At 43.5% G+C, this 132,743-nt stretch overlaps 4 protein-coding genes across 9 annotated transcripts; 3 read left to right on the forward strand and 1 right to left on the reverse strand.

Moving 5' to 3' along the window:
• The first annotated feature begins 17,683 nt into the window (after positions 1-17,683).
• LOC115175476 (coiled-coil domain-containing protein 126) lies at positions 17,684-33,978 on the forward strand. Of its 3 annotated transcripts, XM_029734721.1 has the most exons (5): positions 17,692-18,007; positions 23,695-23,782; positions 31,946-32,035; positions 32,180-32,548; positions 32,722-33,978. In XM_029734721.1, exons 4-5 carry the CDS (start codon positions 32,323-32,325, stop codon positions 32,967-32,969), a joined length of 474 nt encoding a protein of 157 aa, XP_029590581.1. In that variant the 5' UTR covers positions 17,692-18,007; positions 23,695-23,782; positions 31,946-32,035; positions 32,180-32,322; the 3' UTR covers positions 32,970-33,978. The 3 variants fall into 3 exon arrangements, with proteins under 3 accessions (XP_029590579.1, XP_029590581.1, XP_029590580.1); XM_029734719.1 differs by lacking the exon at positions 23,695-23,782 and having other exon boundaries at positions 17,684-18,007; positions 31,946-32,548; XM_029734720.1 differs by lacking the exons at positions 17,692-18,007; positions 23,695-23,782 and adding an exon at positions 18,037-18,530 and having other exon boundaries at positions 31,946-32,548.
• Positions 33,979-37,031: 3,053 nt separating this feature from the next.
• LOC115175477 (transformer-2 protein homolog alpha) lies at positions 37,032-43,834 on the forward strand. Of its 2 annotated transcripts, none has more exons than XM_029734723.1 (9): positions 37,032-37,193; positions 38,690-38,817; positions 38,938-39,082; positions 39,596-39,655; positions 39,832-40,020; positions 41,090-41,205; positions 42,144-42,323; positions 42,801-42,905; positions 42,984-43,232. In XM_029734723.1, the coding sequence occupies exons 1-9, from the start codon at positions 37,158-37,160 to the stop codon at positions 43,042-43,044; spliced, it is 1,020 nt and encodes a 339-aa protein (XP_029590583.1). In that variant the 5' UTR covers positions 37,032-37,157; the 3' UTR covers positions 43,045-43,232. The 2 variants fall into 2 exon arrangements, with proteins under 2 accessions (XP_029590583.1, XP_029590584.1); XM_029734724.1 differs by lacking the exon at positions 42,984-43,232 and adding an exon at positions 43,243-43,834 and having other exon boundaries at positions 37,033-37,193; positions 42,801-42,871.
• A 12,775-nt stretch (positions 43,835-56,609) lies between these two features.
• LOC115175478 (insulin-like growth factor 2 mRNA-binding protein 3) lies at positions 56,610-101,181 on the forward strand. Of its 2 annotated transcripts, XM_029734725.1 has the most exons (17): positions 56,610-57,410; positions 58,318-58,378; positions 67,231-67,279; positions 71,722-71,773; positions 71,953-72,016; positions 76,092-76,373; positions 76,889-77,023; positions 77,206-77,328; positions 86,907-87,042; positions 87,308-87,442; positions 87,674-87,742; positions 93,405-93,530; positions 93,637-93,675; positions 93,898-93,972; positions 94,248-94,379; positions 94,508-94,621; positions 98,499-101,181. In XM_029734725.1, exons 1-17 carry the CDS (start codon positions 57,236-57,238, stop codon positions 98,619-98,621), a joined length of 1,890 nt encoding a protein of 629 aa, XP_029590585.1. In that variant the 5' UTR covers positions 56,610-57,235; the 3' UTR covers positions 98,622-101,181. The 2 variants fall into 2 exon arrangements, with proteins under 2 accessions (XP_029590585.1, XP_029590586.1); XM_029734726.1 differs by lacking the exon at positions 87,674-87,742 and having other exon boundaries at positions 57,236-57,410.
• A 3,568-nt stretch (positions 101,182-104,749) lies between these two features.
• On the reverse strand, positions 104,750-121,028 carry LOC115175479 (protein QNR-71). Of its 2 annotated transcripts, none has more exons than XM_029734727.1 (12): positions 120,807-121,028; positions 119,921-120,058; positions 119,652-119,816; positions 116,659-116,832; positions 115,691-115,852; positions 112,526-112,816; positions 112,244-112,309; positions 111,811-112,113; positions 111,397-111,502; positions 111,004-111,233; positions 105,594-105,684; positions 104,750-105,258 (listed from the first exon to the last, which is right to left on the reverse strand). In XM_029734727.1, the coding sequence occupies exons 1-12, from the start codon at positions 120,874-120,876 to the stop codon at positions 105,105-105,107; spliced, it is 1,950 nt and encodes a 649-aa protein (XP_029590587.1). In that variant the 5' UTR covers positions 120,877-121,028; the 3' UTR covers positions 104,750-105,104. The 2 variants fall into 2 exon arrangements, with proteins under 2 accessions (XP_029590587.1, XP_029590588.1); XM_029734728.1 differs by having other exon boundaries at positions 105,105-105,258; positions 119,673-119,816; positions 120,807-120,876.
• Positions 121,029-132,743: the final 11,715 nt, after the last annotated feature.

The raw sequence follows: 132,743 nt of genomic DNA on the forward strand, positions 1-132,743 counted from the left end.
GATTTGCACATTTCGCACCAAAGTACGTTCATCTCTAAGAGACAGAACGAGTCTCCTTCCTAAGCGGTATGACGGCTGCGTGGTCCTATGGTGTTAATACTTGCGTACTATTGTTAGTGCAGATGAACGTGGTACCTTCAGGCATTTGGAAATTGCTCCCAAGAATGAATCATACTTGTGGAGGTCTACAATTTCTTTTCTGAGGTCTTGGCTGATTTCTTTTGATTTTCCCATGATGTCAAGCAAAGATGCACTGAGTTTGAAGGTAGGCCTTGAAATACATCCACAGGTACACTTCCAATTGACTCAAATGACGTCAATTAGCCTATCAGAAGCTTCTAAAGCCATCACATCATTTTCTGGAATTTTCCAAGCTGTTTGAAGGCACAGTCATCTTAGTGTATGTAAACTTCTGACCCACTGAAATTGTGATACGGTGAGTTATAAGTGAAATAATCTTTCTGTAAACGATTTTTGGAAAAATTACTTGTGTCATGCACAAAATAGATGTCCTAACCGACTTGCCAAAACTATAGTTTGTTAACAAGAATTTTGTGGAGTGGTTAAAAAACAAGTTTTAATGACTCCAACCTAAGTGTATGTAATCTTCAGACTTCAACTGTATATATATATATATATATATATATATATATATAAATTGATTCCGGTCATGCTTCTTGCTCCACTTATCCTTGATAGCCTGAGCATCATCCCCATCCTACGCCCTCCAACGCTTCCCTCGTCATGACAGCACAAAACACATCCTCCTGATTCTAACTTTAGGATGGGCAGCACTTCAGAGCACCGAATCCCAAATCATTTTTATAGAAAAGCTACCATTGACTCTGATACAGATTTTAAAGGAATTTTGTGTGGATATTGAATGACGCTCTCAAATCATAGATAAACTTCTATTGAATGCTATTTAAAGTGTTATTACAGTAAGAGGTTTGTGCGTCAGCTGGGTGGATGCTTGGATGACGTGCCAAGCTATCACATCACTCTTGAGTTAAGGTCTTTTGTTGTAACCGTGTAAGAGCGCTCTCTTTTCTTTCTGTCTGACGTGTAGGAATATGAAGGGTAAAGAAGCTGCTACTCAGTCAAGTTCACATGGTGTGTGTGTGTGTGTGCATTTGTATGTGTGTGTGTGTGCGTGTGTGTGTGTGTGTGCGTGCGTATATGTGTGTGTGTGCGTGCGCGTGTGTGTGTGTGTGTATGTGTGTGTGTGTGTATGTGTGTGTGTGTGTGCGTGCGTGTGTGTGTGACTTGTATAACTGGCGTGGCAGAACATTGAACTCATATCTGTATGTACTGGTCCAGGGTTAGTGGATAGTGAAACATTATTAAATGTTAGACATATTATTCCAAACATTATTAGCTACATGTCTCTCATATCAGATTTACAGAGCCTATAGTCTCTCAGACACAGCAGGGCTCATAGTCTATGCTACTCAATGATGAGGGGAATTCTCTGAGAATCTCACGACCACTAAGATGTACTGTCTGTGTAGATTTCTGTTGAAGAAGCTCCTCTTGGTGCTAGAAAAAGACATCTGTCCGCAGTGAATAAATATTTCGCATGATTCGTCCACTATGATTTGTTTTACTTTCCTCCTCCTTATTCAAAGTAGGAAGCAAAATGAGAACAATGCATTTCACTACATTTCCCCCATGTTTTTCCTTATACCCCGATGGGTCATTGGCCGAAGTTATAAACAACAGGCTGAACCAGGCCAGTAGGCATTAGACTACATAGTTATAGGCTGAGCCAGGCCAGTAGACATTAGACTACATAGTTGTAGGCTGAGCCAGGCCAGTAGGCATTAGACTACATAGTTATAGGCTGAACCAGGCCAGTAGGCATTAGACTACATAGTTATAGGCTGAACCAGGCCAGTGGGCATTAGACTACATAGTTATAGGCTGAGCCAGGCCAGTGGGCATTAGACTACATAGTTATAGGCTGAACCAGGCCAGTGGGCACTAGACTACATAGTTATAGGCTGAACCAGGCCAGTGGGCATTAGACTACATAGTTATAGGCTGAACCAGGCCAGTGGGCATTAGACTACATAGTTATAGGCTGAGCCAGGCCAGTGGGCATTAGACTACATAGTTATAGGCTGAACCAGGCCAGTGGGCACTAGACTACATAGTTATAGGCTGAACCAGGCCAGTGGGCATTAGACTACATAGTTATAGGATGAGCCAGGCCAGTAGGCATTAGACTACATAGTTGTAGGCTGAACCAGGCCAGTGGGCATTAGACTACATAGTTATAGGCTGAGCCAGGCCAGTAGGCATTAGACTACATAGTTATAGGCTGAGCCAGGCCAGTGGGCATTAGACTACATAGTTATAGGCTGAACCAGGCCAGTGGGCACTAGACTACATAGTTATAGGCTGAGCCAGGCCAGTAGGCATTAGACTACATAGTTATAGGCTGAACCAGGCCAGTGGGCATTAGACTACATAGTTATAGGCTGAGCCAGGCCAGTAGGCATTAGACTACATAGTTATAGGCTGAACCAGGCCAGTGGGCATTAGACTACATAGTTATAGGCTGAACCAGGCCAGTAGGCATTAGACTACATAGTTATAGGCTGAACCAGGCCAGTAGGCATTAGACTACATAGTTATAGGCTGAGCCAGGCCAGTAGGCATTAGACTACATAGTTATAGGCTGAACCAGGCCAGTGGGCATTAGACTACATAGTTATAGGCTGAACCAGGCCAGTAGGCATTAGACTACATAGTTATAGGCTGAACCAGGCCAGTGGGCATTAGACTACATAGTTATAGGCTGAACCAGGCCAGTGGGCACTAGACTACATAGTTATAGGCTGAACCAGGCCAGTGGGCATTAGACTACATAGTTATAGGCTGAGCCAGGCCAGTAGGCATTAGACTACATAGTTATAGGCTGAACCAGGCCAGTGGGCATTAGACTACATAGTTATAGGCTGAACCAGGCCAGTAGGCATTAGACTACATAGTTATAGGCTGAACCAGGCCAGTAGGCATTAGACTACATAGTTATAGGCTGAACCAGGCCAGTAGGCATTAGACTACATAGTTATAGGCTGAACCAGGCCAGTGGGCACTAGACTACATAGTTATAGGCTGAGCCAGGCCAGTAGGCATTAGACTACATAGTTATATGCTGAGCCAGGCCAGTAGGCATTAGACTACATAGTTATAGGCTGAGCCAGGCCAGTAGGCATTAGACTACATAGTTATAGGCTGAGCCAGGCCAGTGGGCACTAGACTATATATGAGAGTCTGAGAGAAGAAAGTGGGAGAGAGGAGGAGTGAGAGTTGGTGGGAGGAGAGAGACAGACAGACCCACAGACATAAAGACAGTCACACAGACATACAGACATAAAGACAGATCGACAATTCAACCTATCAACCGTCAGGGAAAGAAAGAGCGTATCCTTGGGGAAAAGGACAAGTTATAAGTGACTTTTTTCAAAATGTGTCCCCGAATGCAAGAGATAACTTTACGTTTTTTTTGTGCACATATTTGTATAGCTTCTTATGTTTACTTTCTTCTCCTTCTTCTTCTTCTTTTTTCCAGAATGTATTCTCTATCACATCAAGATGTATTGTAGATGTCAGAATAATACTTTACAGATAAAGCAATGTTTCTTTGTTGATAATTTGCTGTTTGGTGAATTGCGGCATTCGCCTGAGTGGAGTCGTATTGAGGCCAGCAGAAAATTGAGGTTCGGTCTCTCACTATCTCGTCTCTCTTTGTGTCTGATGCTCTGGCTGCTTATACTGCCTGCCTATACTGCCTGCTTACACTGCCTGCTTATACTTCCTGCTTATACTGCCTGCGTAATCTGTCTGCTTATACTGTCTGCTTATACTGTCTGCTTACACTGCCTGCTTACATTTCCTGCTTATACTGCCTGCTTATACTTCCTGCTTACACTGCCTGCTTATACTGCCTGCTTATACCTCCTGCTTACACTGCCTGCTTATACTGCCTGCTTATACCTCCTGCTTACACTGCCTGCTTATACCTCCTGCTTATACTGCCTGCTTGTTCTGCCTGCTTATACTTCCTGCTTATACTTATTCTTCCTGCTTATACTGCCTGTTTATACTTCCTGCTTACACTGCCTGCTTATACTGCCTGCTTATACTGCCTGCTTATTATTCCTGCTTATACTGCCTGCTTATACTGCCTGCTTATACTGCCTGCTTATTATTCCTGCTTATGCTGCCTGCTTATACTGCCTGCTTATACATCCTGCTTACATTGCCTGCTTATTAAATGCATGCTTTTCAACCGTTCGCTGCCTGCACCCGCCCGCCCGACTAGCATCACTACTCTGGACGGTTCTGACCTAGAATACATGGACAACTACAAATACCTAGGTGTCTGGCTAGACTGTCAACTCTCCTTCCAGACTCATATCAAACATCTCCAATCCAAAATCAAATCTAGAATCAGCTTTCTATTTCGCAACAAAGCCTCCTTCACTCACGCCGCCAAACTTACCTTAGTAAAACTGACTATCCTACCGATCCTCGACTTCGGCGATGTCATCTACAAAATAGCTTCCAATACTCTACTCAGCAAATTGGATGAAGTCTATCACAGTGCCATCCGTTTTGTCACCAAAGCCCCTTATACCACCCACCACTGCGACATGTATGCTGTAGTCAGCTGGCCCTCGCTACATATTCGTCGCCAGACCCACTGGCTCCAGGTCATCTATAAGCTCCGCCTTATCTCAGCTCACTGGTCACGATAACACCCACCCGTAGCACGCGCTCCAGCAGGTATATCTCACTGGTCATCCCCAAAGCCAACACCTCTTTGGCTGCCTTTCCTTCCAGTTCTCTGCTGCCAGTGACTGGAACGAATTGCAAAAATCGCTGAAGCTGGAGACTTACATTTCCCTCACTAACTTTAAACATCAGCTATCTGAGCAGCTAACCAAGCACTACAGCTGTACATAGCTCATCTGTAAATAGCCCACCCAATCTACCTACCTCATCCCCATATTGTTTTTATTTACTTTGCTGCTCTTTTGCACACCAGTATCACTACTTACACACCATCATCTGCTCATCATCATCTGCTCATCTATCACTCCAGTGTTAATCTGCTAAATTGTAATTAAATTTGCTACTATGGCCTATTTATTGCCATACCTCCTCATGCCATTTGCACACACTGTATATAGACGTTCTTTTTTTTCTATTGTGTTATTGACTGTACGCTTGTTTATTCCATGTAACTCTGTGTTGTTGTTTCTGTCGCACTGCTTTGCTTTATCGTGGCCAGGTCGCAGTTGTAAATGAGAACTTGTTATCAACTAGCTTACCCGGTTAAATAAAGGTGAAATAAAAAATGTTATAAAATAAAACATCCTGCTTACACTACCTGCTTATACTGCCTGCTTACACTGTCTGCTTAAACTTCCTGATTATACTTCCTGCTTATACTGCCTGCTTATACTGTTTGTTTACACTGCCTGCCTTTACTTCCTGCTTATACTTCCTGCTTATACCTCCTGCTTATACCGCCTGCTTACACTGCCTGCTTACACTTCCTGCTTGTACTGCCTGCATATACTGTTTGCTTACACTTCCTGCTTACACTTCCTGCTTACACTTCCTGCTTATACTGCCTGCTTACACTTCCTGCTTATACTGCCTGCTTACACTGTCTGCTTATACCCCATGTGTGTGATAGGGAGGGAGAACAGAGAACACGGTATCCCCTAACTCCTGCTATTACCACCCCTGCTATTACCACCCCCTACTATTACCGCCCCCTACTATTACCGCCCCCTACTATTACCGCCCCCTACTATTACCGCCCCCTACTATTACCCCTACTATTACCGCCCCCTACTATTACCACCCCCCTACTATTACCACCCCTACTATTACCGCCCCCTACTATTACCACCCCCCTACTATTACCACCCCCTACTATTACCGCCCCCTACTATTACCACCCCCCTACTATTACCGCCCCCTACTATTTACCGCCCCCTAATATTACCCGCCCCCTACTATTACCACCCCCTACTATCCTACCGCCCCCTACTATTAGCCGCCCCCTACTATTACCACCCCCCTACTATTACCAGCCCCCCCTACTATTACCACCCCCCTACTATTACCACCCCCTACTATTACCGCCCCCTACTATTATCACCCCCTACTATTACCGCCCCCTACTATTACCACCCCCTACTATTACCGCCCCCTAATATTACCCGCCCCCTACTATTACCACCCCCTACTATTACCGCCCCCTACTATTACCCCGCCCCCTACTATTACCGCCCCCTACTATTACCGCCCCCTACTATTACCGCCCCCTAATATTACCGCCCCCTACTATTACCACCCCCTACTATTACCACCCCCTACTATTACCGCCCCCTACTATTACCACCCCCTACTATTACCACCCCCTACTATTACCACCCCCTAATATTACCGCCCCCTACTATTACCACCCCCTACTATTACCGCCCCCTACTATTACCCCCCCCTACTATTACCACCCCCTACTATTACCACCCCCTACTATTACCACCCCCTACTATTACCCCTACTATTACCACCCCCTACTATTACCACCCCCTACTATTACCACCCCCTACTATTACCACCCCCTACTATTACCGCCCCCTACTATTACCGCCCCCTACTATTACCACCCCCTACTATTACCGCCCCCTACTATTACCACCCCCTACTATTACCACCCCCTACTATTACCGCCCCCTACTATTACCGCCCCCTACTATTACCGCCCCCCTACTATTACCGCCCCCTAATATTACCGCCCCCTAATATTACCGCCCCCTACTATTACCGCCCCCTATACGTCAATGATTACTACCAGGAAAAACCCAATGACAACGGAACATACTTACTGCAGCCAACTTGAGATAGACATTTCATTTAGATTTTAGCCACTTAGCAGACGGTCTTATTCAGAACTACTTACAGAAGCAATTAGGGTTAAATGCCTTGCTCGAGGGTACATCGACTGATTTTTCACCTAGTCGGTTGGACATTCAAACCAGGCGACCGTTCGGTTACTGTCCCAACACTTTAACGGTTAGGCTACCTGTAGCCCCCATTAAAGATACTATCCTTATTTTCCCTCAAAAGGTAAATAGCTTTGAGGCCAATTATCTCTTGAAATAATGTTTTTGAGATTACAGTGCTTTAGCTATTCGAAGTTAAGGCAATAATCTTTAATGAAATTAATGTATTTTGTAATTCTCTTCCAATTGTGCTGTTTTTACAGTGATAATTATTAGAAAGGTTTGCGTGTGTACAATTCTCTTTAGCGCGCGTGTGTGTGCGTGTGTGAGTGCATGCGCTCTTGTGTGTGGTGGGTGTGTGTGCGTGCATGCTTGTGTGTGTTTGTGGTGTGTTTGTGTGTGTGTGTGCTTGCACTCTGCTTCTATATCTGACCTTATTATTTTTGAGAACAGAACAAGTTCATTAGATGTGGATGAGGACCTTACAAATGAAATGCACCATTATGACAACCTTTAAAAGAGACAAGAACATTTTGACCGACAGAGCAAAGACAGAGGATGCTGACAATGATGCGACACCTGTGACCTCATAGGTCAGAGGTCATACATTAGTTGTCAGTACCACAAATACTGAGAGATCTAATGAAAGTTGTCACTTCAACCATTGAACATCATTCAACCATTGAGGGCCAATAAAACGTTAACCTTTTACTGCAGTTGGCTAAATCAGAGTGACACAGTGTTTGTTGGTAGTTTCAAACAAATATACCACCTCACACATGGTTATGGGCTTCAAAAAAGAAGAGACTTGTACCATGTCAGATATAGAGTTGAAATGTATTACATTTTTATTTTGCATGCCGATATTGAACTTTAAAACAAACGTTTGACAGAGAAACACAAGATTTTCTGTTTTTGTTTTAAAATAATGTTTATTAATTATGAAATTATGAATAATCTTAACATTCCACCAATGAGGCCACTAGGTCATTTGACTGCAGGAAAAGGCTGCAATGTAACTGACTCCCTAAAAATATTATTATTATTTTTTTATTTTTTAAACGGACCCCTATATGAGACACACAGGGGATACTGAGGGGTTCAGAGGGTGATGTATAGGGGGATGGTGTGTGTGCATGCAGACCTACGTGTGTCTATGTTCTATGTGTGTGAATATTCCAACCTGTGTGTCTCTTTGGTAATGAATGTGTAGACTCTAGACAGTAAATGAATGTGTAGACACATAGGTCTAGACTCTAGACAGTTAATGAATGTGTAGACACATAGGTCTAGACTCTAGACAGTTAATGAATGTGTAGACACATAGGTCTAGACTCTAGACAGTTAATGAATGTGTAGACACATAGGTCTAGACTCTAGACAGTTAATGAATGTGTAGACACATAGGTCTAGACTCCAGACAGTAAAGTACATGCCAACCACTAATGACAGACACATTACACCTGAACAGAATTTATTTGAAGGTTAATGCATCTTTTTACAGAGTTATTCAGGGTGAATGAAAGCATTATAAAGCACTTTGTTATAAGCGTCAGTCCCAAGGTGCTTGAAGGAAGTGATTGGTTAGTGTTGGAGGTTTAACTACTACACGGAAGTTCCAGTGGGTGTCTAAACACTCCATTGTGTGAGAATGGAAGGCTCGTGTTCGAGTCCAAACATTTTACATTTCAGTGCCTTGCTCAAGCGCATATCAACAGATTCTTCACCCAGTCAGCTTGGGGATTCAAACCAGCGACCATTCAGTCACTGGCCTAATGCTCTTAACCTCTAGACTACCTGCTACCTACACATATACTTTTAAAGGTACTCCACTCCATCAACTTGACTTGTTTCTGTCTGTCTTCCACCCACTCATTGTCTATCCATTCTACACCCTCTTCTCCCGTATCCCTCAGTCCCAGCCTGCTGTCCCAGCTACTCCTCTGCAGAAGCGGGCAACAAAGATCGGGTCTCTCTCTTCCTGAATGTGCAGGAAACTGTTCCTCTTCTCCTCAAACCATTGGGTCCAGAGGCGCAGTTGGCACTCAAAGAGTTTTGGTGGGCAGTCCTTAACCTGTAGCGTTTTGAGAGTGGCAGGGGCTCTCTGCCTGCCGCTGAGTTCAGAGAGGTACAAGATAGGTTCTCCAAGCTGGGAGGAACTAAACCCTGTGGTACTGACGGAAAGCTGGGTGAAGACGAGCTGGACTGTGTGCTGAGCCAACCCTGTCCAGCAGTGTTAGCTGTTTCCAGTGTGTTGTTCGTGATATTGGGATAGCGTGTGTTGCTGGACAGGGTACCAGCAGCTGGGGGCATCATGCCAGGGGGCTGCTGGTTTGAGCCTTGATTGACATGGAAGAACCAAGACATCTTGCACCGTTTTTTTACAACATTCTTCTTATTTGCAGCCTGTTGCAACATAAGACGTGAGGTTGAGTTGAGTTTCTGCACCACTGCCCTTAATCTTGACAAAATGCGCACAGACAGACACACACACACACAAACACACACACACACACACACACACACACACACACACACACACACACACACACACACACACACACACACACACACACACACACACACACACAAAAACACACACACACACACAAAAACACACACACACACACACACACACACACACACACACACACACTGATGCTGACATTGAGGTCTAATCATTAGTTCTTCCCAACACTAACATTATTATACTTGACTGCACAAACACACAGAACCTTATTCTGTGACTCACACCTTTATCACTCTCTCAAGTCTTCTTCCTCTCTTCTACATATTCCTGTCCTCATTCTCGCCTCTCTCCTTTGTGTGTTACTGTGTATTTTTAATTATTCATGTCCATATCTCTTCCTGTTCCTGTTACTCTCCTTTCTTGTTATTAAAAAAAATATAGAGTTTTTTAAGGAGAGAGGGGGCTTAGTATGCGTCTCAAATGGCACCCTATTTTCTACATAGTGCTCTACTTTTGATCAGAGCCCTATGGGCCGTATATGGCCCTGGTCAAAAATGTTGCACTTTATAGGGAATAGGGTGTCATTTGGGATGCAGACCTTCTGTGTGATCATGAGGAGGTAGAGAATCGACAGAGATAGCAGTGGATCAACTGGCTTCTAATCTACAGGCTCAGTCTGGCACTAAGGAAACGCCACAGTGCCTGTCCTCTCTCTCACTCTCTCTCTCTCTGTCTCTCAACTTTCTCTCTCTCTCTAGCTCTGTCTCACCTTTTCTCTCTCTCTTTCTGTCTAGCGCTGACTCTCTGTCTCTTTTTCTCTCTCTCTATGTCTCTCTCTCTATCCCCACTACTCTGCCTCTCCCTTTACCTTACGTTCTCTCTCTCTCTCCCTCTACTCTGTCTCACTCTCTATCATCTTTTTCTCTCTCAAGTCAGAGAGCATCTCATTCCTTGATTTTGTGTCTACACATTTGAGTATCACGTCCAATCAGAGGTCGCATAATCATACTTCCTTACCGCTACTTTAATGTTTCTACCTTGTTTTCCAACTGTTGAGACGCTACCTTGATTGTCTGAGTAGAACTGAAGGGTGTATGTTGGTTTTGGCCTTCAGTCATACACAGTTTCTGCATATTCAACAAGCTCTCACAGTCTCACTGCAGAATTAGACGTTTATCCACATTCTCCAAACGTCAAATTCCAAAGTGTTTTTGTTGCTCCTGCTGCTCTGTATCTTTCCATTTCTCCAAATGTCAAATTTTTAAGTTAAGGGTTAAGTTTAGGCACTCATTCTGAATGGTTAAGGTAAGGGTTAAAGTTCGGCAAGGGTTAAAATATTCATTTTAGGCAGTCATTCTGAATGGTTACGGTAAGGGTTAAGGTGTGGGATAGGGTTAAAACCAGTGTCCACGACTGGGATCGAAAACGCAACCTTCTGATCCAGAGTCATGAGATCCAGATTCATGGGATTACGCCTATCCACCACCCCGTCAAAACCCAAGCCACTGTTGCCCCTAGTGGCCAGTTTTGAAGGCTTTTCCCGACATCCTCAGGACATGGATAGATGTCCAATTCTTAAGTCAATCTTGAACGATCTGGCTGTGCATACTAGGAGTGTTGTGGGTGGGTGGGTGTTTTGGGGTGTGTGTGTGTGTGTGTGTGTGTGTGTGTGTGTGTGTGTGTGTGTGTGTGTGTGTGTGTGTGTGTGTGTGTGTGCAGTTTGGACGAAATTATCTTTGGTAGTCAGCCACTGTTTTTACACAGCTGGACGATGTAGCGTTCTCTTTAACTCCAGAACTCTCTTTAACTCCAGAATGCAGTGAATAAAAGAAACACTCCTTTAGTCCTCATCATTCCTTCACGCTTTTCCTCCATCCCTCCATCCCATTTTTTTACATTTACATTTGAGTCATTTAGCATTTATTCAGAGTGATTTACAGGAGCAATTAGGGTTACAGTGCCTTCAGAAAGTACTCATACCCCTTGACTGATTCCCCACTTTGTTGTGTTACAGCCTGAATTCAAAATGGATTAAATCATTTTTTTCTCTCACCCATCTACACTCAATACCCCGTAATGACAAAGTGAGAACATGTTTTTAGACATTTTTGCTAATTTATTGGAAATGAAATACAGAAATATCTCATTTACATAAGTATTCACACTCCTGCGTCAATAATTCCAGCTGTGAGTCTTTTTGGGTAAGTCTCTAAGAGCTTTCCACACCTGGATTGTGCAACATTGGCCCATTACTCTCTTAGAAAATCTTCAAGCGCTGTCAAATTGGTTGTTGATCAACGTTCTTAACCGCTAGGCTACCTGCAACCCTATCCTCCACCCCCTATCTCTACCCTCTCTCCTCCATCTATTCTCATATCCTTCAAACATCCTGAAAACAGAGGTGGTGATCAACAAACTAAAGACAAGCAGCCCCCCCATGAAATTATAGCATTTTCGATTTTCAAGTTTCTCCATTAGAAAATCTAAGCTTTGTGCAGTGGTTTTGATGTGTTGTCCTTTTGTTGTGACAAATCTATCTGTCTGAGAAAGAAATACAAACCAATGTTTCTTAGACAGAGAAAGCATTGTAAAACATAAAATCATCCTGCCCCTACAATGTTGAGATAGCCATGTTGGTCTCTTTCCTCAGAATAGGGAATAGATTAGGAGGACAGAAAATGGACCAGTCCCTCCTAAGATTTGGGATATGGGCTGAATTGTTCAAAGCAATGCCTTGATTAGTTGTGTGTTGCCTCACCTCATGATGTTCTTTAATTCTGTAAGAGTGGAAGGAGTTGATGATCATTGGTTAGTGAGATGGTGGATGTTTCACATATTATGACCTTTTTTATGCTGACTCTGTCTAGTCTTAACTATTCTTATAATTGATGTTACACTTTTCGAACCATCCAAACAGCACGTCACAATTATTTCCCTCAGCTTTCCCTCTCCTTTCTCTCCTCCATGTTAAAATGTCTACAATTAAACCTGCATGTTACGGCGTGTCGTGTTCTATGGAGTGTTTACCTTCTGAGTAATTGCCCTCTTAATCTCTTATTGTTGCTGTCTGTTTCCAGGTGAAGGGTCATGTCAATCAAAATGGTTGTGGTTCCCATGGCAATAGGGGAGTAGAAGTAGTCATCCTCTTCTTCAGTTGATGACCAAAGTCAATACTCACCAATTAGCTTTCAGCCACGAGTAGGGTTGCTATGGCGAGACAATTACACTTAACAGGGTAGGCCTAGCCATGCTAGACTCATTTTGTAGCTCCTCCCCTGTTCCAAAATAACTTGGATATCTCTCTTTTTCTCTCTCTCGCTCTTTCCCTTAAGTTTGTGATGTGGACAGGCACATTATGTTGATGTTAGGTCAAGTAGTCTTATTCTGTGATTCTTATTCGTAAGAGAAACATCTCTCTCTCTGTGTGTGTGTGTGTGTGTGTTGCGGATATTCCTGTCATCACACACATTAAATCAAAGTGGCAGCTTTCAGACAGGATCTCTTCCACCGGCTTCCTCTTCAGTCCCACACCAGGAGGACACAGGTGCAACCATACCATCCCACTAACACCCCCACCCCAATACCCTCCACTAACACCTGTTCAACACACACACACACACACACACGAGAGACACAACTAAACAGGTGACTGCCAGGATGACGACACATGGACACGTGTGATGTGACCATGTTCAGTGTTGCAGCCGCACCAATCAGAGATTGATCCAGTGTGACTTGGCCCCACGCCTGACAAGTAGAGAACATTTGAGTGGGCGTCTGTGTTGTTGAGATCCTCGTTAATCTGAATCTTTACTAAAACCTTAAATGTTGCCTGTAAAGGAACATTGATTGTTTCTCCATTTAAACTTTGGATTAAACCTATTTTCATTAACACTGATCTGCCGAGAATAATTAGATTCATTAATCCTAACATCTATCTGCATATTGAAATTAACTGTATTGTCACGGTGGCTCTTCTGAAATACAGTATAATTTTCATTTTATTCTGTTTATCACATTTGTGTGTCATTGAATCTTTGAAATATTTCCAGAGCTGTGTGTGGATTCGCCATCAACTGGTCTGTGTGCAGTTTGATCTATTTAGAGAAACAGAATGAGATATTTTGTATGTAGAGTATGCATATGGTCTACCTACTGTGTATACAGCAGCAAACTGTAGGAATTTGTCAGACATTTTATGTAGAAACGTTTCTATACACTGTAGATTCCAAAGGACTGAACAAATCAATATCCCAAGATTTGTTTCCTAAATGGCACCCTATTCCCTATATAGTGACCTACTTTTAACCAGAGCCCATAGGGCCCTATGGAAGGCTATGGGCTTTGTTCATAAGTAGTGCACTATATAGGGAATAGGTTGCCATTTGGGACACAGCATACGGTATCGATCAGAGTAGACAATACCGCTCCTATGGACTGGAGTACGGCATCCAGATAACCATGATCAATAAAATGAATGCATTCTCCATATCCTGGTTTTGAACAGTACAGCGCAGGTCAGTGGAGGCTGCTGAGGGGGATGACGGCTCTTAATAATGGCTGGAATGGAACAAATGGAATGGAATCAAACCATTTGATACCATTCCACTCATTAACACGAGCCCATCCTCCCCAAATAAGGTGCCACTAACCCCCTGTGGTGCATGTAGAGACAGTGTTATTTTGTAAGGTGAAACTATCAAATGAAGGCAACAACAAAAAACGGAGAACGAGGTTGAAGTGGGAGGCGGGTAAGTTTAAGACTCAACATGGCTTTCAAACTTTATTCTGAATCGAACCAATTGTACGTCGCCCTATGGGACTCCCAATCACGGTCGGTTGTGATACAGCCTGGATTTGAACCAGGGTGTCTGTAGTGACGCCTCAAGCACCGAGATGCAGTGTCTTAAAAATTTTTTTATAAAAACATGTTTTTGCTTTGTCATTATGGGGTATTGTGTGTTGATTGATGAGGGGAAAAAACGATTTAATATGGTTTATAATCAGGCTGTAACATAACAAAATGCGGAAAAAGTAAAGGGGTCTGAGTATTTTCCCACGGCACTACATGTTGTGTGGTATGCTGTTAGTAGCCCATGTGCCTCACCATAATAATTTGGTCCCTTTTTTACCTCTTAATTTAACCTACTGTTCTCACTTGGTGGTGCACATGTAGTCTATAGCCTGTTGTAGAGAAATGTAATCATCAAATTTTGTAAGAGATTTCATTGTCTGCTTATATGCCCCCTTTATTTATCGTACGGTTCTGACTTGGTGTACAATGAGAATACTGTAAGAACAGCCCATGTTCTGAATTCTGTCGCTGTACATTTCAAATGTGCTGAACAAATAGTTATATTGATTACGTCCATCCTAGCTCACTCATTAAAGGCTTAATCGAAATTACGGATTGCCTCTTATCCGCTTGTCGTCCCCTTATGCCATAGTTTGTACATCTCAATTGTCAGTAGAAACCACATTTGTGGTTTAAAGAATTTAGACATATCAGCTGTGGTTTTTTTTAAAGGCAGAAAATGAGGCTGAATGAACTGTTTTGCTGCCAGACTAGGCTCCGCTGAAAGCCAGGTGTAGCAGTGGTAATGTGTTGGGATGTAACGCCCTGGCCATAGAGAGGGGTTTTTTGTTCTTTATTTTGGTTAGGCCAGGGTGTTACATTGGGTGGGCGTTCTATGTTCCTTTTTCTATGTTTTGTATTTCTTTGTTTTGGGCCGTGTGTGGCTCCCAATCAGACACAGCTGAAGCTCGTTGTTGCTGATTGGGAGTCACACATAAGGAACATGTTTTTCCTTTGGGTTTTGTGGGTAATTGTTTCTGTTAGTGTGTTTCACCTGACAGGACTGTTTTGGCTGTCAGTGTTCTTGTTTTGTGTATAGTGTTCACGTTGTTTGTATTAAATATGATGAACACTAACTCCGCTGCACCTTGGTCTTCTCTCCAGTACGACAGCCGTTACATGGGACTGCTGTTGGGATTCTGCTGTTGGGACAGCTTTATGTAGGCCTTAACAGTTTGTGGGCACCGTTTATCACCGTTATAGTGAAATTAATGTACTGTTTAGTGTTGTGTAGTGGCTTTGCTGGCATGCATCTAAAAAAAATGTTTTAGTTTGCCCCACCAAGATTTCCTTGCTAAAATCGCCACTGGATACAGTGACTGGATGAGTATCACATTACATTTTTCAGTCATTCATTTACATATGTGCTTATTTGAGTGCCACGTTTACAAAGAAGTAGTATATACTATTTGTCTGGGTAACAAGACCTGAGTAATTCAACATCACAAGATATTCGTTGTACAACAAAGTGGCATCTGTAGTTAATAGATTGTCAATTAATTGTTCTGTTATTTGCTGTTTTGCACTGCTCACTCAATTCAACTACATACAGTACCAGTCAAAAATGTGGACACCTACTCATTCAAGGGTTTTTCTTTATTTTTACTATTTTCTACATTGTAGAATAATAGTGAAGACATCAAAACTATGAGAACACATGTGGAAGCATGTAGTAACCAAAAAAGTGTTTAAACAATCAAAATATATGAGATTCTTCAAAGTAGCCACCCTTTGCCTTGATGAGAGCTTTGCACACTCTTGGCATTCTCTCTGCTTCCTTGATCTCTACTCTGGTCTGAACTTCACTTTTCCATCTTTACAGCGGTGTGCTACAGTTCTCTGCTGCACTCCAGTGTTTCATTAGAGAATTGTACTCCTCTCCCCCTCCTGGTAGCGTCTCTCGAAGTAGGCCATGTGTTCCTCCTCTCTGGTCCTCAGGTCAGACAGAGCCCTGGTCACAGAGCTCTCCTCTACACATCAGAGGGAAACATGCACCGTTAAATGAACGGAATACATCTATAAAGAGACTAATTTAATCTCTGTTTAGGATCTCTATAGGATATATATATGATCTATAACAGGAAACCCTGTTATATATCCAATATATCCAATAGGAGCGGCAGGTAGCCTAGTGGTTAGAGCGTTGGACTAGTAACCGAAAGGTTGCAAGATTGAATCCCTGAGGTGACAAGTTAAAAATCAGTCGTTCTGCCCCTGAACAAGGCAGTTAACCCACTGTTCCTAGGCTGTCATTGAAAATAAGAATTTGTTCTTAACTGACTTGCCTAGTTAAATAAAGGTAACATTAAAAAATATGGTAGACTATAAGACATTCACACCACAGGAGGCTGCTGAGGGGAGAGCAGCTCATGTGAATGGCTGTTTATGAGCTGTTCTTCCCTCAGCAGCCTCCTCTGGTGTGAATGTCTAATAGTCCACCATATAGGATAGTACTTTGGCATCAGTATTCTATTCCACTGATTCCGCTCCAGCCATTACCACGAGCTCGTTCTCCCCAATTAAGGTGCCACCAACCTCCTGTGATTCACTCTCCAAAGCTCATGATCTCAACTTCATAATTATTCACCTATGTAGTCAAATTAGATTGATCTGCTGATAAAGGGCAGGAAACAAGGAATGGAGAGAGGAAGGCTGTAAAATACACTGACTCCAAACAAAATGGACTTAGTGAAATTTTACATACAAGGGATGTGTGCACTTTCTACGTTGTCTGAACTGAAGGCAAACATAACAAAGCAAATAGGCTTATAAAGTCAGTGAGGTGACACAGAGGGAAATTCCAGCAGTAATCCAGGATGAATATAATCCTAGAATAAATGTTATTTGGCAAAACAAACATTCTGTACTCCAGATAGTCCTCCACTGCATTCGATGAAGTCTTGTCAAGACATCCTCTCCATCACTCAAGTTTTTAGATACTGTTTTAGCTAGATTTTGTTGTAAAATCCATCTGCTCCTCGAATGAAGTCCTGTGCTCACATACCTTCAGCACATGACGTTCACGTTGTTAAGCAATGGGAACGGTCTCTACCAATGGTCTCTGCACCTTTCCCCCTTTCCTTTCTCCCACCATTGATTTAGGATTGTGGGCGCAGGTACCTTGGTTTACCTTTACCTCATCTACCAGTCGGTCATATAAGCCATCTAACAATTTCTTTCCAAAACGCTTACACTGTTTTGAATTTGAATTTGAACTTGTTTAATGTTTTTTTTTCTCAATTCAGCACCGTGATGATAAGGATGGATGAGCACACTGGACACATTGACCACTCACTTGCATGCATGTTTATGAGCAATACATTTCCCACAAATCCCTACAGCAAACAGTGACTCGTGATGACGCAGAACACAACACGAGGAGAAACCGGCTGAACTCGCGAACAAATAAAAAAGAATCCTAGACATGCAAACAATTATACAATGTCATTTTTACTTCAGAACTGGCTATTTGTTTCAGTTACATTGCTTATGAAGATTATTGAATTGTTAGAACCCGTGCTAGCAGAAGCATAATCTTGATAGTGGCATTTCGGTATCTGCCCGGTTCCACTCATCTGTTCTCCGTTTTGGAATGGGATTGCAGACCGACGTTTTGAACAGCACAGTGACTCAAATGAACATATCCAGGTAATATAACGTTCATTTGTTTTTATAAGGATTTGATAAAAGGCAATGAAATACTGTTTGAGGTGTGAGCCAACTTTGTGGATGTCTGATTTGACACTGGGGCAGCTATCCTGTTCGATGAACTATGTCAAGGCTAGCGCCAGCCATGTTGACGTCATGCACGCTAGCAACAAGCTAGGCTAGCAGCTAACTCTGAGCACTGGAAGCTAGTTATCTGTAGTTTTCTAGAAATCTAGCTGTCTGACTAACGGTTAAGCTATCTCTACTAATATCAAGCTGAAATGTATGTCTTTGTCAAACGGTTGTGAAGTATGAGTTATTAGTTAACATGCGAGTTGGGTAGTTATGTCTTCGGACTCAATGTTGAGTCTTGAGGCTCCACGTCTAGTTATTTTATATCAAGTTGAGTCATCAAATTTGTGACTCGAGTCCACACCTCTGGGAAATACTAATATTAAAGGTTGATGGCAGTGGGTAACCAACAAATAGACTGCAGTCTCCTTGTCCATAGACTGCTTTCAAGGTAAGGACACAAATATTTTGTGAACTCTCTCTTTAAAATAGGTCTGGAAGAAAATCCTGCTTGCTCTCCAGGAGGTTTGGCCAACCCTGATCAATGTTTCTAGTGCTGGGTGTTTGAAAATGTTCTTGTTATAACAATTCATTTGTCAAAATGACCCATCCTTAAAGAACAGTCTAATGAATATCAATATTCAGGTGGTTTCTGCCCACTAGTTGAAGATCCTTGCTGTCATCTGACTCTACATAGACCAAGTATTATGTGTATATGAGTTGAGTCCACCTACCATCTCTACCTAGCATGTGCACACTATTCAAATGTCAAATTATATTTGAGGCCTGGGGCATTTAATATCCAATGCTTATTTGTAGGACTTATTCAAAACGGTCTGTGAATGGCTGCTAAAAACAGCCTCATATAATTCATTTTCAAAGACAAGTTGGCATATCAGATTTCAAATATGTGATTACACTGGCTAAATTGGGAAGAAGTGGAATAATAAAATACTGTAAGTGTAGGGAATAACAGTGTTATTGCTGACAAGCACACTAATTGCCCTTTTTATTGTAGCCCACTGTTAAGAATGAGAATTGTTCCACTGATCAAACTAAATAAAGTAAATTGTTAATAAAACCTCCTGAAGATGACAAATCTGCCCCTATGCCCTAATCAAATAATTTTTCTAGTTATTGTCCTCCCTCTAGAATCAAACTTACACTTTTGGGTTCTCAATCTGTTTGATTTTCATAGTTCCAAATCAGGTCACCCTACCAAACTTCCCTGCTAAAACAGACTGTAGGTCTCTCTGCTGCTTTTTCATTGTCACAGTCTAAATGGCAATCACCAAAAGAGGGGACTAATGCAAGTGTGGACTTTAGTACATGCTATCAAAAGGCAGTATTCTGCAATAGGGATGGGAGTAACAGCAACCTCATTTTGTTGACAACATTGTACATAAAACAGCTCTACCGTGCTGTTCTTTTTACAGTTTTATCAACTCAGCGGAGAATGTTCTCTCTCCGTTCAGCTCCACTCTAATCTTGAGGAGTGTTTCTTTAAAATGCACATCCAATCCCATTGATCCCTTACATAACTAGACCAATCATATGCTTCATGTTCCACGGTTCATAGTGCTATGGCAAGACAGGACAATGATAGAGGTTCCACTCGTGGTGTTAAATTGCATTCGCAGATGCTCCGATTTCAAAAATTATTTGGAGCACAGATGAAATGTTAACACAGTATACAAATGGACACATTAGAAAAATAAAAGCAGTACTTTTCAATGCATGAGAAGAGGGTCAAATGCGTGTCTCACAGCCAATGAGTGAGAGTTGGCAGCTCTGATAACAATGCTTGACAGACAGATCAAATTGTATTTGTCACATGCTTTGTAGACTAACAGTGAAATGCTTACTTACTGGTCCTTTTACAACAATGCAGGGTTAAAGACCACAGTAAATTAGTTTTCAGTTTGGATATTGGTTTGATATTTAGAGTTTGCTCATCAATACCTCTTCGACGGACGGTCCAAGGATGATTAGGGTGATAAATCTAGAATCGGAGGACGATAGAGAGCAAGGTACAGCCAAAATGTTGTTGTTTTCAAAGTGACTATGCTAGTTTGTGGTTGACTATTACACACTGGTGGCTAAGGGACTGTCTTAAAAGTGCAATCAGCCAAACCTGCTGTTTACAGAAACTACATTTTTGTCTCAATTAAATTATCTAGAGATCTTAAACTAATTATGTTTTTACCTTTTAAGAGAGGTCAAGGAACCCACCGCACTTGTCTGTAGATCTGTAGCTCATATTGACAGTGAACTATTGCAAATTAGACTTTATTACAGGAAATAATGTAACATCTGTGAAATGAAAAAGGGCAATTCTAATGGGTGTACTATGGAGGAGGGGCGTCAGTGACCAACTAAGTTATTTTAGATGTATATGTCATTTGGATTGGCAGCTATTGAAAATTAGATCTGTACATGAATTAATAATCACGGCTGTAATAAGGGAAATCTTTTTTTTAATTTAAATCACAGGTGAGGAATTTTGAAAAAAATAAAAGCTGTACCTTTGATAAGAGGTCAGGGAACCCAATACACTTGTTTGTTCATCTGTAACTCATAGACAGTGAGCTGTTGAATATATCAGGAAATATTCATGTCAAATTGAGCGAATTGACGAGCGAACTCCGAATATTGAAAGTAAAAACACATTTACTGTGGTGAGTTAAAGATGAGCTAAAAATATAAATAGTGACACGGTAAATAACGAATAAAAATAACATGGCTATATATAGGGAGTACAAGCATTGAGTCGATTTGCAGGAGTACAAACGAGGTAATTGTGACTAGCAACAGCATATGTGGTTAGGTGAAGTGGACAGCATATCTTATCGCATCCTTCCCCCTCACATGCCCACTTTTTGTATGAACACTAACATAAGTGGAACAGACTTGCTGTCCGAAGTTGATATTGTGCTTTTGTAAAGAACAATGTAGGATAGCCTATGGGTTTGTTTTAGTTGTGGACAATATTAACCAAAAATGTATATCACGATATTTCCGGACGATAACGATATAATATCATGATATACCGTACAATTTAAAAAAAATGATGAGCCCTTCAAATTTTAATGAATGACAAAATATTGCTTTTAACCTTATAGAAACAGAAAGGGGGCATTGCACATTTTTTTTTACTTCTGTGGTAAAACTGTGCAAACATGAAACATAAACAAAGGTACATGGAGTAAAATGAAATGCAAAAATATTTAAAGTACTCAGGATGTAAAGAAAATGTAAACTTTTTTTCACTTTTTCAGGCCAAATATAAGAAGTGCAGTCTTTTTTTCAGCATAACACTGGTCATTATGAATTCAAGTTGTAAACCTTTTCAAACTAACTTCTTCAAGCATTAACCAAACAGTCTGTATGTTTCTCAGTTCACCATGTAACAATTCACTGCAGTTCAGTGCCGTGTCAGGGACACCAGCCTTTTGACACTTTCTGGCTTCAAAGTTGCCCTGTGGCATGTGAGCACATTGCCCCCAGTACTAAATGCTCTCTGAGGGCCAACTTGTGGCAGGGAGGCATAGGTATTTCTTTGTGGGAAGTTGGATGCGTGGACTCGCCACCACTCCAAAGGCACAGCCTCACTGTCTGCTGCCATCATCAGAGTGTAGCTGTCCAGCTCTTGCTCAATGACCTGTCTCTGGGTTCTTAAGACCGGTGCACTACTGGTTTTCTTAAAAAAGGCTCTTCTTGGACTTATTTACTGATTGTGGAGCAGTGGCAGCTTCTTTCTCACTCTGGTCCTCTTCAAGAGAGAAGTCGTCCACAGCTGTTCATGACCACCTACATGACCACTGAGAAGCTGGTGGAGGTGAACGTGAGAGCTGCCTCCGAGACAGAAGCCCTCCTGGTTGGTCGGTGTATTTGTCATTCAGGTAATTGAGGACCATCATCTTAATCTCTCGGGTCAGTTTGGCTTCGCCCTCATTTGATTTCAGAACCTCCGTCTTGACGAAATGGAGGCCCAGCTTCAGATAGGACACACCCACGTATGTCTCTCCTGACAGGGCATCTGAAATCCTGGAGGGGTGTAAGTGCTGCCGTGACAGATTCTAAGACCACAATGTCTTGCCAGGAGTGTGCAAGGTACCGTGTTTTTTTTGTCTGCTGCCAGGACTTGTGTGATTGTCTTTTCCTGCTGCAGGACTCTTCCCATCATCTGCAGTCGAGATCCCCACCTTGTCGGGGATTCCGTGATGAGCTTGTGGAAGGGCAAGCTCAGTTTATCCTGTGCACTTTGTCAGGGCCTTCTGCTTCTTCCAACTATAGGAAAATGTGCTGACCACTTTCTTGCACAGTCCTGTGGAAACACGAGGTTTGTTTTGGACACTCCTCTCTAAAAAATAAAAAGGTGAACAATTATTACATATGAATCACAATTATTCAATAGAAATAACTTTGCATCTGCTGTAATTACAATTTACAGCATGGACACTTGGCGTGATTACAAATGTAATCCATCTATAGATTTACATACAACTGTTGTGATTAAGAGAGCTATGTTCCTTTAGAAAACGGGATCATTTATTGAGTAGGCTATTTATTATTGAAAGAGGATAGATTCATATATTTAAACCATAGGCCAATGTATCAATTCTAAATAAAAGGGAACGGGGGATACCTAGTCAGTTGTACAACTGAATGCATTCGACTGAAATGTGAAAAGCAATGTAATCCATGTAATGTTTGGATATTGCACACATTTACAAAATATTATAGATTTGCATAGCTGTATATATTCGGCTTAACGTATAAGAAGTATCAGGCAGTGTAGTCAGCTATTTATATTTTTATTTTACCTTTATTTAACTAGGCAAGTCAGTTATTTACAATGACGGCCTAGGAACAGTGGGTTAACTGCCTTGTTCAGGGGCAGAACAACAGATTTTTACCTTGTCAGCTCGGGGATTCAATCTTGCAACCAGTTACTAGTCCAACGCTCTAACCACTAGGCTTCCTGCCGCCCCAGCTAAAACTTTAAACAGAGATAAGGAATACAATAGTTTATTCCGCATTTTAAGTTGTTGTTTTTAAGTTATGTTATTTTTCTACCTAGCTCTGTGTTTTGGACGTTGAAACTTACCAATAACATTGTAGCCTGTGTCCGAAACACCCTAGTCTTGTCCATTTGTTCAGCTCCAATGCTTTGACCATGTTCGATCCGCTGTTGGTAGTCATACATACTTGACGCAACTCTTTTAAGCCCCAGGATGAAAGTGCCTCCCTCAGCCCAGCTGCAATTATTTCTCAGGTGTGGTCATCTGGGAAATAAGATGAATGTAATGTAATGAATCGTGAGGCTAATGTATGGCTCTGTGGTCCGGCTTGACCAGAAGTCGGCAGTGATAGAGAAGAATGCAGCGTTACGGATTCCATTGGTAACTCTGTCACAACATTCTTTGAGTTCTGTCACAACATTCTTTGAGTTCTGGTAGACATGTTTTGCTGAAGTATTTACGGCTCGGGATCTCGTATCTTTGTTCCAGAGTTCGAATCAACTTTCTGAAACTGTCTTAATCCACAGTTTGAATTGGTTCCATGTAATTGCACTCGTTATCTCATTCCACTTGTTGCTCTTCTTGTCATAGGGAGTACCACTAACAAATGATGCCTTGAGTGATGTCTGAGTGCAGGTCTGGCTTGAAGATGTCTTGGGACTTGCTCCGCTGCTCCGGGGTATGTTGCACGTATTCTGATCGATTCTTCATATTCGCGCACATGCAGGGTTTTTAGGTGGTGAAAAAGTTTGCAGTTTCCACCTTTGGCTAGCACAATGCATCGACACAATTTACACAGTACTGTTTGTTGGTCGAGGTCGGATAACTTAAAGCCAAACCAGTTCCAAAACGACAGAGGCCCCCTTTTCTCAAACCAATTCTTCGCTGTCCTGCAAATCATCCTCAATAGCGTTATTTTCCTTGTCTTCAGTCATCCTCAATGCTTGCTTACACTTTTGCGCTTGTTTTTCGGACACTTTTGCTAACGAAAGGAGTTTACTTCACTAAATGTTTGCTTACTCTGCAGTTGCGCATGCTTGTTTGTATACTTTGATTGGCAGGCAGATAGCGGGTAAAGTCCATGTTTCTAGTTTTTTTTTCTTTGCTAAAAAAGGCTATGTTTTTAGTAGGAGAGAGACTTTGAGCTAGCCTACTAGGCTGTATCACTCGACTGAAATGTTGAACTAAACAAAAACGGCTTATTTCATAAATTAATACATGTTTCATGATATGTCCGATGTGGCAAAATCCATATCATGGCACAACGTCATACCGATATTCATGTTGATACCAGTATACCGCCCACCCCTAGTTTGTTTCTGAATTAATTTACTACTACAGTGCATGATTACAATTTATTATGCCTTGATATCAACATGAAGTTACCCCCTTCATCCAGGAAACCACATATTCCCATGAAAGCAGTAAGAGATGGATAAGGACCTTTGCACTCATCTATTGTCGTCAGGAACGTCATGCAATAAAATAGCCATGTCAAAAAGTCACAAAATGCTTGTTAGTCTCCTAGTATTTTGTGGTTCTAGGGCTTATAGCATGGCTATTCCAATGCCTTGCCTTTCCTAGCCCAATATTGGACTAAAGGAGCCAAACGTCAGTCCCAAGGACCTTACATGTTCTGTTTAAACGGCGAATCAGCTCTGGAAGCCAAAACAGCCAAATACTCCATCTAAACGTGGATGATTCTCAATTGCTGTACGGTTCTAGAAACATGAATCCCTGTACTTTCATATCACATTAAAATAATTTCACAAATGCAAAATGCACACTGTTTTAAAACCGTTGCTGCCGACGGTAGTTTTCAGTGACAACATGTTTGTGACGTCTGTCTTGCGTTTACACACAGATGTTCGGAGGCGCAAATAGCTAATTAGCACAGGTATATCAATTAGAGGTCGACCGATTAATCGTAATGGGCGATTAATTATGACCGATTTCAAGTTGTCATAACAATCATAACAAAAGTATTTTTGGACAGCGATTTGGCCGAATTAATTTTTTTTGCACCTTTATTTAACTAGGCAAGTCAGTTAAGAACACATTCTTATTTTCAATGACAGCCTAGGAACGGTGGGTTAACTGCCTTGTTCAGGGGCAGAACGACAGATTTATACCTTGTCAGCTCGGGGATTCAATCTTGCAACCTTACGGTTAACTAGTCCAACGCTCTAACCACCTGCCTTACATTGCACTCCACGAGGAGCCTGCCTGTTACGCGAATGCAGTAAGAAGCCAAGGTAAGTTGCTAGCTAGCATTAAACTTATCTTATAAAAAACCATCAATCAATCATAATCACTAGTTAACTACACATAGTTGATGATATTACTAGTTTATCTTGCTCTGAGACTTGGAGTAGTTGTTCCCCTTGCTCTGCATGGGTAACGCTGCTTTGAGGGTGGCTGTTGTCGATGTGTTCCTGGTTCAAGCCCAGGTAGGAGCGAGGAGAGGGACGGAAGCTATACTGTTACACTGTGCCTATAAGAACATCCCAATAGTCAAAGGTATATGAAATACAAATCGTATAGAGAGAAATAGTCCTATAATAACTACAACCTAAAACTTCTTACCTGGGAATATTGAAGACTCATGTTAAAAGGAACCACCAGCTTTCATATGTTCTGAGCAAGGAACTTAAACGTTAGTGTCAGGGTTCTCTATAAATGCAGGAGGGGTGAAGTCAGGCGCAGGAGACCGACATCACCAAATGAAAAGGAGATCGGTGGCAGCTAGTAGGCCGGCGACGACGACCGCCGAGCGCCGCCCGACCGGGGAGAAGCGCCACCTTCCATAGACGTTGTGACAGTTTTCTTACATGGCACATATTGCACTTTTACTTTATTCTCCAACACTTTGTTTTTGCATTACTTAAACCAAATTGAACATGTTTCATTATTTATTTGAGGCTAAATAGATTTTATTGATGTATTATATTAAGTTAAAATAAGTGTTCATTCAGTATTGTTGTAATTGTCATTATTACAAATAAATATAAAACATTTGGCCGATTAATCGGTATCGGCGTTTTTTTTGGTCCTCCAATAATCGGTATCGGCGTTGAAAAAAAATCATAATCGGGCGTCCTCTAATATCAATCTGTCCTCCGTCTGTTTTCCGTAAACAATCACTGTAACATGGAAATATGGCAGTGTGGGAAGCCTAAAGGTATGTATCAATTAAACTTTTTGTTATATGAAAATTATATATTGCAGATTTGAAAGATAAGGTCCTTTATGTTTATGAATCCGTACCGCAAGCGATGCGTATTCATGTTCAGACAGAGCGTCGCGGCGCTTAACAAAACTCGCCCCTACAGAAGATACCTTTGTCCGATGACTTATGTGTAATGGAACTAAGAGTCATGATCAGAGGCCAAGCCGTTCCTAGCTAGCAGTTTGTAACGGGCTGATGTGATGCTCCGTTGGATAGGTACTGTTTGGCGTAGCACAGAGAATTTTCGTCCATCCTTAACTTGCCGATACGATATTCGTTCTCAATTCAGCCAAACGTGTATCTTCTAAAATGTCCGTGTCCAGTTGCATGTGGATCGTGTGAATTTAGAAAATTCTCTGTTATTAAAGTAAATGTTTTGCTCCATGAAGTAATCCAACAATGTGTACCACCGTTATTTCAAATGTTCTCTTATTGATTTAGACAGGTGGACCACCCCAATGTGTCGCATGTCATGATACACTCACCTGTCTTGATCAATGAGAGGAAGGTTCCAAATAGACATGATGTTGGCGTCACATTTTTGCATTATTTCATGAGGCAAAACATTTATTTACTTTAGTAATGGAGCATTTTTTCAATTCAAATGACTGGACATTGACGGAAGATAACATGTTTGGCCGAATCAAGAACGAAGATAATTTCGCCAAGTTTGGTTGAAAGTTCTTTGTGCTAAGCCAAACAGTGCATATCTTTTAATGGCTAATGGACCATCACATTAGCCCATTACAATCTGCTAGTCAGGCCGTTCCTGTTCCTATGGCCACCCTGTGAGGCCTCTGAAAGGGCTTAACGGTAGCTTGTCATCACCCCCCCAACTCAAGTTGTTTTGCCTGCTGTACTGTCTGTATCAGTGTGGCCGGTACCATAGAGGTCACAGGAAGGGCATGTGTGTGCAACAGTACACTGAACCTGAGCTTCTCTTGTTGTTGTTTTCATAATGTATTCCCCTCCGTTCAGTGTCCCTTATCTACTCCCTCAATAGGATGTGTCACTCCCACACTCATGGGACCGCAGAGAAATAATTAAAGCATTGACAGAACTGCTGTGAAAAGTGAGAGATTATTATTTTATGTCGGTTTTACCTGCATGTATTACGCAGTCTTGATTTAGAAAATGAAAGTAACCTATATATATATATATATATATATATCTATATATATATATATATCTCTATCACTGTCTGTATTAGAAAATAGGCCTACTGGGCTTCCTGAGTGGCGCAGTGGTCTAAGGCACTGCATCGCAGTGTTGCGGCATCACTACAGACTGGGGTTTGATCCCAGGCTGTGTCATTACCGGCTGTGACTTGGAGTCCTATAGGGCGGTGCACAATTGGCCCAGCGTTGTCCAGGTTTGGGAGAGTTTGGCCAGGGGGGCTTTACTTGGCTCATCACGCTCTAGCGACTGCTTGTGCCTGCAGGCTGACCTCTGTCGTCAGTTGAACTGGGTTTTCTCCGACACATTGGCGTCCGGGTTAAGCGAGCGGGTGTTAAGAAGCGCTGTTTGACAGGTCATGTTTCAGAGGACACATGACTAGGACTGTGGCGGTCACAAAATGTTGTCAGTCGGTGATTGTCAAGCAAATAACTGTCGGTCTCATGGTAATTAACATAAACACATTTAGCATCTCCTGGCTTCCTCACAGCCTACCTTTGGAACGTCTACATTTTAAAAAGTCTAATAAATCCATGTAATATAGCCTACACCATCACAATAAATACATTATTTATTTTAGACAGGTCTAAAGAAGCATGATATGAAGAAAATGTTGTCTATTTCAGAAGAACAGAATAGCGTACTCTGAGTTGTGCTTATGTTAGGTCCTGATCTGGCTATGCCATATGGCTGTGGGCTACACTAGTTCATTTAGCAGACAAGATTTGCTTAGAGTCCAGTGGCATTATTTTATAGTATGAAGAACACAATTGAACAAAGCTGAATAAAATAAAGGATATTTTCTCCAAACGGTTTAAGGAAGTGCGCATATGCGGCTATTCTGTTTTGAGAGGTTAACAAAGTAATAAGTATTCCTATAAGTTTAATTTAGAGTTATTAATGTTATTAATATAACTTTAGTTATTGAACAAACGTTGGGCTATATGTTTAGATGTTTAATACATTGGAAGGCTGCATGATGCGATGATTTGAAAAAAGTTGCTTGAAAGACATGAACTCTGCTTTGTTTTTTGCACAGTCACTCATTCATAATTTGACAAGCACATGATAATGCCTAGAATTTAACGACGGCATCCCCTTCATGTGGCCGTAATGCACCCTAACAAATCCATGCCTTTTGCGGCCAGTGGCCGTTTTGCACTTCTTCCTGAGTGCTGCGGTCTCCATCACGTGATCGGGTCTTTCTCACAGGCTACAAGTGAAGACGTACACATTGGGGACGCAGCTGCGTGGGTCCTTAATCTAATTCCGAGGTGCATATTGAAGAACAGCAAAAGCACTAGCCTATGTCAATCTACTATCCCCCATAGTACAAAGGTCGACCTATTCTGTGCGAGAAATAAATATTCCAAACATAGTCTGGGACAGTTGTGGGATTCGATAGATCCCAAATTAATACAACCACTAGCATTAAAAAAAAATAACATTTTATGCAATGTGGTTGAAAAATGAATGTTTAGCTTAAAATGTTGATAAACTATTAGGCTATTTCTTCACGTTATAAGCACAGCAATGCGCACATAGTAGTAGGCTATAAGTGTGAATGTTCCATTATTATAAAGGTGCATTGTTATGGTGAAAATTGTCTTCCCCAAACTTGACTTACACTCTGCTTATATATGCCAGTTAGGCTCTACACTCCTTGTAAAGCAGATTAATGTGCTTAAAGTTATTTGGCCACTTTAGTTGTGATACAAACCTTATTAATTTAAAACATAAGCCTATGGGCTAGGCTACATGAGGTGTACGACTATGATTCGAAAAGTCGCAAAGAAAGGCATTGTTTCTTATGCTGGGCATCATTCACAAGTGATAGGCTAATATTGTCACCCATCAGACTATTCTTGATTTAAACTTGTCTTTACATATACCAAATATATGTGTGAAATGTGTCTTGATTTAGAATTTACCATTATCATGCACCTGTATCGAAACAGGATCAGTGGGAAAAAATACATGTCATCTATGCACTTAAATAGCGAAATGGTGGGCGCTTTTCCCCGTGAATTAGTTTCATGCCAGCCAGGTAGGCTATACTCCTGTTGTGAATATAAGCAATGTGCTTAATAGGAAAGTTGAGAATTTAACCTCTCTGGGCTTGCGTCCCACCTACTCAACAGCCAGTGGAATCCCGTGGCGCGTTATTCAAATACCTTAGATATGCTATTACTTCAATTTCTCAAACATATGACTATTTTACACCATTTTAAAGACAAGACTCTCGTTAATCTAACCACACTGTCCGATTTCAAAAAGGCTTTACAACGAAAGCAAAACATTAGATTATGTCAGCAGAGTACCCAGCCATAAATTATCAGACACCCATTTTTCAAGCTAGCATATAATGTCACATAAACCCAAACCACAGCTAAATGCAGCACTAACCTTTGATCTTCATCAGATGACAATCTTAGGACATTATGTTATACAATACATGCATGTCTGTTCAATCAAGTTCATATTTATATCAAAAACCAGCTTTTTACATTAGCATGTGACTAGCATTCCCACCGAACACTTTTCGGTGAAAGCACATTTTGCAATATTCTAAGTAGATAGCCCGGCATCACAGGGCTAGCTATTTAGACACCCAGCAAGTTTAGCACTCACCAAAGTCAGATTTACTATAAGAAAAATGTTATTACCTTTGCTGTTCTTCGTCAGAATGCACTCCCAGGACTTCTACTTCAATAACAAATGTTGGTTTGGTCCCAAATAATCCATTGTTTTTACAAATAGCGGCGTTTTGTTCGTGCGTTCAAGACACTATCCGAAAGGGTAAATAAGGGTTACGCGCCCGACGCGTTTCGTGACAAAAAAATTCTAAATATTCCATTACCGTACTTCGAAGCATGTCAACCGCTGTTTAAAATAAATTTTTATGCCATTTTTCTCGTAAAAAAGCGATTAATATTCCGACCGGGAAAGCGTGTTTACGTTCAAAGAGAGAGAAAGTAAAAGCATGGGATCCCCTCGTGCACGAGCCTGTCTGATGGCCCTCTGATCGACCACCATCCAAACGCGCTAAAGTTTTTCAGCCAGCGGCTGGAATTACATCATTCAGCTTTTTCCCGGGTTCTGAGAGCCTATGGGAGCCGTAGGAAGTGTCACGTTACAGCAAAGATCCTAAATGTTCAATAAACAGAGCCAAGAAGCTCAAGGAATGGTCAGAGAGGGTACTTCCTGTTTGGAATCTTCTCAGGTTTTTGCCTGCCATATGAGTTCTGTTATACTCACAGACACCATTCAAACAGTTTTGGAAACTTTAGGGTGTTTTCTATCCAAAGCCAATAATTATATGCATATTCTAGTTTCTGGGCAGTAGTAATAACCAGATTAAATCGGGTACGTTTTTTATCCGGCCGTGTAAATACTGCCCCCTAGCCCTAACAGGTTAATATAGTAGGCCTAGCCTATATAAAGCTGATCCTCCTATTTTTTAGTAGAGGCCATCACTCTGTTTTCTCCTGCAATTGCATAGCCTATTGGAATGTTGCACAACATGAGCTCATGGGCTCTCATGAAGTGTTTGATTAGATTTTTTTTCGAAGACATTTGCATTGATGTCAGAGTGATTTAGAGGGACAATAGAGTGCTGAATACCAGGCAGTTAGCACGTTTGGTAGGCTACTAATGACCATCTACAGCATCAGAGCTTGGAGAAGCCTAATTACCGTGACTAAACGGTCACTTGGAATTTGACTGCCTTCACGACTAGTGACCGCCGGTGTGGCAGTAATATGGTCACCGCAACAGCCCTACACATGACCCGAACTTCGTCTCCCCCAAGCCCAAGTTGCAGTGATGAGACAATCACGAAATTGGGAAGAAAAAGTGGTAAAATAGGCCTACTACAGAGAGAGGTGATTTTGCCCTGTTCATAATCCATAGATCTAGGCCAGGGGTTTATGCAATGGGGAGAAACATTTAGAATGTAGGCTAAATATAATGTATAGTGCGGCTGTCATGAATTCCAAGTCCGCACAACAGAGCATCGTTTAAGTTCTACTACATTCATTTATTTCTACAGCCTCATGAGTGGTGCAATACAGATAAAAATGCCATTAACTGAGTTGTTTCTTCTACATTTTAGTCATTTAGCAGACGCTCTTGTCCAGAGCGACTTACAGGAGCAATTAGGGTTAAGTGCCTTTCTGGACAGATTTTTCACCCAGTCGGCTCGGGGATTCGAAACAGCTACCTTTCGGTTACTGGCCCAACGCTCTTAACCACTAGGCTACCTGCCTGTCAAAGACATCTGTTCAACACAGTGCTTTCTTTATGAAGTACGTTACACAACATTGATGTGCCCTTCTGAACCCGGCCCAGATTTCTGATTGTGTCTTGGTGTTATAGATTCTCCACAGATTGAAACATGACACGGATGACTCATGTGTTTCTGTCTCTCTCTTTCAGATCCTCCCTCTCTGAATGACTCAGGCAGCTATGTATGTGTTTGGGCCCCATGGTTGACTGCCAGGTTTGGGCCCCATGGTTGACTGCCAGGTTTGTATAGTGTTCTACTCCTCCAAACCCAACCCCAGCCCTATATCCCCCAGTCTTAACCCCTTAGCCCTGTGTCATTATTTTGCCTGACTAGCCTGAACTCCACACACTACTAGCCCCAAACCCTTAACCCTTTGCCTCCAGATCCCTCCTTTCTTTCCTAACACCAGCCAGACCCAGTACCAGCCCCAAGCCCCTCTTCCAACCCTGTTCTTCCAGTCCCACCCTCTATCCCCCAGACCCCTAGCCCTCTCCCCTGGCCCAGCCCCACATCCAGCCCCAGTACCATGCTGGGGAGGAACATGTCCCAGAAGCTGAGCGTGCTGCTGATCATCATGGGGCTGGTGTGGGGGCTCATGTTGCTGCTCTACACCGGGCAGCAGCCACACCACCAGAGCAGTGGCGAGCTGCATCAACAGATCCTGGAGCTGAGCCGGCGCTATGTCAAGGTGCTCACCGAGGAGAACCAGAATGCACCGGGAGGACCGCAGGGCACCTCCATGGCTGGTTACGGTAAGGGTTGCTTTAGAGCTAGAGAAAAGTCCAGAAGCCACCATTTAGTGTTTTGTTGTGGCGCTGGAAATGAGGAAACACTCATCTACTACTTAAACAAAACTACTTACCACATTCTACTTGAACCAAACAAATAGTTTTATATTTTAATTCTCTTTCTCTCACACACACAGCTGATCTGAAGAGGACCATAGCGGTGTTGTTGGACGACATCCTGACGCGCCTGGTCAAGCTGGAGGGGAAGATTGAGCTGGTGGCCAACACTTCAGTCATTAACTCCTCCCATCCTGCAGTGGGTGCCCTGGCCTCAGCTCCAGTTGCCTTACACAAAGCCAGCAAACAGGACACGCCAGGCAACCACCGCCTGGAAACCGCTCGCATCCCTCCACACACAGCCAACAGAGCTCGGCCAGGGGTATAGTAGGTTGGGTAGCGATTGAGGCCCTGTTCAAGTACTTTACAAGTGCATCCTTTCTTCATAAGATGGTCACTGATCTAATAAGGTTGGTAGGGTGGTAACTCTCATTTCACTTGTCTGTTAATTTACAGATCAGTGATTATCTCAAGGGAGCAAGGAAAGATATAGATATATTCCAGATCATTTAAACCTAACCCTGAGAAAGGACTGACTGCCTGTTCATTTCCAATAACTACATGGCTGATTTCATTTTTTTACGAAGACATTTTAGCACCTTTTTTAATACTTTCAGTCATGGACTCTCTTAGACTTGAATTTTAGCTTCCCTTTTTTAATGGTTTCATCATGGATGGGTCTAGAAACTGTGGATGTGTTTGAGGATGTCTGTGGGCAACAACATAGCATCAACAATAGTAGAGGAAATAGACAAAGGTCTATACTCTGTAGTGTCTTCAAGAAAGCTGATGATGATGAAGGTGAATGGCACTCCCACCCGGATATGACTTACCTCGGACATACTGCCTGCCAATTTGCAATACTGCTTCTAATCCCATCTATATCAGAATGCTGAACTCAAAAATGTTCTCATGGTAGTTTGGGAAATGTTTTGTAGTTTGCAGCAGCTCCTGGTGTGTGTGTGTGTGTGTGTGTGTGTGTGTGTGTGTGTGTGTAATCAAATAAAACATTTAAATAATAATAATTTAGCCGTTGTACAGTATACTTTAAAAGGATAAAAGTGATGATCCAAAGAATGTTATTTGCACTCCTTGAAAGCTTGAGAAATGTGCTTTTACTTTGACTGAGTGATGATTTTAGAGTATGTGTATAACATGTCAAATGTAACTGTCGATAAGCGGATGATGACCAAGTGATTGCTATTGCTCAATTCCAACTCCAACTTTCCCCTTCGTCACTACCCAGACTGTTAGTCCTTGTCGATTTCCCTTTGCAGATCAGAATGGTTAGGACCAGGGGGTTTTCTGACCAGTAAAAACTCCTATCCCAATCAATGTACAACCTGCTTTTGTCTCAATTTAGCCCTCTGAGGGAGTTGCTTGCCTATTGCTTACACATATCAGTTCCTTTAGTCTGAGATCACATTACACAGTGACTGTTTTGGGGAAGCCCTAAAAGATAGTGGGCTAGCCCAATCTTTGTGTTTTTTACTTATGGGAGTGCCTTTCTATGGCACACGCGTACCCCTTTAATACAAACCATGGGCTGCCTCCAGATTCTCCACTGTTTCAGAAGCGTGCACTTGAACACTCCCTGTCATGGATTTAAAAGCATTGGATTGGTTTAAGCAAAACCCAACATCAGCATTCAGGGGCAACTTCACACAACTTGTTCGACAAGACAATGGCAAGTTGGCCAAAGCAGAAACCGACTGGAGATCCCAAATTATATTTTTAATAGATGGGTTTGTAGTTTAACAAAACTGACACGTGCACAATAGTTTACAATGTTTATTAAATGCATAAATAAAGTTGAACAATTAGCACTTGTCTATCAAATGCATAGTTACAGTTGTTGGTTAGCTAGCTAGCGAATTTGAGCCATATTAGCGTAGACGTGACATCAGTGAAAACACCTCAAAACAAGACATGGTATCAAGAACAAGATAAAAGTAGCTGAAACGAGCCACTTACGTTTCCCCACGTGGTAGTTAATTGTCATTGTTGCGAGCTATCTGGCCATCCAGAATCACAACGACACATGGACTTCTGTTTGGAGCGATTTCAGTGCCAACGGAAACTATTTGAATTCAATATTTTTTTATTTAGATATTGAATTTGAAGCCAATCTTTTTGAATTTGTAATGCACAAATTGAATAATTGAATTCATAAATTGTACTTGTATTTCATGATTTGAAAGTTAATTGAATTAATATTGCATTCAGTTTAAAAATTCAATTGAATTCAAATTCAATATTTATATATTCAGTTTCAGTATCAATATGGTAAATATTGCATTCATTGTCTATCAAGTTTACAAACTATAATTTCTAGTTGACCAAAGTTTCATATTCAACTTCTCAGATTCAGTTCCCTCAATTCAGATTCAAAACCAGAGATGACATCCAGTACTTTGCATGCAAGGAATGGTAGAAGAAAACAAATATAATCAAACACGCAAAACAATGTGATTATTGTGGACTACAGGAAAAGGAGGGCAGAACAGGCAGGGCTGTAGTGGAGCGGGTTGAGAGTTTCAAGTTCCTTAGTGTCCACATCACCAACAAACTATCATGGTCCAAACACACCAAGACAGTCGTGAAGAGGGCACGAAAACACCTTTTCCCCTTCAGGAGACTGAAAAGATGTGGCATGGGTCCCCAGATCCTCAAAAAGTTATACAGCTGCACCGTCGAGAGCATCCTGACCGGTTGCTTCACCGCCTAGTATGGCAACTGCTTGGCATCTGAACGTAAGGAGCTACACAGGCTAGTGCGTATGGCCCAATACATTAATGGGGCCAAGCTTCCTGACATCCAGGACCTATATACTAGGCGTGTCAGAGGAAGGCCCATAAATTGTCAGAGACTCCAGTCACCCAAGTCATAGACTGTTCTCTCAGCTACCGCACGGCAAGCCGTACCGGAGCGCCAAGTCTAGGTCTGAAAGGTTTCTTTACTGCTTCTACCCCCAAGCCATAAGACTGCTGAACAATTAATCAAATGGCCACCCGGACTATTTACATTGAACCCCCTTTGTTTTTATACTGCTGCTACGCGCTGTTTATTATAACTTTACCCCTACCTGCGTGTACAAATTACCTCGACTAACCTGTACACCCGTACATTGACTCATTATTATGTAATTTTGTGTTACAATAAAAAGTATTTTTTACTTCACTTAATTTAGTTAATACTTTCTTAACTCTATTTCTAGAACTGCATTGTTGGTTAAGGGCTTGTAAGTAAGCATTTCACGGTAATACATCTGTTGTATTTGACTCTTAAACATGTTTTGGGTGTTTTCTGAAGCCAATGTGGCATGTTGAATTAAATTTCTTAATATGAATTTGGCTCTGCCGTTTGGGCTATAAGCTATTATGTCCAATTCCTGAAAGTGAATCCTCTCTGGAACATGGGCGTGCCTTCTGTTCCCCTCTATGTTAGAAGGGAGTGTGACAAAAATGTAAATTGACCCATAACAGTATAGTTGAATAGCACTTCTAAGGATAGCTATTCCACTCCCTATTTAATCTTGCTCTTGTGAATGACTGGGTTCGAACCGGGTCTCCTACATTTCTCAAGACTGTGTTAGCCCATTTAGCTAATGGGCTAACACAGTCATTCACAAGAGCACTATAGGGATGAGATTCCCAACTGGTTGCAACCTTGTTCAGTCAATCCATGTGATAATTTGACCCCTTTTAATTATTTCATGTATTCATTAGACCCCGAGAATAAAATTAGGTGACATGAAATGCTTAGTAAAATACTTATCTGAAATGTGTCTTAACTGACTGATGTTTGCATTGTGTACTATTTTCCTGTTCCTATTTCTTGAGTTTTGTATTCAAAACAGAGACAAATATCCATCAATGGTCAAATGGGTAGAGTTGCAATGGCTTACTATGGTACACATTTGATGACCATGTGGGCCATACAGCAATGGACACTATTGTAATACCATAGCTACATCTTAAATCAAATTGTATTTGTCACATGCTTAAAAAAAATTACTTGTTTTATTTATTTTTTAACTGCTTTGTTAGTTAGGGGCTCATAAGTAAGCATTTCACTGTAAATTGAAATGCGCCGACTACAACTACCTGTTGTAGTCAGCGCATGTGACTAATACAATTTGATTTGCTTTTGCTTCATAAACAATCGGTTTAGACTAACAGTGCAATGCTTACTTACGGGCCCTTCCCAACAATGCTGAGGGGGGAAATAATAACACGAGGAATTAGTACATAATGATTAGCGATAACTTGGCTAGTCAAGGTTCTCAGTTGATTGTCATTCATAGCTTGCATTTGGATGGACTACTATAGAACTGCCATCAGTATCAAAAAGGCGTGGCAGGAATCACGATGACGTCGGCACAATCTTCAGTTTATAAACAAACTGCAGTCGCCGCCATCTTGTTACACCGCGAGAAAGACAAGCACAAAGGAGGACGCTACTAATTTTGTCTGAAAACGTAGCGAGCTATATCGTTAGCTATTCTAATTACAAAATGAGTGACCTAGAGGATGGACACTTTGATGGGCGAGTAAGTATTAACTTGCAACGGAAACCAAAATCATGTCTTATCGTTCCTTTCTTTTGCTGACATAGCTAGCTAACGTTAGCTAGTTACGGTTATTATCAGTGTATTCGTTAGTAAGTTAACGCTGTGGCTTGCTAGATAATTTGCGAGTTGAGTTGGTAATTTAAAATAAAAAGTAGCAAGATGGCAATTTAAAATGTTCCTCACACAATTGTAAGATTGCTGGGATAACGAGATGAACAACATATTTCTTCAAAATTAAACAGATTAGCTACCTAGCTAACGTTACCTTTCGCTATTTGTTGCCATCTGAACAATACAATAGCTTGCGAGCTAACTTCCATAGCTAAGTGGCTAACGACGTTATCGGACATGACGCTACCGGTAGCGTAAGTGCAACGTTATACACGTTACACAGATACGTTAGCTGTTGCTAGGTTCTAGCTAGCCCCCAGGTAAGTTTGGTGGAAGCCTTTGTCGCAAAAGTAAGTTGCAGTCAAGCAATCGGAGCTTCAAGCCACTTCCTGTAGTGTAGCTAAATAAGTTAGCGGTAGCTAGTGGTGAGACAGAACTGTTCTCACAATGTTAATTTACTCGGTGTGCCACAACTATGAATTGCAGAAAGAAAAAAATATGTATTGCAGTGTACCTCTTGAAAAGTTGTAGTCATCATTACTGAACCCTTCTGAGATGTAGGGTAATACAACATTTCTGCAAGTCAAGTACTTGTCCTGCTACAGATACTGTATACATTATTTAACGAAAGATCTTATTTTTCTATAAATTCATGATCTTTAATTTTATTAAATGTTCTTTTTTCATTAAGGTTAATGATCGTGAAGGATTTGAAGAGTTTTATCCAAGAATGTGGAAGAAAATATCCAAGAATAAACGAAGCCTTATGAAAAACAGTTACAGAGCAGAACATAGATGTGGGAAGGGGAAAAATCAATGAAACTGGAAGATTGGTGGTCAGATATAGAAGCGCTTGCAGTATGTATGACTAAAGGTGAAAATGGTTTCTATTTGGGGAAGAGAACCCGGAATCAGAAAATGAAAACTGAAAAAAGAAGAACGGCGAAGAACAGTATAATTCCTGAGAGAAGGAAGTAGAGTATATAAAGAAACTGGAAGAAAGAATGAATGTGTCCCTAGGTTAAGTAAATGTATGGTATATGTTCCAAGTGTCTTTACACTACTATGCTCCCTTTCTATAGATAAAACATGCATGATGACTTTAGTTTGACCCAGGTAGAAGAAACGAGACATGGCATTTGTTAACATTATGACAGGGTTCTAGCAAATTATTATTCCAATTGAAGACTTTTTTTTTGTTGTTGCTTTTCTATCACATGTAATAGATGTGGTGGAGCGCTAACCTTTTCCTCCACAGTGTATGTGCTCTAGTTGTGTATGTCTGACTTTGAACAGTTGCTTGTCTGTTCCTGTGTGTGTAAGTAAGAGGGGGCCTTTTTAACACGCGGTTACTGTAACATTAGGACTCTCGCTCCCCATCCAAATCGGACCGTGGCAGTCCTGTTCGGGTCAAGTCGGAGAGCAGATCTGGCTCCCCGAGCCCATCCCGCGTTGCCAAACACTCAGAGTCTCGGTCCCGCTCTAAGTCCAGGTAAGCCTGTCCTCCTGTTATTGGAACCCCCACTTCCTATCTCATTGATTCCATTCTCTTTGTGAAGGGTAATGTTAAATTGTGCTTTTTGCTTAACTTGACACTAAATCCTTTCTCCAGGTCTCACTCTCGTAGGCACTCTAACCGCCGGTACAGCCGCTCTCGCTCCCCCTCCAACCGGAAGAAGTCCCGCTCCTACAGCCCGGAATACCGGAAGAAGAAGAGCCAGAGTGCATCGCCTAACCGCCGCCGCCCCAGCAGCAGGGTGAGTGACACATCATTTACAGGTCAAAGGTCAGGGTCTGGCTGCTGATGGGGGTAAAGCAGTACTTCCCAACCTTCTCCTCCTCCTGACGTTTCAGATATTTGTTGTAGCCCTAAACTGGCACACCTTATTCAACTAGTTAAGGGCTTGTTGAATAGTTTAACTGGTTAAACCAGGTGGGCCAGTTTAGGGATACAACAGATATGTTAAACATCTGCTGGTTACCAAGAACACGGTTGGGAAACCCTGTGGTAGAGGGACCGCTGTGTTGTATAGAAAATACAATTGTCAGATGTGTTTTATGGCTTGCAGCTGCTTTATGGGATTTGATTAAGGTGTGTGTACGTAGTTTATGGTAGGAATGTTTGACACAGTTTGATGTATAGGTAGCATGTTCATTTACCAGTTAGTATTCCTATGCTGCTCCTGTCCTGATCCCTCTTGTATTGTTTGTTACAGGAAACAGAATGTGACGTATTTAATAACCCCTTTTATTAACTCACCCTACAATAGAGCCATGACTTCAGAAAAGAGACATTCAGTCAGGGAGCAGGAGGTGGTGAGGATGCCAGGGTATGTACATCTTCTTACTGTAATACCTTCTGCCTTCTACATAGTGTTTTAACACAGTGGGCCACAGTGTGTGTGACAGAGAGACGAAGAGTGTGAGGGCAGAGATTGCATGCTACACCTAGTGGATGGTAATGTTCATATCAGCTGCTGTGAACTCTGATCCCTTTGACCTCCAGGCGAACCCTGACCCCAACCAGTGTCTGGGGGTGTTTGGACTGAGCTTGTACACCACGGAGAAGGACCTGAGGGAGGTATTTGGCCGGTACGGCCCTTTGGCTGGGGTTAATGTGGTCTATGACCAGCGCACCGGGCGCTCCCGTGGCTTCGCCTTCGTCTACTTCGAGAGGATCGCCGATTCAAAGGAGGTATGGGACAAACAGTCTGGGCCTCTTTCTCAAATTAGTTTTTCCTCGACTATTGCATTCTATCTCCTTGTCTTCTCAACTGTGTTGGAGAATGTCCGAGGCCCTTCCCCTCAGAACTTATCCAATGGATTTTGAGAAGGTGAGAATGCCAGGAATCAAGAAAAGATTAATTGAGAAAGAGCCATGGATTAGGAAGCACATGATGGGTCCTATTTAAAATGAATTTTGTTGTTATAAGAAGTAATGCTGTTGATCATGTTGTGATACACCTAAGAACCGATGGTAACTTTGCTTTTGGTGCCATCAATGGCCTTATTCCTCGGTTCTTAAAGATGTAAAATGTTCAATAAGCCTGTTATGCTAATTCACCTGGAACCATTGATATTGTACACTGACTAGTCGGTACACTAGTTTCGTTTCATGTTGTGTGAAGTGTGATTACTCATAAGCACCACCAGGTGTCAGTCTTGCCACTCACATGAAGTGGTACAAGTGACCCGGGGAACTCATCACTGTAATGAAGGTTAATCCCAGAGGCCCAACATCGTGAGACCCCTGGGAATGCTTGCGAAGCAGACGGGTTTGAGAAGTGAAATGATTCCTTAGTTGTTAATTTTCACCATCTAAAGGCACAACCTAGGTTTGAGCCAATGTCTTAAGTAGCTGAACATGTTATTACTCCAACCTTCTAAAAGTGACACTGTCATCAAAAATTACTTTCTTGGGTGCCTTTGATTTGACAGCCTGCACATGCGCAGTTCGGCGTGAGACAACCGTTTGCCCTGTTGACTTGTTTCTACACATGAGCTTAGCTAGCCACTGTCACGTTGACATCGCCTACACTGCGTCTATTGGAGAAGCAGTTTCTACATATCTTCATACTGAACCATCTTTGGTTCAGCGTTGGACCAATGGGAGGGTTCAATCTGTGCTCAGTATGAACACACATTAAACCTTTTGTCTTTTTTACCTCAAACTTTCCCTGTACATGTAGAACCCATGAGATGGAGCTCATTTTCAGTGACTGATTTTTAAACTGCTGTCTTTTTGTACCTCTTTGTTTCCCTAGGCAATGGAGCGGGCCAACGGTATGGAGCTGGATGGGAGACGTATTAGAGTGGACTTCTCTATCACCAAGAGGGCCCACACCCCTACGCCTGGCATCTACATGGGCCGACCCACACAGTAAGTATAGGATGGTGAATCTCTGCTTGTTGTGTGGTTTTATGCAGATTTCCATCTCTTGCTGTAACTACACTGTATTTCTCTCATGTGTGTATTGCTGTTTTATCTTCTTGGATGGCCTGGTGTGAAGTTGTGATACTGGGGATGACTTAGTTTATTGTCCTGGTGTGAAGTGGTGATACTGGGGGATGACTTAGTTTATTGTCCTGGTGTGAAGTGGTGATACTGGGGGATGACTTAGTTTATTGTCCTGGTGTGAAGTGGTGATACTGGGGGATGACTTAGTTTATTGTCCTGGTGGGAAGTGGTGATACTGGGGGATGACTTAGTTTATTGTCCTGGTGTGAAGTGGTGATACTGGGGGATGACTTAGTTTATTGTCCTGGTGTGAAGTGGTGATACTGGGGGATGACTTAGTTTATTGTCCTGGTGGGAAGTGGTGATACTGGGGGATGACTTAGTTTATTGTCCTGGTGTGAAGTGGTGATACTGGGGGATGACTTAGTTTATTGTCCTGGTGTGAAGTGGTGATACTGGGGGATGACTTAGTTTATTGTCCTGGTGGGAAGTGGTGATACTGGGGGATGACTTAGTTTATTGTCCTGGTGTGAAGTGGTGATACTGGGGGATGACTTAGTTTATTGTCCTGGTGTGAAGTGGTGATACTGGGGGATGACTTAGTTTATTGTCCTGGTGGGAAGTGGTGATACTGGGGGATGACTTAGTTTATTGTCCTGGTGTGAAGTGGTGATACTGGGGGATGACTTAGTTTATTGTCCTGGTGGGAAGTGGTGATACTGGGGGATGACTTAGTTTATTGGGAGTTATGAGCTGTGTGAAGTGGCACCCCATCCCCTACATAGGGAATCTGGTGCCATTTGGACACAGCCAGTGATTGTGTTTGAGGAAATCTTAACTGTTGTTGTCCCTTTCCTCAGTAATGGTGGTGGGGGGGAACGAAACAATGGCGGCAGCAGCGGTGGTGGAGGGAGGAGGGGACGGGACTCGTACGACCGATACGATGATCGACGCGGTGGTGGCTACGACCGTGGATATGACCGGGGATACGATCGTGGAGACCGGGGATACGACAGATATGACGAGTACGACAAGTACAGGTGAGTGATACTCAAGATGTTGACTTCTTTCAATAGATTCACATTCACCTCGGAGATAACCTTGGTTAGCTATGAATATACAGTACCAGTCAAAAGTTTGGACACCTACTCATTCAAGGTTTTTATTTTTACTATTTTCTACATTGTAGAATAATAGTGAAGACATCAAAACAACACATGGAATCATGTAGTAACCAAAAGTGTTAAATGAATCAATATATTTTTGATTCTTCAAAGTAGCCTGCCTTTGACAGATTTGCACTCTTGGCATAGTAAAAATAAAATAAAAACCATAGAATGAGTAGGTGTCAACTTTTGACTGATACTGTATTTGGAATAAGAAAGAACATATTTAACTCGTTAACACTGTTGTTGTTCAGGTTAAATATGAGGGGATGAATGGGGTTACTTGTCCTGTTGGGGTATGGTGAGTTATTCCTCACACTAGTATAAATCTGTTCTCTCTCCGTCCTTCAGTCGCAGACGCTCTCCCTCACCCTACTACAGTAGATACAGGTCGCGCTCCAGGTCTCGCTCATACAGCCCACGTAAGTACACACACGTAAGCACACACACACGCGCATGTCCACACACACACGCGCATGTCCACACACACACGCGCATGTCCACACACACACGCGCATGTCCACACACACACACGCATGTCCACACACACCTCAAAAGCCATTGTTCAACTCTAAACTATACTTTGTTTGTCTGAGGGACTCACACTAACATGGAGCCTATCACACTAACATGGAGCCTATCACACTAACATGGAGCCTATCACACTAACATGGAGCCTATCACACTAACATGGAGCCTATCACACTAACATGGAGCCTATCACACTAACATGGAGCCTATCACACTAACATGGAGCCTATCACACTAAGAATGGATCCTTGTCTCTTTACAGGTCGATACTAACAAACTTTCATCAAGGTCAAGTTATTTTTATTTTTTTTCCGTTAAGCACATTGGAGCAGAGCGGGTCGGGAGCGTTGTCAAGCTAACTAAAGTGTATATCAACAGACGAAGCGCCTCTGCAAGAAAGTCAGTTTGTAAGAAGTCTTGTTTACGTGCTGTAGATGTCTTTATTTTTTTACTTTGACGCATCTATGTAGTGTCTGTGCTGAAGACCCAGAGGGGAGTAATGAAACTATTTGTGCCCATTTGAGTATCTTTTAAAACACTCCCTTCTCTTCAGCTTGTCACTGATCTATAAGTGACTGGATAAATTGAAGTGTTGTGTCCGTTGTATTGCTTTCACCAATCCAGCCTTGTCAGATCAGTGGTTACCTCAAGGAAAGAAGGATGTTTAGTATTCAAACAGGCTCATTGGTTTTGGCAGTAAATGTGAAATTGATCTCGAAAGTATCACTGGTTTGAGGAGGGTCTTTGTTATTAAGTGACATCTTTTAGTTTTAGATGTTATTGGGATACCCTCCAGAGATGTTTATTTTGATGTTATTTTGTTTTTATGGAAATAAAAATATAAAATCCCTAAATGTACATTTCTTTGAATTCTGAATTAAACATGAAGCTTTGTTAAGGTATCATTCAGCAGAGTTGTCTCTGGGATCCGCATGGCAATACAGATCTTTGAACAAAAGATTTCATTGATTTTATGTACTTGTTCACCACAGTGCAAGTCCTAATCACCATGCATCTATCAGCCTAATGAAAAATACAAAACAAGATAAGTTTGTTTAACCTGTTTAAGCAACATGCAACAATTTCACTGAGTTAGTTCATAAGGAAATCAGTCAATTGAGAAATTCATTAGGCCCAAATCTATAGATTTCACATGACGGAATAGATACCTCAACAAAAAAAGTAGGGGCGAGGATCAGAAAACCAGTCAGTGTCTGGTGTGACCACCATTTGCCTCATGCAGAGTGACATCTCCTTTGCATAGTTGATCGGGCTGATTGTGGCCTTCGGAATGTTGTCCCACTCTTCAATGGCTGTGCGAAGTTGCTGAATATTGGTGGGAACTGGAACACGCATTTAGTACACATTGATCCAGAGCATCCCAAACATGCTCAACGGGTGGTGACATGTCTGCCATGGAAGAACGACATTTTCAGCTTCTTAGAATTGTGTGTAGATCCTTGCGGCAGTGCATTATGCTTAAACATGGTGACGGATAAATGGCACGACAGTGGGCCTCAGGATCACAGCATCTCTGCATTCAAATTGCCGTTTGTCCACAGCCTATGCCTGCCCATACCATAACCCCACCTTGGGGCACTTTGTTCACAACGTTGACATCAGCAAACCGCTTGACCACACGCTGCCATCTGCCCGGTACAGTTGAAACCGGGATTAATCCATGAAGAGCACACTTCTCCAGTGGCAATCAAAGGTGAGCATTTGCTCACCGAAGTCTGTTACAACACCCAACTGTAGTCAGGTCAAGACACTGGTGAGGACAATGAGTACGCAGATGAGCTTCCCTGAGATGGTTTCTGACAGTTTGTGCAGAAATTCTTTCGTTGTGCAAACCCACAGTTTCATCAGCTGTCCGGGTGGCTGGTCTCAGACGATCCCGCAGGTGAAGAACTCGGAAGTGGAGGTCCTGGGCTGGTGTGGTTACACATGTTCTGCGGTTGGGAGGATGGTTGGACTTACTCCCAAATTCTCTAAAATGATGACGGCGGCGTATGGTAGAGAAATTAACATTCAATCTTCTGGCAACAGTTCTGGTGGACATTTCCGCAGTCAGTATTCCAATTGCACGCTCCCTCAACTTGAGACATCTGTGGTATTGTGTGTGACAAAACTGCACATTTTAGAGGGGGCTTTTATTGTCCCCACCATAATGTGCACCTGTGTAACTATCATGCTGTTTAATCAGTTTCTTGATATGCCACACCTGTCAGGTGGATGGATTATCTTGGCAAAGGAGAAATGCTCACTAACAGGGAAGTAAACAAAATTGTGCACACAATGAGAGAGAGCCTGTGCATATGTAAAATGTATGGGATCTTTTATTTCAGCTCATAAAACATGGGACCAACACTTTACATGTTGCATTTATATTTTTGTTCATTGTATTTGCCAATGACTTGCTCGTAAGAACAGTATAAGCACACATGATTGATAAATGAAACCGCTGCTTTTGACATTCATCCCTTCACTGAAATGTGCCTACTTCTCAAGCTAATTATCCCCGACTGACTACTATTGTATTCAGCCCATCTCTGATCAAACAAGCTAAATTCACACCTCTTTGCTCCTGTTTTTGATAATACTTGTTAATGTTTACACTAGTCAGACATTCCTTTATAGTGTATGTTCAGCATGGGGAACCATACCCAACACTGTAGATAGCAATACACTACATACTGTAGAAAGAACCAGTTCTCCACATAAAATGCGAATTACTGCTCTATTTTCTATTTTTCTATGTGCAATCCTCAAGAGGGCCGGCAGACTTCACTCAAGAGGACATAGCGTTCAGATAAATGTGGTGTAGAAGAGCAGATCATAGAAGACCACAGGGATTGTCAGCTCTATGCATTGTGTTTCTGCCATGCTGGATAATCCAATCAGTCCAAGAGTGAGTGACACACCTTGGCTAAGAAAACACTGGGATGGGTGTGATCCATACGGTGGATGGTGTGATCGGGGGGAGGGGTCAATCTAAGTAACACAGATTGGTTTGGAGAGGAGTAAAAAAAGTACCAATGAAGATCATTGTGATTCAGGCAGGCTAGGTGACTGATCAGAGGCAATGGTGTAATAGAAAGGAGATAACAAATGTTTATCTGGAGACCTTGGCCCTAATGACAGCGGAGCCCACTGGGTAATGGCTACCATCACACTACTGGGGCCGTGGGGTCAGGAACATAAACTATAGAAGATAATGTTACAGATTCATAAGAAACCATTAGTTCTAGAACAAAGTCTTTTCTCAAGATCAATTTTTTTTTATTCCAAGATGCACTTACTATGGAAAATATAAGAAAGGAGACCTACTCTACTAGTCTATGTTGACCAGTGGTCAAAAAAGTACCCAATTGTCATACATACTATCAAAGTATAGATACCTTCATAGAAAATGACTCAAGTAAAAGTGAAAGTCACCCAGTAAAAAACTACTTGAGTAAAAGTCTAAAAGTATTTGGTTTAAGTATACTTACAGTTGAAGTCGGAAGTTTACAGGGGGTGACCAGTCCTCTTCTGGCTGTGCCGAGTGGAGATTATAACAGAAGATGGCCAAGATGTTCAAACGTTCATAAATGACCTGCAGGGTCAAATAATAATAATCACAGTGGTTGTAGAGGGTGCAACAGGTCAGCACCTCAGGAGTAAATGTCAGTTGGCTTTTCATAGCCGAGCATTCAGAGGTCGAAACAGCAGGTGTGGTAGAGAGAGAGAGAGTCCGGTGAAAAGGTCAGGGTTCCATAGCCGCAGGCAGAACAGCAGCAGCACAACCAGGTGGACTGGGGACAGCAAGGAGTCATCAGGCCAGGTAGTCCTGAGGCATGGTCCTAGGGCTCAGGTCCTCCAGGAGGACAGGGAGAGGGACATGGTGCATGTATCTGTGTGTTTGTTTATGACTGTGTGCATGTCTATGCGTAATTGACTGTGTTTGAGTGAGACTCTCACCCATGGAGTGCCATACGTAGACGTAGCCCTTGTGTCTCCAGTTGTTGCTCTGAGGGAAGGGTTTCCCATCTGGGAAGACGTTACATCTCTTCAGGTCAGTACACTTTCCAAAGCCGTAGTCATCTAGCCAGGAGGTCCAGTTAAACACATAGCCAGTCTTAAGCTGACTGTTAGCTGACCAGGGCAGTGGAGGGGAGAATTACAGTCAATTCACAGAATGTAGTACACCCTAGCCTATTTCATGTCTCAATGTTGAGTTATTCAGTTTTTGTGAATGCTTAATTGCTAACTGTATAATGAACTTGTTATCAGCTGTCGTGGTGTTGTAAAGTGTGTGTGTGTGTGTGTTTTTTTTTTCATGTGCAGGGGCGTACTTAGTGATTTCACAATCCCCAAGTGAAGAACAGACTATGGGAGGCGCACAGTACTACATAGAGCCATGGCTACATGGAACTCTATTCCACATCAAGTAACTGATGCAAACAGTAGAATCAGAATGTATAAACAGATAAAAATACACCTTATGGAACAGAGGGGACTGTGAAGAAACACACAGAAACACACATACAGTTGAAGTGGGAAGTTTACATACACTTAGGTCATTAAAACTCGTTTTTTAACCGCTCCACAAATTTCTTGTTAACAAACTATAGTTTCGGCAAGTTGGTTAGGACATCTACTTTGTGCATGACACAAGTAATTTTTCCAACAATTGTTTACAGACAGATTATTTCACTTATAATTCACTGTATCACAATTCCAGTGGGTCAGAAGTTCACATACACTAAGCTAACTGTGCCTTTAAACAGCTTGGAAAATCCAGAAAATTATGTCATGGCTTTATAAGCTTCTGATAGTCTAATTGACATAATTTGAGTCAATTGGAGGTGTACCTGTGGATACATTTCAATGCCTACCTTCAAACTCAGTGCCTCTTTGCTTGACGTCATGGGAAAATCAAAAGAAATCAGCCAAGACCTCAGAAAAAAGATTGTAGACCTCCACAAGTCTGGTTCATCCTTGGGAGCAATTTCCAAACGCCTGAAGGCACCACGTTCATCTGTACAAACAATAGTCCGCAGGTATAAACGCCATGGGACCACACAGCCGTCATACCGCTCAGGAAGGGGACGCGTTCTGTCTCCTAGAGATGAACGTACTTTGGTGCGAAAAGTGCAAATCAATCCCAGAACAGCAACGGACCTTGTGAAAATGCTGGAGGAAACAGGTACAAAAGTATCTATATCCACAGTAAAACAAGTCCTATATTGACATAACCTAAAAGGCCGCTCAGCAAGGAAGAAGCCACTGCTCAAAAACCGGCATAAAAAAGCCAGACTACGGTTTGCAACTGCACATGGGGATAAATATTGTACTTTTTGGATAAATGTCCCCTGGTCTGATGAAACAAAAATAGAACTGTTTGGCCATAATGACCATCATTATGTTTGGAGAAAAAAGGGGGACGCTTGCAAGCCGAAGAACACCATTCCAACCGTGAAGCACAGGGGTGGCAGCATCATGTTGTGGGGGTGCGTTGCTGCAGGAGGGACTGGTGCACTTCACAAAATAGATGGCATCATGAGAGAGGAAAATGACGTGGATATAATGAAGCAACATCTCAAGACATCAGTCACGAAGTTAAAGCTTGGTCGCAAACGGGTCTTCCAAATGGACAATGACCCCAAGCACGTTTCCAAAGCTGTGGCAAAATGGCTTAAGGACAAAGTCAAGGTATTGGAGTGTCCATCACAAAACCCTGACCTCGATTCTATAGAAAATTTGTGGGCAGCACTGAAAAAGCGTGTGCGCAAGGAGGCCTACAAACCTGACTCAGTTACACCAGCTCTGTCAGGAGGAATGGGCCAAAATTCACCCAACTTATTGTGGGAAGCTTGTGGAAGGCTACCCGAAACGTTTGACCCAAGTTAAACAATTTAAAAGGCAATACACTCAATTAGTATTTTGTAGCATGTAAACTTCTGACCCCAATAATGAAATAAATAAAAGCTGAAATAAATCAAACTCTCTACTATTATTCTGACATTTCACATTCTTAAAATAAAGTGGAGATCCTAACTGACCTAAGACAGGGAATTTTTACTAGGATTAAATTAAACTGAGCTTAAATGTATTTGGCTAAGGTGTATGTAAACTTCCGACTTCAACTGTAAGTATAAAAATTGAATTGCTAAAATATACTTAAAAATAATATTTAATATACTTAAATATTATAAATAATTTCAAATTCCTTATATTAAGCAAAGCAGCCAGTACCATTTTCTTGTTTTTTTAATTTATGGATAGCCAGGGGCACACTCCAACACTCAGACATTATTTACAAAAGATGCTGTTGTGTTAAGTGAGTCTGCCAGAACATAGGCAGTAGGGATGACCATGTGTTCTCTTGATAAGTGTGTGAATTTCACAATTTTATTGTTCTGCTAAGCATTCAAAATGTAACGAGTACTTTGGGTTGTCAAGGAAAATGTATGAAATAAAAAGTACAATATTTTCTTTAGGAATGTAGTGAAGTAAAAGTTGTCAAAAATATAAATAGTAAAGTACAGATACCCCAAAAAACGACTTAAGTACTTTACACCACTGATGTTGACCTATAGAGTTTCATCTTCCTCATGTAAAGAGGAATAGCTACAGTGAAAGAGGTCGTACTTTGAGGTTTCCTGGGGACCAGACAGTGAATATCTTAATACACCGTCTGGAACATGACAGTGTTTGATTCTGGAAATGGGCCTCTCAGGTCCTCTACAAGCCAGATTGTTGAATACAATTATATTTGGATTTATTGGTCCAACTGCTCAAAATTTATGACAAAATATTCACAGGAAAGTATTATTTTCCCAACTTTTTAGAGAACCAGTACTTAAGTAGGTGTATATCACCTGGCACATGCGCAAAACCATGCAAACACCTGCAAGACTTTGGTTAGTATGCATGGTTCGCGTGCGTGTACTTCCATTTTGTGCTCATGCATTCGGTCATGAGCAAAAGACAATCTTGATTGTCACATAAATAGATCCCGGTTTTATAATACTTTCCTGTGGCTATTTTCTCTCAAATTTCAACCAGATGAGGGACCAAAACCACAGACAATTTGCAGAGTAAGTTTAAATACACAGAACAAAAATATAAAACGCAACATGTAAAGTCTTGGTCCCATGTTTCATGAGCTGAACAAAAAGATCTCAGAAATGTTCCATCTGCACAAAAATCTTATTTCTCTCAAATTTTGAGCACAAGTTTGTTTACATTCCTGTAAGTGAGCATTTCTCCTTTGTCAAGATAATCCGTCCACCTGACAAGTGTGGCATATCAAGAAGCTGATTGAACAGCATTATCATTACACAGGTGCACCTTGTGCTGGTTACAATAAAAGGACACACTAAAATGTGCAGTTCTCACACAATGCTGTTGCCAGTGAATACAATGTTTGTTTCTCTACCGTAAGAGAATTCAACCAACGTCTTTCTAGAATTTGACAATACAGCCAACCGGCCTCACAACCACAGACCATGTGGATGGCATCGTGTGGGCGAGCGGTTTGCTGATGTGAATGTTATAAACATGATGTGCCCCATGGTGGCGGTGGGGTTATGGTATGGGCAGGCATAAGCTATGGACCACAAACACAATTGCATTTTATTGAGGGCAATTTCAATACACAGAGATACTGTGACAAGATCCTGTGGCCCATTGTCGTGCCATTCATCTGGCGTCATCACATGTTTCAGCATGATAATTCATGGCCCCATGTCGCAAGGATCTGAACACAATTCCTGGAATCTGAAAATGTCCTAGTTCTTCCATGGCCTGCATACTCACCAGATATGTCACCCAATGAGCATGTTTGGGATGCTCTGGACTGACGTGTTCCAGTTCCCGACATTATCCAGTAACTTCGAACAGCCATTGAAACGGAGTGGGACAACATTCCACAGGTACAATCAACAGTCTGATCAACTCCATGTGAAGGAGATGTGTCGCGCTGCATGAGGCAAATAGTAGTCACACCAGATACTGACTGGTTTTCTAAAAATGCATCTGTGACCACCACAGGTGCATATCTGTATTCCCAGTCATGTGAAAATGAACTATAACTCAGTAAGATCTTTTAAATTATTGCATGTTGCGTTTATCTTTTTGTTTAGTATATAATATTACTCAACATTCGTGACAGACAAGGGATGCTAGGAATTTTTCGATGTAAATGTGCGTGGCATTGTCTACATAATTTGAAGACGTCACCACGTTTCGTAACTAACTTTGAGGCTATCTTTGAAAAGTAATGGTTGAATTAAAGTAGAGTAGCACATGTTTGAAAGAGGGTAAACAACTCAAAAGACCACTTTCACCTTTCTCTGACCACCTTTAAATCGGCATCACCATCTGTTACAGACACTTGTTGGTGAATAGTAATGTAAACATTGTAGAACATTGATCATAGATATATACATACTTCTTGATTACTTATTGAAAATTGATCATACATAGTTATTGATCACAACTATTTAACATTCAAAATGCAGATGACCTCAGAACCATAAGCGTCACCTGCTTTTCACTGGATGAGACTGGGAAAACATATTCAACTAAATCATATCTAAAAACATTGGTGAATCAAACATTCACTGGTTAAACCAATAAAACAAAGTTGTGTTAGGAAATGTAAAAGTGACTTTCACATGTGTGGAAACCAGATGAGTGGCCCTTGAGGTGGAACCCCGACACAACTGCACGGCTATCTCTGCTATATGTCTGCAAGGAGAAACAGTGGCACAAGGATATCCTCTTCCTCACAGTCAAGATGAGCTGATAGCCTATTCCCTGACCTCATGAGCAGAAACATAATGTGTCCCCCAAAGGGCACCCTATTCCCTAAATAGTGCATTTCTAATGACTAGTTCCGCCCGGTTCCAAAACAACCCTAGCTCCTATCGCTTCTGTATCTGCAGATCTGAAAGAGACAGATAGGTGTAAGCAAGATGGTGATAGACCTCTAAAGTTTTCTCTGCCATATTGCTCAAACATATCTGTCTCTTTCAGATCTGCAAACACCAAATGAGTAGGTAAGGGTCTAGGGGTGGTTTTTGGACTGAGATGATAACTGTTCATCATCCCTGATCTATCATGACTGTCTATAGACCTACTTTAACGGAGTTATTATTCAGTTGGTGTGATTATATAGTATCTAAATGAATCAGGCAAGATCTCTTTTCCATTGACCAAAGGTTTATTTGAAAGATTTTCCTCTTCAACATATGTTATTCTGATTCCGGGTGCCAAGTTCACACCACAGCAGATGAAAATATGATGTCCAGAATATAGAACAGACATGATACTTTACCATGTAATACATAAGTCATTATACTCTATTCATCACACATTTATCTGCAACCTTCTGAAAGTTGCACTCTGCTAATTTGTCACTTGTTGTTAATTCACATTTATTATCAAGTTGTATTTGTAGATGTGTTTGTTTTTTATTCATTTGAAAGCCTATACCAGCTGCCAGCTTGCATGCCAGTAGTTTTTTTTATTGGTGAGAGGTGTTTTAATCTGTTTGGTTTTCAAACTTGCAGAGGCTAGGTCTGAACTTAAGTATATTTTGTTGTCTTCTTATGAATGTTCTTACCATTGGCACTAAGGGTGGCAGCTAGTCAAGCGGTTAGAGCATTAGGCCAGTAACCAAAAGGCTGGTGGTTCGAATAGCTGAGCAGACAAGGTGCAACAAATATGTTGATGTTCCCTTGAGCAATGCCCTTAACCATCATTTTATCCAGGGGTGCTGTACTACTATGTCTGACCCTGTAAAACCAATTTTTTTCTTTGTACAGTTGCTTCAATACAACACCAATAAATAACTGTTTCAAATATGATTTCATAACACCATAATCAAACATTGATCACAAGTTAATTATATATTCCAAAGCAAATTGGAAATGTGTTAACAAATTAACATAGGCTAATGACTTGAAGAGTAGTTTGCATCAGAGCTTGGGGCAGTTCCATTTTACCTGAAGACCATTCAGGAAACTCATTTGATATAATTTAATATATATAAAAAAACATGTAGATATTTTCAAATCATGACGTTTACTGAAATAGAATTCAACTGCATAATATTCCCTGAGGTTATCAGTCATAAATGTGTTTTTTGTATCGAATTGGAGTAAATAAAATGTACCATGAAATGACAATATACTGCAACTTGATATTAGACAATTCATTTCTATCAAGAAAACAATTAGCTGACATTTGGAAATCAGTTGATCTATTGTTTAATGTAATATTGTACAGTGTAATGCATCAACATCTATTTTTCTGGACAGGTTTCTGACAAGTTAATTGCTGTTATCAAACAAATATTGAATTATTAAAACATTCCTAAAAAGTTCCTGTGAGTCACATTTCCTAAGCTATTTCTAAGTTCATTACAAGAAATCTTGAACATCTTCACCAGCAATACTATGAATCACTAATTAAAAATATCACACTTACATTCACATAAAAGTAGGCCTAGGTCCAGAGGCTGACAAAAACGAGTCTTGAACAACAATTTGAATGCATAGTCCAATGCAAATCACTTCAGAAACAGTCTTTAACATCACACGTTTTTTTAAAAGGACTATGTAAAGGAAACAAACAATGTTTAGAAAGTTAATGTTAATTCATTTCATATTTTGTCATTTGCTTAGAAACTTTCATTACCAATAGACGTTGTTTAGAATGATTATTGAAATAGGCCTAGGCAGAATACCGCCATTTTCTGTGTGGAAGATATTAGTGGAAGTCTATAGGGGGACATCACAGGGGAAAAGACCAATACAATTCTTTAAAAACATTTAAGGTACATTTAATGCAATTTAAGTGACATATATGAATGTCAGTTTCAAAAAGCAATTTATCCAATATCACATCAATTATAAAAATCCTTAGATAAAAGTTCTCAAACACGTTTTTTCGAAATTCACTACAACATGGCGTTCACGACAAGAATGTTCCATACGTTCTATCTCAAGCAGTCAGCCATTGGAATGAATCGAGACTAACAAAGAGATGATTAGAGATAGTCGACTGAAGTATAAATAAATAGATATGGATTCGATTGTAGTTGTTAAGGGTTAGATTGCAGTTTCACCCAAAACGGTATCCCTTGTTTCACTGACAACCGGAACGAATGAGACATTGTTCCCCACAACACGATATATCACTTACTATATATATATTGTTTAAACTTCCTTATGGAAAGAAATATAATCCTATTTGATCTTAAAATCTCACCGATGTTTCCCGTGTGCTTTCCATTCATAACAATCTTTAAACATTCCACACAAGACGTAGTCTCGGGTCTGAAACTTTCTTTATGGAAGCCTGTTTATCCCTATGGAAAACAGCCATACCGAAGTTTCCCCCAAAGAATGGGGGCGGGGCTAATTATGTACATTCCCCGCGGATATGTTCACCGGTTCGCAGTCCCTGAGCGCCTTGTTCAAGCCTGGAATCGTAAGCCACAAGGACTGCGACTTTTGTTGGACGTAAACAAAGTGTAGACTCTAAGTCACACTGATAGTCCAATCTTTTATCTATATGAACACATGGTTTTCTGTAAATGTGTAATAGGCTGCCTCATATAAACATTTCGTTATTTCACAACGCATGTAATTAGAGTTGGGATCATTTAATACATTGAATCAATATAGGCTATTGAACTGTAACGAATTCATAACGCGGTTGTTCATTGATTGTTTAAAGTTTAATAGGCTTTTACATGCTTAGGAAAAGATTACACATATCCTAATGTTCACCATTTAATCAGTTACAGGTGAATTTGCGAAGCAGAAGAACGTGTAGGCCTAATAGTGGTGTGTTTGAAACCATTTCATTTAGGACTTCCTTGTAATTATATTTCCATTTTATATAAGATCATTTCCATCTCCAAATTTAACTCACTTTACCAACTCAAATAATGGGACTGCTTTTGTGGCGTAGCCTAACATGTATCTAGTTGCATCTTAATTATTTCGTTAGATTAATAATTGATTATCACCTTTATTCATAAGGAGAAAAACTACATTTTCTTTCGCGCGCTGATTCATATAGAATAGCGGTGCAAAAGAGCCAATGACTGAACACGCTGAGCTCGAGCCAGCCAGAGTGGTAGGGGAGTGAGAATGAGCTCTGTGATTGGTCAGTCTTTCCAACCAATAGTAGAGCACTCTGTTTGGCCAGCTCAGAGGACGTTAACTAAAGTGCTGCCAGTGTGCCATAGCAGAGGACCTACCGTTTGAGGCTTTGACAAGACACCATTTATTTCCTTATGCCTAACATGTCCATTAAACTGAAATCATCAATTGTTCTTAAAAAATACTAACTTTTCCTGCACATTTTCCTATACATTTGAAGAAGGCATTTTATCAATATGGCATTAGGTGTTGCTCACACACATTTTCTAAAAGTTGAATAATCAGCTGAATAAACTCCGTGCACTCCCAGGCATATTGTGTAGTACTAAACAAGTTGTATAGGTACTGGCTAAACTATGAACTATCCAACTCTACTCAGGTATGTGTGCGTAAAATCACTAAAACGGTATTCAACAGTGGCCTTGCATGCGTTTCGAATGTGGGCCTATTGAGCCGATATAAATCCACTTTAGAACGTAGAATAATTAGACCAATTCTAATTTCATGGATTACACTTTCATTCTATTATTCCCTCAAAATGTCTTTAGCTGAACATCTTTTTTATTTTAGCCTGAATATCAGCATGGATATTTGACGGACTGAGATCATACGTATGGTAAATGTAGCCTAGTAATTTGGAACTTGTCAATGAAGGTCCACGTTTGTGAATTTCATCTACCCATAACTGCAATTATTTTACACTGGATACATATTAACAAGTGTAATTAATTGTCTCAATTAATGTACCAAGCCCAGCCAGACTGCATTTGAAAGAAACGTGCTTGCTTGTTGTCGCCAAATCGCTAGGGGCATTTCTCTGGATGACGAGACCTTCCCTCTCTGTACATAGCATATATATATATATATATATATATATATATATATATATATATATATATATATATATATATACCCATGCCGGAAATAGTAAGCCGTTCGCCATATGCAGTAGCTTCTACTATAGGTTTCTTCTCCAGATGAGTGTTTTCGAAAACAAACAAGTAATCTCGCCCCAAGACATCCTATTCCCCTCTCTGCCATTTCGTGTGGACATGGACAAATCTGTATTGTAGACAAAAGCAGGGAACCACCAGAATCTTGTTAGAGAAGATGGATGCCGTCATGTGGTTGGTAGTAAGCGTGTCATTCCCATGTTGACCGGGCCATGGGCCTAGGGGAGGTCGCATTCTAAACTTTCATTGATTCAATCCAATTCAAATGTGTTTCACATGCATAAATTATAACATCGAGCGACATAATTTATGAATGGCACCTCCCCCCTTCTTCCTCTCCCACCATAATGTTCTCTATAGTATGCCTACCCTACACCCACCGCAGTCTCGCGTGCGCGCAAACCTCCGCAACACTGTTGCCCCTTGCTATATCCGTGCGCGCACTGCTGTTTTACTACTTCGACCCAGCGGCCAATGGGAAGCGAGGCTTTGCAGAGAAAGGCACACAAATGTGATTCTAGTAAAAGATACACTGGGTTCTCACGGAATCTCTTAACTCACATAGCTCGCCAGGTTTTTCCCCCCAACACCAATCCACTCTTCCCCTCATTTTCTCTCGACTCCACGGTCCCCACCCCAGATTCCCGTGACATTTTCCCAATCCAACACTTAATTGAGCAACTGGGATTCCTCACGTGCGGGGTTGATTTGTAGTTTGAACACGTGGCTCATTCAAAAAAGCCGGAATATCCTCGTTTTTTTCCTTCCCCTTCTTCATATTGGTTCTATTCAGAGGCGGGCACGAGCCTTAACGTGTGTGAATTTCTCTGTCTCTTTGCCAAGGGGTTTGGAGGAAGACAAAAAAGTCGTGTCTCCTCCTTTTTCACTCAGTCAGCTATCGTTTTGGAGAAACGGAATAAATAATTAAGATTTTTTTTTTTTTTTCGCGATAGAGAAGGGCGAGTAAGCGCAAACGCGACGAGGTTGCCCGTCAAATATTTCTGTGGCTTCAACGACTGGGGGAAGCACGCCACCGCCACTCCGTTGAGTAGTAAGGCGATTTTGGCGACTCCAAACCCGAGAGAGTAAATCACGATTTCCTTCTGCGTAAAGATTGTCAATTTCAGCGCAGAACATGAATAAGCTGTACATTGGAAACGTGAGTGAAGAGGCGAGTGCCGAGGACTTGGAAACTATATTTGAGCAGTGGAAGATTCCGCACAGTGGTCCGTTTCTCGTCAAAACTGGTTATGCGTTCGTGGATTGCCCCGATGAAAAGAATGCAATGATGGCCATCGACATTCTTTCAGGTGAGACAATAAAAAAGGCGTTCGAGCGGTGCGTAAACGGTGCTTTAATTGCGGAAATGGCTACGGGTTTACTTTAACCGCTGTAGATGGATGCATGGAGCCCAATAGGGTGGGGGTGTATCCAAGCTTGTCGCCTTGCCTCACACTTGGCTCCTGACACCGTAGAAGGATAGTCCATTCCTTTGATAAATTCAAAGTGTGAGTTTTATCTAGTACAAAAACGTTGAAGTTACTTGTTTGAGTGAAGGAAGGAACGCCTGTCAGAGCAATGGGGCACACAGGCAGTGGCCGCACATTGTGGGCTTGTGTCTAACGTGGATCACTTCGATTAAATGTAACTCTGTAATGTTACTTTTGTTGCCGCCTTTGAGCTTACACTCTCTTCGTGGACCAACAAAGTCGCAATGGAAGTATGGCCTAACTTGTTAAATTATAGTACACAGTGCATGTGCCCTATGCTGACACACCAGGTGGCTTAATTGTGTATTGGTCAAATGTAGGCCAACGAAATGCAAGACTAATGCAAACTACTTTTTATTTACAATTTAGAAACGACAACAAATGTACGCAATGTGGGACAAACTGGCATTCAGCAGGCCACAATCTAGAAATAAAAAATTACGATTTTACGAATTATCCTCGTATTGAGCTCAGGTGTCATGCTTGTCACCGATACCATATTTAACCGTTTAGAATAGACATTCACGTTACGTTGGGTGAAAATAAAGTCATTTGTGTAATTTGAATGGTCACACAATTGTGCCTCGGATTGAAATTAACGTAATTTCGTGCCAGGCCTTTTTGGTCATAAACTATAGTTGAGGCCTACTTTTGGCTGCCTATGAGAACAGCTGAAGAGAACAAAACTAATTGTGAACTAAAATTGCATTTATTCTCCTCACTATAGGTAAAGTTGAACTACATGGAAAACTCCTAGAGGTGGAACACTCAGTCCCTAAACGTCAAAGGTAAATTCTGATTATAAACTCATGTATTGTCCAACTGATCCATTTACGCTATAAGGGGCTGCTGCTGTCCTCAGCCACATTGTACATATCTCCATCGACACTTCTGGAAACATGTTATTTTTGTAACGTTATTTGATTGAAGTCGTCTGTGTCTTGTAGTCAGTGTTTGGGGCGTCAGCAGGAAGGGACGAAATGTTTGTTCATTTGGGGCAAGCAGAAATTCATAGGGTGTGTGTGTAGAGGTCGAATTATAAGGGCATGAAGGATCTCATACCGTCACGCCTATGGCGACCTAAAATATGCTGCTACTTTTTTTGGGTGAATAATGTACCTTATTTTAGACACCATTCCCATCTGTGGAAGTAGTTAGCCTATATAGTGCAAATCTCCAAGTGTTTAACACTTGGAAACTGTAGGGCTATTTTAAGCAGCAATAGCATTCTGGGCCTGCTTAGGTGTGTGTACATGTATGAATGTGTGTGTTGAGGCGTAGGCCCTCTGAAGTCGTCCATTTGGGAAGGATCTGGCCGTGATTCTCCCTTGCTGCCCCACGCTTCTGCTCTCTTTGCGATGGTGCACGAGATGGACTCGGAAAACCCCCGGTCTACTAAAGACCATGTAGCTCGGTGTAGGCTACAGTCAACAGGATTAAACTATGCTGAGTTATAGCCTTTAGTCTTGGGCAATATTGATCCTCATTTACGTGGACGAGGGAGAAAAAAATGAAACAATTTGGCGTGGCGTGTAGGATATCCGCCACATGAAACATTTTGTCCTTTATTAAACCTTTCTTGGATTTTAATTGCTGTCATTGAAATGAGTAATTATTGTAATCATTTGAGGATTTGGAGGAAGAGGATTTAGAGCCGAAATGCACTTTAATGTGTTTAGATGTGCATTTTAATGATTTTAAATAATTTGGGCTAAAAGCAGTAGATAAAGGCTGCTGCTATGTTTGTAAGGAATTAGAAACAAGCATCTGATCACAACTTTTAAAAATGTATATTGAAGTCAAGTTTAACAGAATTAGGATTTGTATAATTGCCGATACCACCATTTAGGCCTACTAAATCGAAAAATCTGTTTTATTGACGTTCTGCACAAAATGGTGTTAACATATTTAAAATATACAATTATTATAGTGGATATATTTATTTGCATGTTTTGAATTGTCCATGCATTGAATTGTCGAGGTTAGGGCCAAAATGAACTTCCGCAAGGGCTTCCCCTAAATACGTTTACTGCTTTTAGCTCGTTCATTATTGGGATGGAATCATGAACCTATTAAAAAAAAAAAAAGCCAAATCACTCTGGTCAATTTGTTGACCTTTCCCCTCCCAAAGTGCTAGATATTTTGTTGCTAAATGATTAGACTTTGACATGTGTAGGTTTACACACACTGGCGATCTGTAGTGGTAGGCCTTTATAGTAGGTAGGCCTTTTAACTGACTTGCCTAGTTAAATAAAAATATATAGTGAAGTGTAAGCCTGGTGCTTTTTGGCCTCCACCTACAAAAAAAGAGAAAGACGAAGTCCCCCTTTTGCCACAGGAAAGGTTATAGGAGCGACTGGGAACAGTATCCTGCCCATCACACACACACACACACACACACACACACACACACACTGAAGTGTGCACTGGGGCCCCTCTGCATTCCAGCCCGCTGAGTGTCAGCTGGAGGCTCGGCCAATCACCACAACTTAACCTTTGAACTTGTGGGAAGGGGAAGTGCGAGCAAGGAGGCAGAGGCTCCTGGTGTCCTCCAGTGTTCCAGGGTGGGACCGTAGACATTAAAACCAGTAGATGGTGATAGCGCTGACGTCATCCACTTATTCCTGTGGAAAACTCCCAATGGCACGTGAAGCCGGAAGTATTTGAATTTGAAGCCCGCCATATTGCTGAATGGCACCAAAAAAATATTTAAGGATCATGGTGAAAGTGGCCTTTACTAGCAAAGGATTGTGGTCAATGTAGTCATTTTCATCCTGCCTGAGTCAACCTTAATGTCTAAGGCAGAGGTATTCAAGTCTTGCCCTACGAGGTCCAGAGCCTGCTGGTTTTCTATTCTACCTGATAATTAATTGCACCCACCTGGTGTCCCAGATCTAAATCGGTGCCTGATTAGAGGGGAACAATGGGGGGGTAGTGGAACTAGCTTTGAGGTCCAGAGTTGATGAGGGCATGAGCTTCATTGTAGCCTGCCGTCCCGTGGCTGGTCTGTCAGCACGTGGTCATGTATGACTACAAATGTAGTAGTCAGAATGCATCACTATTTAATTAAATATCTTGATTTATGGCGAACTTTTAAAAGATTCACCGTGGGAATCGAACTTGATCCTCATCAACAAATTTTAGATCCCAAAACGTCTCTATAAATTGTTTAGCCGTTCTGGGGATCGTAATTTCCATATGCTTTCTAGGGCAGACCAGGGGCCTCATAACTGTTGTGTAAATTTCACACTATTTACGTCCGCCCTTTCTGAAAAGACTGCACTCGTACAAAAATATCTAGAGATTTATGAACTTGTCGCACGCTATACATACGAATGTTTCCCATTTATACATCAGAATGTCCTGAAATTCTGCGAACAAACATTACTACTCCACCTGAAAAACGGCCATTATTCACCTTTTTATGGTGACAACAATAACCCCTATTTTCTGCAAACTTTGCAAGTATTGGAATTAGGCCGAGTCAGTTTTCTGAAAGAAATGGCGAACTTGATCAAAGGTCTTTGGTGGTTTGATAGGCATGACATTTTCTGCACACCTAGGCTACCTGACAGACAACGGTATTGAAAGACAAACACAATTGCAAATTGCTGTGGACCTGTAAACAGGTGTTTTGTTTTTACTTTTTATTTAACCTATACGCTTCACTGCCCACGACTTCTGACACGACGTCTACTTAGTGGTAGCCATACACACTTCAATGCAGAAGATGAGCTCTCTGTTCACCTGTTAAATTCTACTGTTTGTTATAAACCACGCTCCCTATCTTATAGAGCAAAATACTTGAAAAAATAGCCTGTCTAATGGGGCCCAATTAATTTGTTGTAGGATACCTCGGGAGTATGGACCTATCAAGGCCAGTAAGGTGAGGAATTTATTTTGCAAAGGTTATGAAAATATATTATGTTTACAAATAAAATATGATCTACACACACAATTTGAAATGACAGTATTGAGACGTACGGAAGTAGCCTGTACTGCCCTACCAAGCAAAAAGGCAGTAACTGTTCATAGCTTGGAACTGAGAAATATGGGTTTAATTTACCTTGGTTTTACAGTAACTTTATGCAGTTACTGCTAACATGACCCCAATTTTCTCCAAAACACGAGGCAGGATACTTGTCCACACGATTAAGCATGTAGTCATTTTTGCTACAATGAATAACACATTTCTCACCAAATGAGCAGTTACTGCCTTTTTGCGTGGTAGGGCAGTGTAATCGTTCGTTCTACCGCTAAACTACGCTCCTGACCAGACAGCATAGAGCAACGCGCTTGAAATAGTAGTAAATAAATAAGCTATCAAGTGTCCTATTAAACGAAAGATCAGAAGAATGGTATTGTAACTTGTTGTAGGCCTATAAGCTACCTGGTGAGTATGAAAACATCACAGGAAAGGTGAGGAATTTTTTTCAGCAATTGAATTAAAGTTTATTTAACTAGGCAAGTCGGTTAAGAACAAATTCTTATTTACAATGACTGCCTAGCCCGGCCAAACCCTAACCTGGACCAATTGTGCGCCTCCCTATGGGACTCAGAATCACGGCTGCTTGTGTTAACAGCCTGGAATCGTAGTAACGCCTCGAGCACTGAGATACAATGTCTTATACCGCAGTGCCACTCTGGAGCCCATAATATAATTAATATAGCCGAGCAAAATAGATGCCTATTTCTAAATATTTTAGAATGCCAAGATAAACTAAATTGATCTCTCTTCTCACTAACGACAAACAATTGCATATTGTTATTAACCTGTTATTTGTTATGAACGAGTCCATCTTATCCGCCATTTAACAAAATACTTGGCTGCTTGCAATGCAATAGTTCCACCACTAGAAACTGTGTACACATGGTCTAAAGTTTGTGGGAAGCTTCCCACAATCTCACTTCAAGTGCAGTTTTTTAAAAATAAATGGCAACTTTTGCGTGTGAACTAGCGCACCCATGTTTGGGTCATATTTTGTACATACACATGGTTTATAAGTGAGGTCCCAGGGCTTTTGGCACCGCTAGGTTGCTACGCATTAGCCGACCAGCAGAGCTCCAGACCAAACACTGGGGGCCTGGGTGGGATAGGCACATTGAGGGGTGCGTGCAGGTTGTTGGGGTGGGGGGGCTAGGTTTTGGTGCAAGTGTGCCATTTGCCTTAGTCCAACTCCAAGGTGACATTTTCCATAGTCGCTGTTCATCTTTGGCCTACATAATATAATCTCTGTAGCTTGATCATGAGGGGTTACAAGAGTTGAAAATGCAATAAGTTAAGGTTGTTTAGGGGCCAGCGGACAGCCACACAAATTTAGGGTATAGGTGTATTTTGGCTACTTATAGTTGCTCACTAATTAGCTTAATTTCATGTTTACTCTCATGCCCTATTAGCTGTACTAGTCAGTTTGTAGGACACACACAAACCCTATAACATGTTACACTGTGACCTGATTAAGCTATATTCATTAGTTTGAGTAAAACACTGAAATAAAATATAACTCCCAACTGTTTGAAAAAAAGAATGGCGTGATTTGAGAGGTGGCCCGTGTGTGTCGGGGCATTCAGTCAGGTCAAGGGGCGAGTAGGAAGCTGCTGTGTAAGTGTTGATGAATCAGTGTTATTGAATGTCAGTAATGTAAAATTCCACAACTCGTACCAGTCTGCCTTGTGAAGATGGTTCAACTTGAACCTAGTTTAGTATTAGTCTAATACCTTTTTTTAATATTTTTTTTTTATACCAGGCAACAAATATGAAGTTTTATTGGCACAGTAACTTTCTCACACGTTCTAAAACCGCAGATGTAGATAAAATATGATCAATATTCTCATCAAATGGCGAAGGGTGTAGGTCATTAAATCCTAACCATCGTCATTTAAACAAAAAAATACACCCATTGCTCTATTCATTTAACTAACAGACAAAAAAATCCCAAGTCGTAAAAGCAAAGCCCACTTCCATGGTCATTCTAACCCAGTAACTGCGGCTTTGTGAGGAGTAGTAGCTCCCAGCTCATATTAAAGAATTTGGGGTCAGGAGGTCACTGTGGGGCCCAACCTGCAAAGAAGGGATTTTGGATGGAAACACGGAGGTGCCCGAAATTCTCTATGGCCCCTTGTCCCATCTAGCTAGTGGGACTAAAGGGCCCTAAACTCACTCATGCTTATCATGGCGCAGGAGACACTGATAGTGTGGTTTTTTTTATGCTACAGAACCATTGCATACCATGCTGCAGGGAAAGTAAAATGTTTAGCTATTTATGTGTAAATCATCAGATTTAATTAATATTCAAATTCTAGCTCAAATCAATTTAGCTATTTTTTTGCTATACATTTTAGATTTTTTTTTACTGCAGAATGGACAGTTGTTGGGAAGTGGAAGGGCCCATGTAAGAGTGCAGCGGAAAGTGAGCAGTTTTTTGAGTTGAGTCATTCAGAACGCCTGCATATTGAATAGTCAATGAGTGTGGATGGATGGGCGTTGAGCACAGACCTGGGTGTGAGTTGGTGTTTCTCCTGACATGGGTGGGTTTTATAGTGTGGGTGCCAGTGTTTCTGTTGAGTATTGTTTGTATGATAAGATGGATGGTGGGGGGAGGGGTAGTGACATGGATGATCATGGTAGTGAGAAACGGGGATGGATGTGGGGAAGTCTGTTGCTCGACATGGGATTCCTCCTATGGGTTTTACACACACACAACATCACATGACAACTCAGCCCTCGGTCCCCACACCCCTCCATGTTTCTGTCAGTGGACTTTGTGTCCATGGAAACGAGACCCCACCCCTACAGGGCAGAGGGCCCTTGTGCCCCCCCCCCCTCCCCAAACCACCCCTTTTCCCAAATCAAAGGCTGGGACAGGGGAATGCACCCCCACCCCAATAACCCGGCTGACTTCGTCCGTGTGTGTGGAGCTATAGGCTAAACTGGCTTGAAGTGCTTGGTGCATTTGCACATTTTGCACAGCATTCCCACTGCAATGCAGAGCAACGCACACACGGAAAAAGGGGGCCGGATCAGCCAGGAATGGCACAGTAGACCGGAAAGGGCTGGAATTCCTCTCGGACGCCTAATGGTGTTTTTTTCTACAATTCGCCATTTAGAATCTATCTTTATGGTCCAAATAAATGAATACAATTCATTTGAGGTCCTGTTGGTGTGACAATGCTGAAAGTTCCTCCAGATTGAGAGTGCATGTTAAAGAATCTGTAAATCTTTGTTTGTACGTGGGGGGATGGAAATAAATGAATACCAAGGGTAAATGTCATTGAACTTTCCCCTACTAAGTTTTCACTGTGGCCTAGTCCTGCATGCATGGAAGCCCACAAACCTTCTAGACTGCACATGTGGATTTCTGTGCATCACATATGCTCCAACGTAAAGCTTGTTTTCTCTCTGGGCCGTGTGTGTGTGTATATAATGAAGTGTGAGCTGGGCCGTGTGTGTGTGTGTGTGTGTGTGTATATATAATGAAGTGTGAGCTGGGCCGTGTGTGTGTGTGTGTGTGTATATAATGAAGTGTGAGCTGGGCCGTGCGTGCGTGTGTGTGTGTGTGTATATAATGAAGTGTGAGCTGGGCCGTGCGGGTGTGTGTGTGTGTATAATGAAGTGTGAGCTGGGCCGTGTGTGTGTGTGTATATAATGAAGTGTGAGCTGGGCCGTGTGTGTGTATATAATGAAGTGTGAGCTGGGCCGTGTGTGTGTATATAATGAAGTGTGAGCTGGGCCGTGTGTGTGTATATAATGAAGTGTGAGCTGGGCCGTGTGTGTGTATATAATGAAGTGTGGGTGTGTGTGTGTGTGTGTGTGTGTGTGTGTGTGTGTGTGTGTGTGTGTGTATATATAATGAAGTGTGAGCTGGGCCGTGTGTGTGTGTATATATAATGAAGTGTGAGCTGGGCCGTGTGGGTGTGTGTGTGTGTATATATAATGAAGTGTGAGCTGGGCCGTGTGGGTGGTGGGCTGAGAAACATCTTTAAGGCTACCAACCAGCCTGTTCATCAAAACACTAACATTTGACTCACTCATTGACATGCACAGCTTAAAACCAGTTGAGTAGGAAAGCATGTTTTCAATTTGAACTCAATCATATTTCGATTGTATTAGACTTCTCTACTCTTTTAAACTTTTAAGTCCGTGAAGAGCAGGAGTGTGATATGCACATCCTAAACTTGAGGAACAAATAATACAGATGAAGAATTGAGGCCTGCTCATTGCTGCTCTGCAAAGCTTTAGTCCTGACCCACAAACTACAAAGTTTCCAATGTGTTTTCTGTCAGGTGTCAAAAGATCTTTTGACATTTCATGGTAACCACACCCAAGTCTTCATTTCCTGGTCAAAACTGTGCTTTTCGCCAATGATATGGATTTTTTTTGTTGGTCCTTGTGGAAGGTGTTTGTTGTTTTTGGTGTCGTTTGTCTTGTCTAGATGTCAGTGGGAGAAGTTTACAGTAAGATTGTAGGGGTTAGGTTTTTGTTAGGAGTGTTGGATATCGTGTTTTGTGGGTGGGTGTACGGTCTGTGTAGAACTGAGTAGGGGTCAGTCTGTGCTGGAACTCCCAGCTGCATGTACATTGTGTTCCTTTAGTGTGTGGGAACAGGTGCTGGACTTTAGAGCAGCCTGGACACTGTTCCCACGTTTATATCTCCCTGGTCCAAACCATCGCCTTTTTATCAAACGTGTCACAAGTACACCAAATTACATAGTACATTTTAGTCATTTAGCTGATGCTCTTATGCAGAGCGACATTTTTCATACTCCTTTCCAATACTGGTCCCCCATGAGAGTCGAAACCCACAACGCTGGCCTTACAAGCGCCATGCTGTACCACCTGAGCCACACGGGACCTGTCTTGAACTGTTTATATCCAGACTCGTTACAATTCACTACTCCAACCAAGCATTTGTATGACCTCTAAAGTATTTGTGTCCTTGGTTTTCACAATGTTTTCATTGAAACAACATTTTCAAAATGTGATTTGGAGTTTGAAATGCAGGACATTCTGAATACTAAGCCAGAGTTGTACAGTAATTGGTAGGATAGTCTGTTCTGCGCCACTGTGCTCCTGTTGACTGTGATGTGAGCGCTCCTTCGTTCTGAATCCCCATCTGTTCTCTCTGCTTTGACACAGCTAGTGGAGATTCCCTCTTCCCTGGGCTTGGCATCCCTCCCTTTTCTGCGCTCACTCTCCTCCTCTGCCTTTCTCCTTTTCTTCCTGTCTCTTCCTCCCTCCTTACCTCTCCTCCCTCCCACGCCTCTCTTCCCTCCCTCTCTCCCACCCGATGCTTCTCATTATCAGCTGGTTTGAACAGTTTCTCCACACGATCAAGCTACCAGTCCAACAATGTAACAGCCTCTCTCTCCTTCCCTCCCTCCCGCTCTCCATCCATTCCTCCCTCCTCTGGTGCACACCCGCTGGGCTTGGGAGTGGTATTAAAACATTAGTCATGTCCACAGCTTGTGCACCTCTCCCCTCTTACAGAGCACAGAATGATGGAAGGAGGCACCTACTAGCTTGCTGTTTTATTACTTTAATTTTTTGAACGGGTCAATTTGTCCGTTAGCCCAACCGACCCTTAATGCTGACTGACTCTCCCACTCTCTCTTCCCTTCTCTACCCCTCTGTTTCCTTTTAGGAGCTGTAAGCTGCAGATCAGGAACATCCCGCCTCATCTGCAGTGGGAGGTAAGTGTTAATTGGTCCATTGGTAAAGCTTTGGATCTAACGATCTATACTCGGTCCTGTTCAATGGGAACTAACGTTAAAAAAATACTTTGAAACAGGATGTGAATGTAAGGCTTTTTATTGGGTGTAAACGAGTCCACTGACTAGGTTCTTTGCCATCTTTGCATTCCATTTTGGTTTTGGATTCACTCATTAGTTCTTTAGAACAGAGGCTGGTCTTGCAGGTCACCATTTTTCTTCTGGCTGTCCCATTATGGTACTTTTATACATTTTAGTCATTTAGCAGACGCTCTTATCCAGAGCGACTTACAGTAGTGAATGCATACATTTCATTTCATGCATTTTTTTTTTTTGTTGTACTGGCCCCCCGTGGGAATCGAACCCACAACCCTGGCGTTGCACACACCATGCCTGGCGTTGCACACACCATGCCTGGCGTTGCACACACCATGCCTGGCGTTGCAAACACCATGCTCTACCAACTGAGCCACAGGGAAGACCCAATACTTAGGCTCACGCCCCAAATGGCACCTTATTCCTTATGTAGTGCGCTACTTTAGACCAGGTCCCATAGGGTCACTATGAAGGGAATAGGTTGTGTTTTGGTACTTAATTTACCTTTTTAGTACAGGTACTAATTTAGCAGTTGATTTTTGTCAGACTATTTCGTCCAGAAAAACCTGATAAGGAGGTAAGTGAGTAGCAGCATAAAGCAAGCATAGAACAGTCTTTTTCAAGCTATTGTTGGTGGTAATGACAGTATCATATTTCTAATGTGCCTACATTACCTCATCTATTTCATTGCTGCAGACTTGTTGGTTGTTGTGCTCATGCCGTGTGTGTGTGTGTGATCATTGGAGCTGTGGTCGTCTGTAACGCCAGAGGATTACCTTTTAGGCGGGTGACCTACTAATACACTGCAGGTGTAGAGTAAGGTGTGTTGTGCAACAAGAGTGTGACACGCATGGCGTGTGTGCGCGCATCCCCGGCCTGTGCGAGAGATCAAACCTTGCTCATCTAGACATGGTCAGATCTGTTGTTATTTCTACACACCACCTACTCCCATTCATTATCAATTGGAATTGCCCTGCAGTACTGCCTTCAGAAAGGGATTTATACTAGTGGTCGTTTGTCTCGAGAATCAGACGCATTCTTAGTAGGCTTGGGAGATGTACGTTATACCAGGGTATTTTCAAATACTGACGATATGATTTAATACCCCTGCAGCAGGGTTGTGCTATGCCACTGCTTAGAACTATACGTTTAGCAGAACTATAAGAAATGTAACGTGTCAAATTATATCCAGCGCTAGGCTCCAGCTGTGCATTTGGTTTGCTAACTTGCTAGCTAAGTACCTGATGTCAAGCTCAAGCTTATTGTTTACAGCAGAGACATTCAAACCCCTCCTGGATCAAGATCCCTGGTGTCTAAATTGTTTGTGCACAAAAAAACATTTATTTCGTTTTTTTTATAGCGCCCCTGGTGTGCACTTCTGGTAATACTGTTTATCCCACTATAGTACAGAAACGGTATGAACATTTACCGCTCAACCCTAAGTCATCTTTGGTATTTCCCACAGGTTGCTCATTTAGTTCCACTTGTCTAAGATAATCCTCGATCCTTTCTGCTCGCTGTCTAAATAAGATAATGGACTGGGTCTGTTTCACAGGAAACATCTACTTTACAAAAGGATGGTTTGTCTCATTTTTACCAAATAGAATACAGTTAATGGACAACGTTCTCTTCCATTCTAAACTCGTAGTGCATAGGCCAAAGTATGACTGATTTGAGCCTCTCCACCTTTGACTTAACTGTTCTAAATTGACAAAAAGCATTTTGTGCTGGTTGGCTTGTCTTGTGCTGTGTAAATGGGCGGTAGTCTATAGCATGTTATCTAGCTGATGGTTATTTGACCAGAATGGGGATAGGGAGGGACTGACCACAGAACAGTCTTTGACATAAAGGAGACCTTGTATCTTATCAGGGAGATAACAACATGGTGCCTCAGCACACAGCCATGCAGGCAAAGAGCTGGCTTGTTCGCTAGGCTAGCTCGTGGTGGGTGGGTGGGCCTGCTCTGTGTTGCCTCCATGTGCTATGGACAGACACTCACAGAATGTGTAGCATTACTCCTGTCCCACCCCTCCCCCAACCCAACCACCGCTTCCTGCAGGAATGCACTCCACCCTTTCCTGAATGGCCTGGATTCTCATTGGCTGAGCCCTGGAGACGGGCAGATGTGGCAGCCAGTGAACATGCAGGTGCTCTTCACCACAGGGAACGTAGGATCAGTACTGGAACAGCCAATGGGACGGCTTTGAGATGGTTCAGGGGCGGGAGGGAAGGGGATTGGTTGGTTGGGAGAAAGGGGGCAGGGAGCGAATCTAATTGTTCAGAAAGGGGGGTTGTGAGTGCTTGGGGGTGTGGCTTTCAGTAAGCCTGGGCATGATTGGAGGTCCTCTCCCTGTAGGCTGTGTTTGGACTCCTGTCCCTCGCTCTCTCTCCCACCTTCTCATCCATGACTACACTTGAAGAGGAACATTAGATCTATCTAGTGGAAGTTTTCCAGATTGGTATGGCTCTGACAGATTTTTGGTCTCTTTCTCTATGGACTCACAAGTGGATAAAGATCAGTTCAGCTTGATAATGTGGGGAAATTAAAGATCATGAATATAGAAAGATCTCTCTCCTGCTTGACTCGTACAGCCTGGTTGATGGGTGGTGTTGAAGGGCCAGTTGGATCACAGGGCTGATGACAACCTTGCCTTTGTGCTGTTGTCTGTGCCCAATGTTTGTACCATGTTCTGCTGCTGCTACCATGTTCTGCTGCTGCTATGTTGTCTTGGGTCTCCCTGGGGGGGGGGCGCGCTCATATATTTGTATTTTTAATCCCAGCCCCCTTCCCGCAGGAGGCCGTCATTGTAAATAAGAGTTTGCTCTTAACTGACTTGCCTAGTTAAATAAAAGGGTACATATCTAGCTAGATGTACTCGGGTTTATTTGAAATTAGCTTCAGCATCACATTCCAGCTCAAGCTTCATCCATGTTACGGTGGTAGATATTGGTTGTGCATCTGCTTACTGGAGCCTGGTCCATCTGGGCTCGTAACTGCGTGTTCACATGGCTAGTCCAACGCCAAACTGTCAATGAGATGATGCTGAAACAGCAACCCATGTCTGTGCCTCAACTTCATTTTTGCCAAAATCTAAATGAAAGAAGTTTACCTGCAGATTTAGCAGGACATGTGAAATTGATTATTAGAAGGGCAGTTTTCCTGATGCATATCTTTCTTTGGTGTGCTTGTCAGAACAAATCTAATATTTTGGTTTTGAGCTGTTATCAATGCACAAGTCCCTTTTTTACGAAAGTTTTACTGCACGTTTTAGTTTCAAATGTCTATGTATTTGAACATGACTATTTTTAACTCATGAACATCTTGATGAATAAAATATTTAATCAGTCTTCCTCATTTGGTCTGGAGAATGAAGGAATTTGATTGGTCTTCAACTCACGGCTCAAACACTTCATTCAGGATAACTGGAGTTTAACCCTGAGTTGGCCTACCATGGAGCAGGTTAGTTCTGGAGTATTCGTTGCCATAGAAATGTACCTGGCTAAAAGGTGAGCCACATTGGTGGTACCGGTTATCCTGAGTTGCACTCAATTACCTGGCTAATTCCTCAGACCAGATTGGTAGTATAGGGCTCTGGTGTTACCCATGCGCACATGGATTTTGGACTGTGTGTGTGTGTGTGTGTGTGTGTGTGTGTGTGTGTGTGGAGTAGGGTCCTGAGAGCACACAGTCTGAATGTATTGTTTTTAAAAGTGTATAAACTGCCTTTAATTTTGCTGGACCCCAGGAAGCGTAGTGGGGATCCATAATAAATGCAAATATTGATGAATGTGTTGTGGCTTAAGTGTAAATGTTTATCGTGATTGGCCCATGGGCTTGACATTGGGATGTGGCTGTAGTGCGTTGCCCCTTGACCTTTCGGTCAGTTTTGCATTTCCCCCACTAATAGTTACATTTAGAATTGGGGGAGGTAAATCTGATCCTTGATCTGTACCTAGGGAAACTTATCCCCAGGGTATGTGTTCCTGATCACCTGCTGGGTGTTGACGAACGTTGGCCTTAACCTGTATAATCTTACAGAATTGAAGTAAAATTGCTCTGCTGTTTCCTGTTTTGCACTGAACTAACGTCCTGTCCAGGGTCCTGTCCAGGGTCCTGCCCTGTCCACTGATGCATCAAGCAGCCTCACGCTACAGAAACAGGAGATAGACATAGGCTGTTCTCTCACACAAGGCTTACTTACTAAACTGTACTTACTAGAAAGCCAGTTTGAGTCCCCATGACAGTGTGAAAAATACATTGGTGTCTCACTGGAACTCCTCTCTGGTCTGGTTCTAATCACATTCTCTCCCCTGTGGTTCTGACTCAGGTTCTGGATGGCATGTTGGCTCAGTATGGCACAGTGGAGAACTGTGAGCAAGGTACACACACACACACACACACACACACACACACCCCTTACCCTTTCTGTTTCTTCTGTATCTGCTGTTTCTAGTAGGTCTTTGTTCAAGTCTGTGACTGTTCAGTTCAAGTGCATGTTTAGTGTATAAACTTGTATTGCCCTGTGGGTGTTAAGTCTGTGCTCTCCCTCCCTCCACAGTAAATACAGACACAGACACGGCAGTGGTCAACGTCCGATATGGTGCCAAGGACCAGGCCAGACAGTAAGCACACCTTACTTTAAGACTGCTCTTGTACAATGCAGAGACTTGTTTAGGTGGTTTGCACCTTTCCCCACACTGCATTTGAATTGATCCCCTTTGATTTGTTAGTGCAGCGCATTCCTCGTCACCCTCCAAAGCAGTCCATTCTAAGTTGCTGCTTTAGGAGTAACATGCTGGCTGAGAGAAGCAAGCTCACTGCTGCCCTCTGGTGTGTGGAGCCCTGACCATTCCTGATAAAGTGGGCGTGGACAGTGTGTGAAAATGAATGGGATCATTTGAACAGTCAGTCCTGGCCTTGAAGAGCAACAGGGTTTTGTTCCACCCCTACACTAATACACATGATTCTTCTAATGCTTTTATCATCCAGATCTTGTTTCAGTAGTGAGAGAAAAAATAAAATTGTCAGTTGACTTTGGATCACAACTGACCTTGCATCAGTAGCCTATCCAGAGGGGTCAAGCAAGTTCCTGTGACTGACAGCTTTATATTATCAGTGCCGTGACACTAGCTATGTTTCTATTAACTTGGAAACTGGATCCTGGACTTCCTGACGGCCTCCTCCAGGTGGTAAGGGTAGGCAACAACACATCTAATACTCCGTTCCTCAGCACAGGGGCCCCTCGGGAACGTGCTTAGTCCCTTCCTGTACTCCCTGTTTACCCACGACTGCATGGCCAAGCACGACTCTAACACATCAAGTTTGCTGATGACACAACGGTGGTAGGCCTGATCAACGATGAGACAGCTTATAGGGAGGTCAGACACCTCTCCCTCAACTTGAGCAAGACAAAGGAGATGCTCGTGGACTACAGGAAAGGGGGGGGGGGGGGGCGAGTATGCCACCATTCTCATCAACAGGGTTGTAGTGGAGCGGGTCGAGAGTTTGATGTTCCTTGGTGTCCACATCACCAACAAACTAACATGGTCCAAGCACACCAAGACAGTTGTGAAGAGGGCACTGAAAAGATTTGGCATGGGTCCCCAGATCCTCAAAAGGTTCGACAGCTGCACCATCGAGAGCATCCTGACCGGTTGCATCACTGCCTGGTATGGCAACTTCTCGGCATCTGACCGTAAAGGCACTGCAGAGGGTAGTGCGTACAGCTCAGTTCATTACTGGGGCTAAGCATCCTGCCATCCAGGACCTATATACTAGGTGGTGTCAGAGGAAGGCCCAAAAAATTGTCAGACTCAAGTCACCCAAGTCAGACTGTTCTCTCTGCTACCGCATGGCATGCGTTACCTGAGCGCCAAGTCTAGATCCAAAACGCTCCTTAACAGCTTCTACACACAAGCCATAAGATTGCTGAACAATTATTCAAATGGCCACCGGACTACTTACATTGAACCCCCCCCCCCCCCCCCCTTTGTTTTTACACTGCTGCTACTTGCTGTTTATCTATGCGTAGTCACTTTACCCCTACCTACATGTACAAATTACCTCGACTAACCACATTGACTCAGTACCGGTACCCCCTGTACAGTGCATTCAAAATATTCAAACACCCCTTGACTTTTTCCACATTTTGTGGAAAATGGATTCAATTGTTTTTTCCCCCCTCATCAATCTACACACAATACCCCATAATGACTAAGCAGAAACACATTTTTAGAAATGTTAGCAAATATATAAAAAATAAACTGAAATATTACATTTACGCCAGTATTCATACCCTTTACTCAGTAATTTGTTTGGCAGGGATTACAGCCTCGAGTCTTCTTGGGTATGATGCTACAAGCTTGGCATACCTGTGTTTGGGGGAGTTTCTCCCATACAGATCCTCTCCAGCTCTGTCAGGTTGGATGGGGAGAATCGCTGTATTTTCAGGTATCTACAGAGCTGTTCTTTCAAGTTCGAGCTCTGGCTGGGCCACTCAAGGACATTCAGAGACTTGTCCCGAAGCCACTCCTGTGTTGTCTTGGCTGTGTGCTTAGGGTCATTGTCCTGTTGGAAGGTGAACCTTCGCCCAAGTCTGAGGTACTGAGTGCTCTGGAGAAGGTTTTCATCAAGGACCTCTCTGTACTTTGCTCCGTTCATCTTTCCGTTGATCCTGACTAGTCTCCCAGTCCCTGATGCTGAAAAACATCCCCACAGCATGATGCTGCCACCATGCTTCAGCGTAGGGATGGTGCCAGGTTTCCTCCAGATGTGATGCTTGGCATTCAGGGCTGAGAGTTCAGTCTTGGTTTCATCAGACCAGAGAGTCTTGTTTCTCGTGGTCAGTCTTTAGGTGCCTTTTGGCAAACTCCTAAGTAACAGGCACATGACAACCTGCTTTGACTGGCGTCCTTCTGGCCACTCTACCATAAAGGCCTGATTGGTGGAGTGTTGCAGAGATGGGAGAACCTTCCAGAAGAAAAACCATCTCCACAGAGGAACTCTGGAGCTCTGTCAGAGTGACCATCAGGTACTTGGTCACCACCCTGATCAAGGCCCTTCTCCCCCGATTGCTTATTTTAGCCTGCCGGCCAGCTCTAAGAAGTCTTGGTGGTTTCAAACTTCTTCCATTTAAGGCTCCCGAGTGGCGCAGCGGTCTAAGGCACCGCATCTCAGTGCTAGAGGCTTCACTACAGACCTGGTTTGATTCCAGGCTGTATCACAATCGGCCATGATTGGGAGTTCCATATGGCTGCGCACGATTGGCCCAGCATTGTCCAGGTTAGGGCTTGGCCGGGGTAGGCCGTCATTGTAATTAAGATTTTGTTCTTAACTGACTTGCCTAGTTAAATAAAGGTAAAATAAAAAAGAATGGAGTCCACTGTGTTCTTGGGAACCTTCAATGCTGCAGACATTTTTTTTTTTGGTACCCTTCCCCAGATCTGTGCCTCGACACAATCTTGTCTCGGAGATCCACGGACAATTACTTTAACCTCATGGCTTGGTTTTCACTCTGACATCCACTGTCAACTGTGGGACCTTATATAGACAGGTGTGCCTTTCCAAATCATGTCCAATCAATTGAATTTACCACAGATGGACACTAATCAAGTTGTAGAAACATCTCAAGGATGATCAATGGAAACAGGATGCACCTGAGCTCAATTTCGAGTCTCATAGCAAATGGTCTGAATACTTATGTAAAGGTGTTTCTGTTATTTTTTTTTTAAACAAAATTTGCCAACATTTCTAAACTTGTTTTCACTTTGTCATAATGGAGTATTGTGTGTAGATTGAGAAACAATTTAATCCATTTTAGAATAAGGCTGTAATGTAACAAAATGTGGATAAAGTCAAGGTCTGAATACTTTCTGAATGCACTGTACATAACCTTGTTATTTTTATTTTATTTGTGATTTTTTAATTAAAAAAATTACTTTTTATTTAGTTAATATTTTCTTAACTCTATTTCTAGAACTGCATTGTTGGTTAAGGGCTTGTAAGTAAGCATTTCACGGTAAGTTTGTATTCGGTGCATGTGTATGTGGCGCATGTGACAAATAACATTTGTGTGGCTGGCCGGGCGCCTGCAGGATGACTTCGGTCGTCAGTTCAATGGTGTTTCCTCTGACACATTGGTATGGCTGGCTTCCGGGTTAAGCGGGCGGGTGTTAAGCTGCGCGGTTTGGCGGGTCATGTATCGAAGGATGCATGACTGGACCTTCTCTCCTGAGCCCGTTGGGGAGTTGCAGCGATGAGACAAGATCCTAATTGGATATGATGATATGGGGGGTAAAAAAAGACCATTTATTTATGCCTAATAAGCCATTGTTAACTTCCCGTCTGGTTATTTAGCTAACAGCTCACGGTCACCCTATGTTAACATATAGGATATGGATTCCGTACAGAGAAATTATTTGTTTGAAAATGCAACTGGGGCCATGACATAGCTTCAAAATTATTGGGCAATCATTTTATTTGAAAAGCACAGTTTCCATCATTTGTCGCAATAATTAACGTTCAACAAAATAAAAATCAACCCCATCGAACGGGTAAAAATTCTCTTTTAGAAAATGTATCCTATATCTGAAGTTTCCATTACATGTTTTATTTTTTTGCCACATTGCTTTTTTCAAATAAACCTGCATCAATGGAAACCTGCCTAGTGACTGACAGCTTTTTCTCTGTGGTTGCCAGGGCGATGGAAAAGCTGAATGGCTTCCTGATGGAGGACTTTGCCCTGAAGGTGTCGTACATCCCCGACGAGACGGCGGCTGCTGCCACCCCGAACCTGGGTGGGGGTAAGAGGGGCTTTGTCCCCCGTGGTCCTCTGCGATCGGGTTCCCCAGGCCTGGGGGCGCGCCCCAAACTGCAGTCGGATGTCCCTTTGCGCATACTCGTCCCCACACAGTTCGTTGGAGCCATCATCGGCAAGGAAGGAGCCACGATTCGCAATGTCACAAAACAGACACACTCAAAGTAGGACTGCTTCCCTGATCATGTACAAATTCATGTACACAACATTCTAATGGGGTGCATTCAGCAGGACACAACGTTGTGCATGTACAACAAACACCCCTCTCTTAGATGTAGAATTAGGAATCATATTGGCTCTTAATGACATTTCTATCTGCTATGTTTGGCTACTGAACATGGCCTTCATTTATAACCATAAATATCAATACATTTTATGAGGCTTGGTAATATAAAGCTCACTCCCACAGAATAAATTACTCACTGAGAAAATGTTCATTTTGGCTCCAACTACCTATTGATGAGATGCCTTGAGAGGTTCACAAGTTGATAACGATGGACGTTGACCGTTTCACCTATCTTTAGTGATTCTGTGAGATTGAGCCAGTACGGAAGGTGGACACGGGTAATGAATGACTGTCTCCGGTTGGGAGTAGTACGGGACCAGCCGGTAGCGGGTTTAGAGGGTGACAAAAACGACTCTTCCCTTCTAAATCAGTCTCTCTCTTGCCCCTCTCTAGGATCGACATCCACAGAAAGGAGAATGCGGGAGCTGCAGAGAAGCCCATCACGGTCCACTCCACCCCAGAGGGCTGCTCCAACGCCTGCAGAACCATCATGGAGATCATGCAGAAGGAGGCCCTTGACACCAAGTTGTGAGTTCAGCTGGAGAACGCATACATACACACGCACATAACCAGCAGGCCTCCAAAACCATGTTGAGTTCAACTGCCCATGCCTAGTCAGTCATGTTAGGATACCCAACTTCTATTCTTAATTATTATTCTATAACTTGACCCATTGAGCCGTCTTCTCTCGGTGTCTCCTTTATCCACAGTACTGAGGAGATTCCACTGAAGATTCTGGCTCACAACAACTTTGTGGGCCGACTGATCGGGAAGGAAGGACGGAACCTAAAAAAGATTGAAGTGGACACAGAGACCAAGATCACCATCTCCCCGTAAATAGACCAACATCCCCATACAATCACCCATAAACTCAGATACACAAGCCACAGTTTTCAAACCAAGATTTCTGACTGGCTAATAATTCTGGGAAAGCATTGCAAAGCAGACTGTTTCTGGAGCTCTTAATCTATAGGTTCTTTGCACATGCCATCAGAATGATTACTGCAAACAAGATGAATGTGTCATGACAAGGGTTGCACATTTTGGGCAATATTCAGAGGAGGAAACTTTCCGTGCGAATTAACGGGAATATGTGCGAATGAATATTAATACCATTTAAATGTAGATGTTTTTTTACATTGAATATATTTACCATATTGTATGGAGACAAACACAAACCTTTTACCTTATCATAAGTAGACATAATTGCAAATGATTAAATCCTTCCAATAGAAAGGGAAAAAATGATTTAGTTACGAATTGAACTTTAATTAAATGAGTTGACTCTTCACATGGGATGATTTCACTGAACAACAGAAGAAAGGGAATATTGAATGATCCATCGCATCTCCCAAAAACGTTTTCAACATACATCTGTAAAAAAGACAACCAAAGCTTTAGTTTCTAGACTGTCTTCCTCTCAGGCTTCCATGTCTTCTCCCTGGACCTCCTCAATGTCCACCTCTTGAACATCAGACTCTGAGGCCTCATCTTCACTGTCACTTGCCAACCTTGTTGAGGATGGCTCGTTGTTAGCCTCAAATTTGCCCGGATGGCCACCAATTTTTCAACCCTTGTCTTGGTCAGCCTGTTGCGTGCGTATGTATGTATGTATGTATGTATGTATGTATGTATGTATGTGTGTGTGTGTGTCTTCCCAAACGAGGACCAGTTGCGCTCTGAGATGGCTGATGTTGGTGGGATTTGGAGGATGATGGAGGCAACAGGGGAAAGAGCCTCAGATCCACAAAGTCCCTTCCACCAGGTGGCTGATGAGATATGTTGGCACAACTGCCATATTACATCTCCATCCAAAAGCCCTTGCTTGGAAGTGTACTTCGCCAGACTGCCAAGAACCCTGCCCTCATCCAGGCCAAGGTGGTGAGACACGGTAGTGATGACACCATAGGCCTTGTTGATCTCTGCACCAGACAAGATGCTCTTTCCAGCATACTTGGGGTCCAACATGTATGCTGCAGCGTGTATGGGCTTCAGGCAGAAGTCTTCACGCTTTTTGATGTATTTCAGAACTGCAGTTTCTTCTGCTTGGAGCAACTGAAGTGGGCAGGGCAGTATGGATTTCTTTACTTACATCTGCAAGCAGAGTCTGAACATCAGACAGGATGGCATTGTCTCCCTCAATCTGTGCAATGGCTACTGCTATATGTTTCAGGCTGCTTATCACTCTCTCCCAAAATACATAATCCAGGAGGATCCTCTTGATGGGGCTGTCCATATTGGCAGACTGTGATCTAGCCATTTTCTTGGAGAGACTCTATCCCCTCCAGGAGACTGTCAAACATGATGACATCACCCCAACGGGTGTTGCTGGGCAGCTTCAATGTGGTGCTCTTATTCTTCCCACTTTGCTTGGTGAGGTAGATTGCTGCTATAATTTGATGACCCTTCACATACCTAACCATTTCCTTGACTCTCTTGTTGAGTGGATCCATTGTTTTCAGTGATATGTCCTTGAGCAGATTCAATGCATGAGCAGCACAGCCAATGGGCCTCCACTTTAGACCAAGCAGCCTTTATGTTCACAGCATTGTCTGCTACCAGTGCAAATACCTTCTGTGGTCCAAGGTCATTGACTGCCTTCAGCTCATCTGCAATGTAGAGACCGGTGTCTGTCCCTTGTCTGCTCTGGTAGAATACTGGTTGAGAAATAGAGATTGATGTAGTTAATTATTCCTTGCCCACGAACATTCGACCACCTATCAGATGATTGCAACACATTCTGCTTTCTCTATGATTTGCTTGACCTTCACTTGAACTCTGTTGAACTCTGCATTCAGCAAATGAGTAGATAAAGCATGTCTGGTTGGAGGGGTGTATGCTGGGCGAAGAACATTCATAAATCTCTTCCAATACACATTGCCTGAGCATCAGAGGTGAACCAGTTGCATACTCAGCTCGAGCAAGACATTCATCAGCATTTCTCTGACTACGTTCCTGCATTGAGTCAAAAAAAGTTATGATTCCAGGAGGACCATGAGCTGTTGCTATCGATAAGGTGTCTGCTTCATCATTTTCACATCAAATAGAAGTAGAGGGACTTCTGTCAGAGGTTGCTTGTTGTGAGCGCTGAGGGAACTTTATGCACTTGGCCAGATGATTCTGCGTCTTTGTTGCATTCTTCACATATGATTTGGCCTAGTATTTGCAAATGTACACAGCTTTTCCTTCTACATTAGCTGCACTGAAATGTCTCCACACGTCATAGTGTCTGTGGCATTTTCCTGTGAAGATTAGGAAAAAAGAGTAAAACAAACAAATACAAATCCATGTACAGATGAGTAGTTAAGCAGTTAGATTAAACAACTCCTTTGTCAGATACATTTTTTTAAATGAAACATATGTAAACAGGTGAATTAACACTCCTCAGTTAGCTGCCTCAAGCAAGCTAAAGCCCATATGGTAGCAAAAACTAACTAGCAAAAATGAGTAAGTTTAGAAATGATTTAACTTCTATGGGCTACCTGGGACGCTAGCGTCCCACCTGTGGCACACAGCCAGTGAAATATCAGGGCGGCAAATTTAAAATTAACAAAATGTCATCATTGAAATTTCTCAAACATACAACTATTTTACACCATTTTAAAGATACACCTCTCCTTAATCCAACCACATTGTCTGATTTCAAAAAGGCTTTACGGTCGAAAGCATAAAGTTAGATTATGTTAGGACAGCGACAACACAAGAAAAACCACACAGCCATTTTCCAACCAGGAGAGGGGTCACAAAAACCAGAAATACAGCTAAAATTAAGCACTAACCTTTGACGATCTTCATCAGATGACACTCCTAGGACTCAATGTTACACAATACATGTATGTTTTGTTCGATAAAGTTCATATTTATATCCAAAAAAACCATTTTACATTGGCGCGTGATGTTCAGAAAATATTTTGCCTCAAACTGCAGGTGAATCAGCATAACAATTTACAAAAATACTCATAAATGTTAAAATATTAAACATCTCCTTAATGCAACCGCTGTGACAGATTTTAAAAAGCTTCACGGGGAAAGCACACTTTGCAATAATCTGAGTACGGCGCTCAGAAAAATACATCAGGCAATACAGATACCCGCCATTTTGGAGTCATCTAAAATCAAAAATAGCATTGTCATGTCAAACGTTGTATAGCATCAATCTTTAGGGCCTTTTTAACATAACTTCAATAATATTCCAACTGGACGATTCCAATGTCTTGAAAAACGTTATGGAACACAGTTACCTCATCACGTGAATGCGCACCAATGAACTCATGTCACCAACTTCCCGGCATAATTGTTCGCTCTCTGTTCACTGCAAAAGCCTGAAACAAGGTTCTAAAGACTGTTGACATCTAGTGGAAGGCTTAGGAAGTGCAAAATGAACCCTAAATCACTGTGGTAGATAGGCAATGACTTGAAAAGACTACAAGCATCAGATTTCCCACTTCCTGGTTGGATTTTTCTCAGGTTTTTGCCTGCCGTATGAGTTCTGTTATACTCACAGACATCATTCAAACAGTTTTAGAAACTTCAGTGTTTTCTATCCAAATCCACTAATAATATACAAATATTTGACTCTGGGCCCGAGTATTAGGCAGTTTACTCTGGGCACGATTTTCATCCGAAATCGAAAACACTGCCCCCTATACCTTAAGTTAAACACACTTTGCTGTAGGCTACTATTTACTAGTTAACAAAAATAATTTTTCATATAAAATATATTCACCCCACCCAGTATTGTAATCAAAACATACCAGAAAGCATGTAGTCCTTGTCTCCAGTGTAGTAGTGTGGGCTCAATAGCATCTCATTAGTGTGCAAGATCTTGAGAATCAGCTGTACATGTGATGGAGGAATGCACTGTGCATGCAGAGGGTTGTAATTCCATTGAATTGGGGATAGCTTAACCAAAATATACCAAGTCCTAGAATTGCCTTGTGTATCCCCCCCCAAAAAAGTAAACTGTTTTAAGTGATCTTTTTTTTAAATTTAAGCAAAATTCCCGGGCTTAACTTTTCAGAAAAATTCTGTACATTTACCGGAAAGTTTCCGACCCTTTGCAACCATAGTTGTGACTTGACTTCTAACATTAATCAGATTTATTTAATCCATGTTTAATTGTTCCCCTTATTTATTTTTTATTTTTCATTTATCATGCAACATTTAACTCATTAGGATTTGGGGCACCACGACAGCGGTTCTTTAGTTACCATCTCCCGAATTAAACTCATATCTTTACCAATTTCATCGATAAACAGTAATCTTTTTAATCATTACCTCGTATCATATCATCATTCTGAACAGTCGTAAACTCCTGAATCTGCACAAATCCCAGCCTTATTATTCAGTACTACACATTGGTTTAATTATTTATTTACTAGCTAACTAAATGGTAACAGGACAAACAGACTGAATACATTTAAAAACAGGTCCCTAGCAGACGGACAATAATATGGCTGCTTGTTACAAAAGACATGGAGAGGGCAAGAGGGACCGAGACTGACTTAACGTTGGTACATTTTATAAACTACGCTGACTTTTAGCACCTATACTTTACACACAGACCGCCGCCCGCTTGGACTAACAAATCATGAATGTATTTACGTGAAAGGTCGTATCTCTCGGAACTGGCCTCCTTGGGAAGGTGGTTGGGCATTTTCGCGGCACGCTTGTAAGGCTCTGCTTGTCCAAAATGGTTCCAACAAGTTTCATACTGTTGTCCTCCTTTGTAGTTGTCTGTTATCCCGTGACTTGTCGTGTAGTCCTGAACAGAACTACAGAGTTGGATTTATTATTATTTTTTTAATAATTTGCTCCTGAAGCTGCCTCTTTGAAGATGGTTTCCAGTGGGGTGGTGAGAGGAGTAGTGTAATATGATGGTTTGAAGGTAGGCTAGCCAGCCGTGTAGATGGTTTGAAGGTAGGCTAGCCAGCCGTGTAGATGGTTCCCAGTGGGGTGGTGAGAGGAGTACTGTAATATGATGGTTTGAAGGTAGGCTAGCCAGCCGTGTAGATGGTTCCCAGTGGGGTGGTGAGAGGAGTAGTGTAATATGATGGTTTGAAGGTAGGCTAGCCAGCCGTGTAGATGGTTCCCAGTGGGGTGGTGAGAGGAGTAGTGTAATATGATGGTTTGAAGGTAGGCTAGCCAGCCGTGTAGATGGTTCCCAGTGGGGTGGGGAGAGGAGTAGTGTAATATGATGGTTTGAAGGTAGGCTAGCCAGCCGTGTAGATGGTTTCCAGTGGGGTGGTGAGAGGAGTAGTGTAATATGATGGTTTGAAGGTAGGCTAGCCAGCCGTGTAGATGGTTCCCAGTGGGGTGGGGAGAGGAGTAGTGTAATATGATGGTTTGAAGGTAGGCTAGCCAGCCGTGTAGATGGTTCCCAGTGGGGTGGGGAGAGGAGTAGTGTAATATGATGGTTTGAAGGTAGGCTAGCCAGCCGTGTAGATGGTTTGAAGGTAGGCTAGCCAGCCGTGTAGATGGTTCCCAGTGGGGTGGTGAGAGGAGTAGTGTAATATGATGGTTTGAAGGTAGGCTAGCCAGCCGTGTAGATGGTTTGAAGGTAGGCTAGCCAGCCGTGTAGATGGTTTGAAGGTAGGCTAGCCAGCCGTGTAGATGGTTCCCAGTGGGGTGGGGAGAGGAGTAGTGTAATATGATGGTTTGAAGGTAGGCTAGCCAGCCGTGTAGATGGTTTGAAGGTAGGCTAGCCAGCCGTGTAGATGGTTTGAAGGTAGGCTAGCCAGCCGTGTAGATGGTTCCCAGTGGGGTGGTGAGAGGAGTAGTGTAATATGATGGTTTGAAGGTAGGCTAGCCAGCCGTGTAGATGGTTTGAAGGTAGGCTAGCCAGCCGTGTAGATGGTTCCCAGTGGGGTGGTGAGAGGAGTAGTGTAATATGATGGTTTGAAGGTAGGCTAGCCAGCCGTGTAGATGGTTCCCAGTGGGGTGGTGAGAGGAGTAGTGTAATATGATGGTTTGAAGGTAGGCTAGCCAGCCGTGTAGATGGTTTGAAGGTAGGCTAGCCAGCCGTGTAGATGGTTCCCAGTGGGGTGGTGAGAGGAGTAGTGTAATATGATGGTTTGAAGGTAGGCTAGCCAGCCGTGTAGATGGTTCCCAGTGGGGTGGGGAGAGGAGTAGTGTAATATGATGGTTTGAAGGTAGGCTAGCCAGCCGTGTAGATGGTTTGAAGGTAGGCTAGCCAGCCGTGTAGATGGTTCCCAGTGGGGTGGTGAGAGGAGTAGTGTAATATGATGGTTTGAAGGTAGGCTAGCCAGCCGTGTAGATGGTTCCCAGTGGGGTGGTGAGAGGAGTAGTGTAATATGATGGTTTGAAGGTAGGCTAGCCAGCCGTGTAGATGGTTCCCAGTGGGGTGGTGAGAGGAGTAGTGTAATATGATGGTTTGAAGGTAGGCTAGCCAGCCGTGTAGATGGTTTGAAGGTAGGCTAGCCAGCCGTGTAGATGGTTTGAAGGTAGGCTAGCCAGCCGTGTAGATGGTTCCCAGTGGGGTGGTGAGAGGAGTAGTGTAATATGATGGTTTGAAGGTAGGCTAGCCAGCCGTGTAGATGGTTTGAAGGTAGGCTAGCCAGCCGTGTAGATGGTTCCCAGTGGGGTGGTGAGAGGAGTAGTGTAATATGATGGTTTGAAGGTAGGCTAGCCAGCCGTGTAGATGGTTTGAAGGTAGGCTAGCCAGCCGTGTAGATGGTTCCCAGTGGGGTGGTGAGAGGAGTAGTGTAATATGATGGTTTGAAGGTAGGCTAGCCAGCCGTGTAGATGGTTTGAAGGTAGGCTAGCCAGCCGTGTAGATGGTTCCCAGTGGGGTGGTGAGAGGAGTAGTGTAATATGATGGTTTGAAGGTAGGCTAGCCAGCCGTGTAGATGGTTCCCAGTGGGGTGGTGAGAGGAGTAGTGTAATATGATGGGTTGAAGGTAGGCTAGCCAGCCGTGTAGATGGTTCCCAGTGGGGTGGTGAGAGGAGTAGTGTAATATGATGGTTTGAAGGTAGGCTAGCCAGCCGTGTAGATGGTTTGAAGGTAGGCTAGCCAGCCGTGTAGATGGTTCCCAGTGGGGTGGTGAGAGGAGTAGTGTAATATGATGGTTTGAAGGTAGGCTAGCCAGCCGTGTAGATGGTTCCCAGTGGGGTGGTGAGAGGAGTAGTGTAATATGATGGTTTGAAGGTAGGCTAGCCAGCCGTGTAGATGGTTCCCAGTGGGGTGGGGAGAGGAGTAGTGTAATATGATGGTTTGAAGGTAGGCTAGCCAGCCGTGTAGATGGTTCCCAGTGGGGTGGTGAGAGGAGTAGTGTAATATGATGGTTTGAAGGTAGGCTAGCCAGCCGTGTAGATGGTTCCCAGTGGGGTGGTGAGAGGAGTAGTGTAATATGATGGTTTGAAGGTAGGCTAGCCAGCCGTGTAGATGGTTTGAAGGTAGGCTAGCCAGCCGTGTAGATGGTTTGAAGGTAGGCTAGCCAGCCGTGTAGATGGTTCCCAGTGGGGTGGTGAGAGGAGTACTGTAATATGATGGTTTGAAGGTAGGCTAGCCAGCCGTGTAGATGGTTCCCAGTGGGGTGGTGAGAGGAGTAGTGTAATATGATGGTTTGAAGGTAGGCTAGCCAGCCGTGTAGATGGTTCCCAGTGGGGTGGTGAGAGGAGTAGTGTAATATGATGGTTTGAAGGTAGGCTAGCCAGCCGTGTAGATGGTTTGAAGGTAGGCTAGCCAGCCGTGTAGATGGTTTGAAGGTAGGCTAGCCAGCCGTGTAGATGGTTTGAAGGTAGGCTAGCCAGCCGTGTAGATGGTTCCCAGTGGGGTGGTGAGAGGAGTAGTGTAATATGATGGTTTGAAGGTAGGCTAGCCAGCCGTGTAGATGGTTCCCAGTGGGGTGGTGAGAGGAGTAGTGTAATATGATGGTTTGAAGGTAGGCTAGCCAGCCGTGTAGATGGTTTGAAGGTAGGCTAGCCAGCCGTGTAGATGGTTTGAAGGTAGGCTAGCCAGCCGTGTAGATGGTTCCCAGTGGGGTGGTGAGAGGAGTAGTGTAATATGATGGTTTGAAGGTAGGCTAGCCAGCCGTGTAGATGGTTCCCAGTGGGGTGGTGAGAGGAGTACTGTAATATGATGGTTTGAAGGTAGGCTAGCCAGCCGTGTAGATGGTTCCCAGTGGGGTGGTGAGAGGAGTAGTGTAATATGATGGTTTGAAGGTAGGCTAGCCAGCCGTGTAGATGGTTCCCAGTGGGGTGGTGAGAGGAGTACTGTAATATGATGGTTTGAAGGTAGGCTAGCCAGCCGTGTAGATGGTTCCCAGTGGGGTGGTGAGAGGAGTAGTGTAATATGATGGTTTGAAGGTAGGCTAGCCAGCCGTGTAGATGGTTCCCAGTGGGGTGGTGAGAGGAGTAGTGTAATATGATGGTTTGAAGGTAGGCTAGCCAGCCGTGTAGATGGTTTCCAGTGGGGTGGTGAGAGGAGTAGTGTAATATGATGGTTTGAAGGTAGGCTAGCCAGCCGTGTAGATGGTTCCCAGTGGGGTGGTGAGAGGAGTAGTGTAATATGATGGTTTGAAGGTAGGCTAGCCAGCCGTGTAGATGGTTTGAAGGTAGGCTAGCCAGCCGTGTAGATGGTTCCCAGTGGGGTGGTGAGAGGAGTAGTGTAATACGGGGATTTTGAGCAGAGTAGTAGAATGGTCCCACTTCAATTCACTTTTCTAAATACTTAGGACAGATATTCAGCGTACCAGTGATTGTCTGGGAGGTGACTTTATCATCTCTACCCCAAGTTGAGATTGAGTTCAAACCACTTTAAATGTGAGATGCAGCTCTACATCTCTCGTCTGTTAATTCTTAACCCATTTTATACAGTTTGTTAAAAAGGGGTGGTTCCGACACGCTCTCTGACCTCACTCAAGGGGGCAGCGACTACGTACTGTGCAGTTATAAAAACAATTTCTTCTTATAGTTTCTAAAATCACATCCCTCAACAAAAACACTTTTCATATAGCATGCACAAGATGGGAACTTTGTACATGTAGTGTGTACTTTTCAAGTTACAGTATTTCCTTTAACATTTTTAATTTCATCACCACAAAATAACAACCAAGACGACATTAGTCTTCTTTTAGGCCACGTCTGCCCGTTCCCCATGTTCAATATTAGAAATATTGTTCCAATAGTTGCTTTCGAACGTGTTTCATCGGAAAGTCTTTAAACAAAGCACATTCCTTGGGTGAATTTGGAGAGGAGTGTTCTGTCCTTGATTTACAAGGCATGAGGTGTTAACCCCCACCAGTCCCCCCCCCTGCGGGTGAGAGGTGGTCTGGTTGATGTTATTTATTGCAAGCTGATCTGACCTATTTAGAGCCTCACGGGACAGTCATGACTAATGTCTCATAAGACACACACATTAGAAACCAAGGTGGTAATGGATGTCCTCCAGTCTCCAGGACCTGACGCTGTACAACCCTGAGAGGACCATCACAGTGAAGGGTTCCATCGAGGCGTGCTCCCGTGCTGAGGAGGAAGTGATGAAGAAGGTCAGAGAGTCGTATGAGAACGACGTGGCCGCAATGAACGTAGGTCCTTGTTCTAACCCACTGGGGGCACTCTGTTGGTGGAACCAAATAATCTGGAGTTGTTCAAAATGGCACCCTACTTCAACTTTTTTGTACTATAGGGAATAGGGTGTCATTTGGGATGCAACCTGAGAGATCATGGCTTTTTTAGACTGTGCAGCTACCCACATAAAAAATGTACTTTGTATTTGAGTGGTTTTATCCCAGAGAAATGTTTCTGTTCTTGGTTAATTTTGTCTGGTAGTAAATATTTCTCTCTACCCAGCTCCAGTCTAACCTGATTCCAGGACTCAACCTGAATGCCTTGGGTTTGTTCCCTGGTGGTGCTCCAGGAATGGGCCCCTCCATGGGACACAACGCCCCACCTCCCGGTGCCCAGGGTGGCTACTCCTCATTCGGGGTGAGTGTCTGGACCCCCACCTCCCTGTGTCTACACAGTGCCTTTTGGTGATGCTTAAAGATGTCCCCTCCTTACAGAGCAGTTCTGCAAGAAGAAACCAACAACAGACCTACCTCTGACTGAGAAGCCATTTTGGATCTTTCAGTGACCGTGTCTTTGTTCCTCTCTCCTTATAGAGCAGCCATTTGGGGGCAGGACAGTGACTTGGTTTTGTGTTATTCTCTCCTATAGAGCAGTTACTTCGGGGGCGAAGGGCCATTTTGGGCGTCTGTGCTGTCGGCGAGCAGCCAGCCCCTCTCTGTAAGTCTCCCTTCCCACAGTGCTTTGCACGGCTTCTGGCTGCTAGCTGCTGGATTGGGTAGAAAGGCAGGGCTTGCCACAGCTAAGCCCCTCCCAGTAACCTATGACCCCTAGGGATTGCCTAACTCATGTTTGTGTTCATTTCGCTAAAATCTGCTGGGTGGTGGCCACAGTTTCTACTGGGTTTAGTTTGGCCTCAAATCTTCAGCTGAAGAAAGTGCAGCAATTGAACACCGTGGCATGTTTAGAAGGTTACAAATGGTCGCAGATGTTTCCAAACGGGCACCTTTCTATTAGACAATTTGATCTGGAACAGCCTCCTGGTGAAAAGGTTTGCTCCCATCTGGAGCCTTCTGAATGTGATCTCGGGTTGGATGACTTCACCCCAACTGAAGTGTAATGAGTTGGTGTCCTCTAGATTAAAACCAGCAGCGCTGTCCCAAACGGCACCCTATTCCCTATAGTGCACTACTTTTGACCAGAGTCCTATGCGTGCACTAAATAGGGAATAGTAATCCCTCCAGGACCATGCCTCCTCCAGGACCATGCCTCCTCCAGGACCATGCCTCCTCCAGGACCATGCCTCCTCCAGGACCATGCCTCCTCCAGGACCATGCCTCCTCCAGGACCATGCCTCCCTGCCCCTTCATCTAAAAGATCTCACCCATTTCACTTCCCTCTAACACCAAGCATGTGCAGTGAGCCCACGCAGTTTGCTGCAGGTCATCTTTTTAATACAATAATCTGTTGTAATGTGTGTGTGGAATCGCTGGTGGGTGACTGAGCCAGGTCAAGCATTCTGAAAGGGATTATCTGAGTGGTCCATCCATATACTGTGGTTTAGTCGGATGTGTTCAGTTGCTACAGAGAAATGGAGATTCCTTTGGGAATGCTATTTACCTGAGCTAGGTGCTGGATGCTAGATTTTCTCATTTTTCTTGAGTCAGGGTCTCTTATAGCCTGGGTGTGTCCCAATAATCTCTCCTTCCTAACTCGTTCACTACTCTCCACTAATTTAAAAGCATTGTATTGTCATGGGCAGGAGGGAATGTCCATATACCATTTTTTAAATTAATTAATTTATTTATTTTTTAAACCATGAAGGGAAGTGAGCAAGTGCTCACTTGGGGAGAAAGGAGAGATAATTGGGACCCACTCCACATTTGGAAGTTCAGGATTTTGTTTAGTTGTATTCAACCTCTTCAAATATGTATGTACAGTTGTTTCATGGTTATGCAGTGATATTGTGATACTATATGCTACGGAGGGGATAAAGTTAAATTGGGATAGATTTGACTGGTTAACAAAGTTATACCTCATATTTAATAAAACAAGTTTCCTATCAGGTCTGCATCTGGTCTCCCTGGCAGTGTCTTAAAAGGCCCCCTATTCCCTCTATTTCACTGCTTTTGACCATGGCTCATAGGGCTCTGATCCAAAGTAGTGCACCGTGTCGCGACCGGGAGACCCATTGTCCCAGCGTCATCCGGGTTTGGTCGGATGTCCTTGTCCCATCGTGCTCTATCGACTCCTTGTGGGGGTCCGGGTGCCTACTTCTGTCGCCAGTTGTACGGCGTTTCCTCTGACACAATGGTGTGGCTGGCTTTCAGGTTAAGCGAGAAGTGTCTAGAAACAGTGCAGCTTGGCAGGGTCGTGTTTCGGAGGATGCATGGCTCTGGACCTTCGCCTCTCCCGAGTCCATACGGGAGTTTCAGCAATGGAACAAGACTGTAACTACCAATTTGGAAATCATGACATTGGGGAGAAAAAGGGGTAAATAAAATCTAAATAAAGTGGTGCTCTAAAGAGGGAATGGGGAACCATTTGGAACGCCAGCCCTGTGAGGCTTCTTCCTGTGTTGCTGCATCAGTTGCTTGGTCGTGGTCATCTGGGCTGCTATCGCTGTTTGCCTGTTGTGGTCTCCTTACGGTCAGACTGGTTCTGGTGTGGTCTCATTACGGTCAGACTGGCTCTGGTGTGTTCTCATTATGGTCAGACTGGCTCTGGTGTGTTCTCATTATGGTCAGACTGGCTCTGGTGTGGTCTCATTACGGTCAGACTGGCTCTGGTGTGGTCTCATTACGGTCAGACTGGCTCTGGTGTGGTCTCATTACGGTCAGACTGGCTCTGGTGTGGTCTCATTACGGTCAGACTGGCTCTGGTGTGGTCTCCTCACGGTCAGACTGGCTCTGGTGTGGTCTCCTCACGGTCAGACTGGCTCTGGTGTGGTCTCCTCACGGTCAGACTGGCTCTGGTGTGGTCTCCTCACGGTCAGACTGGCTCTGGTGTGGTCTCATTACGGTCAGAATGGCTCTGGTGTGGTCTCATTACGGTCAGACTGGCTCTGGTGTGGTCTCATTACGGTCAGACTGGCTCTGGTGTGGTCTCATTACGGTCAGACTGGCTCTGGTGTGGTCTCATTACGGTCAGACTGGCTCTGGTGTGGTCTCATTACGGTCAGACTGGCTCTGGTGTGGTCTCATTACGGTCAGACTGGCTCTGGTGTGGTCTCCTCATTACGGTCAGACTGGCTCTGGTGTGGTCTCCTCACGGTCAGACTGGCTCTGGTCTGGTCTCATTACGGTCAGACTGGCTCTGGTGTGGTCTCATTACGGTCAGACTGGCTCTGGTGTGGTCTCATTACGGTCAGACTGGCTCTGGTGTGGTCTCATTACGGTCAGACTGGCTCTGGTGTGGTCTCATTACGGTCAGACTGGCTCTGGTGTGGTCTCATTACGGTCAGACTGGCTCTGGTGTGGTCTCATTACGGTCAGACTGGCTCTGGTGTGGTCTCATTACGGTCAGACTGGCTCTGGTGTGGTCTCATTACGGTCAGACTGGCTCTGGTGTGGTCTCATTACGGTCAGACTGGCTCTGGTGTGGTCTCATTACGGTCAGACTGGCTCTGGTGTGGTCTCATTACGGTCAGACTGGCTCTGGTGTGGTCTCATTACGGTCAGACTGGCTCTGGTGTGGTCTCATTACGGTCAGACTGGCTCTGGTGTGGTCTCATTACGGTCAGACTGGCTCTGGTGTGGTCTCATTACGGTCAGACTGGCTCTGGTGTGGTCTCATTACGGTCAGACTGGCTCTGGTGTGGTCTCATTACGGTCAGACTGGCTCTGGTGTGGTCTCATTACGGTCAGACTGGCTCTGGTGTGGTCTCATTACGGTCAGACTGGCTCTGGTGTGGTCTCATTACGGTCAGACTGGCTCTGGTGTGGTCTCATTACGGTCAGACTGGCTCTGGTGTGGTCTCATTACGGTCAGACTGGCTCTGGTGTGGTCTCATTACGGTCAGACTGGCTCTGGTGTGGTCTCATTACGGTCAGACTGGCTCTGGTGTGGTCTCATTACGGTCAGACTGGCTCTGGTGTGGTCTCATTACGGTCAGACTGGCTCTGGTGTGGTCTCATTACGGTCAGACTGGCTCTGGTGTGGTCTCATTACGGTCAGACTGGCTCTGGTGTGGTCTCATTACGGTCAGACTGGCTCTGGTGTGGTCTCATTACGGTCAGACTGGCTCTGGTGTGGTCTCATTACGGTCAGACTGGCTCTGGTGTGGTCTCATTACGGTCAGACTGCTCTGGTGTGGTCTCATTACGGTCAGACTGGCTCTGGTGTGGTCTCATTACGGTCAGACTGGCTCTGGTGTGGTCTCATTACGGTCAGACTGGCTCTGGTGTGGTCTCATTACGGTCAGACTGGCTCTGGTGTGGTCTCATTACGGTCAGACTGGCTCTGGTGTGGGTCTCATTACGGTCAGACTGGCTCTGGTGTGGTCTCATTAACGGTCAGACTGGCTCTGGTGTGGTCTCATTACGGTCAGACTGGCTCTGGTGTGGTCTCATTACGGTCAGACTGGCTCTGGTGTGGTCTCATTACGGTCAGACTGGCTCTGGTGTGGTCTCATTACGGTCAGACTGGCTCTGGTGTGGTCTCATTACGGTCAGACTGGCTCTGGTGTGGTCTCATTACGGTCAGACTGGCTCTGGTGTGGTCTCATTACGGTCAGACTGGCTCTGGTGTGGTCTCATTACGGTCAGACTGGCTCTGGTGTGGTCTCATTACGGTCAGACTGGCTCTGGTGTGGTCTCATTACGGTCAGACTGGCTCTGGTGTGGTCCTCATTACGGTCAGACTGGCTCTGGTGTGGTCTCCTCATTACGGTCAGACTGGCTCTGGTGTGGTCTCCTCATTACGGTCAGACTGGCTCTGGTGTGGTCTCCTCATTACGGTCAGACTGGCTCTGGTGTGGTCTCCTCATTACGGTCAGACTGGCTCTGGTGTGGTCTCCTCATTACGGTCAGACTGGCTCTGGTGTGGTCTCCTCATTACGGTCAGACTGGCTCTGGTGTGGTCTCCTCATTACGGTCAGACTGGCTCTGGTGTGGTCTCCTCATTACGGTCAGACTGGCTCTGGTGTGGTCTCCTCATTACGGTCAGACTGGCTCTGGTGTGGTCTCCTCATTACGGTCAGACTGGCTCTGGTGTGGTCTCCTCATTACGGTCAGACTGGCTCTGGTGTGGTCTCCTCATTACGGTCAGACTGGCTCTGGTGTGGTCTCCTCATTACGGTCAGACTGGCTCTGGTGTGGTCTCCTCATTACGGTCAGACTGGCTCTGGTGTGGTCTCCTCATTACGGTCAGACTGGCTCTGGTGTGGTCTCCTCATTACGGTCAGACTGGCTCTGGTGTGGTCTCCTCATTACGGTCAGACTGGCTCTGGTGTGGTCTCCTCATTACGGTCAGACTGGCTCTGGTGTGGTCTCCTCATTACGGTCAGACTGGCTCTGGTGTGGTCTCCTCATTACGGTCAGACTGGCTCTGGTGTGGTCTCCTCATTACGGTCAGACTGGCTCTGGTGTGGTCTCCTCATTACGGTCAGACTGGCTCTGGTGTGGTCTCCTCATTACGGTCAGACTGGCTCTGGTGTGGTCTCCTCATTACGGTCAGACTGGCTCTGGTGTGGTCTCCTCATTACGGTCAGACTGGCTCTGGTGTGGTCTCATTACGGTCAGACTGGCTCTGGTGTGGTCTCATTACGGTCAGACTGGCTCTGGTGTGGTCTCATTACGGTCAGACTGGCTCTGGTGTGGTCTCATTACGGTCAGACTGGCTCTGGTGTGGTCTCATTACGGTCAGACTGGCTCTGGTGTGGTCTCATTACGGTCAGACTGGCTCTGGTGTGGTCTCCTCACGGTCAGACTGGCTCTGGTCTGGTCTCATTACGGTCAGACTGGCTCTGGTGTGGTCTCATTACGGTCAGACTGGCTCTGGTGTGGTCTCATTACGGTCAGACTGGCTCTGGTGTGGTCTCATTACGGTCAGACTGGCTCTGGTGTGGTCTCATTACGGTCAGACTGGCTCTGGTGTGGTCTCATTACGGTCAGACTGGCTCTGGTGTGGTCTCATTACGGTCAGACTGGCTCTGGTGTGGTCTCATTACGGTCAGACTGGCTCTGGTGTGGTCTCATTACGGTCAGACTGGCTCTGGTGTGGTCTCATTACGGTCAGACTGGCTCTGGTGTGGTCTCATTACGGTCAGACTGGCTCTGGTGTGGTCTCATTACGGTCAGACTGGCTCTGGTGTGGTCTCATTACGGTCAGACTGGCTCTGGTGTGGTCTCATTACGGTCGTGTGGCCTCTACTGTTCCACAGGGCCAGGGGCAGCCGGAGTCAGAGACGGTCCATCTGTTCATCCCGGCGCTGGCGGTCGGCGCGATCATCGGAAAACAGGGTCAACACATCAAGCAGCTGTCGCGCTACGCCGGAGCCTCCATCAAGGTGTGGGACTTAACTGACAGGAGGGGTTTGAGCTGCATCTCAATAACCTAAAATAGCTTCTCATATCATTTTGTTCTCTTCACCTATTCTCCCCCCTCCATTTTAGATCAGTGCGGATGAAGTCCGTGTCGTAGATGCAAACCAGGTATTTTAATTTCAAACATTCAGATTCCTTTTTCGTCTTATCCATTAATCCTCTCAGATCTCCACAACTGCATATTGGAGTAGAGCTCCAGTTCAGATTGGGTTTGGGTGACACCCTCTTCAGGCTGTTATGATGCACCCCTGATGGGGTAAAGGGAAGCAGTGGGACCTGATTTAGATCAGGTAAAGTGGGTGTGTTAACGTGTTATGTCCCTCCCCTCAGGTAGCACCTCCAGACGGCATGGACGCCAAGCAGAGGATGGTGATCATCGCTGGACCACCGGAGGCCCAGTTCAAGGTAGGAGCCCTTGGGACCCCTCTCGCTTTCTCCACCAGCCATGCTGTGTCCAATACCCACAACACCAGAGGAAAAGCATTGTCTTTTTTGCTCCCAGAAATCCATAGAACAAAATCGTAGTCTGTACAGTTAACTAGCTAGCTGACTAAATCTGGCACATTCACAGCAGTTGATCGATGCTCGTTGTCCCGGTCAAGTTAATTAAGATATTCTGAAGATGAAGACGCTTCAATCAAGGGTTGTGAAAATTCCTCTGACTCTTGGCCCTGTTCCAGGCTCAGGGTCGTATCTTTGGGAAGCTAAAGGAGGAGAACTTCTTTGGGCCGAAGGAGGAGGTGAAACTGGAGGCTCACATCAAGGTGCCCTCCTTCGCTGCTGGGCGTGTCATCGGCAAGGGAGGCAAAACGGTACGCAGACTCCTGTGTGTGACTATGGTTGCCAGATGTATTCTAATTCTGCTCCAGAATAATTGAAAGCACCACCTATTACCTAGGCTGTAATATAAAGTTTTCTTCACTTGTCGCCCTCACCTCAGGTGAATGAGCTACAGAACTTGTCCAGTGCTGAGGTGGTGGTCCCCAGAGACCAGACGCCTGATGAGAATGACCAGGTCATCGTCAAAATCACTGGACACTTCTATGCAAGCCAGGTATGTTACACTTCAAGTGAAGGTTGATTAGTGTTTAAAATTGCAACAGAAAATAATAATGTTGGTCAAACATGTTCTGATAGGATCAGATGGGTTGATCTATCATTTCAAGGATGTTCCTCCAGCCCTGTCACTGGGCAAGGCACTGTCTGCTAGTGGCACTGGGCAAGGCACTGTCTGCTAGTGGCACTGGGCAAGGCACTGTCTGCTAGTGGCACTGGGCAAGGCACTGTCTGCTAGTGGCACTGGGCAAGGCACTGTCTGCTAGTGGCACTGGGCAAGGCACTGTCTGCTAGTGGCACTGGGCAAGGCACTGTCTGCTAGTGGCACTGGGCAAGGCACTGTCTGCTAGTGGCACTGGGCAAGGCACTGTCTGCTAGTGGCACTGGGCAAGGCACTGTCTGCTAGTGGCACTGGGCAAGGCACTGTCTGCTAGTGGCACTGGGCAAGGCACTGTCTGCTAGTGGCACTGGGCAAGGCACTGTCTGCTAGTGGCACTGGGCAAGGCACTGTCTGCTAGTGGCACTGGGCAAGGCACTGTCTGCTAGTGGCACTGAGTCATATCTGGCAGGGGGATATTCATCCCATTCAGCTCTGGTCAGTGGGCTAAAAGGCTGGTTCATGCTGAAACTGACCATTAGAATGTGCTGTATGGATTAACATGGGTAACAAGGATCCTGGGACTGTTATGACAAGACTTGGGAAATTACAACATTTTGCACTAATGCAATTCCACAAAATACACAACATGAACAGCATCAGATAAGAAAAGAGAGAAAAAAGGCGCATTATCCAAACGGGTTGTCCCACGGAAGCCTCTAGCATATTTAATTCACACAACGCCGGCTGCCGGACTGCACAAACAACCCAAATGCAGTTAATAATCCCCACAGGAAACCCCTGCAGTCGAACCTATAGCTGTCATTGTGACACTTCAAACAGTCACAGTTCACTACATATACATCTCTGTCAAACAGGAAGTCTGTTAGCCTTTTCCCTCTGAATGATCTTCTCCTGTCGTACAGCCTACGCGCTCTTCCTATCCAAATCCACTGTAACCTAAAACCCTGACTCCTGTCTGACATGAAGATTCCTAACTTCATTCTGTAATATATAGGTTGCATTATCAAAGCACACTAATTGCCTACGCATGTCAAAATACCGCTGTAACATTTCCCCCGTACTTGCTGCCCATATGAGAGCTTCGGTAGAGAATGTGTGATCAACAAACAGTATGACTGGATATGGATATTTTTAAAACAGAGTTGGTCCCTGTTAAAATACCTTGATATTTAAACTGTTTTCACTCCCCAGTTATTCATGAGCTGATCTGCTATCTGTATAATCAACTAGATTTTGACAAATAGGAGATTGTCATTCGTTGGAGGTTATCTAGCGAGCTTAGCAACTTTTGTAATTTGACTGCCGTTATGTTTGATTGGCCAACGCTGTACTGTGGGTGTGTCTTGAGTGCGCTCTGTCGATGGCCTACTGCTGAAATGCTCTGAATTGAGGAACATGATAACGCTCAATTTATGAATGGCCTGTTTCGCAATTCCATAACGTGATCAAAAATAGTTACTCTAGCATGACTGAATCTGTTTAATTTGCTGTTTAATCTTTCCATAGTGGTGCAGCCAAGCTGACAAGGTGGCACAGCACCCCTCTTATTTGGGGAGATCCCTGGCATGTCGTCCTTATCATGATTTTTAAATGCTTTAAGTGGGTATTTCCTGTGGCTCTCGTGATAAATATGAATGTTTCCCGGTATTGTAACTTGGTAGATTCTCTGTAAAATATGAATCCCTACTGTAGGGTGAAGGGAGTATAGTTGTGTAGGGCAAGGGTTCCCAAACTTCTTCACTCTGGCCCCTTCCAGCATTGGGGAACATCCTGCACCCCCCGTGCGCGTGCATGCACCCCGTCTATCTATGGACACAAACTGTTCTCCCCCCCCTCATGTTGCAGGTTCAAAGCTTATTTCCTGCAGTTCTATACATTTTGCCATGTCTAATGTGTGTTTGATATCTGAGTGACTCAAACATTAAAACAAAATCTATGGGCTAAAAAACATTAGCTGACATGGGCTAGTTGATCTGGACATTTCTGACACGTTATAAATATCTCAGGTATGGAATGACTGACATGACAGGAAAACTGATGCACTACCCAATTTAGAAATTGTACCTTGTGCATTCTACTATTACAACTTGTAAGTAAGTTGAAAGCTGGACTGAGTTCCTTCAAAAAGTTAAATTGGGAACCACTGTTGTAGGGGAAAGGGAGTATAGTTGGGTTGTTGAACCTTGGGAAAGCCAACCGATGTGGTTTGAGTAAAATGTACAATGTCTGCTTCCTTATGTAATGATTGTCCACCATACTGCTTCACAGCGGTGTAGCATTAACCAATGTCTGCATCTGAAATGCCACCCCATTCCTTATCAAGGGCACTAGTTTTGACCAGGGTCGTGCTCCAAAGTATTCAGACCCTTTGGATTTCTTCACATTTTATTTTTTACAAAGTACTATTTAATTGTCTTTTTTTTGTCAAGCCTAAATTGGTTCAGTAGTAAAATGTGGCTTAACAAATCACAAAGTGTACATGGATTCACTCTGTGAAATGATGGTGTTGACATGCTTTTTAAATGAGTAACCATTCCTCTGTCCCCCATACATCTATAAGGTCCCTCAGTCAAGTAGTGAATGTCAAGCACAGATTAAACTACAAAGACCAGGGAGCTGTTTGAAAGCCTCATAAAGGGCAGTGATTGGTAGATGGTTAACAATAACAAATCAGACGTTGAATATCTCTTTAAGCATGATAAAGTTAACAGTTATGCTGTGGATGATGTATTAAACCACCCAGACATATCAAAGATGAAGTCGTCCTACTGAACTGCGCTGCAGGACCGGACTGAAGCTGCTCAGCGACGTGACCATGAGGCCGTTGGTGGTTCTAAGAGCTACAGATTTCAGAGGCTGTGATGAGAGAGCTAAGGATGGATCAACATTGTAGTGGCTCTACAATAATGACCTCAATGACAGAGTGAAAAGAACACCAATTAACAAGTTACAATTATTCTGAACATGCATCTTGTATGCAACAAGGTACTAAAGTAATACTGGAAAAAAAACATGGCAAAGGAACACACTTTTTGGCCTAAATGCAAAACCCTACGTTTGTGGCAAACTGTCTCCTTATTTTGAAGCATGGTAGTAGTGGCTGCATCATGGTATGGGTCTGCTTGAAATCTGCAAATACTGGGGAGCTAAGCATAGGCAAAATCCTAGAGGAAAACCTGCTTCCCACCAGACACTGGGAGATGAATTCACCTGTCAGTAGGTCAATAACCTACAACACAAAGCCAAATCTACACAAGTTACCTAACAAGAAGACTGTGAAGTGGCTAAGTTAGTTTTGACATAAATCTGATTGAAATACTATGGCAGTACTTCAAAATTGCTGTCTCGCAATGATCCCCAACATCTTGACAGAGCTTGAAGCATTTTGAAAAGAATAGGCAAATATTGTACAATCCCAAGAAGACAGCTGTAATGGCTACCAAAGGTGTCGGACCTGTATGGACTCAGGAAACTGAATACTAATGCAACAGACATTCATCTTTAATATATGCTAGAGTATTTTGTGTAGATTGTTGATAAATTCATTTTAATCCCACTTTGTAACACAATGTGAAGAAATCCAAGGGATCTGAATACTTTTGCAAGGCACTGTATATAAGGAATAGGGTGCCGTTTCAGAAGCCTCCACAACCTTCTTGGTGAATTCTTTATTCTACTCACCTTAGAAGCAATGGATGTGTGCATGCCAGTTTTAGATGAGGTTCCTGACCTTTGCCCTTTGACCTCTCCCCAGCTGGCCCAGAGGAAGATCCAGGAGATATTGTCCCATGTGAGGCGGCAACAACAGCCAAAACCCTCGCCCCGTGGGGAGGGGCCGCCCCGTGGAGACGGGCTCGCCCGGCCCTCCCGGAAGTAGACCTGGGGGCCAGTGACTGAACCGCCCGAAGACAGAGCAGAGACCAGAGGGGTAACACGGGCAGGGACGACACGCTCATCTCAGGGGTTAAGGGTCATGGGTACCCGACTGTACACCCCATCCCCCTCAATGACCTCCTTGACCAACACCACAGTGTGGATAGACCTTAACCCCCCCCTCCCCCATCACCTCACCTCTCTGTGAGATTATACTTCAGAGGGTTCCAATGTTGTCATACACCCTCTCACCACACGGATGGGTCCTGATTGGTTCCTCTTTTTTTTGTGTTTTTTTTTTTTGTAGAAAACACCAAGACATAAGAATTATCCCCCCTCCCTGGTGTGGTAACACTCACCACCTCACATGTTGATGACAGGTGTTCATTTTGACACTCGTTTCAGTTTTTACTTTTGTTTTTTGCCCTGGATGAAGTGTTTGTTTAATTGGTTGAAGCTTTCTCTCGTGAGTTTTCTGTGGAAAGAAAAAGGCATTGCTCTGAGTCCTGGTAGGATGATGGGAAGGGGTTTAGACGGATGGGCAGGGCTAGGGGTAATACTCATGTTTGATTGGACAGGGACCCCAGTGGTGGTTTAACGGGGCGCCCCTGTGCTGGTATTGATAGTGGCATTTTATAAATTCGGATGCATTTTATAGATATATAAATATATATTTAGAGTTGAGGATAAGTTAACACTTAAGGGACGGGTTGAACAGTGTTGGCCAGGAAAACGAATTTAATATGCATTTTACTGAACTACCTCAGGATCTCTAGTACCTCAAGAAGACGACGAGAAAAAATAAGAAAATTGATATATATAATATATGAGAAAAAAAAATCTTTTTTTTTTAATTTGCTTTGTGGTATTTTGTATACTTTATAAAGCTAATAGTTCTTGAACATTTTTATTTTTTTAAGAAAATTAACAATTTGGTCAGCTGCCAACTGACCTTGCCTTCAACTCTAGTGCTCTCCAGCAACATCAACATGATGACGGTGGCCCTGTACATAAAGTCTGTCTGTACATAGAGCCAAGGGCGAAGTTAGCGCTCAACTCAGTTGGCTGCTGATGGGAGTATCGAGAGAGAATACATCGCCTCAGTTTTCCTGAGGAATCCACCACCTTCTGAAAACTACAAAAAGCACGTCTATATTAGAGTAATGCCGATTCATGCCAACCGTACATACTGCAGCGACGCCGTTTAGTTTTGGGATTCTGACACTTATTGTTGACGGTACGTTTAAATGTTTTCTTTTCTTCTGTCTTCCTGGAAGGGCAATGGGAGGGGCCTGAGCACTGAGTTCTCTCTCTGTAGCCTTCATAGAAATGGACATGGCAGAGCAGCACGGTCTGTTTGTTGTATTTCTGTTACCTGCTTAGGCCTTGAACCATCATAGTCTCAAATTCGCTTATAGTGCAATACATGGGGAATAGGGTGAAATTTGGAAGTTTCTGACAAGCTAAAGTTCGGTCCACAGCCTGATGGTTTTTAAAACAAAAATTCTAGAGCGACTTTGCAGTGGCCCCAGTAGCCGCCGAGTCAGTCTGTTAGTGTAGTTTACTGCATGGTGACGGTAGGGGGAGTCACACTGATGGATGCTTTTATGGAATCTACTGTAGCAGTTTAACCAGCAGCAGCAGCTGTAACCTTTGCTTGAAGTGAGAGAAAGCAGTTCAAATTAGTATTCATTACAAAAAGCCAAGCGGCACACATTTTACTAAATGAACCCTGTTTGGGACAAGGAAGATCGGTTAAAAATCCAACAACAAAGAAATACTATACCAAGTTTATCCTTTTTTATTTTTTATGCAGAATGTAAATATGTTTTGATTGTGGTAAAAGTGCTTGAGTGTATCCATTCTTCCACAATAGAACGCTGTCTACCTCAGCCGAGGGGGTGGGTTTGTGGCGGCATGCGCCCTCACCCCTCCTAGCGCTCGCTCCCATACACCACCTAGCGCCCTCACCCCTCCTAGCGCCCTTCACCCCGCCTAGCGCCTGCGCCCTCACCCCCCCCTAGTGCCCACGCACTCGCTCCGACACTTCAGTACCCCCCCCCCCCCCAACACTTCTCTGCATGGGCGCGTGGGTGCTCACACGGTCCAACCTCGCGCTTACGTACATGAGGGGCACAAGTGACGTTTATTCCCCCCCCCTCCTCATCTGTTTTTTGATCTACCTCTTTAGAAACACATTTTGAATTAGAGGCATACTTCTATTTATAAGATTTGGGTTCTTCTCCCGCTGTCCCCCCTTCTGCTGTCCCCCCCTTCTGCTTTCCCAGATATAAATGAAAATAAACAAATCATGTTGTACTCTTTTAGAATTTAAAGGAATAATTGAAAAGTGATCAGAAATATTTCCTTTGCTAGCATTTATATAATCTACTCTTGCTTAATTGATTGAAAATCCTCAAACGTTGCTTTTTCTGCTTTTATTTTTGGTAGTGTGGCTTCCATGTATTGAACTTTCTTGCTTGGGATTTTTTGTGAAAAAAGGTGTTTTCACCCGTGCATTTTTTTGATTCAGTGAATGGACGATAGGTAAACAAAATTATAAACTGTAAAAAAAAAAAAAGGGGGCCTGCCTTTTTGTTTCTGGTTTTAGACTAACAATAAATACTGTCTTTCTTACCTTTGTCTTCACGAATGCTACATTAATTTGATAGCGATTTGTTCTGTTAGTATTTTCTTCGATGTGTAACATGGAAATTCATGTTTTTGTGGGGAAAGTGGAGGGACTGGGTTAGGGAGTCCCTTTTTTTGGAAAAGTTGTCTGGTTTAGGCACGATACCCCCTCTTCCCTGCCCCCTCTGCGAACATGCTTGTGCCCCTTCACCCCCCCCCCCCCCCCCCACACACACACAGCTCAACTTGTCAAACGCCTCTGAATAAAAACAAAGTGAAATTGGCTCCTATGTCCTACACTTTATTTCTAATGTATTTTTTCATCTACTGTAAGATGCGCTTTTTCGAAATGTTTTGTGTAATTTAACCTTTTGTTTAAGCGGAAGTTCAGGATATTACAACTTGACGTTAATGGTCCCTCACCCTGAAAGTAGTTTTTCGGCCGGGAGAAACTGTAATCTATGGTTTGGTTTTCTCTGAACGGCCACTACATACTCTAGCTACCGCTAGCAAAACATTTTATGGAGTGATATTGGCATGGGTGCAATTGTCAAAATTGTTAGTTGGTCCCTTACTACAACCGTGTAATAGTGTTCTGTCCAATTTTTATAAATTGTATTTAATCAGGTTACTTGTTACATCACTTGTGAGCCCCCAAAGAGACGCATGCAGGTAGGTAGGTTACACATTTGCAGTAAATTTGCAGTAAACTTTCCAGAATGAAATGTCAGTTTCACACCAAATCTAAAAAATATGGCTTTTCAGTAACTAGTAACTTTAGTACATTTTGTGCAACACATGTAGATGGCACAGAGAATGGACAGTAATGTCAAACTGATAAGTTTAACTTTTTATTTTTTACATTTTCTAAAAGAAAGCCATTGTTAAGCTTGAAGCACAGCATAAAGATATTTTCATGAGTGAGGAAAAAATCAATACCTCTGAAGATCTGTCAAATCAACTTTCTGCCCAGCTTCATTTTGGTTCCTAGGCCCTTTCCCTTTAGTGTTCACAGATCTAAAAAGGCTAATGGAAGCGGCTAGGTATTGAAATGGGACTGGAACTTACTATTACTCTCCCACCAGAGCTGCCTCAAACATTGCCCCACCCCAAACTGTTTTTGTCATTTGCCGCACAGTGCCTATTGAAAGTCAACACCCCTGGTAACTTCTACATTTAAAAAAAAATAAAATAATTATACTGTCTTTAAGCATGATAAAGTGAATAATTTATGATGTATTAAACCACCCAGACACATCAGATGTTCTGAACTGAGCTGCAGGACTGGAATGAAACTGCTTAGGGATGTCACCATGAGGCCATTTGGTGATTTTTAAAAAGGCTACAGAGTTCAATGGCTGTGATGGGATAAAACTGAGGATGGATTTTAACATTGTAATGACTCCACAATAATGACATACATTGCATTTGGAAAGTATGCAGACCCTGTCACGCTTTCCACATTTTGTTAGGTTACAGCCTTATTCTAAAATGTATGAAATAAAACATTTTCCTCACCAATCTACACCCAATACCATATAATGACGAAGAAAAAACTGGTTTTTAGACATTTTTGCAAATTTATAAAAAATAAAATAATCACATTTACTTAAGTATTCAGACCCTTGACTCAATTCTTTGTTGAAACACCTTTGGCAGCGATTACAGCCTCGAGTCTTCTTGGGTGTGATGCTACAAGCTCAGCACACCTGTATTTCTCATTCTCTGCAGGTTGGAGGGGGAGTGTCGCTGCACAGCTATTTTCAGGTCTCTCCAGAGATGTACGATCGGGTTCAAGTCCAGGCTCTGGCTGGGCCGCTCAAGGACATTGAGACTTGTCCCGAAGCCACTCCTGTGTTGTCTTGGCTGTGTGCTTAGGGTCATTGTCCTGTTGGAAGGTGAACCTTTGCCCTAGTCTGAGGTACTGAGTGCTCTGGAGGTTTTCATCAAGGACCTCTCTGTACTTTCCCTCGATCCTGACTAGTCTCCCAGTACCTGCCACTGAAAAACATCCCACAGCATGATGCTGCCACCACCATGCTTCAACATAGGGATGGTGCCAGGTTTCCTCCAGACGTGACGCTTGGCATTCAGGCCAAAGAGTTAAATCTTGGTTTCATCAGACAAGAGAATCATTTTTCTCATGGTCAGAGTCCTTTAGGTGCCTTTTGGGAAAACTCCAAGCAGGCTGTTATGTGATTTACTGAGTGGCTTCCATCTGGCCACTCTACCATAAAGCCCTGATTGGTGGCGTGCTGCAGAAATGGTTATCCACAGAGGAACTCTGGAGCTCTGTCAGAGTGACCATCGGGTTCTTGGTCACTTCCCTGACCAAGGCCCTTCTCCCCGATTGCTCAGTTTGTCAAGGCGGCCAGCTCTAGGACCAGACAGGTGTCTTTCCAAATTATGTCCAGTCAATTGAATTTACCATAGGTGGACTCCAAGTTGTAGAAACATCTCAAGGATGATCAATGGAAACAGGATGCACCTGAGCGCACTTTTGAGTCTCATAGCAAAGGGTCTGAATACTTATGTAAATAAGATTTCATTTTTATTTCTAATACATTTGAAAAAAAGTCTAAACCTGTTCTCACTTTGTCATTATGGAGTATTGTGTGTAGATTGAGGGGGGGAAAATGTATTTAATCCATTGTAGAATAAGGCTGTAACTTAATGTGGAAAAAGTCAAGGGGTCTGAATACTTTCTGAATGCACTGTATAAGACCAGTGTAAAGAATACAAATATTCCTAAACATGCATCCTGTATGCAACAAGGAAATAAAATAATACAATAAAATATACTTTTTGGCCTAAATGCAAAGCCTTATGTTTGGAGCAAACACATCACTGAGGAACTGTCTCCTTATTTTTAAGCATGGTAGTGGCTACATCATGTAATGGGTCTGCTTGACATAAGCAAATGCAGTGAAAAGAAACGGGATGGAGCTAAGTACAGGCGAAAACCTGCTTCAGTCTGCTTTCTACCAGACACTGGGAGATCAACTAACCTTTCAGCAGGACAATAAGCCCAAATGTACACTGGAGTTACCAAGACGGCGAATGTTCCTGAGCTGCCAAGTTAAACTTTTGACTTATATCTGCTTGAAAAACTATGGCTGTCTAGCCATGATCCTCAACACCTTGACAGAGCTTGGATATTTTTTTTATGGGAAAATATTGCACTACAGGTGTGCAAAGCTGTTATGAGGCTTACCCAAGAAGACCCAGCTGTAATCACTGCTACAGGTGATTCTAACATGTATTGACTCGGGGTGAATACTTAAGGTGTGTTTAGTGTTTTTATTTTTCATTCATCTTTAAAAGATATACCTTTTCTTCCACTTTGACATTACAGAGTATTTTGTGTAGGCTGTTGACAAAAATTACAATGAAATCCATTTTAATCCCACTTTGTAACACAATATGTGAAGAAATCCAAGGAGGGTGTAGACTTCCTATAGACATACTTTTCTACAACAAAGTCAACTAAACAGAAAAGGCATTAGTATTTTCATATTTATTATCAAAAGTTAAATGTTCCTCTTGCTATCTTAACAGTTGTTAGTTCACTTAGTTATTGGTATAGATATCTTCTTTGTGATGCATTTATGTGCTAAAATTAAACTTGGTACTGAAGAACCTCTGAGTAAAAATCCTGGGGCCTGTTAAGGATTATATAATGTTGCAGAACATTGAGATAGAAATGTATTGTGTAGAACAGATATGCTTGTCTGTCTGGTACGAAAGGGAATCCAGTAAGCTCTTTATTCTATTTCTATCTGCACCGTTGAAAACGTTTCACACCACTGAATACACCCCAAATTTGCAGCCTGTGGCTGTAGTACCGTCGGTGGGTCTACAGGGGGTGTCTGTCTGACAGCAGGCGACTCTTCTCCTCGTTGGTGGGGAATATTACCTCCCTCAGCCGGCCCATACGACCCCCAACACCAACATGGCCACTGGCATCCTCCACCAGGGACCTCCTCACCCGCTTGTAGACTTTATAGCGCCTGGGAGGGGAGAGAGAGGAAATGAGAGGAGGGAGAGATGGATGGGAGGGGGAGGAGGAGAGAGGAGATAAGACAGAGGGGAGCGAGAGATGGAGGGAAGGGGGAGAGATGGAGAGAGGGAGGGTAGGGTAGGGGGAGATGGAGATGGAGGGGATGGGGGAGAGGGAGAGACGAGGAGGAGCGGACAGAGAGATGGAGGGAGAGATGTAGGGGAGGGGGAGAGAGGATGGAGGGAAAGGGGGATAGGGGAGAGAGATGAAGTGGGGGAGATGGAGATGAGAGATCATGAGTAAGGGAAACTGTGTGTGCATGAAATACTGAGTGGCTTGACTTACTTGTAGACCATGAAGGCGATGAAGGCAAAGATGGCTAACAGAATAGCACTGGAGGAGAGGACAACCTCTGCAGCATGAGGAGCTTTAGACTCTACAAACAGATGGGGGGAGGGATGGATGGAGAGACAAAAATGTGAGGGAAATTGACAGTGATAGAGAGGTGGAATGGATCGAGGGGAGTCAAGAATCAAGGGGGGGGGGGGGGTGGAAAGAAGTGGCGAGAGGTGGGATGAGATTAGGAGAGAAATAAACCACTTTAGTATCGGGTCTAAACTGTGCCTAAATACCATCAAACGAAACATAAATTTCAAAATGAAAATCCCATCTATGGCTTTGGATTTATACACATTCACAACATTGTATCCCAAATGGCACCCTACTCCCTATATAGTGTACTACCTTGACCAGGGCCCATCCATACGGCAAACTATTCACTATATACAGTGCATAAGGAAAGTATTCAGACCACTTCATATTTCCCAAATATTATGTTACAGCCTTAATCTAAAATGGATTACATTTTTTAAAATCCTCATCAATCTCCACACAATAACAAAGTGAAAAAACAGGTTTTAAAATGTTTTGCAAATGTATTAAAATTAAAAAACAGAAATACCTTATTTACATAAGTATTCAGACCTTTTGCTATGAGACTCGAAATTGAGCTCAGGTGCATCCTTTTTCATTTGATCATCATTGAGATGTTTCAACAACTTGATTTACCTGTGGTAAATTAAATTAATTGGACATGATTTGGAAATGCATACACCTGTCTATTGAAGGTCCCACAGTTGACAGTGCATGTCAGAGCAAAATCCAAGCCATGAGATCGAAGGAACTGTCCGTAGAGCTCTGAGACAGGATTGTGTCGAGGCACAGATCTGGGGAAGGGTACCAAAAATGTTCTGCAGCGTTGAAGGTCCCCAAGAACACATTGGGGACACACATCAAGACTCTTGCTAGAGCTGGCCGCCAGCCAAACTGAGCAATCGGGGGAGAAGGGTCTTGGTCAGGGAGGTGATCAAGGGAAAGATGAACGAAGAAAAGAACAGAGATCCTTGATGAAAACCTGTTCCAGAGCACTCAGCACCTCAGACTGGGGAGAAGGTTCACTTTCCAAGAGAACAACAACCCTAAGCACACAGCCAGACAACACAGGAGTGGCTTCGGGACAAGTCTCTGAATGTCCTTGACTGGCCCAGCCAGAGCCTGGACTTGAACCCGATAGAACATCTCTGGAGAGACCTGAAAATAACTGTGCAGCGACGCACCCCATCCAACCTGACAGACCTTGAGAGGATTTATTTAATTTATTTATTTCACCTTTATTTAACCAGGTAGGCTAGTTGAGAACAAGTTCTCATTTGCAACTGCGACCTGGCCAAGATAAAGCATAGCAATTCGACACATACAACAACACAGAGTTACACATGGAATAAACAAAACATACAGTCAATAATACAGTAGAACAAAAGAAAACAAAAAGTCTATATACAGTGAGTGCAAATGAGGTAAGTTAAGGCAATAAATAGGCCATGGTGGCGAAGTAATTACAATAGAGCAATTAAACACTGGAATGGTAGATGTGCAGAAGATAAATGTGCAAGTAGAGATACTGGGGTGCAAAATAAATAAATAAATACAGTATGGGGATGAGGTAGGTAGATAGATGGGCTATGTACAGGTGCAGTGATCTGTGAGCTCCTCTGACAGCTGGTGCTTAAAGCTAGTGAGCGAGATATGAGTTTCCAGCTAAAGAGATTTTTGCAGTTCGTTCCAGTCATTGGCGGCAGAGAACTGGAAGGAAAGACGACCAAAGGAGGAATTGGCTTTGGGGGTGACCAGTGAGATATACCTGCTGGAGTGCATGCTACGAGTGGGTGCTGCTATAGTGACCAGTGAGCTGAGATAAGCCGGGGCTTTACCTAGCAGAGACTTGTAGATAACCTGTAGCCAGTGGGTTTGGCGACGAGTATGAAGCGAGGGCCAACCAACGAGAGCGTACAGGTCGCAATGGTGGGTAGTGTATGGGGCTTTGGTGACAAAACGGATGTCACTGTGATAGACTGCATCCAGTTTGTTGAGTAGAGTGTTGGAGGTTATTTTATAGATGACATCGCCGAAGTCGAGGATCGGTAGGATGGTCAGTTTTACGAGGGTATGTTTGGCAGCATGAGTGAAGGATGCTTTGTTGCGATATAGGAAGCCGATTGTAGATTTAATTTTGGATTGGAGATGCTTAATGTGAGTCAGGAAGGAGAGTTTACAGTCTAACCAGACACCCAGGTATTTGTAGTTGTCCACGTATTCTAAGTCAGAGCCATCCAGAGTAGTGATGCTGGACGGGCGCGCAGGGGTGGGCAGTGATCGATTGAATAGCATGCATTTAGTTTTACTTACGTTTAAGAGCAGTTGGAGACCACGGAAGGAGAGTTGTATGGCATTGAAGCTTGTCTGGAGGTTAGTTAACACAGTGTCCAAAGAGGGGCCAGAAGTATACAGAATGGTGTCGTCTGCGTAGAGGTGGATCAGAGAATCACCAGCAGCAAGAGCAACATCATTGATGTATACAGAGAAGAGAGTCGGCCCGAGAATTGAACCCTGTGGCACACCCATAGAGACTGCCAGAGGTCCGGACAACAGGCCCTCCGATTTGACACACTGAACTCTATCAGAGAAGTAGTTGATAAACCAGTCGAGGCAATCATTTGAGAAACCAAGGCTGTCGAGTCTGCCAATAAAAATGTGGTGATTGACAGAGTCGAAAGCCTTGGCCAGGTCGATGAATACGACTGCACAGTAATGTCTCTTATCGATGGCGGTTATGATGTCGTTTAGGACCGTGAGTGTGGCTGAGGTACACCCACGACCAGCTCTGAAACCAGATTGCATAGCGGAGAAGGTACGGTGAGATTCGAAATGGTCGGTAATCTGTTTGTTACCTTGGCTTTCGAAGACCTTAGAAAGACAGGGTAGGATAGATATAGGTCTGCAGCAGTTTGGGTCTAGAGTGTCACCCCCTTTGAAGAGGGGGATGACCGCGGCAGCTTTCCAATCTTTGGGAATCTCAGATGATACGAAAGAGAGGTTGAACAGGCTAGTAATAGGGGTTGCAACAATTTCGGCAGATCATTTTAGAAAAAGAGGGTCCAGATTGTCTAGCCCGGCTGATTTGTATGGGTCCAGGTTTTGCAGCTCTTTCAGAACATCAGCTATCTGGATTTGGGTGAAGGAGAAATGGTGGGGCCATTGGCGGGTTGCTGTGGAGGGTGCCGGGTAGTTTACCGGGGTAGGGGTAGCCAGGTGGAAAGCATGGCCAGCCGTAGAGAAACGCTTATTGAAATTCTCAATTATAGTGGATTTATCGGTGGTAACAGTGTTTCCTAGCCTCAGAGCAGTGGGCAGCTGGGAGGAGGTGCTCTTATTCTCCATGGACTTACAGTGTCTCAGAACTTTTTTGAGTTAGTACTACATGATGCAAATTTCTGTTTGAAAAAGCTAGCCTTAGCTTTTCTAACTGCCTGTGTATATTTGTTCCTAACTTCCCTGAAAAGTTGCATATCACGGGGGCTATTCGATGCCAATGCAGAACGCCACAGGATTGGAGTGAACCAAGGACTATATCTATTCCTAGTTCAACATTTTTTGAGTGGGGCATGCTTATTCAAGATGGTGAGGAAGGCACTTTTAAAGAATAGCCAGGCATCATCTACTTATGAGGTCAATGTCATTCCAGGATACCCCGGCCAGGTTGATTAGAAAGGCCTGCTCGCAGAAGTGTTTTAGGGAGTGTTTGACAGTGATGAGGGGTGGTCGTTTGGTCGCAGACCCATTATAGATGCAGGCAATGAGGCAGTGATCGCTGAGATCTTGATTGAAAACAGCAGAGGTGTATTTGGAGGGCGAGTTAGTTAGGATGACATCTATGAGGGTGCCCGTGTTTACAGATTTGGGGTTGTACCTGGTAGGTTCATTGATAATTTGTGTGAGATTGAGGGCATCAAGCTTAGATTGTAGGATGGCCGTGGTGTTAAGCCTGTCCCAGTTTAGGTCACCTAGTAGCACGAGCTCAGAAGATAGATGGGGGCAATCAATTCACATATGGTATCGAGGGCACAGCTGGGGGCAGAGGGAGGTCTATAGAAAGAGGCAACAGTGAGAGACTTGTTTCTGGAAAGGTGAATTTTTAGAAGTAGAAGCTCGAATTGTTTGGGTACAGACTTGGATAGTAATACAGAACTCTGCAGGCTATCTTTGCAGTAGATTTCAACACCGCCCCCTTTGGCAGTTCTGTCTTGGTGGAAAATGTTATAGTTAGCGATGGAGATTTCAGGGTTTTTGGTGGTTTTCCTAAGCCAGGATTCAGACACGGCTAAGACATCCGGGTTGGCAGAGTGTGCTAAAGCAGTGAGTAAAACAAACTTAGGGAGTAGGCTTCTAATGTTAACATGCATGAAACAAAGGCTTTTACGGTTACAGAAGTCAACAAATGAGAGCACCTGGGGAGTGGGAGTGGAGCTAGGCACTGCAGGACCTGGATTAACTTCCAGAGGAACAGAGGAGAAGTAGGATAAGGGTACGGCTAAAGGCTATACGAACTGGCTGTCTAGCACGTTCGGAACAGAGAGTAAAAGGAGCAGGTTACTGGGTACGATAGCATAGATTCAAGGCATAGTGTACAGACAAAGGTAAGGTAGAATGTGAGTACATTGGAGGTAAACCTAGGCATTGAGTAATGATGAGAGAGATATAGTCTCTAGAGACGTTTAAACCAGATGATGTCATCGCATATTTAGGAGGTGGAACAACATGGTTAAGGCATATTGAGCAGGGCTAGAGGCTCTACAGTGAAAAAAGACAGTAATCACTAACCAGGACAGTAATGGATGAGGCATATTGATATTAGAGAGAGGCATGCGTAGCCAAGTGAACATATGGGTCCAGTGAGTGGTAGGGCTGACTGGGGACACGGCAATTCAGACAGTTAGCAGGCCGATGCTAACAAGCTAAGGATCTGCAGAGAAGAATGGCAGAAATACAGGTGTGCCAAGCTTGTAACGTCATACCCAAGAAGACTCGAGGCTGTAATCGCTGTCAAAGGTGCTTCAACAAAGTACTGAGTAAAGGATCTGAATACTTATGTAAATTTGTAATTCAGCATTTAATATTTTAGAATTATAATTTTTTTTTTTTTAAGAAAGTCTGAAAACATGTTTTTGCTATGTCATTATGGGGTATTGTGTGTAGATTGATGAGGGGGAAAAAACTATTTAATCAATTTTAAAAATAAGGCTGTAACGTAAGAAAATTGGGGAAAAGTCATGGGGTCCGAATACTTTCCGAATTGACTGTAGGGTGCCATTTGGGACTCAACTTGAATAAGACCCCAGGGTCTAGCCCTGTGACCTACTGGGTGTGTCAGGGTCAGTGTTGCTTATGGTGATGGTGGTGGTGGTGGTGGTGAGGGCCAGACTGCTGGCGTCCTCCAGGGTGATGTTGACACAGTAGGTCCCTGGCTCCAGGAAGGTCCTCCGCAGGCGCACCTTGCACTCCGACAACGGGGGCACGTCATCACACACGATGTTCCTCACCTGGTGGCAAGAGGGGTCTGAGACGATGGTGCAGGCTAAGGTGGGAGTGCTGGGGAAGGGGGAGAGGAGGAGAGAGGAGGGTGGTTATGGTAGATGGATGGGGCAACTATGGAGTGGTTTGTGGGTTAATATTCATTACAAATGACATTTTTCACTAGTCCAAAAACATGTCTGAGGGTTGCCTTAGCCACATCCAATTGTGTTCCACTCACCTGCCCAGGCACTTGACCAGGAAGCTGATGTCAGTGTTGGTGACCTTCGCAGCAGACACGTCCACGATCCGATTGGCTGGCTGGCTGTTGATTAAGTGCTTGGGTTCTGTGATTGGGTAAGGCATGGATGGAGTGATTAAAACACGCTTGGATTGAATACTTTTCACAACGGGGCAAATACTAACTTCCACTCCCATTGATATCAATGCATGATTACGTGAACATTTGTGTAGACATTGGGCAGTGGAACTTAGTACTTGCCCCTATGAGAGTGTTTACGGACAAAATGGCACCCTATTCCCTATATAGGGCACTACTTTGACCAGAGACATATGGGCCTTATGGGCCCCAAAGTAGTGCACTATAAATGGAATATGATGCCATTTGAGACGCACTATATCCTCATCCACCCACCAATAATGGTGATGTTGGTCTGGAAGGTTCCGTAGAAGTAGCGGAAGCAGTCATTGGCTGCCAGATGTGCGTGGCGGAGCTGGGCCATGGGGGTGGGGCCAGCCGGCAGGGACATTGGGGTAGGGCCAGTGGGCAGGGACATGGGGGTGGGGCCAGCTAACAAGAACTGGGCAAAAAGTTGTATCGGGTTGAACAGCGCCAAGGTCACGTCAGCAACCGTTGGGGGGAGGGGCTCTGTTGTCGGGAAGCCTGTAGTCATAGGAACAGGTGTGTTGGAGGCGGGTCTGGCAGTGGTGACTGGCACTGGAAACGAGACAGTGGAATTTGGACAGTTTATGTCAGCTGAATAGAACTAAACTCAGAAGAGAAAACACTTCCTCATTCACTCTGGCAGACACTTCTATTCAACGCACATTACAGAGGTCATTCTTACCAAAACCATGGGTTGTCTCCATTTTGCGAGTGATGGCGTGAGTGCCAGGGGGAGGTGTGTGGGCCGCTGAAGGAGAGAAAAAGAGAGATATGACATAACGCTTCGAAGACGGACATGGGGCTGCAGTGCAATCAACATTCCCCCAATGGTGCATACCTTATTCCAGGCTGGAGTGCCAGTAGTATGGTGAAAGATGGAGCTCATTAGTGTGTACTATGTACTTCTAGGTTTGTGTACTTGCAATATCCACTGAAGTGAAGTGTGTGACTCAAGTGTGCGTACCTGTAGTTTGCGTGGGCGGAGGACATGGGATCTTGAACGCCGCCTCCACCCTCAGCTTCACGTTGACATCTCCAACCGCACTGTAGGAGTGAGTGGCTACGTTGCTATGGGTGACCAGCTGGTTGCCGTCCTTGAAGTCCCAGATGTAGTCGACAGCGTCTGCGGTCTTCAGGTAGTTACTGGGGTCGTGAACCGACACACTGAACACAACGTCCTCGCCACGCACAAATACGCTGTCCGACAGGTTGGCTGATGCCTTCTGGGAAATATTCACAGTCACTGGGATCTTGTCTGTGGATGGGTAAAGGTTAACGAGAAACACTCAGACATGACACATCCGTTCATCTATACATTCATCTATCTGTATCCAGTGCTTCATTTGTAAATCGGGAGGTCCCGGAACACATAGGGTGCGTTTGTTAATCTGGGGGAGGTATGAGGTCCCGGAACACATAGGGTGCGTTTGTTAATCTGGGGGAGGTATGAGGTCCCGGAACACATAGGGTGCGTTTGTTAATCTGGGGGAGGTATGAGGTACCGGAACACATAGGGTGCGTTTGTTAATCTGGGGGAGGTATGAGGTCGCGGAACACATAGGGTGCGTTTGTTAATCTGGGGGAGGTATGAGGGCCCGGAACACATAGGGTGCGTTTGTTAATCTGGGGGAGGTATGAGGTCGCGGAACACATAGGGTGCGTTTGTTAATCTGGGGGAGGTATGAGGTCCCGGAACACATAGGGTGCGTTTGTTAATCTGGGGGAGGTATGAGGTCCCGGAACACATAGGGTGCGTTTGTTAATCTGGGGGAGGTATGAGGTCCCGGAACACATAGGGTGCGTTTGTTAATCTAGGGGAGGTATGAGGGCCCGGAACACATAGGGTGCGTTTGTTAATCTGGGGGAGGTATGAGGTACCGGAACACATAGGGTGCGTTTGTAAATTCTCTCTGGTTATCTACTCCGATTTCAGAGCACTCATGTCTGAGTGTACCAGAGCGCAGAATAACTGATGAATTTACAAACGCGCAACACTCGTTGAATATGACCGGTGTCAGTGAACGTCAGCAACAAAACTTTATTAAATAGTTGAATATGACCGGTGTCAGTGAACGTCAGCAACAAAACTTTATTAAATAGTTGAATATGACCGGTGTCAGTGAACGTCAGCAACAAAACTTTATTAAATAGTTGAATATGACCGGTGTCAGTGAACGTCAGCCCAAAAAAATATTCAATCGTTGCCAGCAGCACAGTTACAGTCACCAACGCTCTGGATAACATGAAAACTGCCTAACCAGCTCTGCTCAGGCGAGTAAAATGGTCAGAGTGAGGTGTTCTCTCATTTGTGTCTAGAAGTAGCTAGCTAGCAAGCTAACTTTAGCCAGTTAGCTTGGGTGCTTGACTGCCGTTGTGAGGTCAGAACGCACAGATCAACCCCAGAGCGTCCAGAGAGCGAAACGCTCTTAATTTACCAACAGATAATCTGACAACACTCTGAATTGACGAACACACCCATAGTGTGGGGGGGGGGTAATCTGGGGGAGGATGAGGTACCGGAACAAATTGAGAAAAAAAAGTGACAAACTCCACATAGCACCGCAGCAGACAGAGTAAACAGCCAAGTAGCTACTGCTGGTGAAATGGACAGCACTCTCCAAGGTGCTGATTAATTCAAAGCATTTTAGACGTCACTGCAGTAAGCCCACACACTTGAGTTTAGCTGTGGGGCTTACACAAGTCCGAAATTCTTATAGCCTCATTTTCTAGACATCAATGTACTGTGACATTTACGTCACTGTAGAACACACGTCATATGCATATGCACACACACTCAGCTGTGGGGCTTACAACACCCGAATGTCATATAATTTCCAAGATATCAATGTCGCAGTAGAGCAAATATCACAATATCAGAATGAAACTTCAAATAAAAGAAATGAATGTAGGCTACAGCAGCGCACAAATATGAGAATGTATAGGCCTCCTGCCTATGTGAAAACATGAAGTACATATTCAGATTAACTTCACAGTACAGAACAAGTTTGTAAAAAAAACATTTTCCTCCCTTAGTTTTCAAAACATCCCACAATGCCTTTCCCCATGTGAAGTCAATTTAACTCCTGACAGTAAATTTCTTGCTCAAAGCCATGAGCAGGCCTGTGGCTGTAACGTTTAGCCTCCTTCTACGGCTGTTTGGATGATGTGTAAGAGAGACTATACTATGCCTGCGTTCCAATCAGCAAAATCCTTGACTCCCTACGGCTAGTCAGAATTGATTGAATAAGTGAAAGCAAAGTGCTAAAGCTCCAACTGACTAAGGCCTTGGTGTCCTATAAGATGTACAAGGGGAGGGGCTTGGTGTCCTATAAGATGTACAAGGGGAGGGGCTTGGTGTCCTATAAGATGTACAAGGGGAGGGGCTTGGTGTCCTATAAGATGTACAAGGGGAGGGGCTTGGTGTCCTATAAGATGTACAAGGGGAGGGGCTTGGTGTCCTATAAGATGTACAAGGGGAGGGGCTTGGTGTCCTATAAGATGTACAAGGGGAGGGGCTTGGTGTCCTATAAGATGTACAAGGGGAGGGGCTTGGTGTCCTATAAGATGTACAAGGGGAAGGGCTTGGTGTCCTATAAGATGTACAAGGGGAGGGGCTTGGTGTCCTATAAGATGTACAAGGGGAGGGGCTTGGTGTCCTATAAGATGTACAAGGGGAAGGGCTTGGTGTCCTATAAGATGTACAAGGGGAGGGGCTTGGTGTCCTATAAGATGTACAAGGGGAGGGGCTTGGTGTCCTATAAGATGTACAAGGGGAAGGGCATGGTGTCCTATAAGATGTACAAGGGGAGGGGCTTGGTGTCCTATAAGATGTACAAGGGGAGGGGCTTGGTGTCCTATAAGATGTACAAGGGGAGGGGCTTGGTGTCCTATAAGATGTACAAGCGGAGGGGCTTGGTGTCCTATAAGATGTGCAAGGGGAGGGGCTTGGTGTCCTATAAGATGTACAAGGGGAAGGGCTTGGTGTCCTATAAGATGTACAAGGGGAGGGGCTTGGTGTCCTATAAGATGTACAAGGGGAAGGAAGAATAGTAGATGGGAGGAAACAAGGTTGCTGATTGAGACACGTGATGCTTGGAGAGTAGACATGAAGTGTATACAGCGGACTCACCTGTGACAAAGAAGACGGCTTTGTCGGTGGCCAGGGGGCTGTACTTCCTGCGCTCACGTTTCCTGTACACCATGACCTCCATCAGCTCCGCCCCCAGAATGATGTCACTGGTGTTCACTGTCAGGGTGGAGGAGGAGCCATCACACGTCTCAGAGTACTGACCTGGGGGAGGGAGAGAGAAGGGAAGGAGAGATGGAGGGAGGGAGGAGGGAAGGAGAGATGGAGGGAGGGAAGGAGAGATGGAGGGAGGGAGGAAGGAGAGATTGAGGGAGGGAGGGAGGAATCAGAGTGCAGAAAGAGTTTGAGTAATAGCAGATCTCCATCTCTAAGCACCTGCCTCCTCACCTTTAATAGAGCTCATCTAATCAATCAAATTCAATCATCCGCCGATGTGGCGGATGAAAACCCCAAACAGCAAGCAATGCAGATGTAGAAGCACGGTGGCTAGGAAAAACTCCCTAGAAAGGCAGGAACCTAGAAAGAAACCTAAAGAGGAAGCAGGCTCTGAGGGGTGGCCAGTCCTCTTCTGGCTGTGCCGGGTGGAGGTTATAACAGAAGATGGCCAAGATGTGCAAACGTTCATAGGTGACCTGCAGGGTCAAATAATAATAATCACATTGGTTGTAGAGGGTGCAACAGGTCAGCACCTCAGGAGTAAATGTTAGTTGGCTTTTCATAGCCGAGCATTCAGAGCATTCAGGTCGAGACAGCAGGTGCGGTAGAGAGAGTCCGGTGAACAGGTCAGGGTTCCATAGCCGCAGGCAGAACAGCTGAAACAGGAGCAGCAGCACGACCAGGTGGACTGGGGACAGCAAGGAGTTATCAGGCCAGATAGTCCTGAGGCATGGTCCTAGGGCTCAGGTCCTCCAGGAGGACAGGGAGAGGGGCGTGGTGCATGTATCTGTGTGTTTGTTTATGACTGTGTGCATGTCTATGCGTAATTGACTGTGTTTGAGTGAGACTCTTACCCATGGAGTGCCATACGTAGACGTAGCCCTTGTGTCTCCAGTCGTTGCTCTGAGGGAAGGGTTTCCCGTCTGGGAAGACGTTACATCTCTTCAGGTCAGTACACTTTCCAAAGCCGTAGTCATCTAGCCAGGAGGTCCAGTTAAACACATAGCCAGTCTTAAGCTGACTGTTAGCTGACCAGGGCAGTGGAGGGGAGAATTACAGTCAATTCACAGAATGTAGTACACCCTAGCCTACTTCATGTCTCAATGTTGAGTTATTCAGTTTTTGTGAATGCTTAATTGCTAACTGTATAATGAACTTGTTATCAGCTGTCGTGGTGTTGTAAAGTGTGTGTGTGTGTGTGTGTGTTTTTTTTTTTTCATGTGCAGGGGCGTACTTAGGGATTTCACAATCCCCAAGTGAAGAACAGACTATGGGAGGCGCACAGTACTAATAGAGCCATGGCTACTACTCTATTACATGGAAATCAGAATTTATAAACCGATAAAAATACACCTTATGGAACAGAGGGGACTGTGAAGAGACACACAGGCACACACATACAGTTGAAGTCGGAGGTTTACATACACTTAGGTTGGAGTCATTAAAACTCGTTTTTCAATCACTCCACAAATTTCTTCTTAACAAACTATAGTTTTGGCAAGTTGATTAGGGCATCTACTTTGTGCATGACACAAGCAATTTTTCATACCGCTCAGGAAGGAGATGCGTTCTGTCTCCTAGAGATTAACGTACTTTGGTGCGAAAATTGCAAATCAATCCCAGAACAACAGCAAAGGACCTTGTGAAGATGCTGGAGGAAACGGGTACAAAAGTATTGATATCCACAGTAAAATGAGTCCTATATCGACATAACCTGAAAGGCTGCTCAGCAAGGAAGAAGCCACTGCTCCAAAACCGCCATAAAAGGGCCAGACTACGGTTTGCAACTGCACATGGGGACAAAGATCGTATGTTTTGGAGAAATGTCCTCTGGTCTGATGAAACAAAAATAGAACTGTTTGGCCATTATCACCATCGTTATGTTTGGAGGAAAAAGGGGGAGACTTGCTAGCCAAAGAACACCATCCCAACCGTGAAGCACAGGGGTGGCAGCATCATGTTGTGGGGGTGCTTTGCTGCAGGAGGGACTGGTGCACTTCACAAAATAGATGGCATCATGAGGGAGGAAAATGATGTGCATATATTGAAGCAACATCTCAAGACATCAGTCAGGAAGTTAAAGCTTGGTCGCAAATGGGTCTTCCAAATGGACAATGACCCGAAGCATACTTCCAAAGTTGTGGCAAAATGGCTTAAGGACAACAAAGTCAAGGTATTGGAGTGGCTATCACAAAGCCCTGACCTCAAGCCTATAGAAAAGTTGTGGGCAGACCTGAAAAAGCGTGTGCGAGCAAGGAGGCCTACAAACCTGACTCAGTTACACCAGCTCTGTCAGGAGGAATGGGCCAGAATTCACCCAACTTATTGTGGGAAGCTTGTAGAAGGCTACCCAAAACATTTGACCCAAGTTAAACAATTTAAAGGCAATGCTACCAAATACTAATTGAGTGTATGTAAACTTCTGACCCACTGGGAATGTGATGAAAGAAATAAAAGCTGAAATAAATCATTCTCTCAACTATTATTCTGACATTTCACATTCTTCAAATAAAGTTGTGATCCTAACTGACCTAAAACAGGGAATTTTTACTAGGATTAAATGTCAGGAATTGTGAAAATCAGAGTTTAAACGTATTTGGCTAAGGTGCATGTAAACTTCCGACTTCAACTATACACATGATACCTCACACACTCTACACATAGGTAGACATGGATTTTGTAATGTAGATATGTGGTAGTAGAGTAGTGGCCTGAGAGAACACACTTGATGTGTTGTGAAAAGTTTTATAAAATGTAATGTAATATTTTTATTGTATCTAACTGCCTTAATGTTGCTGGACCCCAGGAAGAGTATTTGCTGCCTTGGCAGAAACTAATGGAGATCCTTAATAAATACAATATAATTTGGAGGCCCCAGGCAGAGGCCAGACTGAGGACACACGTGCACATGCACACATTTTGAAAATGGGTTTTGTCATAGACATTTAATTTAACTGTAAAAATGTATGACCTTTTAATGTGCCATGAACACAACCAGCTTTCAGCTGATTTTCAAACAAATCACTTCAAAAAGTAGGTTACCTTTGCACGTTCATCCAAAAATAATTGCAGGATCCGAACAGTGCACTGTGTATCCGCCAACTTTCCAACTTTCCTTCAATTCGCAAGTGGCTGAAACTATCTCACAGGAGAACGCATCCTAGTGAGCGAAACAACGCCCCTCTGTCTTACTATGTGTAGCCCATGTATCTGATGCTGTCTGGCTGAAAATAGTATGACATACCAGTATGACATACCACTCAGTATCAGATACATGGGCTATACATACCCCACTGGGCACAGACACAAATTCAACGTCTATTCTACCTTTTTTCAACGTAATTTCATTGAAATGATCAGGAACATTGATTCAACCAGTGTGTGCCCAGTGGGACATGTCCTCTGCCTCGATGACTATGGCAGTATTATCACAGCACCTTATTATCAGCAGTACATGTCGTTTTACTAAAGAACTTAGGTCATTTTTCTGTTAAAAATGACATCTTTCTGTTTCTTCTCATTGCTGCAACTTAATCTCAGTGACAGTCACGTTTGCAATCATATCGCGTGAAACAATGCACGGGAACTCTGTCGGGGTGGAATAGTCCTTTATTATGAACCAGTCCGTGGGAGCATGGGGGGGGGGCTCATGGGGCCGCTTGATGATGAGAGGCCTGAGGTAATTGCCTATTCCTCCTCATGGTAAGTCCACCACTGTGAATGTGTGTGTCTGTGTGTCTGGGTTTGTTCAGGCTAGGTGTGTGGTGTGTGTGAGGGTGTGGGTTTGTTTGTGCTAGGTGTGTGTGTGGGTGTGTTGTGAGTGTGTAGAGTGGTTTGTGGGAAGCACCTGAGGCCTCCAGCTCCATACCATCTGGACAGCGCTCATCCCACACCAGCTCCCCGTTGGTGTCCTCCTTCTGACATGGCGGGTACTCTAGCTTGGCAGTGAATGACACCATAGAACCTTTGATTGCTGGACTGTCGCTGGTCAGGCGTACTTTGACGGGCTTACCTGGATCCGGAGGTGAAATTAGTTGATAAATGTTGTAATGTTTTAAATTGAGAACGTTATAAACTTTCTTTGCATAATTTAACAAGGTCGCTGGTGGTGCTCACCTTTTCTCCGCGTTAGTTCCTTGGGACCAAAGGGTGGGTAGATATAGTCATCCCACGGGTTGCTGTCTGGGTTCCAACCGGGGATCGGCGGGAACTTCATCGACAATGAATGCTTGTGAGGGAACATGTCCCGGTAAACTGAGAGAAAGAGGAATAGAGAGAGAGTACAATTTTGTTTTAATACTTAGGCCTATAGATTTATGGTTAAAATTGCGCTTTTAAAAACTTTGGAAAATCTATCTAATGTGAGAGCCCTAATGTAAGTGTATCGTGTTAATTCGTTGAAAAAAAGCCTATTTCCTTAACCATAATAAACTGTAATATTCTGGATATGGACTGACGAGTGCAATAGATTTTGTTTAAAGTCGTGTTATATACTGAATAAAAGTAGCCTTTGGAAAATGCAGAAGACAGATCTCCAAGTGCATGCGCGTAAACGGTGTAATTGGGCTCATGGGACTGTGACTGACAGGACAAGCGCACAGACGATCGCCACGCAATAACAACTCGCGCTTCTCTGAAATTCTTATGAGATGAGCAAGGTCAGAAGAAAACAATTAAAGGAGCGTTGCCTTTTCCTTGTAAAGGGTAATTAGAAAACCACAGGGTAAACTGAGAAAAAGGCATATAAATGTAAATTATTTCGACCTATAGTTATTTGAAAGACTTGACTGAGTGCATTAATAAAACCTTTACAGGCTGAAAATGACAAATGTAAAACAAACCGCATAGCAATTATCAATTAACAATGTAAAAAGTATTCCTATATCATTTTGGTTATTCATTTGCCAAAACCTTATACATCATCTGCATCCAAGCATCCTATACCGCAAACTTGATTGATGGGTAGAGCTAAAACCCAAAAAGCTAACAAAAATGTACTTACTTTTGAGTCCATTTGCTTGAGAAATGAAAACAGTGCAAGCCAGAACACACACATAATGTAAAGCTCCCATTTCGACTTGAATAAAAAGCTGCACCTGTAATATCCACAAACCCCCAAAGATAGTTGCTCCTCACGCAGACCCCACCAAAAACAGAACTGCTCCTTCACGCACACACACTTATTCTCCCTTTCTTCCCCCGCGTGCCCCGAGTTCCATAATTTAATACAGGGCTGCTTGCACGCGCAAACATGTGATGTTGATAACAAGACGCATCTCATCCTTCATTAGGTCGCGAGCCTCATGTGGACCGTCTCACTCCCCACCCCCTCTGCTCTGTCCTGTCTCTTACACTTGAAACACCTAAAAAACGTCTCATGTTCTCTCGTCACCTAAACAACAACATAAATAATAATTTACCAGGATCCAGGAAGTGGAAGAATACTTGGAGGTCTGAAAGGGTAGAAGCTATACGCATGGAGTCCAAATCCTAGTCCAATTTGGTAGTTTTCAGAAGACTCCAGACGTGAACAAATTAGGATTTGTCTGGCTAAAAGGCCTATAGCCAGGTCTGGATTTGTATGAAGCATCGAAATTCAATGAAATAGAGACCCAAGCTATTTCACGAGTTATTGTAAAAATTAAAATATCGAATATTATTTCATCAAAATATTCGCATATTCTACATAAAGCCCATTTTGAATCATGACAGTTCCTGTACATCTTGATCAAACAGAGCCTATTAATTTTAATTTTGCCTTATTACCGAGTTTTTTTATTGATGCAGATAATATTTTCGAAATAGAGTGTTGTGTTGTTCAAATCCTAACCATTTTTAAACAAAACTCAATAGCAATTTAGGTAAAACTTCAAAAGAAAACATTTCGATGGGCTAATAAATACATATTTGTTTAGGCCTATAGCCTTTTCCTTAAAGCCACATTCCTGTTGCCTTTACGCACAAATTGCATAATCAAATAAATAACTTTATTCAACGTATAGCTGACGAATTTTACAGCATAGGTCTTGGGACATTGTCATCTAAAAAATGAGGTACTTTTCTCTTCTCCCAAATTCATGTCAACGCAGCGGTATAGGTCTATACTGCCCTATACAAACCGGAAGGTGTGCGGTTATCTTATGACGCGCGAGCCGTCTCGTTAACTCAGCCCAACCTGTGACGATCATCGTGACCGGCCATCAGTCTGCTGTCACGAGAACAGCTCCAGCGAGCGCAAAAACAAGGCAATGATAAATCTGTCATGTAGCCTACAGTTGGCTAGCCTATTGGTCTTCACAAATAGATAATTTCGATTCTTATCAAAAGTGTGTTTTATTTCATAAAAAACGGCTGCAATTTGTTCTGACATTTTGAGTAGTGCAGGGATTCTTTCTGTTAGTCATAAAAGTAGCTACAATTCTGTATTGTTTAGTGAGAAAAGACTGGATTCTCATGAGAGTAGCCTAACAGGCACGTGGGAGGCATATCAATGACAGGTGGTAAAGATGATTGGGTAAACCAGTGAAGTTGAGAACGCTACTATACCTGTTCTAGTCGATATAGTCAATCATTTTGGTCCTGCCATCACGTGGTGCTGTTTGATGAATCCTAATGATCATTTAATAACATTGTTTTTGACAAACTAACTATCTATACAATCGAATTGGCCTATACTATACCTTCCCTTAGACAGACTCAATGGGTCATATTCAATCAATCCAAATCAGGTACTGGGTTCCTGTATGACAAAAAAAACATTATCGCTCTGAGAACTCATATTTGGGTTCATTAAATTAAAACACGTATAACACCATTTGTGAAAACAATTCAAATGAATGATACAATTTCTCACTCCAAAATAACAGGTGTTTACTATTGTCACGCCTATGCCCACTCCTGTGCTACTAACCACCGGCCCTGGCAATCTTCATTACGCACACCTGGACTTCCTCATCACCTTGATTACCTTCCCTTTATTTAGCCCTCAGTAGTCTCAGTCATCAGGCAGTATTGGTTTGTTTTCATTCATGTTCTGTATGCTTCTCATGTTTTGTTAATCTGCATTCTTCATTATTAAACTCACCTTCTGCACCTGCGTATACACTACCAGTCAGAAGTTTTAGAACACCTACTCATTCAAGGGTTATTCTTCATTTTTTGTATATTTTCAACATTGTAGAATAATAGTGAAGACAACAAAACTATGAAATAACACATATTGAATCATGTAGTAACCGAAAATGTGTTAAACAAATCATAATATATTTTATATTTGAGATTCTTTAAATAGCCACGCTTGGCATTCTCTCAACCAGCTTCATGAGGAAGTCATATGGAATGCATTTCATTTAACAGGTGTGCCTTTGTAACAGATGTTGATCGTACTCTCCTTGCATTGTGTTTTGTCCAAATAAATCACCCCAGCCAGCGGTCCCAGTTGAGCACTATTTATTATCTGCTGTTGTTAAATAGGAAACAGCACGTTAGTTGTGCAGGGCTTAATGATACTGATGGCTGTCGATGGTAAAATCTGTAGCATGAAAACAACTGTGTTAGCAGTGGGCTTATGTGACCAGCATGCTAGCTAACACACTTATATACAGCAATCATATACCAAAGCACATCCCAGAAAGCCCCTCAATCCCTAACAGGTACCATATACCCACACATGCAAATCCCTTGCATCACATTTTCATACTGGGGAGACCTGACGTTCGGGATCTCCCCCTATCTGCAGGCGGGGCCAATCACAACACGCATTATTGTCATCGGAATTGAACCAACCAATAAGAATGCTTGAACATTAAATACACCTTTCTTTAGAGGCAAGTGGAAACATAACCAACCCTGTTACATTCTCCCCTGCTGAATTACACTTGCATACTATAAAGAAACAAAACGAGGTATGCAATACTTTGCAATACATATGTCACCAAATATTCCAGTGCAAAGACTATTCTCTAAAGAGAATTAGGGGAATTCAAAGACCCCGTAGGAAAACATGCCTGTTATATGTTCAGTACACTCAGTGACAGTAAGAACCTCAGACAGAAAAACCTTGGCCTACTTGACCTCTGACCCATAACCTCCATTGGGTCTCTTGAACGTAAAAAAAAGAAAATGGACTACAGACTTGGAAATCTACAGGCCAACTTGGATTCTAATCCTACACCCACACAGGTATTCTAATGAACTCTGTATGAAAAACCCTCTGTGTCTGTACAGTCTATGAGTCTCACTGGGCGTTTCCTAACCCGACCAGCCCCTGACCTGACAGTCCTAACGGAGTTATCCTTACGTTTAACCTGTTCACCTACAACCACCATTGGTGGCTCACTGTCCACAGTCGGTGGATAGTCAAGGTCAAGGGTTCTGTGACTGTTGCTGGAGCTTGTGCTACCAGCAGCATCTTCAGAATGCCTTTCTTCTTCAGAGGGTTCAGACATTTCTTCTCCAAAAGGTTAGCTCTGACACGCTTGTGCCACCAGCGGCACACTCAGAATGTGGTGAGTTCTGAGGGTCCCTCGCCAGTGGCCCATCTTCCAGCACATCTGGGGTCACTTTTTCAGAGGGCTCTGACTGTGTTTCCTCCAAGGTCTGTTCTGATACCCACACACTAGTCCTCTCACCAATGTCCATTTCTGGTATATCGTTCACGGATGAGTCCTCCATCTCCTCACTCTGATCCTCACGGTCTCCCGTATTAGGTGTCTCCAGGGCAGTGTCAGGGAGAGGCAAGAAGTTTACAGGCATTATCAGATTACGGTGGACTGTTTTCTCCTGGCTAGTCGACATGTTCTGTATCTTGAAGATGTGGATGTCACTATTCTTCTCCGTAACAATATAGAGGTTGTTCTCCCAACGATCAGCCAGCTTCCTCTTTCCACGTTCACCCTTATTCGCCAGCAGCACCCGATCACTGACCTCCACTGGAGCTCCTCTGATCTTCCTGTTGTAGAGGCCCGCATGCCTCTTCAGCTGTTTGGTTGCCAACACCTGTACCGTCTCCATGGCCTCCCTCAGGTCTCTCGTCAGGGACTTGATGTACTCGTCATAGTCTACAACCTCTGAGTCTTGCAGCACATTTTCATGTGGGACTAAACAAAATACAGAAATACAATACAAAATATAACATGTGTAAATACATGTTGTTTCAATTAACAGGTGTGCCTTCTTAAAAGTTACTTTCCTTCTTAATGTGTTTGAGCCAATCAGTTGTGTTGTGACAAGGTAGGGGGGGTATACAGAAGATAGCCCTATTTGGTATAAGACCAAGTCCATATTATGGCAAGAACACCTCAAATAAGTAAAGATAAACGACAGTCCATCATTACTTCAAGACATGGTCAGTAAATATGGGAAATTTCAAGAACTTTGAAAGTTTCTTCAATTGCAGTCGCAAAAACTATCAAGCGCTATGATGAAACTGTCTCTCATGAGGACCGCCACAGGAATGAAGACCCAGAGTTACCTCTGCCGCAGAGGATAAGTTCATTAGAGTTAATAGCCTCACAAATGCAGCCCAAATAAATGTTTCACAGAGTTCAAGTAACAGACACATCTCAACATCAACTGTTCAGAGGAGACTGTGAATCAGGCCTTCATGGTCAAATTGCTGCAAAGAAACCACTACTAAAGGACACCAATAAGAAGAAGAGACTTGCTTGGGCCAATAAACATGAGCAATGGACATTAGACCGGTGGAAATTTGTTGTTTGGTCTGGAGTCCAAATTGGAGATTTTTGGTTCCAGCTGACGTGTCTTTGTGAGACACGGTGTGCGTGAATGGATGATCTCCGTATGTGTATTTCTCACCGTAAAGCATGGAGGAGGAGGTGTTATGGTGTGGGGGTGCTTTGCTGGTGACACTGTCTGTGATTTATTTAGAGTTCAAGGCACACTTAACCAGCATTGCTACCACAGCATTCTGCAGCGATACGCCATCCCATCTGGTTTGAGCTTAGTGGGACTATCATTTGTTTTTCAACAGGACAATGACCCAACACACCTCCAGGTTGTGTAAGGGCTATCTGATCAAGAAGGGGAGTGATGGAGTGCTGCATCAAATGACCTGCCTTCCACAATCCCCCGACCTCAACCAAATTGAGATGGTTTGGGATGAGTCGGACTGCAGAGTGAAGGAAAAGCAGCCAACAAGTGCTCAGCATATGTGGGAACTCCTTCAAAATTGTTGGAAAAGCATTACAGGTAAAGCTGGTTGAGAGAATGCTAAGAGTGTGCAAAGCTGTTATCAAGCCAAAGGGTGGCTATTTGTAGAATCTCAAATATAAAATGTATTTGTTTAACACTTTTTAGGTTACTACATGATTGCATATGTGTTATTTCATAGTTTTGATGTCTTCACTATTATTCTACAATGTATAAAATAGTCAAAATAATGAAAAACCGTTGAATGAGTCGGTGTTCTAAAACTTTTGACCGGTAGTGTACGTGACAACTATCTGCTTTTGATGGCCTGGTTGATAAGCACAAATTAACATGTGACCATCGGAGATGTCCTATCAATTAGACAGTTTAACAAGAGACACCAGTTTGGACCACTGACTGACCCATGTCTGCCTTGTCACATGACATTAGGACAGCAAACGATTTCTACACTCAATAGAAATATTCAGAAGGTGCGTGGAGGGAGAGGGAGAAAGAGAGAGAGAGAGAGAGAGAGAGAGAGAGAGAGAAAACATTCACTCTCTGGCTCTCACTCACTCAATACTCTACCAGTACATTGAATAAACAACTGAATATCTGCAGTATTTATATTCTCTCTCTCATTTTAATTTCTCTGTAGTTTACTTGCAGATTGATGACTGTCATGAGCCAACTGTGGAGCCCAGACATGCTGGTGACTGCAGGATCACGATCAACAACCCTGAGTCTAGCAACCAGATAAAGTCTCCATGCCTCTGCTTGCTTAAATTCAGTAGGAGTGGGGTGTGGAGGGGGGGACTTTATTTAAAATCGCTTTGGTACTCTTTTAACAAGTATGTGGTACGTTTTCACAACTCTTAGTACAAAACTCCAAACTGGTCACACTTGTAACACAGCCAGTCTTTCATTGAAACCCTTTCATTGTGCATTCATTTGGATTGTAAACATATCGCACCACACAACCATTCATTTAAAATCAAAGTTTATTGTGAAATGTAATGTGACATTGGTTTATTCACCAGAACACAACATAATGATGTCTTTCCAATTGATTCTTTTTAACTACCAGTTAATCCAATAGCAAACAATGCAAGATACGCGTTTCAAATCCCCCTTAGAGGTGCTGAAAGGAACACGCTACAGTCCTGTAAATAGCAGATTACAGTTTTCACATTAGGCAATACACTTATATTACCCAACAAAATGTACAGAAAATCTATCATATCTATCCAACGTGTATTCAATGAAAACATCCTCTATAATCATTCATGCAAATAAAAACAATGAATTTTCAGATATAATTGCAACATACTGTCTAATGAAATGTGAGAAATGAATTGAATGAAAATAAAGCATGGCATGGTGAATCCAAGCTTGACATTTGTCTGCATCGCAGGAGGTTGGTGGCACCTTCATTGGGGAGGATGGGCTCGTGGTAATGGCTGGAACAGAATGAGTGGAATGGTATCAAATACATCAAACACATGGTTTCCATATTCGGCCTGCCACACCATGATGGTAGGCCTACATCCTACCATACCATACTATTCAGAGATAACTGTGCACATGGAGATGTTTCCCCCCGTTGTCCAGGCGCTTGGATGGTCGCCCGTTGGCCGGTGAGGTTCTACCCATGGTGCCGAGTTTTGGCCTGATTGAAGCCCGTTTCATCAACGAAGATATACTTGTGATGGTTCACAGCAGCATCAAGCACCATCACCCTCTAAAAATATATTTTGGTTAGTTATTTTTGCAGTATAGTTCCAATATGATATTGTGAAGTAGCATGTGCATTAATAGTAACAGTAATACAGTATATACAGTAGTGCTGTAACTGAACATACTCGGCCTGCAATTGTTTCACCCAGTCGTTGTTTCTCTCAAAAGGCACCAGGTAAATGTGTTTCATAGATACCTGGATGCCTCTTCAAAAGTTGGGCGATTGTTGGCAGGCTGATGGATTCCACATTGGCAAAGGCGTCATAGTTCTCCTCAATGGCCTGCTTTATTTCAGACAGACGTATGTCATTCCTGGCCCTCACCATTTCCACCACTCCCCACTCCTGCTGATTGGTCAGCACACAGCCACCACCACGGGGTCTTCTGAGGGTAGAACAGAGTATACTGTCAATAGATCATACTGTAAGAATAGTGTTACATGTTTTGTGAATTGACATGCATTACAATATTAATTTACTGTAAATGCAATGGTAAAGCATAGTCCATATCCTGCAGACTTACTGGTTTTCTTGGCGAATTGACAGTTGATCTTTTCAGATTGTGTTGAACTAACCTAACTAATCAGCCTCTGCCATGGTAAGGCCTCTGTTAACCACATGGTCACCGATGATGGCCCGGACTTCATTAGACACAACAGTTCCCTGCTGTCTGCCTCCCTCTCTCTGATGTAAACCTCTAACGGGGTCCATGCCCACCTCTTTGTCAGGGTCCATGCCCACCTCTTTGTCAGGGTCCATGCCCACCTCTTTGTCGTGGTCCATGCCCACCTCTTTGTCAGGGTCCATGCCCACCTCTTTGTCCGGGTCCATGCCCACCTCTTTGTCAGGGTCCATGCCCACCTCTTTGTCAGGGTCCATGCCCACCTCTTTGTCGTGGTCCATGCCCACCTCTTTGTCAGGGTCCATGCCCACCTCTTTGTCCGGGTCCATGCCCACCTCTTTGTCAGGGTCCATGCCCACCTCTTTGTCAGGGTCCATGCTCACCTCTTTGTCGTGGTCCATGCCCACCTCTTTATCCGGGTCCATGCCCACCTCTTTGTCGGGGTCCATGCCCACCTCTTTATCCGGGTCCATGCCCACCTCTTTGTCAGGGTTCATGCCCACCTCTTTGTCCGGGTCCATGCCCACCTCTTTGTCAGGGTCCATGCCCACCTCTTTGTCCAGGTCCATGCCCACCTCTTTGTCAGGGTTCATGCCCACCTCTTTATCCGGGTCCATGCCCACCTCTTTGTCAGGGTTCATGCCCACCTCTTTGTCAGGGTTCATGCCCACCTCTTTGTCGGGGTCCATGCCCACCTCTTTATCCGGGTCCATGCCCACCTCTTTGTCAGGGTCCATGCCCACCTCTTTGTTGGGGTCCATGCCCACCTCTTTGTTGGGGTCCATGCCCACCTCTTTATCCGGGTCCATGCCCACCTCTTTGTCAGGGTCCATGCCCACCTCTTTGTTGGGGTCCATGCCCACCTCTTTGTCAGGGTCCATGCCCACCTCTTTGTCAGGGTCCATGCCCACCTCTTTGTCAGGGTCCATGCCCACCTCTTTGTTGGGGTCCATGCCCACCTCTCTGAGGGGCCCCGTGTCCATGAGCTCTTTGATTTCTTCCTCTCCCTTGCTGTCTATCTGCTCCATGTTGAGAGTGTTCAAACACCCCCTTCTATATGGTGACCAATTGTGGTTACCACTATTTGAAATCCATTAGCAATAACCAGTAGTCAATATGTATGGTTATCATGTATCATACATGTAATTTAGATGTTTATAATTTACAGTAGTCATTATGTATGGTTATCATGTATCATACATGTCATTTAGATGTTTATAATTTACAGTAGTCATTATGTATGGTTATCTTGTATCATACATGTCATTTAGATGTTTATAATTTACAGTAGTCATTATGTATGGTTATCATGTATCATACGTGTCATTTAGATGTTTAGAATTTACAGTAGTCATTATGTATGGTTATCTTGTATCATACATGTCATTTAGATGTTTATAATTTACAGTAGTCATTATGTATGGTTATCATGTATCATACATGTCATTTAGATGTTTATAATTTACAGTAGTCATTATGTATGGTTATCATGTATCATACATGTCATTTAGATGTTTATAATTTACAGTAGTCATTATGTATGGTTATCATGTATCATACATGTCATTTAGATGTTTATAATTTACAGTAGTCATTATGTATGGTTATCTTGTACCATACATGTCATTTAGATGTTTATAATTTACAGTAGTCATTATGTATGGTTATCATGTACCATACATGTCATTTAGATGTTTATAATTTACAGTAGTCATTATGTATGGTTACCTTGTACCATACATGTCATTTAGATGTTTATAATTTACAGTAGTCATTATGTATGGTTATCATGTATCATACATGTAATGTAGATGTTTATAATTTACAGTAGTCATTATGTATGGTTACCTTGTACCATACGTGTCATTTAGATGTTTATAATTTACAGTAGTCATTATGTATGGTTATCTTGTACCATACATGTCATTTAGATGTTTATAATTTACAAACACACATTTTATTTATGTAGTTCTCTAAATCAATATATAGTAGACAAACCAGTTTAAAACCTATAAGTTTACCAAATGGTTTAGTAAGTAAATGTTAAGCGCAGTTAGATTAAGTGAAGAGGACAGCAGAGAGCCTGGAGAAAAGCCTGGAGCTCGGGAGAGAACTAGGAAAGACGGTCTGATCCACGAGGACCAGTGCTGTAAAAAGAGACAGAGACGTGTGGAGCAGCCCATGAAGAGGATGGTGAATGAGATCAGAGAGGGGGGTTGGGAAGCTCAGACGGATGACCAGTTTAGGAAGATCTTCATGGAATCCAAGGGGGACATCCGGAAGATGATGGCCGGAGCTGAGTTTGACCGTGAGAAGGAGATCACCACCAAGAACATCATGGAGTCGGAGCAGGATGAGTCTGACAGAGCGGAGTGGAACTTAGAGCTGGGTGGGGGCGTGGGCGGACCGGTATCCTGGTGGTTAAGGGGCTGGGGCCGTAGCTGGGTGGTGATTGGACTCAAGGGGCATGGCCTGGGTGGTAGATAGACATGGCCCCTCCCTCCATCGAGGTCCCTCCTTCCTGTGTTGCATGGCAACAAACTCTCCTCCCCCCATCCATCTCCCCCTGGGCTAAGGAGGAACTGAGGACCACTGCTGAGAGTGGAACAGGGGCTTTAATGCAGGTAAAGGGAGTTAGGAAGAGACTTGCTGGTTCGTACCTATTGAAGAAGTGTACACTGCTTTGACATAAGCTAAAATACATTTTGGGGCGATATGTCAGATGCGTCGGTTGTTGTTGTTGTTTCAGTCTGCTAGCTCAGAAGACAGAGGATTTCGCAGGCAAGCTGTAGGAAGCGTTCAGTAAAAGAAGAAGAGAGGGGTGAAGGAAGCAGAGGATGAGGCAAAATAGTCTCAGGGACAGGAAGCAGATGGTGAGGTAAAAGAGTCAGGGACAGGAAGCAGAGGGTGAGGTAAAGAGTCTCAGGGACAGGAAGCAGAGGGTGAGGTAAAATAGCCTCTGGGACAGGAAGCAGAGGGTGAGGTAAAAGAGTCGCAGGGACAGGAAGCAGAGGGTGAGGTAAAAGAGTCTCTGGGACAGGAAGCAGAGGTTGAGGTAAAAGAGTCTCTGGGACAGGAAACAGACAGTGAGGTAAAAGAGTCTCAGGGACAGGAAGCAGAGGATGAGGTAAAAGAGTCTCAGGGACAGGAAGCAGAGGGTGAGGTAAAAGAGTTTCAGGGACAGGAAACAAAGGGTGAGGCAAAAGAGTCTCACGGACAGGAAGCAGAGGGTGAGGTAAAAAAGTATCAGGGACAGGAAGCAGAGGGTGAGGTAAAATAGTCTCTGGGACAGGAAGCAGAGGGTGAGGTAAAATAATCTCAGGGACAGGAAGCAGAGGATGAGGTAAAAGAGTATCAGGGACAGGAAGCAGAGGATGAGGTAAAATAGTCTCTGGGACAGGAAGCAGATGGTGAGGTAAAAGAGTCTCAGGGACAGGAAGCAGAGTGTGAGGTAAAAGAGTATCAGGGACAGGAAACAAAGGGTGAGGCAAAAGAGTCCCAGGAACAGGAAGCAGAGGGTGAGGTAAAAAAGTATCAGGGACAGGAAGCAGAGGGTGAGGTAAAAGAGTCTCAGGGACAGGAAGCAGAGGGTGAGGTAAAAGAGTCTCAGCAACAGGAAGCAGAGGGTGAGGTAAAAGAGTCTCGGGGACAGGAAGCAGAGGATGAGGTAAAAGAGTCTCAGGGACAGGAAGCAGAGGGTGAGGTAAAAGAGTATCAGGGACTGGAAGCAGAGGGTGAGGTAAAAGAGTCTCAGGGACAGGAAGCAGAGGGTGAGGTAAAAGAGTCTCGGGGACAGGAAGCAGAGGATGAGGTAAAAGAGTCTCAGGGACAGGAAGCAGAGGGTGAGGTAAAATAGTCTCAGGGACAGGAAGAAATAAAAGAGGAGATGAAGGAAGAATGAAAATACTGAGATTCAGGCAGCAAAGAAGAAGGAAAAGTGGATTAGAAACAAGAGGTTAAAACGCAATAATTTCTGAGAGGGAAATGTAGAGGAGGCATTAGTCATTGTGTGATATACTACGTATACAAAAGTATTTGGACACCCTTTCAAATTAGTGGATTCGGCTATTTCAGACACACCTGTTGCTGACGTGTATAAAATCGAGGACACAGCCATGCACTTTCCATAGACAAACACTGGCAGTAGCATGGCCCATACTGAAGAGCTCAGTGACTTTCAACGTGGCATCGTTATAGGATTCCACCTTTCCAACAAGTCAGTTCGTCAAATTTCTGCCCTGCTAGAGCTGCCCCGGTCAACTGTAAGTGCTGTTATTGTGAAGTGGAAACATCTAGGAGCAACAACGGCTCAGCCGCGAAGTGGTAGGCCAGACAAGCTCTCAGAACTGGACCGCCGAGTGCTGAAGCACATAAAAATCGTCTGTCCTCGTTTGCAACACTCACTATCAAGTTCCAAACTGCCTCTGGAAGC

The sequence above is a fragment of the Salmo trutta genome, chromosome 36, assembly GCF_901001165.1.
Source record: "Salmo trutta chromosome 36, fSalTru1.1, whole genome shotgun sequence".
In the NCBI taxonomy this organism is placed as follows: domain Eukaryota; kingdom Metazoa; phylum Chordata; class Actinopteri; order Salmoniformes; family Salmonidae; genus Salmo; species Salmo trutta.

What these genes read in the sequence shown, in the direction of transcription:
- LOC115175476 (XM_029734719.1), top strand. Translation starts at nt 32,323, where the DNA reads ATGCTGGGGAGGAACATGTCCCAGAAGCTGAGCGTGCTGCTGATCATC. An exon ending in CACCTCCATGGCTGGTTACG is followed by an intron (nt 32,549 to 32,721) that starts GTAAGGGTTGCT and finishes TCACACACACAG; the next exon opens with CTGATCTGAAGAGGACCATA.
- LOC115175477 (XM_029734723.1), top strand. Translation starts at nt 37,158, where the DNA reads ATGAGTGACCTAGAGGATGGACACTTTGATGGGCGA. An exon ending in ATGGACACTTTGATGGGCGA is followed by an intron (nt 37,194 to 38,689) that starts GTAAGTATTAAC and finishes CTGTAACATTAG; the next exon opens with GACTCTCGCTCCCCATCCAA. An exon ending in GGATCGCCGATTCAAAGGAG is followed by an intron (nt 40,021 to 41,089) that starts GTATGGGACAAA and finishes TTGTTTCCCTAG; the next exon opens with GCAATGGAGCGGGCCAACGG.
- LOC115175478 (XM_029734725.1), top strand. Translation starts at nt 57,236, where the DNA reads ATGAATAAGCTGTACATTGGAAACGTGAGTGAAGAGGCGAGTGCCGAG. An exon ending in TCAGTCCCTAAACGTCAAAG is followed by an intron (nt 58,379 to 67,230) that starts GTAAATTCTGAT and finishes GTTTCCTTTTAG; the next exon opens with GAGCTGTAAGCTGCAGATCA. An exon ending in CACCGGAGGCCCAGTTCAAG is followed by an intron (nt 93,973 to 94,247) that starts GTAGGAGCCCTT and finishes GCCCTGTTCCAG; the next exon opens with GCTCAGGGTCGTATCTTTGG.
- LOC115175479 (XM_029734727.1), bottom strand. Translation starts at nt 120,876, where the DNA reads ATGGGAGCTTTACATTATGTGTGTGTTCTGGCTTGCACTGTTTTCATT. An exon ending in TCAAGCAAATGGACTCAAAA is followed by an intron (nt 120,059 to 120,806) that starts GTAAGTACATTT and finishes TCTTTCTCTCAG; the next exon opens with TTTACCGGGACATGTTCCCT. An exon ending in CTACGTATGGCACTCCATGG is followed by an intron (nt 115,853 to 116,658) that starts GTAAGAGTCTCA and finishes TCCCTCCCCCAG; the next exon opens with GTCAGTACTCTGAGACGTGT.